Genomic DNA, 144,179 nt, shown 5'->3' with positions numbered 1-144,179 from the left:
ACATGGTTAGTCAATAGCTTGTATGGTCACCATCAAGGTGTTCATGTCTCTCCAGTCCAGAGAATAGGCCACTGTTCTGAGAGTCCATCAAGGTGGGATCATTTGGGGCCACTGCTGTGGGAGGGAAGCTTGGAAACTCAATTGTCGTGATTGGAGGCAGAATGCTGAAATGCAGGGGGGAATTACAATAGTGGAGGGGGGACATATATTAGGGAGGGTAGACGATATTGAGGGAAAGGGGTAATGCAGGAAGGAGATCATCTGAAGTCAGCACTATCCTGGCTGTAATGGGGATCATTGGAGATTACAGAGGAAACTTGATTATTCGAATGCCAATTATCCGAAGGAGATCTCGAGGTCCCAATGGAAACATTACATCAAAGATGTGTTTCCAACAGTGATCGCGTCTTTTGTTTACACTGATTAAACAGGCACCGTCTCTCAATGATTGACCTCCCGCCCTCCTTCCCTCCCAACACTTTCTTTGGAGTTCTACAGAGAATTGCACCCTAAACCACCTTCCCCCACCCCACCCCCCACTGCCTCCCCCTCTCTCCAACATTGTCCTGTACAGAGCAAATATGGAACCTTTCAAAAATTTGCAGTACAAAGGTGTGTGTGTGTGTGTGTGTGTGTGTGTGTGTGTGTGTGTGTGTGTGTACCTGTGTGCTATTTGGTGACTTATCCCACAAAGACAGCAGCAGCAGTGTTGTTGTTGGTGTGCAGGCCAGACGCCCCTGAGAGGGGTGGGGGTGTAGATAGGGAGGACTCGAACGCTTTGAGCTGAGGGAGGGGGATGGTGCGGGGTTGGACCGGGTTGGGAGCGGGATCAGGTTTGGACCAGGTTGGGGGTGGGGGCTCACGCGTTTGGTGCTGGGGAGCGGGCATGGTGCTGGATCGGGCTGGGGGTCGATTTTGGACGGGGGTGGTGGGGACGAAAGGGGAGCGGTGTTGGGGGCAGGGTTTCTCGCGGTGTGCGCTGCTGCCGTCTCCTGAATAGGGAGCAGACTTTAAAACTCCGAGCTCCAGAGGAAAGGCATTTAATCGATTCACCGAGTAATCAATTATCCGAATGAAATAGTGCCCGCCCATCAGGTTCGGATAATCGAGTTTCCAATGTAGTTGATCTGGCATATTCATATAATAATGTTTTGAGCAAGAGGTTTAAAGTAGGGAAATCAAAATTTAGATAGAGGGTTTAGTTGGGGTCCTGGGGATGTTCAAAGCCCATGGAGTTAATAGGGAGTACTGTCAAGAAGGAAATGTTTGTTTCTGGGGTGGGGGGGTCACCAATAGTAAGAGCCTGAGCCTGACATTCACTCTTACAGAATGACTACCAGTATCATGCTGTAAATAACAAGTGCAACATAGAATTGAAAATGGTTGTGACCTCTGAGAGGGAAGTATTTTCAATTCTGATAATGTGAGGTCTTTCAAAGGGAAGTGGACCCACATTCTTGTTAGCACTGCATGCTCTGTGAACCTTAGACATGGTTTGTGTGTGGAAGTGGTGGACGCAGGTACTGTTACAACATTTAAAAAGCATTTGGAAAACTGTATATGGAATAGAAAAGATTTGTAAAGATATGGGCCAAGCAGACAAGTGAGGCTAGCTTAGTTTTGGAACATGGTCAGCATAGACTAGTTGGACAGGAGGATTTGTTTCCATACTATATAATTCTATGACTCTATGACTCTATTAGCCTACTGTATTCAGTTCAAATCCTTGCCCCACGTACTCTTGACCATATATACCACATTATGATTCAATTTCACTAATGGTTGTGATGCAAAAGCAATTTTGTCACCCAGAAAGATCAACCTTAATTGCCAAAATGGTAGACACATTCCAAAGTCCCATTTCCTGCATGCGGTGTTGCAGCCACTACTCCACACCTTGGACCATCAAACCGATAACGTTATGATAGCTAGAATTTGTACCTTCAATATTATAGCTGCAGTTAAACAGATATTTGCACACACAGCTGATGAAGAAAGTGAACAAATATCTACAATAGTGATAATACAATTACAGTGACCTAATTCTCATGCCACCTATGTACCCTCAGGAAGTCTTTCTTCTTTGCCTCCCACTATGTCAGTTCCAAGCTGCACTGCTGGGTTAGAAGAGCTTTGCCTGACAAAGGAGCACACTGGTCTTGGAAGTTCTGTTTATACGACCCCGGAGGTATTTGCATCTAGAGGACCCAGAAATACAGATAATGTCCTGCCCATAGAAGGAGGTCTTGGTGCCTCATCCCCTTGTTGACTTGCCATTTGTGCTGAGCACCAATGCCGGAGAAATGGAGTGCAGGTCTGTACCTAAATCCAACAGGCTGAGAGTACTGGATCTGGCTCTCCTTGGCAGCCACCAAACTCTTGAAGGAAGCAGCCAAATGCATGTCTGAGGCAGCAGAGTCCAATTGTGATGCTGCAGCTCTGCAATCTTTGTGTCAGATTTCCCAGTATCCCTGCCAAACCTATGCTTGTGCTGCTCCTGTCTCTCTTTGTGTATGTCAATCGTCCCTGATTGCTGACATCATGGGGACCGCTTCAGCCTCGCCCAGAGCAGATATCTGTTTTCAGCCAGTTCTCCAAGTACCAGCGGCAAGCCGCTTCTTCCAAAATCAGCTGCAGAGATGTAGCAGTGAAGGGGTCACCAGCAGGTGCTACCCATTCTAATCTTGATCAAATGCCCACCAAGGTGTCAGTATCTGTGCTGGAAGGTGCAAGAGGCTGCCTTATTGGTGCATTCTCTGAGGCATCCATGCTCTTGTCCTCAGAGGTAGAATGTGTTGCAGCAATAACCGTTTGATGGTGGAGACCGTGGTAATGTCACATTGCAAACAAGAACTAGAGGTTCAGGAGGCATGCCAATAATACATTCATAGTGGAGGTTATAGGAGAAAGTGCAATGAAGGATCACAAGAAGCACAATAGAATTACAGAATCCCTACAATGCAGAAAGAGATTATTTGGCCATCAAGCCCATCCCAAAAGTTTCCTTTTCCATTGTCAATCATTCCTACTCTGCACATCTTTGGACCACGGAAGGAAGCCAGATCATCTGGCAGAAACCTATGTAGACTGGGGAATAATATGCATATTCCATACAGTCAGTCATCCAAGGCTAGAATCAAACTTGTGTCCCTGCTCTGTGAGGCACCACTGTTAATCTAACAAACAAGCAAAAAAAATCTTGATTGTTGATTTTATACAAGAGTATACATTTTAACATGTGTACCATAAAGGTACTGAAAGGAAGTGTGAAATTGTTTAACCCCTTGACAGGGAAATTAACAAGTTGAATATAGAGGCTGGATATTGTCTATATGGACTTTATTAAGTCGGTTGACAAGATTCTGCATGATAGATTGGTTAATAAGGTTAGATCACATGGAATACAGGGAGAACTAGCCATTTGGATGCAAAATTGGCTCAAAGGTATTGAGAAGAGATTGGTAGCGGAGGGTTGCTTTTCACACTGGATGCCTGTGACCAGTGGTGTGCCTGTGACCCGTGCTGGGTTCACTGCTTTTCACCATTTATATAAATGATTTGAATGTGAATATAGGAGGCATGGTTAGTATGTTTGCAGATGACACCAAAATTAGTGGTACAGTGGATAGCGAAGAAGGTTATCTCACAGTACAAGAGGATCTCATTCAGATGGGCCAAGACCCGAGGGGAGGCTGAGAGAGTTTAACTTAGATAAATGTGAAATGTTGCAGTTTGGTTGGGCAAATCAGGGCAGGACTCATACTTAATGGTAAAATGAACAAAGAAACCTTAGAGTACATGTTCATAGTTCCTTGAAAATAGAATTGCAAGTAGACAGGGTAGTGAAGAAGGCATTTGGTACCTTTGCCTTTGTGGGTCAGTGCATTGAGTAAAGGAGTAAGGAGGTCATGATGCAGCTGTACAGGACATTGGTTAGGCCACTTTCGGATTATTGTGTTCACTACCAGTCTCCCTGCTATAGGGAATATGTTGTCAAACTTGAAAGGATTCAGAAAAGATTTACAAAGGTGTTGTCAGGGTTTGATCTATAGGGAGAAGTTGAATATGCTGGGGCTAATTTCTCTGGAACATTAGAGGCCGAGGGGTGACCTTACAAATCAGAGGGGCATGAATAGATTACTTACAGTGTGGAAACAGGCCCTTCAGCCCAACAAGTCCACACCAACCCGCCGAAGCACAACCCACCCAGAGCCATACCCCTACATTTACCCCTCACCTAACACTACAGGCAATTTAGCATGGCCAATTCACCTGACCTGCACATTTTCTTTGGACTGTGGGAGGAAACCGGAGCACCCGGAGGAAACCCACGCAGACACGGGGAGAATGTGCAAACTCCACACAGACAGTTGCCTGAGGTGGGAATTGAACCTGGGTTTCTGGCGCTGTGAGGCAGCAGTGCTAACCACTGTGCCGCCCAACAGGGTAAATGGTCATGGTATTTTTACTTGGGTAGGTGTGTCTAAAACTAGATGTACGTATAAGGTGAGAGGGGAAAGATTTAAAAGGGACCTAAGGGGCAACGTTTTCACACAGAGGATGGTGCATGTATGGAATGAAATGCAAGGGGAAGTGGTGGAGATGGGTACAGTTACAACACTGAAAAGACATATGGATGGGTACATGAATAGGAATGGTTTAGAGGGATATGGGACAAATGCTGGCAAATGGGACTAGATTAATTTTGGATATCTGGTCAGTATGGACGAGGTGGACCAACAGTGTGGTGCTGGAAAAGCACAGCAGGTCAGGCAGCATACGAGGAGCAGGAGAATCGACATTTCGGGCAAAAGCCCTTCATCATTCCTTTTCTAGCTCCACATTCTTGACTCTAATCTCCAGCATCTGCAGTCCTCACTTTTGCAGAGTTGGACCAAAGAATCTGTTTCCGTCTGTACAACTCTGACAGGCAGACAGAACATTGATCTGACTGAACACTGTTCTCCCACACCATCTAGTGGCAGTCACAAAAGTTTTCAACCTATCGTATTCTTGGCTTCATATTTGTAATACTGTATCCTGGCAGCCCTGAAAAGTTCACATTTCTGCGTAGGCACACCTCGTGAAATGCTAGGTGAGCAAAAACACAGGGAAGCCCAAATAAACACAATAAACGAGTGAACAGGTTGGATTGACGTCACTCACAGTGCCACCAGCAGCACTGCCCATCCGTGATTTCATTACAGACATGCTTGAAACATGGAGAAAAAGAGATGAAATTCACAGGTGAGGTAAACTGATCACCTATTTGACATCAAGGCTACATTGACCAAGTTGCCATAGAAAAACTAGAGTCAACCGGAATGAGGGGGATGTCTCCAATAGTTGGAATCACAGCTAGCCCAATGGAAGCTGTGATGGCTACACCATCGAGGCCAAAGCAGCCCACCTGATTGGTGCCACATTCGTAAATATCGACTCCTTCTATCACCAATGTACAGCAGTGTCAGAATGTAGCAAATTGAATATGCACTGCAACAATTCACCAAGGGTCCTTTGATAACATCTTCCAAAACCATGATCACTACCATCTAGAAGGACAGCAGTTACAGGTGTAGTGATTGGAACCAGGTATACTTGTTGACTATGAGGTACTTGATTGGGGTATTGTCCTGGGTCAATCAGAAAAGCCCTGGCTGACCTATATTACCAGGAGATTAAAATAATCTCATTTCAGACTGACTCTGAGCTGGCTGGCCACAGCCAATGGTACGGTTGTATGAGTCCCAGCCTTTGTGCTGCTCTTTTAGTATGTGCGTTGCAGACTGAACCTTTGTCTTGGATTGAGCCTTTGTGTGTGTACAGTGCCTTCATGAGTGGATCGTGTCCTTGTTTGTGGACTGGGCTTCTCTGTGTAGACCAGGCCTCCATGCGTGGACTGTGCCTTTGCATGTTCCCGTGTGTCCCCCATATGTAGGTGTGTGTAGGCTGACCAATGTGTGTTTAAAAAAAAGTCATATCAACGGCCCTGTGTGTTGGCTGGCCGATTGTCCTGGGAATGTATGTTTGTCTGTGATATTTTGTACTACAGTTTGAAATGAGATGTGTTTCTATACAGTTCTACATCAACATCTCTGCTCTTCGGCGAATTGTCTTGATGTATAGTGACTCGCGTGTGAGACACTGCAACCTTATCTGGACTTTGGATTTACTCCTTAAGCTGAGATGTCTTTCTATAGAATGCTCTATACTGATGTCTTTGTCTTTTGGTGACTTGTTTTGTTATGTAGTGACTGGCACTGTGTTGTGTCTGTGACACCATAACTTTGAATTTTGAATAAAAGAGAAGATAACCAGTGGAAGAAGAAGAAAATAAAATATAACCAGGAGATTAGAATTTCCTCAATTCAGAGGACTGATTCTGAGCTGGCTGGCGACAGCCAGAGTACTGTGCACTGTGTACTGTGCTTCAAAAGTTAGTGCTTCCAAACAAACCTGTTGGACTATAACCTGGTTTTATGTGATTTTTAACCAAGTAAATAAAGAGAGACTTGGTGACAGAATACCAGCCTCAACGGGGAATACACACCACCTACAGGTCCCCTCTAATCCACACACCATCTTGACTTGGGATAATATTATTGCTCTTTCAGTGTCACTGGGGTTAAATCCTGGAAACTCTACCTTACCAGCATTGTGGATCTACCTGCATCAAATCAGCTGTCGTGATTCAAGAACATAGCATATTAACAGCTGCTCAAAGCAAACAAGGATGGGCAATAAATACTGACCCAGCCAGTGGCTCACACATTCCTTGAATGGATTTTTAAAAAATCACCAATATATGCTAAAACCTCATATATGATCCAATGAAAGCATTAATCAGTCAAGTACTTTAAATTGCCCCAATATTATTTTCCTTCCAAACTTTTCTTCTTTTCAACCTCCATTTCCAGAGGCATCATTAATATTAGTACATGGTTATATGGCAGCAGCAACTGTACAGTACCTTCCCTACATGGATGTTATTTGTGTGTGTTTGTAAAGATGCGAGAACTACTATAGTCAAAGCTGTCCTTAGACTTAATTATTACATTTCACATGCAAATTTAAAGCAGCAGCAATTTGGCAGTACAAAACTTAAGTATTTATGTGCAATTCTGGTCTCCTTCCTATCAGAAGGATGTTGTGAAATGTGAAAGGGTTCAGAAAAGATTTACAACAATGTTTACAAGAGTTGAAGGGTTTGAGCTATAGGGAGAGGCTGAATAGGCTGGGGCTGTTTTCCCTGGAGCATCGGAGGCTGAGGGGTGATCTTATTGAGGTTTATAAAATCATAAGGGGCACAGAGAGAACAAATAGACAAGGTCTTTTCCCTGGGGTGAGTGAGTCCAGAACAAGAGGCAGTGGGTTTAGGGTGACAGGGGAAAGATATAAAAGGGACCTAAGGGGCAACTTCTTCACGCAGAGGGTGGTATGTGTATGGAATGAGCTGCCAGAGAAGTGGTGGAGGCTGATACATTACAGCATTCAAAAGGCATCTGAATGGGTATATGAATAGGAAGGGTTTGGAGGGGTATGGGCCAAGTGCTGGCAAATGGGACTAGATTAGGTTAGGATATCTGGTCAGCATGGATAGGTTGGACCAAAGGGTCTGTTTCCATGCTGTACATCTCTATGACTATTATTAAAACAAAACATTTTGCTGAAGCTTTTTCAGGATATTCACAAGAATAGTAAGAGAAAATGGGCAGCTTTCTGAGAAGCAAATGTGTTTGGTTAGCAAGAGGACTCTGACTAGGGAGGCACTGCTGTGGAGAATTCATTCTCAACAAAACGTATCATTTTCATCAATGAAATCTGAAGCAAGCTCTCATCAAGTGTTCAGATATGCGCCCTTTACCCACCTGGCCACTTGGAATGCCATAAACATTCATGCAATGTATACAGCATGCTCCTATCTTCCAAAATACATGCTGCATGATACTTTGATGTACCTTTTTGAATAAAGTTGCTGTGGAACATATTAACAAAGCAAACAGACATTATTTATAGACCAAATTCTCACAAAACTTCAATCAATAATGACATTACCATTGATCAATCATTGACATTTCTAAGTTCTTTACTAGCATGCTACACAATGTTTTAAATTTATTCAGAAAAAATATAGTGTACTATGACAAATCTGAAGAAGCACATGAGTACTAGTGAAAGAAGCAAGAATGGAATAGTCAGCCATGAAGAAGTATCCCTGATTGTTTTTGTTTCCTCTGTGCACATCATAGTCCTAGTCATAGAGTTGGAGACAAAAACCGATCCTTTGATCCAACTTATCCATGACAATCAGATATCTCAAATTAATTAAATTAAATTAATCTAGTGTCATTTGCCAACATTTTACCCATATTCCTCTATGTCCTTTCTACTCGTGTACCCATCCAGTTTTAGGCTCACTGACCTTGGGAAAAAGGCCTTGGCTATTCACCTTACCCATGCCCTCATAATTTTATAAACAGATCATTCCTCAACTTCCAATGCACCAGAGAAAATTATCCCAGCCTATTCAGCCTTTCACTATAGCTCAAACCTTCCAATTGTGGCAAAATCCTTGTAAATCTTCTCTGAGCCCTTTCAGGTTTGACGTCTTTCCTACAGCAGGGAGCTCAGAACAGAAAATAGCATTCCAAAGGTGGCCTAACCAAGTAGTGCCATGGTGGCTCGGTGGTTAGCACTGGTGCCTCACAGCGCCAGGAATCCGGTTTTGATTTGACCCTCTGGCAACTGTCTGTATGGAGTTTGCACATTCTCCCTGTGTCTGTGTGGGTTTCCTCTGGGTGCTCCAGTTTCCTTCAACATTCCAAACACGTGTAGGTTAGGAGAATCGGCTGTGCTAAAATTGCCCATAATGTTCAGGAGTGTGTGGGCTAGGTGCATTAGTCAGGGGCAAATATAGGATAGGGGGAAATGGGTCTGGGAGGGTTATCTTCAGAGAGTCAATGTGGACTTGTTGGGCCAAAGGGCCTGTTTCCACATTATAGGGATTTTATGATTCTACATATAGACTCTACGAATGTCCTGTACAGCTTAATTATGGTATCCCAATGCTTATACTCAATGCACTGACCAATAAAGGCAAGTGTACCAACCACCTTCTTCACTAACATGTCTACCTGTGACTCTACCTTCAAGGAATTATGAACCTACATCCCAAGATCTCTTTGTTCGGCAACACACCCCAGGACCCTACCATTAAGTGCATATGTTCTGCCCTGATTTGCCTTTCCAAAATGCAACACCCCACATTTATCTAAATTAAACCCCATCTGCCATTCCTTGGTCCATCAGCCCATCTGTTCAAGGTCCTGTTGTACTTTGAGGTAACCTCCTTCACCCTTCTGAGGAAAGGTCACTCGACATGAAATGCTAACTCTGACTTCTCTCCACAGATACTGCCAGACCTGCTGAGCTTTTCTAGCACTTTCTATTTTAACCTTCTTCATTGTCCGTTACACCACCACTTTCGATATCTGTTAAATGCATTACAGCCACTCATGCTGCATCCGTCTCAGAATTCTGGAAATATTCCTCAGGGCTTTCTGGAAGTGGATATTTAGCATTTTAGTTTGACAGACTCTGAGCCAGATTGAACAGTATTCTGCTGCTGAGCTGACCAATGTCAGTTAAGGCTAGTATATTGTGTTAAAAATGCTGCCCGGTGTTTCCGTTTTTAATTCACTCTCATCTTGACCTTGCTCCAGTTCTGTACAGTGCTGCTGGCAGGTTGATGTATGATCAAGAGTGATGATCTTAGGGCATAGTGAGTGGTCAGCAACAGAACTAGATGTGCATTTGCTTCTTGACTTATGAGTTCTTCAGGTGGAATACATATATTGCAGAGTTGTATTTGTCTTAATGAAGTCTCCAATTTCTGAAGTGAGCCTCTACAATATTCTTTCTCTTATTTTGCAAAAAGTGAACATTTGAAGAGCCTGTTGTGGAAACGAAAACATTAAAATTTAGTAAGAAACCTCTTACTGTAGCTTCAACTTTTCATTAAGGTGCAAGGGAAAGCAAGATTATGTGACATTGTATCACTTCCTGTGATGATATACATTGCTTGATTATCATATTACACAGTTACAATTACTCTATTCTACTATTATCTTCACAAATTCATTGGTTCAAGTAACATTTCCACTAGACAAATGCCAGGCAATGACCTTGTCCAGTACAAGATAATATTATCACTGTCCCTTGATATTCAATAGTGTTATCATCACAGAATCCTGAATCCCCCACTATCAACATCCTTTGGATTACTTGACTAGCAACTCAACTGGATATGTCACATAAACATAGTGACTATAAGAACAATTCAGAGGCTGGGAATACTGCATTGAGTAACTCAAATGTGAATCCCCAAAGCCTGCCCACTGTCAACAAAGTACGACAGCAGTATATTGAAATATTCCCACTTGCCTGGATGGGTTTCAATAACACTACAAAAGCTTAACACTGTCTAGGGCAAAGCATTGATCCACTCAGTCACAATGTGATACAAGAGCACAAGCTGTGGTGCAATATTTAAAGGAAGCATGACTTAGCAACAAATGTGAATTCTCCTCTTCAAGTCCCATAGGCATATTGTATATCTGCTGTTAGAATTGATCCATAGGAATGGAAGGATGCATAGTCCAGGTAGCTGTAGGAGTTGGTGGGTTTGAAGTAGATGCTCATGTTGAGATGGAAATGGAAACTCCTCTGATGCTGCCTAACCTGCTGTGCTTTTCCAACGCCACATGTTTCAATCCTGGTGTTGCATATCAACCAGCTGTCCCTTATGAGCCATTGGATCAGTCTGAAGACAGACCTGCTATGCCCAGAGATATCAAAGGCACCTTACAAGGCCATGTATGCAATCAACACAGTTGAAGGTCAGCAGCCTTTCACCTGCAATGCTAATGCTTCTTGATTATCCCTTTAAATAGCACTGGTGCAGGTCCTTCCTGCTACTGAAGGTATAATGCATGATCAAGCAAGGGCAGGAGCAAGAACAGGAAATGTTGATGTCACCATTTGTCCACTCTGTTTATTTCCAACACGTTCAAAATTGCTGCATAATCATCAAGATAAGTCAATTTTGCACTGTTCCAAATGTTTGTGTGCAGAGTGCATATACCTTTTTGATTCCAAATAGTGCACGTAGTGCTAAATCTATGAGCATAATGGAGTCAGTGGCACAGTGGTTAGCACTGCTGCCTCACAGCACCAGTAGACCTGGGTTCAATTCCCGCCTCAGGTGACTGACTGTGTGGAGTTTGCACGTTCTCCCCGTGTCTGCGTGGGTTTCCTCCCACAGTCCAAAGATGTGCGGGTCAGGTGAATTGGCCATGCTAAATTGCCTGTAGTGTTAGGTAAGGGGTGGATTGTGGGTCGGTGTGGACTTGTTGGGCCAAAGGGCCTGTTTCCACACTGTAAGTAATCTAGTCAAATTTTTCAAATAGCAGAAGTAACATGTAAAGCTGTGCTGGATACTGTGATCAAAATATTTAATTTTAAAATCAACACCAGACATTTAGAATACTGAGAATTAATACAAAAAGGGCATGTTGAGTGTAGTTGCAGATTTTGAGCTCATGATATCATTGAAACAAATTAAAAATGTTGCACAATCAATCAGAAAAAAAGATAAGATTTTTAAAGTTTGTCACTCAAGACTAAAATGTATTATAATTGTTTGACCTCTGATCTTCTTCCACAATTTTGTATTTTCATAACTTGCTGTTTTATAAACTTTCTTCAGTCCACAATGCCTTTGAACTTTCAGCAGCAAATTCTCCACCCCTCTTAGTAACAAGCTTCTCCTCGAAATGTCGATTCTCCCGCTCCTCAGATGCTGCCTGACCAGCTGTGCTTTTCCAGCACCACACTCTTCAATACAGCTTAAATTTGATAAAGTGGAAAAGTGCCTGGGTGTGTCCTCTCAAAGTCCAATATGACCATTTTCTGCATCATCACTTGACTCTTAATCAATAGTAAAGTTTGAAGATGTCACTGACAGTACTGATAAGTGACACATATTTCCAAATAAACTGCTGACAGATGCTCACTTTGAGTTTTACCAAGACCACATGACTCTGGATCTCATTGCAGCCTTTGTCGAATCATAGTCATAAGAGTTGAATTCAAAGCAGAAGTGAGTAACTGCACTTGTCATCACCGAAGCCATTTGACTGAATGCGATAACTCATGTTTTCTACTGTAATGTTTGATGATTCCAAATTGTAACCTCATAGCACATTATAAGGGCTCAAACTAAAATTGTGTCTTAAATATATGATTGATTATTCTAACTTCAGCACATTTTAAGGTGGTGTTATTTAATTATCCAAAACTAAAGTGCTTCGGTTGCTGGAAATATGAAATAAGAAGTCATATTCTGGAATATGCTTACGAAGAGAGAAAAATGAGAGAAAAGCAGAGTTAACATTTCAGGATGTCTTTTGCTATCTTCTGACAAAATTGGATGGGAGAAATCAGTGCCAGCATGGGTAGGGTGTTGTCAGGTGTTGGGGAGACAACGTGCTAGTGCATTCTGTAGAGTTTCTCCAGCAATTTCAGGTTTTGGTTCAGGAGATTACAGACGGAGGGGATGGAGGGGTCTGTTAGGTTATGTTAATAGAAGGTAGTGTCAGGATGAGGGGGTAGCTTTTGAACACCTAGTTTCCATAAGTATAGGGTCGTAGAGGGGGTCAGATGCTGGGGGAAAGGAATTTGTCAGGTTATAGAGGGGAGATGCCCAGTCTTTTTTTTCCCCAGGGAGAGGGAAATGTCGGGTTCCAGGCATTCAGAGGTTTTGATGAAGAGTAACTGGACTCAAAACATTAACTCTGCTTTCTTCCCACAGATGCTTCCATAGAGTCAGAGAGATGTACAGCACAGAAACAGACCCTTCAGTCTAACTCATGCATGCCAATCAGAAATCCTAACCCAATCTAGTCCCATTTGCCAGCACTTGGCCCATATTCCTCCAACCCCTTCCTATTCACATACCCATCCAAATACCTTTTAAATGCTGCAATTGTACCAGCCTCCACCATTTCCTCTGGCAGCTCATTTCATACATGCACAACCCTTTTATATCTTTCCTCTCTTACCCTAAACCTATGCCCTCTAGTTCTGGAGTCTCTCATCCCAGGGAAAAGACTTTGTCTATCTTTCCTAACCATGCCCCTCATGATTTTGTAAACCTCTATAAGGTCACCCCTCAGCCTCCGATATTCCAAGAAAAACAGCCCCAGCCTATTCAGCCTCTCCCTATAACTCAAATCCTCCAACCCTGGCAACATCCTTGTAAACATTTTCTGAACCCTTTCACATTTCACAACATCCTTCCAATAAGAGGGAGACCAGAATTGTATGCAATATTCCAAAAGTGGCCTAAACAACATCCTGTACAGCCACAACATGACTCCCAATTCCTATACTCAATGCTCTGACCATTAAAAATAAGCATACCAAATGCCTTCTTCACTATCCGATCTACCTGTGATTCTACTTTCAAGGAACTATGAACCTCAGACCTGCTGAGTTTTCTCCCGCAATTTCTCAACCAAAATTTAGATGTCAGGTGCAGGGGAGGAAGAGGTTCATTAGGTCATGGTGACAGAAGACAGTGTCAAGTTCTGTATGGATAAGGGATGTTTCAGGTCCCAGGGAAAAAGGGTAGTTGTCAGTTCCTGGCAATACAGCGTGGTGTTAGATCCAGTGGTGGGGCAATATATTGAGTCCCAGGTGCAGAGTTTAGGGATGTGTGGTTCAGGATTTGTCAAAAGTTGGAGGATCTGTTAATTGGTTTCTCAGCAGTTGGAATATGTATTTATTAGTCTTAACATTTCCTAAGTAACCATTTACTTAACTGCAGTGAAACCCACTGAATTATCCGTATTAAATGCATAGTTTTGGAGATTTGCATGCCAAGAGAATTGCTCGATGGAATGTTCAATTTCCTGGCCAATTCCTTTAGAGTCTGCTATATCAAGGATTGAGGAGGATCCTGATGTAATTCCCATTTATGCTGCAGAAACAACTATACAGCAAAAAGGAAAATGTGGGCCAATATGTTGCAAACTAGTGAGTAAAAGCAGCTAGTAAAAAGTGAGGTCTGCAGATGCTGGAGATCAGAGCTGAAAATGTGTTGCTGGTTAAAGCACAGCAGGTTAGGCAGCATCCAAGGAACAGGAAATTCGACGTTTCGGGCCAGAGCCCGAATTCCTGATGAAGGGCTCTGTCCCGAAACGTCAAATTTCCAGTAAAAGCAGCTATCACTGCAAAATGTAACCAGTGCATTGAAACATTACAACCAGCAACTCTGAAACAGGGGTTGAAGTATAAGGTTTTTTTAACCTTCTGTAATGAAGGTAAACAAAGCTGTTTGAATACATTTAACACTTCACAACTGTCCATGTGATGTTGCCATAATCTTAAGACAAAGGCACCATAAGAAGTCTTTCAAGAAAGTGTGATGCTGGAAAAGCACATCAGATCAGGCACATCCGAGGAGCAGGAAAATTGATGTTTCGGGCAAAGCCCTTCATCAGGATGCTGCCTGACCCGCTATACTTTTTCAGCACCAGACTCTCAATTCTAATCTCCAGCATTTGCAGTCCTCACTTTTGCCTTTCAATAAAGCCTGTTAGGCAGGCAGGAAGTTGTCACGCATGGCAGCCATGGTTTACTAATGAAGTTGAATTTCTTGTCAAGAGGAAAAGGCAGCTTATGTTAGATTAGATTAGACTAGGTTAGTTACAGTGTGGAAACAGGCCCTTCGGCCCAACAAGTCCACACCGACCCACTGAAGCGCAACCCACCCAGACCCATTCCCCTACATTTACCCCTTCACCTAACACTACGGGCAATTTAGTATGGCCAATTCACCTAACCTGCACATTTTTGGGTTGTGGGAGGAAACCAGAGCACCCGGAGGAAACCCACACAGACACGGGGAGAATGTGCAAACTCCACACAATCGCCTGAGGCGGGAATTGAACCCGGGTCTCTGCTTAGGATGAGATGTGATGGCTCAGTTAGGGCACTTGAGAGTTTCAGGTTAGCCAGGAAAGACCGAAAGAGAGCGCTAAGATGAGCTAGGAGGGGGCATGACAAGTTGTTGGCGGATAGGATCAAGGAAAATCTTAAGGCTTTCTATAGGTATATCAGGAATAAAAGAATGACTAGGGAAAGATTAGGGCCAATCAAGGATAGTAATGGGAAGTTGTGTGTGGAGTCTGAGGATATAAGGTAAACACTAAATGAATACTTTTCATCAGTATTTACACTAGAAAAGAACAATGTTGTTAAGGAGAATACTGAGATACAGACTACAAGATTAGATGTGATTGAGGTTCAAAGGAGGAGGTGTTCACAATTCTGGAAAGTCTAAAAATAGATCTGGGCCGGATGGGATTTATCGTAGGAATCTCTGGGAAGCCAGGGAGGAGATTGCCGAGCCTTTGGCTTTGATCCTTATGTCGTCATTGTCTACAGGAATAGTGTTAGAAGACTGGATGGTTGTATATGTTGTCCCCTTGTTCAAGAAGGGGAGTAGAGACTGGTAATTATAGACCAGTGAGCCTTACTTTGGTTGTGGGTAAAGTATTGAAAGGGTTATAAGAGATAGGATTTATAATCATCTAGAAAGGAATATGTTGATTAGGGATAGTCAACACGGTTTTGTGAAGGGTAGGTCATGCCTCACAAACGTTATTGAGTTTTTTGAGGGTAAAGCAGTTGATGTGGTGTATATGGATTTCAGTAAGGCATTTAATAAGGTTCCCCACAGTAGGCTATGTACAAAATACGGAGGCATGAGGTTGAGGGTGATTTAGTGGTTTGTATCAGAAATTGGCTAGTTGAAAGAAGACAGAGGGTGGTGGTTGATGGGAAATGTTCATCCTGGAGTTCAGTTACTAGTGGTGTACCGCAGGATCTATTTCGGGGCCACTGCTGTTTGTCATTTTTGTAAATGTCCTGAATGAGGGCATACAAGAATGGATGACACTAAAGTCGATGGAGTTGTGGACATTGCTGAAGGATGTTGCAGGTTACAGAGAGACATGGATAAACTGCAGAGCTGGGCTGAGAGGTGGCAAATGGAGTTGAATGCAGAAAAGAGTGAGGTGATTCACTTTGGAAGGAGCAACAGGAATACAGAGTACTGGGCTAATGCTAAGATTCTTGGCAGTGTAGGTGAGCAGAGAGATCTCGGTGTCCACTTACATAGATTCTTGAAAGTTGCCACCCAGATTGATAGGGTTGTTGAAAAGGCATATGGTGTGATGGCTTTTATTGGTAAGAGAATTGAGTTTCGGAACCATGACATCATGTTGCAGCTGTACAAAACTCTGGAGCAGCTGCTCTTGGAGTATTGCGCACTGCATTATAGGAAGGATGTGAAAGCTTTGGAAAGGGTTCAGAAGAGATTTACCAGGATGTTGCCTGCTATGGAGGGAAGGTCTTATGAGGGAAGGCTGAAGGTTCTGAGGCTGTTTTCGTTAGAGAGAAGGTTGAGAGCTGACTTAATTGAGACATATAAGATAATCAAAGGGTTAGATTGGGGGGATAGTGAGAGCCCTTTTCCTTGGATGGCGATGGCTACCATGAAGGGACATAGCTTTAAATTGATGGGTGATAGATAAAGGACAGATGTCAGAGGTAGTTTCTTTACTCAGAGAATAGTAAGGGTGTGGAATGCACTGCTTGCAACAGTAGTAGACTTGCCAATTTTAAGGGCATTTAAGTAGTCATTGGATAGGCATATGGATGAGAATGGAACAGTGTAGGTTAGATAGGCTTCAGATTGGTTTCACAGATCGACGCAACATTGAAAGCCGAAGGGCCTGTGCTGCGCTATAATGTTCTATGTTCTAAAGCATCAAGAATTAAGTCTGCTTTCTCTTCAACTGAAATTAAAAATCACACAACAACAGGTTATGGTTCAACAGGTTTAATTGGAAGCACACTAGCTTTTGGAGTGACGCTTCTTCATCAGGTGATAGTGGAGGGTTCGATCGTAACACAGAATTTATAGCAAAAATTTGCAGTGTGATGTGACTGAGTTACGTTGCACTTTGCTCAAAAACTGCATACATTCATGTAGAACTCTGAGCTCAAAAACTGCATGAATTTATGTAAAACTCTGTTATCTCACTTTTTAGATTAGAATCAATCTAAACATCAGGTCATAGACAGAGAACACAGGGGACTAACATCTTCAACATATTGTCTAGCTATCACTATTGTTAACAGCTAACCCGAGAATGCAACTTTAAAAAAAAGGTTTTGTGATTTACACATGAAAGAAGTGAAACTATCACTATATTCTAACAGATGAAAGGCTTAACAGACAATCAATTTTTCAATGTACAGTTTCAGTTAAATCTCACTGCAAATTTTTGCTATAAATTCTGTGTTACGATCGAGCCCTCCACTATCACCTGATGAAGGAGCGTCACTCCAAAAGCTAGTGTGCTTCCAATTAAACCTGTTGGACTATAACCTGGTGTTGTGTGATTTTTAACTTCGTAAACCCCAATCCAACACCGGCATCTCCAAATCATGTCTTCAACCGAAGTTTTATAGATCTACTCCATCTCCTGGCCAATGTAAGTAATTGCTTGTTTCAGATATGGATATTTTTAAAAGGTGGGAATTCGACTTGAATAAAAGATTAATTTGATACCGCGCAGCTCAAAAATATTTTGATAGGTATAAACACTTGATGCACTTTTTCACTTTACCTATATTAAATTTTCAAACAAAACGTTTGTATTGAGTTATTTACAGATTTCTTGAGGCAGGCAATATTTGAATCGACCTGGACCCAATATACCGGCCACTGCAGCGGACAGCTGGAAGTGACAACCGGAAGCGGCAGAGACAAACCACTATAAATGCCGGAGGAAACATCACAGAAGCGCTTCACAGGAGGCTCCCAAGCACTGAGGATGTCACCTAGACAGGGGATAAAACGTCTGCAACACAAATTCCCAGCTCGGCGAATAGAACCACAACAACGAGCACCCGAGCTATAAATCTTCTCCCAAACTTTAAATATTTGAATCACTTCAATAATTTTGTTTTTGTGTGCAAAAAGCTTTTCTATCATTTTTTGGACTTTAGGCTAATATTTAAAACTATAAAAGCACATTGCAGATTTTTTCCTTAAAAAAGATAAATATCACACTTCCAAGAACATGTAAAGAAATGGTTGACTGATCAGCTTTAAATCACAAGTGTTTGTTATGTGGATGGGTCCAAGACTTGCTAATTATATTTTTTTTAATTGCAGTGGTGCCTTTGAATTGAAAATAACAATTAGAATGGCATCGAACTGTTAGTCAACCAAAACTGGTCGTAATCAATGGAGACTGATTTAATTCAGATAGATGCAAGGTTCAAGTCCCACTCACTCCAGTGTCTCTGAACTGGTTGTTTAGAAAAAATAGGTTAAATAAAAAACTTTCCAAAAATTTAACAAGACTAGTTGGTGCTGTTAACAGGCATTGTATGTAAATATTCAATTGGATACACAGGTGTTTTTACTGGTGGTGGTTACTATTTTAAAAAAAGACAGCATTAATCAATGGACCATCTTGTGAAGCAGTGGTAGTATCCTACAAGAAAAAAAGATAAAATCAGACAGATGGGACTCTTGTGTCATAGTGCAATGTTCCTGTCCTTGGACCAAGAGTTCAAGTCGCTACCTGCTCCATGGGTGTGTAATAAAATTCTGAACAGGTTGATTAGAAAGTTAGGTTAAATAACAAAAAAAAACAGACAGATAATCAAATTATTATTAAGCTGATAGAAGACAACTTGAGCTGAGATATTTTATAATTAACCTGTTCAGAGTCATTGTTACACACTTCTAGAATAGGTAGGACTTGAACCCAAGCTTTTTGGCTCACAGGTAGGAACACTACTTCTGTGAGTTTAAAACTCTGCTAACCAATCAGGATTTCTTATTTATTCACATCTATAAATGGATTCAAAATAATAAGCAGCAAAAACTGTGAAATATTGGTTGGTTAAATACAAACTTGTTTGAGTGGTAATTGTGTCCATGTTTGGGTGGATATTAAAACCCAGCCAAATCCATAACAGGTCCCTTGCTCACAATCAGAAGGACATTTGAGCAATTGGTGTGATCAATTTAAGCATCCCTGCTGTCACTCTGTTAAAATTAGTCGATTTATAACAGACTGAGAATCAAAGTGCATTTTTGAAAGAAATGTATTCCTGCAACTAAAATCCACAGATGCCAGCCCCAAGTCAGATATGACTCTTCCTTGTAGTTCCCACCTACCTCTGATTTCTTTTTATGGCATAATGGCAGGCTGTATCATGCTCATAGAAATAGAATATCTATCATTAAATACAATTCCAAAACTGACATCACTGAAACAGAGGGTCTCCATTTTAATTTCATTATTATTTGCAGAATATCATTGTGCACAAAATGGCTGTCAGGTTTTGTCTTTCCAACACTGACTATAAATAAAAATACTTAATCAATTGTAAAACACATTAAAACATTGTGAGATCATAATTGGGACAATGTAACGCAAGTTTGTTCTTTGTATTTACTAATTCTGTTAAATATGTTATTGTTGCTGCCCCACATCATTTTACCTCTTCTATTTGTTTTTGCTGCTGAGCCAAATATTTCATAACTAAGACTTAGTTTTGATGCTGAGGCAGAAGACCCTTGAAGTTGTCCAATTAGTTTCTTAAAATGCAACGTATCTGTTCGTTCAACCTTGTTCACCCAGTTTAATGTCGCGCTGCCTTTAGACATTCCTTAATTTTTACAATTATAAGAAAAATTCTCATATTTGAATCAGATTGGAATCGACAACAGCCTATTTGGCTGTAAGCGTTGGCAGAAAGCTGTTGAATTGCATGATCTGTTTCTGTGCTGCAGAGTTCTATATAAATGCCATTCCTAATATGTAGTAAAAAATGAGGTCTGCAGATGCTGGAGATCACAGCTGCAAATGTGTTGCTGGTTAAAGCACAGCAGGCCAGGCAGCATCTCAGGAATAGAGAATTCGACGTTTCGAGCATAAGCCCTTCATCAGGAATGAGAGAGAGTAGCCAGGCAGGCTAAGATAAAAGGTAGGGAGGAGGGACTTGGGGGAGGGGCGATGGAGGTGGGATAGGTGGAAGGAGGTCAAGGTGAGGGTGATAGGCCGGAGTGGGGTGGGGGCGGAGAGGTCAGGAAGAGGATTGCAGGTTAGGAGGGCGGTGCTGAACTGAGGGAACCGACTGAGACAAGGTGGGGGGAGGGGAAATGAGGAAACTGGAGAAATCTGAATTCATACCTTGTGGTTGGAGGGTTCCCAGGCGGAAGATGAGGCGCTCCTCCTCCAGCCGTCGTGTTGTTGTGTTCTGCCGGTGGAGGAGTCCAAGGACCTGCATGTCCTCGGTGGAGTGGGAGGGAGAGTTAAAGTGTTGAGCCACGGGGTGATTGGGTTGGTTGGTTCGGGCGGCCCGGAGGTGTTCTCTGAAGCGTTCCGCAAGTAAGCGGCCTGTCTCACCAATATAGAGGAGGCCACATCGGGTGCAGCGGATGCAATAGATGATGTGTGTGGAGGTACAGGTGAACTTGTGGCGGATATGGAAGGATCCCTTGGGGCCTTGGAGGGAAGTGAGTGTGGAGGTGTGGGCGCAAGTTTTACATTTCCTGCGGTTGCAGGGGAAGGTGCCGGGGGTGGAGGTTGGGTTGGTGGGGGGTGTGGATCTGACGAGGGAGTCACGAAGGGAGTGGTCCTTGCGGAACGCTGATAAGGGAGGGGAGGGAAATATATCCTTGGTGGTGGGGTCCGTTTGGAGGTGGCGGAAATGGCGGCGGATGATACGTTGTATGCGGAGGTTGGTGGGGTGGTAGGTGAGAACCAGTGGGGTTCTGTCTTGGTGGCGGTTGGAGGAGCGGGGCTCAAGGGCAGAGGAGTGGGAAGTGGAGGAGATGCGGTGGAGGGCATCGTCGATCACGTCTGGGGGGGAATCTGCGGTTCTTGAAGAAGGAGGCCATCTGGGCTGTGCGGTGTTGGAATTGGTCCTCCTGGGAGCAGATGCGGCGGAGACGAAGGAATTGGGAATATGGGATGGCGTTTTTACAGGGGGCAGGGTGGGAGGAGGTGTAGTCCAGGTAGCCCAAGATAGAGATGGAAAGGTCTAGGAAGGGGAGGGAGGAGTCTGAGACAGTCCAGGTGAATTTCAGGTCGGGATGGAAGGTGTTAGTAAAGTTGATGAACTGTTCAACCTCCTCGTGGGAGCACGAGGCAGCGCCGATGCAGTCATCGATGTAGCGGAGGAAAAGGTGGGGGGTGGTGCCAGTGTAGTTGCGGAAGATGGACTGTTCCACATATCCTACGAAGAGGCAGGCATAGCTGGGGCCCATGCGGGTGCCCATGGCAACTCCTTTAGTTTGGAGGAAGTGGGAGGATTGAAAAGAGAAGTTATTCAGGGTGAGGACCAGTTCAGTCAGTCGAAGGAGGGTGTCAGTGGAAGGGTACTGGTTGGTGCGGCGGGAAAGGAAGAAGCGGAGGGCTTTGAGTCCTTCGTGATGGGGGATGGAGGTGTACAGGGACTGGATGTCCATAGTGAAAATAAGGCGTTGGGGACCGGGGAAGCGAAAATCCTGGAGGAGGTGGAGGGCGTGGGTGGTGTCCCGAACGTAGGTGGGGAGTTCTTGGACTAAAGGGGACAGGACCGTGTCGAGGTATTGGGAGATGGCCCGAGATAGAAATGGAAAGGTCTAGGAAGGGGAGGGAGGAGTCTGAGACAGTCCAGGTGAATTAATATGTAACCCAGATTTTCTGTTAGGAAGTTGCCTATTTTTCTAAATGTAACCCCTAAACACTTCCCTAAAACCCATAGCATCAATTGTACCTGTATTAGTTCATAAATACATTAATACCTGTATTCATTCATAAATACATTAATACCTGTATTCATTCATAAATGATCAATCAAAATGGCAGCAGAGTAATGGCTCCTGAGCTGGGGCTCATACACTTGAACGCTTTTCTTTTTTGTTGCTTTTTTCTTATCTTTTTTCCTGCTTTTCCTTACCTACCTCTTGTCCTGAGTGCAGATGGCATTGGTGGTGGCAAGTGGCTGGTGCCGAAGATCAGCAACTTCTTTGTTGGTTGGATCCAGTGGCATTGAAGCTGTGGCGGAAGGACATCACACTGGCATTAACAAGGTGGGCCCAGTAACTGAAGATGTGACTCTTATGTTGGTGGGTACGGCAGTGAGGTGATGGTGGTGGAAAAACAGCCCCGCAGCAAAAGATGGTGTCTGAAGAATGGTAACTTCAACATTGGTTGGTGTAGATGACAGCGTGGTAAACAAGGATGGATGGCCACTCTTTAAACTGGATCTTTCTAACTGTTTTGTTATTCATAATATATTGAAAATGGTGCTGGATTGCAGCAAATGGAAAACATTTTCACTGTAGTTTACTGTTCTTCTCACTAAAATTTACACGACAATAAAATCATTCATTCATTTGAATTGTCATCTCATGATTGCAAAGCATTTGGTTCTCCTTGTTGCAGAATATATGATGTTTTCCATGTTAATTGCATGGTGTCAATGTGTTCCTTCATCTTATTCAAATAATTTATTTAATTTGGATAACCGGGTCAAAATCCTAGAATTCCCACCCTATGGCACTGTTGGTCAAGCTACAGCACATGGACTTCAAAGGTTCAAGAAGGCTGTTCACCATTATCTTCTCAGGGGGAACTAGGGATAGGCAATAAATGCTAGCCAATCAGTGACCTCCACATCCCACCAGTGAATAAACAAAAACCCACACAAGCATAAAATATAGGAGCAGAATTAGGCCATTTGGCCCACAGAACCTGCTCCACCGTTCAATCATGGCGGATACGTTTCTCAACCCATTTTCCTGCTTCTCCCCGTAATCCTCAATCTCATTAACAATCAAGGACTCATCTATCTGTTTTAAAAATGAAACACTGCTGCAGCTATGGCCATTCAATGAAAACCTAAATGAATCCTAGCTCATCTTCTTGGATTCTTTCCGCTCAAGTAGCTGACCAGAATACCAAACAATTAATTACCTTTTTGGATGGGGTACTTCTTTCCTAACATATCTTCCCAGTCATCGAGATGTACAGCATGGAAAACAGACCTTTTGGTCCAACCCGTCCATGCTAACCAGATATCCCAACCCAAACTAGTCCATCTGCCAGCGCCCGGCCCATATCCCTCCAAACCCTTCCTATTCATATAACCATCCAGATGCCTCTTAAATGTTGCAATTGTACCATTCTCCACCACATCCTCTGGCAGCTCATTCCATACACGTACCACCTTCTGTGTGAAAAGGTTGCCCCTTAGGCCTCTTTTATATCTTTCCCCTCTCACCCTAAACCTATGCCCTCTATTTCTGGACTCCCCAACCCCAGGGAAAAGACTTTGTCTATTTATCCTATCCATGCCCCTCATAATTTTGTAAATCTCTATAAGGTCACCCCTCAGCCTCTGAAGCTCCAGGGAAAACAGCCCCAGCCTGTTCAACCTCTCCCTGTAGCTCAAGTCCTCCAACTCTGGCAACATCCTTGTAAATCTTTTCTAAACCCTTTCGAGTTTCACAACATCTTTCTGTTGGGAGGGGAACAGAATTACACGCAATATTCCAACAGTAGCCTAACCAATGTCCAGTACAGACGCAACATTACCTCCCAACTCCAGTACTCAATACTCTGACCAATAAAAGAAAGCATACTAAACTTCACTATCCTATCTACCTGCAACTCCACATTTAAGGAGCTATGTTCCTGCACTCCAAGGTCTCTTTGTTCAGCAACACTCCGTAGGACCTTACCATTAAGTGTATAAGTCCTGCTAAGATTTGCTTTCCCAAAATGCAGCGCCTCGCATTTATCTGAATTAAACTCCATCTACCATTTCTCAGCCCATTGGCACATCTGGTCAAGGTCCTGTTGTAATCTGAGGTAACCCTCTTCGCTGTCCACTACATCTCCAATTTTGGTGTCATCTGCAAACTTACTAACTGTACCTCTTATGCTTGCATCCAAATCATTTATGTAAATGACAAAAAGTAGAGGGCCCAGCACCGATCCTTGTGGCACTCCATTGGTCACAGGTCTCCAGTCTGAAAAACAACCCTCCACCACCACCCTCTGTCTTCTACCTTTGAGCTAGCTCTGTATCCAAATGGCTAGTTCTCCCTGTATTCCATGAGATCTAACCTTGCTAATCAGTCTCCCATGGGGAACATTATCGAACGCCTTACTGAAGTCCATATAGATCACATCTACCATTCTGCCCTCATCTATCCTATTTGTTACATCTTCAAAAAACTCAATCAAGTTTGAGAGACATGATTTCCCACACACAAAGCCATGTTGACTATCCCTAATCAGTCCTTGCCTTTCCAAATCCATGTGCATCCTGTCCCTCAGGATTCCCTCCAACAACTTGCCCATCACCGACATCAGGCTCACCGGTCTATAGTTCCCTGGCTGGTCCTTACCACCCTTCCTAAACAGGTGGCACCACATTAGCCAACCTCCATTCTTCTGGCACCTCACCTGTGACTATCAATGATACAAATATCTCAGCAAGAGGCCCAGCAATCACTTCACTAGCTTCCCACAGAGTTCTAGGATACACCTGAGCAGGTCCTGGGGATTTATCCATCTCTATCCGTTTCAAGACATCCAGCACTTCCTCCTCTATAATATGGACATTTTGCAAGATGTCACCATCTATTTCCCAACAGTCTATAGCTTCCACATCCTTTTCCATAGTAAATACTGATGCAAAATACTCATCTAGTATCTCCCCCATTTTCTGCAGCTCCATACAAAGGCTGCCTTGCTGATCTTTGAGGGACCCTATTCTCTCCCCATTTACCCTTTTGTCCTTAATATATTTGTAAAAACCCTTTGGATTCTCCTTAATTCTATTTGCCAAAGCTATCTCATTTCCCCTTTTGTCCCTCCTGATTGCCCTCTTAAGTATACTCCTACTTCCTTTATTTTGGATTAGTGGTGCTGGAAGAGCACAGCAGTTCAGGCAGCATCCAAAGTGCAGCGAAAATTCCTGATGAAGGGCTTTTGCCCAAAACGTTGATTTCTCTGCACCTTGGATGCTGCCTGAACTGCTGTGCTCTTCCAGCACCACTAATCCAGAATCTGGTTTCCAGCATCTGCACTCATTGTTTTTACCTCCTACTTCCTTTATACTCTTCTAAGGATTCACTCAATATATCCTGTCTATACCTTACATATGCTTCCTTCTTTTTCTTATCCAAATCCTCAATTTCTTCAGTCATCCAGCATTCCCTATGCCTACCAACCTTTCCTTTCACCCTAACAGGAATATACTTTCTCTGCATTCTTGTTATCTCATTTCTGAAGGCCTCCTATTTTCCAGCCATCCCTTTACCTGCGAACATCTGCCCCCAATCAGCTTTTGAAAGTTCTTGCTTAATACTGTCAAAGTTGTCCTTTCTCCAATTTAAAACTTCAACTTTTAGATCTGGTCTATCATTTTCCATCACTATTTCAAATCTAATAGAATTATGGTCGTTGGCCCCAAAGTGCTCCCCACTGACACCTCAGTCACCTGCCCTGCCTTATTTCTCAAGATTAGGTCAAGTTTTGCACATTCTCTAGTAGGTACATCCACATACTGAATCAGAAAATTGTCTTGTACACACTTAACAAGTTCCTCTCCATCTAAACCTTTAACACTATGGCTGTCCCAGTCGATGTTTGGAAAGTTATAATCTTCTACCATAACCACCCCATTATGCTTACAGATAGCTGAGATCTCCTTACAAATTTGTTTCTCAATTTTCCTCTGATGGTTAGAGGGTCTATAATACAATCCCAATAAGGTGATCATCCCTTTCTTATTTCTCAGATCCATGCAAATAACTTCCCTGGATGTATTTCCGGGAATATCCTCCCTCAGCAGAGCTGTAATGCTATCCCTTATCAAAAATGCCACTTCTCGTCCTCTCTTGCCTCCCTTTCTATCCTTCCTGTAGCATTTGTCGCTTGGAACATTAATCTGCCAGTCCTGCCCATCCCTGAGTCATGTTTCTGTAATTGCTATGATATCCCAGTCCCATGTTCCTAACTGTGCCCTGAGTTCATCCGCCTTCCCTGTTAGGCCCCTTGCATTGAAATAAATGCAGTTTAATTTATTAGTCCTACCTTGTCCCTGCCTGCCCTGACTGTTTGAGTCACTTCTGTTCTCAACTGTACCAGTTTCAGACTGATCTCTTTCCTCATTATCTCCCTGGGTCCCACCTTACTCAGTTTAAATCCACCTGAGCAGCTCTAGCAAATCTCCCTACCAGTATATTAGTCCCCTTCCAATTTAGGTGCAATCCATCCTTCTTGTACAGGTTACTTCTACCATAAGAGATTCAAATGATCCAAAATTTCTCCCATACACCAGCTCCTCAGCCATGCATTCATCTGCTCTATCCTCCTATTCTTGCCCTCAGTAGCTCATAGCACTGGGAGTAATCCAGATATTACTAGTCTAGAGGACCGCCTCTTTAAATTCCTGCCTAACTCTGTAATCTCCCTTCAGAATCTCAATCTTTTCCCTTCCTATGTCGTTGGTTCCAATGTGGACACTGACCTCTTGCTGGCCCCCCTCCCCGTGAGAACATTAGATTAGACTTACAGTGTGGAAACAGGCCCTTCGGCCCAACAAGTCCACACCGACCCGCCGAAGCGCAACCCACCCATACCCCTACATTTACCCCTTACCTAACACTACGGGCAATTTAGCTTGGCCAATTCACCTGACCCGCACATCTTTGGACTGTGGGAGGAAACCGGAGCACCCGGAGGAAACCCACGCAGACACGGGGAGAACGTGCAAACTCCACACAGTCAGTCGCCTGAGTCGGGAATTGAACCCGGGTCTACAGGCGCTGTGAGGCAGCAGTGCTAACCACTGTGCCACCGTGCCGCCCACATTCTGCAATCTCTCTGAGACATCCTTGATCCTGGCACCAGGGAAGCAACACACCATTCTGCTTTTTCACTGCTGGCCACAGAAATGTCTGTCTGTACCTTGAACTAGAAAATCCTCTAACACAATTGATCTTTTGGAACCCGACATACCCCTTGTTGCATTTCAGTCAGTCTCAATACCAGAAACTTGGCTGCTGTCTGTGTTACATTCCCCTGAGAATCCATCACCCCTACTTTTTCCAAAACAGCATACCTGTTTGAAATGGGTATATCTACAAAAGACTCCTGCACTAGCTGCCTACCTCTCTTACCTTTCCTTGAGTTAACCCATCCATGTGACTGTATCTGAGACTTCCCCTCCCCCCCTTTCCTATAACTGCCATCCATCACATACCATTGCTGTTGTAAATTCCTCATTGCCTCTAACTGTCTCTCCAACCGATCCATTCTGATAAGATTTGCAACCAACAGCATTTATGGCAGATATAATCCACAGTAACCCTTAAACACTCTTTACATCTGACAAGAAGTACACATCACTCTACTAAAGGCCATTTTTGGTTCTTCACAATCTACAGATCCAGAAAATAACATCGTCTTAATTGTCTATAAACACTGCCCCCAGTTAAGTTAATAATTATGGCTTATATTTTAAGTTTAATCAAGAGATATATCTCTAAAAAAACATATAATCAAGAAAGAACCCAATCCATTCATTACTACAGACTTTCTGTAGGCCACTCTTAAAACAACAATTAACTTATCTGATTCTGTGCTGTGAACTTCGCCCAATAGTTCCTCCAAGATCACTTGAATTTCACTGTTTGTTAATTTTCCCAGATGCACTCTGATGTCCAGCAATACATGAATTCAAACAACAAAGGCAGTGTCAGTTTCTTTCTCTCTCTCCTGCACTGACCTCACCATGTGCTTCCTTTGTCTGTTCTTCTCCCTTTTAAGACTGCTGTTGTTTTGACTTTTTTCCCCCAAAGTTCCAAAACAATGCAATAGCATATAAAACAGTAATTGCTGCTCCTGGAATTGGAGGAAATCACCTCCAGCCCCTAAAATACCTCAAAAAAGGAACAGCTGTTACAGCCAGAAATTTTTCCCGTCGTCTATCTTGGATCACCCAGAATTCAATTCTGCAAAATCTTGTTGTATTCTTGAGCAGCCTTGGATTGTAAAAATGCTGGCTGATGCAAACTTAGGTTTTATATGTCCCAGCCATTGAAATTTCAACTCAACTATGTTCCAAATTAACACAATAACAACTTAACTCAAAATTTACCAAAGATTTTTCAGTTTTTAAAATTGTTTTGTGATTCATGATTTATTACTTTAAAGGATGTTGCTGATACAGGTGGAATTGCTAAGCACGTTGTTTTGGAGTAGCAGTTATAATTGAACAATCTACACCAAAAACACTTATTTTAAAACATACATTTGCAAAAATGAAATTGAAACCATGTGACAATGAGATCATGAGATGCCCATTATATTCACAGTCTTGTTTTGCCATGCAGCACTCTGCCCTTTTAAACACTTTTGTGCCAAGCATTTTTGGGTATCTTAACTATGTGACTATTCAAGCGAGAGTGGTAAGGTTATTCAACTTCAAGGGAATGACAGCCATACCTAATTCCACTCTCACATAATCTGCACACCAATGTGCTTTCTAACAGAGGTGACAGGATACTAAAAAGCATGACTGCAAGCTATTTGCCATATTGCTATTGGTGACCCAGACATACTGAAAGTTTAGCATCTCTTTTCCACTGAGCTGAGTTTGCATGAATCAGTATTGATGAGGAATTGAGCTACAGAATTTTTGATAATACAATTAGTTTATTTTAAATTGGGGAAGACATGTTACAATCACATTCTGGATAAGTGGAGCTGGAAGAGCACAACAGTTCAGGCTGCATCCAAGAAGCAGTGAAATTGACGTTTCGGGCAAAAGCCCTTCATCAGGAATAAAGGCAGTGAGCCTGAAGCGTGGAGAGATAAGCTAGAGGAGGGTGGGGGTGGGAGAGAGGAGCATACAGTACAATGGGTGAGTGGGGGAGGGGAACACCAGGTTATGGTCCAACTGGCTTATTTGGAAGTACTAGCTTTCAGAGCGCTGCTCCTTCATCAGGTACCTGCAGAGCAGGTTCTTAAGACACAGAATTTATATCAAAAGATCTCAGTGTCATGCAACTGAAATAATATATCAAACAAACCTAGATTGCTGTTATGTCTTTCATCTTTTAGAATGGGTTGCAGGTTTCAGTTCATGAATATGTAAATCCTAGAACTTATTTCTAGTCATGTTCTCAAGATAACTTAAGGTTTTATAAAAAAAAGTGACATCTCAGCTTGGACAATGCACTAAACATGTGAGGTTAGAGTCTGCCTGCATCCCAATCTTGAGCCAGACTGGTTCTATTTCCAAAGTAGAAATTTATAAAATGCTGCATGGATTTACTGCTTGCTTTGACTGCCTGCAGATTGTGTTCTTTTTGAACAAAATAGAATGTATCTGCAATTACATTCACCCCATAGACATATATGTATGTGTGCATGATGCATGTGATAGGGGGCGCAGGGGATGATAGAGTATGTGTGTGTGTGAGAGAGAGTGTGAGTGTGTGCAAGAGTTTACATGTGTGCTTCCAAATAAACATATTGAACTATAACCTGGCGTTGTGATTTTTCACTTGGTCCATCCCAGTCCAACACCAGCACCTCCACATACATTGGGTAGGCAAAGTATTAAATGTGCTAATGTAAGAACAAAAATTACTGGAGATGAAACATCATTGACTTTAAACATTAACTCTATTTCTCTCCACAGATGCAACGAACATGCTGAGCTTTTCCAGAATTTATCATTTTTATTTCAGATTTCCAACATGCACAGTACTTTGCTTATGTTGTAATTGGGCTATCCTGGGTTCAGTGTTCAAACAAGTACAATTTCTAATTTACATAAATGATCTGGACTGAAAGATACATTGCAAGGAGGTTAAAGTGGCAATCAAAACGGAAAACATTCAGCTTAAAATCGAGTGTAAACTGGACAAAGCAAGTACGTGGGATCAGGTAAAACAGCAAAAGCCAAATTCAAAGATCTGCACATTTGATTTAAAAAGTAAGCAATATTTAGAAGCTGATTTTAACTTGGCAAAATTGATATTAATGTGATTGTTTTGGAAGGTTGGACTTTCCATAAACACCACTGTTCAGCCACTGTCAATTTTAAATGGGGCAACCACTTGTTTGTTTAAGCACCGACCTATTTCAAATACTAAATGGAAATATATATGTAGACATCTAGCATTCTTATTATAACTCTATATCTGATCCGGGGTTTGGGTTGGATTTGTGGGAGGGCTGTTTGTTCAGGTCTTAGCAGAAGCAGTGACACAATGAGTCCAGAGATGGGTGAGCCCATAATTGTTCCATTGATCTGTTCATGTATTTGGTTGTTGAATGTGAAGTGTGTCATAAAGCACAGGTTGAGTTTGAGTACACAGTCCTTGTTGATAAGTTTTCTGTCATGTCGGAGTCTGTTCTGTATGTCCAGGAGTTTAGATATTGTCTCTGGCCAGAGTTTAGGCAATTTGAAATGTCTGCAAATCAACTTTCCAACTCTGTGAACACACCCACAACTACGACAACTAGCAACTGAGCTACAAAATTTTACACAAACCTTGAATTCTTAAATGTTACTCCACCACCATGGGCTGTTATTAAGCCTTATTATGGTGTCGTCTTAAACAACCTTTGGAAATCTACCAATTCCCCTTTATCCATCCTGTCTGTTACTTTCTCAAAGAATCTAATAAATGTGAGAACCATGATTTCTCCTTCATGAAGCTATACTGACTCAGGTTGATCATATTATGCATTTTAAATGTTCTGCTATTACCCTGATTATAATAGATGCTAACAGCTCTTAATGACAGAGGTTAAGCTAACTGGCTTAATGTTACCTGGCTTTTGTCTCTCTCCCTTTTTTGAGCAGGTCTTGAGAATAGCCTGTACAGTCAACATTCCCATTTACTTGCTTGGGAACTTGCAATCAAAATGCTTTGCCTGAGCTAATGTGCTACAGCAAAAACCCATTGATAAAACAAACAGGTTGCTGACACATCACTGAGAGCAGAAATTACCAAATATAATGAGGCAAATTTCTAGTCATTATGCATGCTTAGAACCTGTATTATGAAGGAAATTTGTGGCGAGTGTCTTTGTAGGAGTTGTCACATGCTCTGCAGACTGCAGTACAGAGACTTTCCTATACAAACAAATAACCAGGGCTCGAGGACTCTATTTCAAGCAATACGTTTAGGGTATTTTGTACCGACTTAAATGACTCCAGATGATCAATGTACTGAAACAACAATCAATTCCAATTCAACTGTTTCAGCCTCTACACAACTGTATCCGTTCAATCTGTTCCTGAAGCTTTGGAAAGATTGTTATGCCCCTGAGTGCAATTGCTGTATAAACAGATCCAGATAACAAGAATCGATTTCAATACTCGTATACAGTTGTTGATGTCTCTGAACCCAAGAAGCTGTCTGTGGGAGGCATAAATTCGTAATACCTGGGTGATCGTCATTCTTTTTGGGAGGTGGGAGGGCAGGGCAGGATAATGATAAACATTAGCTGGTGGAGATCTTCGAGCTTTATGTACCCCATCAGATTATCTCTGCTAATAACGTACAATATAGTCTGAACCCTGGATTGATGAACAGAAGCAGCTGTCTTCTATTAAACCTTTGGATTCACACGTTATATTTGATTATTCTATTGCTTTCACCCAACAAATTCTTCATACTTAAATAGTAGCTTTCTATTTGTGATTTCTATGATGTACAACAGATACAGTAAAAATGAGACCGTGTTCCTACACATACAGCACAAACTACACACTCGGACACAGCATAAAGTATAAAACATGCAAGTTACAGTTTAACAGAAGAATGATAAACAATAGACTTTTTCTAGCAGCAATTCGAAGTCATGGAAAGAGTTTCAGATAGGAAAGAGTCTGATCAAACTGTGTTAAAGAGCCTGATGGCTTGGCGAAGGAAAGAGACTGAATGCTCTGGTATCTTCTACCAGAAGGCAGGAGAAGAAGAATTTGAGGGAGGGGTGTATGGGATCTCCCACAATGCTCTGAGCCTTTCGGATGCAGCGTGTGGTGTAAATGTCTGTAATGGGGGAAAGGGAGACCCCTATGATCTTCTCAGCTGTTCTCATTATCCATTGTAGGGTCTTACAATCCATGATGGTGCAATTCCTGAACCAGGGAGTGATGCAGTAGCTCTGGGTAAGCTGAATGAACCCTCTGTAGAATGGGGTGAGGATGAGGATTTGGAGATGGGTTTTCTTCGGTCTGCGCAGGAAGTAGAGATGCTGCTGGGTTTTCTTGGCTATGGAGCTGGTGTTGAGGGTCCAGCTGAGATTCTCCGCCAAGTGTGTTACAAGAAATTTGGTGCTCTTCACGATCTCCACGGGGGTGCCGTCGATGTCCAGCGGAGAGTGGTCGCTCCATGCCTCCTGAAGTCAACAGCCATCTCTTTCGTCTTGTGCACATTCAGGGAGAGGTTGGCTCTGCACCAGTCCATTAGTGCTGCACCTCCTCCCCGTATGCTGTCTTGAGGGGCCCCTGTGCTCTGTGTGATGGTGTTGGAGATGCTGTTCCCAATCCGGGCTGACTGAGGTCGCCCATTCAGAAAGTCCAGGATCTAGTTACAGACTCAGCTTTCCAATCAGGTGCTGAGAAACGAGTGTTAAATGCAGAACTGAAGTCTACGAATGGTAATCTGACATAGGGGTCCTCCTTCTCCAGGTGGGTGAGAGCCAGGTGGAGGGTGGTGGAAATAGCATCATCTGTTGAGTTGGGTCGATCCGCAAACTGCAGGGTGTCCAGTGAGGGGGAGCAGCAGGGCCTTAATATGCCTCATCACTCAACACTTCATGATGATTGTGTAAGTCAACAGGGCAGTAGTCGTTGAGACAGGACACTGAAGATTTCTTTGGCACAGGGACAATGGTAATGGCCATGAAGCAGGTTATAACTATGGCACAGCTCAGGGAGATGTTGAAGATATCAGTGAGATCTGCCAGTACGCCAGAGCATTCTCTGAGCACTCTGCCAGGGATGTTATCTGGTCCAGCGGCCTTATGTGGGTTGACTCTGCATAGAGTTTTCCTCATGTCAGCTGTGGTAAGTTCTACCTACACCCCCAAATGGACAGTATGTGGTTCAAGGCAGCTCAGCACCAAATTCAAGGGCAACTAGAAACAGGTGATGAATGTTGGCCAAACCAGCAAAGTTCATAATTCCTAGAAGAATTAGAAAAGTCTCACTACTAACTGTAACCTTTAGTGGGTTGAAAAAAATATTTCAACATTTTAATTTCCTTTCTGAATAGACATTCCAAAAAAAAGTTTACATGCACACAGTTTATTTCAGACTATCTTGAAGAATTGCCCTTTCATAATAATTTTATGATTTGTGTGTTAGGAAAGATGTAAAACTTTCATTTATATTTTGCGTTCAGAAGATGGGAGATGGTGTCAGATGGTTTGTTTGCATGCATTTGTAAAAATGGTTTACAACTCTTTCAGTTCAGTACATTGAAAACAAATTTTAAAACTCTGGACATCAGAAACAAAATCAGCAATTGCTGGAAAGACTCAGCAGGGCTGGTAGCATCTGTGGAGAGAAAGCAGAGTTAATGTTTTGGATTCAATGACAAAAGAAGGGTCAGTGGACCCTAAACATTCATCCTGCTTTCTCTCCACAGATGCTACCAGACCTGAGTTTTTCCAACACTTTGTTTTTGTTTAAAACTATGCTATAGCCTAGTGACAGAGTTTCAGAGACAGAAAGAGATATCTGGAGATCAGTTAATGTGTGTGTGGGTTTGCCAAAAAAATGCAGCTGGAGGCCTGAGTTTAAAGAACTTGTGTTTGCTCTGAAGTTAACATAATAGTGAGTTTAGTTTGCAATTTGATTTAGAAGTATCAAGAAGAGTCGCCTGCTGAAGGAATCTAGTCCATATGCAGAGATTTTCCAGAAGGGAATGAATTAGTCTGTGCAAGAAAATCTGGTTTCAAGATAGTGGTAAATCTTCATTAGAGTTTTGATGTTTGCAAGGATATTGCTGGGATAAAAGGACACCGATTTATGAAATCTTGTCAAAATTATTTTTGAGTGTAATATAATTAATATCTTGCTCATTTTGAATTGAATTGAATTTATGGTCATGTGTACCAAGGCACAGTGAAAAGCTTTGTCTTGCGAGCAAGACAGACAGATCACAGAGTTAAGTAGCATAGATAGTAAATAATAGGTAAACAGCAAAACAAAAACACAAGTACAGGCAAATGTTAAGAGTTTGAGAGTCCATTCAGTATTCTAATAACAGTAGGGTAGAAACTGTTGCAAAACCGACTGTTGCGTATGTTCAGGATTCTGCACTTTCTGCAACCTCTACCATCGGGGAGAAAATCATTGCCAGGGTGGGATGGATCTTTGAGAATGCTGATGGCCTTTCCTGGACAGCGGGCCTGATAGATGGATTCTATAGATGGGAGGTTGGCATTTGTGATTGTCCGGGCCAAGTTTACCACTCTCTGTAACTGCCTCCAATCTTGAATGGTATAGTTGCCATACCATGTAGTGATGCATCGAGACAGTATGCTCTCGATGGTGCACCTATAAAAGTTGGTAAAGGTATTCGCGGTCATGCCAAATTTCCTCAGCTGCCTGTGGAAGAAGAGATGCTGTTGGGGCTTTGTAACTAGTGCCACCTCCAAACAGACCCCATCACCAGGGATATATTTTCCTCCCCTCCCCTATCAGCATTCCGAAAAGACCATTCCCTCCGTGACTCCCTCATCAGGTCCACACCCCCCACCAACCCAACCTCCACTCCCGGCACCTTCCCCTGCAACCGCAAGAAATGCAAAACTTGCACCCACACCTGCGGTGGCACAGTGGTTAGCACTGCTGCCTCACAGCGCCTGAGACCCGGGTTCAATTCCCGACTCAGGCGACTGACTGTGTGGAGTTTGCACGTTCTCCCCGTGTCTGCGTGGGTTTCCTCCGGGTGCTCCGGTTTCCTCCCACTGTCCAAAGATGTGCGGGTCAGGTGAATTGGCGATGCTAAATTGCCCGTAGTGTTAGGTAAGGGGTAAATGTAGGGGTATGGGTGGGTTGCGCTTCGGCGGGTCGGTGTGGACTTGTTGGGCCGAAGGGCCTGTTTCCACACTGTAAGTCTAATCAGTCAAAACCTCCTCCCTTACTTCTCTCCAAGGCCCCAAGGGATCCTTCCATATCCGCCACAAATTCACCTGCACCTCCACACACATCATCTATTGCATCCGCTGCAGCTGATGTGGCCTCCTCTATATTGGGGGGACAGGCCGCCTACTTGCGGAACGTTTCTGAGAACATCTCTGGGACATCCGGACCAACCAACCCAACCACCCCGTGGCTCAACACTTTAACTCCCCCTCCCACTCCACCAAGGACATGCAGGTCCTTGGACTCCTCCATCGCCAGACCATAACAACATGACGGTTGGAGGAAGAGCGCCTCATCTTTCACCTGGGAACCCTCCAACCACAAGAGATGAACTCAGATTTCTCCAGTTTCCTCATATCCCCTCCCCCACCTTGTCTCAGTCGAATCCCTCGAACTCAGCACCGCCTTCCTAATCTGCAATCTTCTTCCTGACCTCTCCACCCCCACCCCACTCCGGCCTATCACCCTCACCTTGACCTCCTTCCACCTATCACATCTCCATCGCCCCTCCCCCAAGTCCCTCCTCTCTACCTTTTATCTTAGCCTGCTGGACACACTTTCCTCATTCCTGATGAAGGGCTTATGCCCGACACATCGAATTTCCTGTTCCTTGGATGTTGCCTGACCTGCTGCGCTTTTCCAGCAACACATTTTCAGCTTTGTAACTAGTGCATCCACATGAAGAGTCCAAGAAAGCTTGTTGTGGATGACCATGCCCAGGAGCTTGACACTGCACTTGTTCCACTCTGTGCTGTTAATGTGTAGCAGGGCATGAATACTATCCTGCCAAAAGTCAATAATGAATTCCTTGGCTTTGCTGGCATTGAGTTAGATTGTTCTCAGTGCACCATTTTTCCAGGTCTTCCACCTCCAGTCTGTACTCTGTTTCATCACCATCTGAGATTCAACTGACTATGGCATTTGTCTGGTATTTGGCGACGGAGTTATGGGAATACAGTGAGTACAGTAGGGGGCTGAGTACGCACCCAGGGGGCTCCAGTGCTGAATGTTAGTGACGATGAAATATTGTCCCCAGTCTTCACTGATTGTGGCCTGTGGGTCAGGAAACTGAGGATCCAGTTGCAGAGAGTGGGGCTTAGTCCAAGATCTCACAGTCTATCATCAGTGTCAAGGGGATAATAGCTGAACTGTAGTCAAAGAGTAGGACTCTTACGGAGTGTTCTTGGTGTCAAGATGTTCTAGGGAGGAGTAAAGGGAAAGTGATATGGCATCTGACGTGGATCTGTTTGTCCGGTAGGCAAATTGGAGTGGGTCAAGAGTAGTGGGGAGGCTGGAGTTGATTAATGCCATGACCAACCTTTCGAAGTACTTCTTGACCACCGAAGGTAGGGCCACTTGGGTGGTAGTCATTGAGACATGCTGCATGAGCCGCCTTAGGCACAGGGATGATGTTGGCCCTGTTGAAACAGGCAGGGACAATGGCCTGCTGCAGAGAGAGGTTGAAGGTATTAGAGAAGATCTCTGCCAGTTGATCAGCACACATCTGGATAGCAATAACAGGATAGGTCAGAGTCAGCATGGATTTATGAAGGGGAAATCATGCTTGACTAATCTTTTGGAATTTTTTGAGGATGTAACTCTGAAGATGGACAAGGGAGATCCAGTGGATGTAGTATACCTGGAACTTCAGAAAGCCTTTGATAAAGTCCCACATAGGAGGTTAGTGAGCAAAATTAGGGCACATGGTATTGGGGGCAAAGTACTGACTTGGATTGAAAATTGGTTGGCTGACAGGAAACAAAGAGTAGTGATAAACTGCTCCCTTTCGGAATGGCAGGCGGTGACCAGAGGGGTACCGCAGGGATAGTGCTGGGACCGCAGCTGTTTACAATATATATTAATGATATAGAAGATGATATTAATAGTAACATTAGGAAATTTGTTGATGATACAAAGCTGGGTGGCAGGGGGAAATGTGAGGAGGATGTTAGGAGATTACAGGGGGACCTGGACAGGTTAGGTGAGTGGACAGATGCATGGCAGATGCAGTTTAATGTGGATAAATGTATGGTTATCCACTTTGGTGGCAAGAACAGGAAGGCAGATTACTATCTAAATGAAGAAAGTGAGGACTGCAGATGCTGGAGATCAGAGCTGAACATGTGTTGCTGGAAAAGCACAGCAGGTCAGGCAGCATCCAAGGAGCAGGAGAATCAACGTTTCGGGCATGAGCCCTTCTTCAGGAATCAGGAAAGATTCCTGAAGAAGGGCTCATGCCCAAAACGTCGATTCTCCTGCTCCTTGGATGCTGCCTGACTTGCTGCGCTTTTCCAGCAACACATTTTCAGCTACTACCTAAATGGAGTCAAGTTAAGTAAAGGGGCAGTACAAAGAGATCTGGGTGTTCTTGTACACCAGTCAATGAAGGCAAGCATGCAGGTACAGCTGGGAGTGAAGAAAGCTAATAGCATGAGGGATTGAGTATAGAAGCAAAGAGGTTCTTCTGCAGCTGTACAGGGCCCTGGTGAGACCGCACCTGGAATACTGTGTACAGTTCTGGTCTCCAAATTTGAGGAAAAACATTCTGGCTGTTGAGGGAGTGCAGTGTAGGTTCACGAGGTCAATTCCTGGAATGTCGGGACTATCTTATGTTGAAAGATTGGAGCAACAGGGCTTGTATACCCTTGAGTTTAGAAGACTGAGAGGGGATCTGATTGAGACGTATACGATTATTAAAGGATTGGACACTCTGGAGGCAGGAAACATGTTTCCGCTGATGGGTGAGTCCTGAACCAGAAGACACAACTTAAAACTAAGGGTAGGCCATTTAGGACAAAGATGAGGAGAAACTTCTTCACCCAGAGAGTGGTGGGTGTGTGGAATGCTCTGCCCCAGAAGGCAGTGGAGGTCCAGTCTCTGGATTCGTTTAAGAAAGAGTTGGATAGAGCTCTCAAGGATAGTGGAAATCAAGGGTTATGGGGATAAGGCAGGAACAGGATACTGATTGAGGATGATCAGCCATGATCATATTGAATGCTGGTGCAGGCTCGAAGGGCAGAATGGCCTACTCCTGTACCTGGAATTAGATTACTTACAGTGTGGAAACAGGCCCTTCGGCCCAACAAGTTCACACCGACCCGCCGAAGCGACAACCCACCCATACCCCTACATATACCCCTTACCTAACACTATGGGCAATTTAGCATGGCCAATTCACCTGACCCGCACATCTTTGGACTGTGGGAGGAAACCGGAGCACCCGGAGGAAACCCACGCAGACACGGGGAGAAGGTGCAAACTCCACACAGTCAGTCGCCTGAGGCGGGAATTGAACCCAGGTCCCTGGCGCTGTGAGGCAGCAGTGCTAACCACTGTGCCACCATGCCGCCCTAACAATTGTCTATTGCTCTGAGTGCATGGCCTGGGACTCCGTCTGGTCCTATAACTTTCCTGATTGACACGATGGAAAACTGATCTGACCTCTGATGCAGTGATTGTTGGGATAGGTTTGTCAGGACTTGTCGGAATAGGTGTTACCCCTCCACCGAGATTCTGCTCGAAGCGAGCATAGAAGGCATTGAGACAATCTGGGAGGGATATGTCATTGTCTTCTATGTTGCACTGTCTCTTATTAGAACCTTTGATGTCGTTGAGTCCTTGCTGTAGTTGTCGGGTGTCTGTCTGGGTCTCTAGGTTGGATCGGTATTGGTCCATGGCTGTCTTAATGGCTCTGCGAAGGTCATACTTGGATTCTTTATACTTGAGTGCATCTCCTGATCTGAAGGCCTCACGCCTGGTTTTTAGCAGGTTCTGTATGTCCTGATTCATCCAGGATTTCCTGTTGGGGAACATCTGGACTGACTTCCTCAGTATACAGTCCTCCACACACTTGCTGGTAAAATCTGTGACGGTGGTGACATACTCGTCCAAAGTACCTATGAATTGTTTGAACATGGCCCAATCAGCCGATTCCAGACAGCACTAGAGTTGATCCTCTGCCTCCTCCTACCAGCACTGGACCTGTATCCACGAGGGGGTCTCCTGCTGGTGATACTAGGCAACACCTACCTTAGATTGGCTTGATTGAATTCACCAGTTACAATAAACAGGGCCTCGGGGTGGTCCGTCTCCAGGGTGTTAGTGGTGGAGTACAGCAGATCCAGAGCTTCCTCAACCTTTGCTTATGGCGGTATGTACACAGCAGCAAGTATAACAGCAGTTAGCGGGAAATTCCGGTGGTAGATAGAAGCAGCGGCATTTGATGGTAAGGAGTTCAAGGTTTGGGGAGCAACGGCTGTCCAGGGTTGCAAGGCCCATGTACCACAAGTTGTTGATTAAAAAGCAAACCCTTTCACTCTTTGTCTTACCTGAGGAGCTGGACGGTCCATACGATGGATAGAAAAATCCTCAGCCTGAAATGCGCAGTCGGGATGAGCCAGGTTTCTGTGAAGTAGAGTGTGCAGCAGTCCCAACGTTCCTGTTGGAAGCTGAGCTATGATCTGAGTTCGTCTATCTTGTTCTCCATAGATTGTACATTTGCTTGGAGTATGCTAGGAAGGTGGGGGGGGTCTTGAAATCACGTAGTCTCAGTCTAACTATCAGGCTGGCATGCTTACCCCGCTTCCTTGCAGGTTTCTTACATTTGACTGGTCCGGTGGTCTGGTGGAGTGGATTCTGACTGCTTCCAGGTAAGTGATCCTTCCTTGGACCCTGTGGAGCAGGTAGATTGCAGTTTGATGTATTTTTGCAGAGGGTCTGCTTAGGACCCAGTGTAGCAGGTAATTTACAATGTTTTTTTAACCAGAGGGAGTATGCTTAGGAGCCAGTGGAGAAGATAGATTTCTGCTTATGTTTCGAGTTGTCCAGTTAGTTCCTCATTTGAGTTGCTGCCGATTTGCTGCTCCAACTCCAGCCATGTTTTTTGCAGAAGTGTTTGGGCTGTTCTCCAGGTACCTTCTGATAGACTTCATGTCAGGCAGGTGTCTTATGGGGTTGGGAGTGTTTTATGTCCGTTGTCCTTCCTGGGGCAGGTCTCTCAGGTTCCTCCATTTTCCAGCAGGCCCCAAGCCTAGGCTGCCTCCGGCTGGCCTGGTCTAGTTTTCTTGGTGTTCGAATGGTCGTGGGCACCACGTGGTGTGCTGCCTTCATCCAGTAAGCTGGCTTTGAGGAGCGGAGGAGCCTCAAACCTTTTGGGTTTAGATAAGAGAGAGTCATTAGTAATTTTTAAATGCATGCTATTAAGTTTAGAGTATAGAAGGACTGTAGGAAATAGAAAATTTAGATCTATACGCAGGAGCTCGCAAGGAGTAGACTGTATCTGGCGCCATCTTGCTGTCATTTAATGAATGTTTTATTCTTTTGTGTTAAATGTGCATTTGCAGACTCTTGCGAAAGTGTTCAGTAACTGATCTCCACATTTATAGAACCAAATTAGAACTGGTTTCACACCAGATTTCATTCTTGACATCAAACTTGTCCAATATTATCAGCTGGGATCATAACATAATTGAGTCAAAAATGTCTGTTTAAAATTCACCAAAGATCCTTGGACAGCACCTCCAAACCCTTGCTCACTTCTATCCAGAAGGACAAGAGCAGTAGGTACTTGAGAACACCACCATCCTACCGTTCCTTTACAGTTGTTGGGTCAAAATCATGGAAATCCCTCCCTCCTGGCATTGTGGGTCAACCCTCAGCAAGTGGACTGCAGCAATTCAAGAAGGCAGCTCACCACTACCACCTCAAGGGCAAATAGGAATGGGGGGCAAATAGGAATGGGCTATCAATGCTGGCCAGCCCGAGATGCCCAAGTCCCACCAATGAATAAAAAGAAAACTAACTGTAATGCTGAACGTTTCTTTTAGGTAAAATTGTTCCAAATGTATTAGACAGATACATACGTACAGAATTAGTAATTATCAGTCATTTACTACTTACAAAACCACTAGAGAGTTAGTTACATATGAATGAGCTACAGCATCAAACTCAAATGACTACGTTTCTGATTCTGATGTGACTGTCAGTGTAGTAAAAACAACTTTATTTGTTTACTTATTTTTAGTGCAACATTGAAAGCAGTCTGTGCATCTGTCAGCTGGAGAAATTTTCATACAAGTCATAAAGAATGACTATAACTGCAGTTTTCATATTGCAAATGTAGCAAAAATGGATGGTATTTAATTTAAATCATAGTTTACATGGCATCAGCAGGATAGACTTTCAGCCAAAGTTTCATGGTATAATAGGGGACATAATTAGTTTTTTTTATCTTTTTTCAGATCTTGCCTATGCTTGAATATTTCACCAAGAGAACAAATATGTGAGCTAGTGCTAAACTTAGTTGTCAGCCATGGCTCAGTGGTAACAATCTCACCTCTGAGTCAGAAAAGCTCAGGTTTGCAAGTCACACTTCCACATACTTAATCACCATGGCACAGTGAAAATAATACCATACTGTTAGAGATGTTGTCTTTTTAACATCTTATTCCCTTATTATCTTTTCTGTTTGTCTATCAGTATGATTGGGTGCAGCCCCAACATCCACAGTGGAGGTGGAGGCAGCCTTTTGATTGATATGTCTTGTTGACTGTGCTAAGTTTGGCAGAGACCCTCTGGGATTGGGGCCTGGCAGACCCTGGCCTGCTTAGAGAGTCTCGTGTTCAGATGTAGGTGAATTTCCTCTCCAAGAGGTAATGAGATCACTGTCAGAGTGGAGGTTGAATGGTAAGGCATCACAGTGTCTCTGGGTGAAATCTCAAGAGTGCTTGGTTGGTTGCTCATCTCCCTCTGCATTCTCAATGGCAACTCCCTAATTCCTTACGAAGAGGCACCTGAGGCAGATTGAGGTACTCATCCACACCCCCCCCCCATGTTGGCATTAATATTCTGCACCCATTACTATAGCATAGTGTGCAAGACTAACGTCATATCCTGCGACTATTGTGTATTCTGTTTCCATGGAACCAGTCAAGTTTTCACATGGGAGCCACAACAGTAGACAAACTGGGGAGGGAGCAGGATACGATGGCTTCAGCTTACATTCTAATCCATTTGTGGCTTGTGGCATGTTTGTTGTTGATCCCCTGACTGACTTTGCATCTTCAATAGGTCACTTATGGCTCATCAACATGGGGTTGTGTGAGGGCCGGCTTTCCTTGGATGTTGCTTCCTTCACAGGTTGCGAATCAATGTCAGTGATAAAGTGACCAGCTTGTGATTACCCTAACCTTATTCGAGAAGATACACCCACCAAAATGAATGTTTCTGCTGGTGGAGAGTGCAGGTACCTGGGAGACATCATCCTCAGAGATGGTGCTAATGGGGTCCTGGAGTTTGAGGAGGAGCTGAGGGAAGGCCGTCTCCCCTTTTGTTGGTCACTAGTACGTGGAATGGAGTAGAGAAAGAATTTGTTTTTCAGTGTAAACTCACTTATTTGAACTGCTGTCTTCCTCTGAGAGTCCTATCTCTCCACCTGCTTGAGCACAGTCACAGTTCTCCCCCTGCCAACCTTCTCCTGGAAAAGGATGAAAATGCAAATATTCCCGCCCATTCCCATTGGTCTAGGTCTGTCCGTTCTGTCATGGACATTCTTGTCCTGCAGGCAGATAAACAGGAATGAGGGGTTGAGTGTATCCCAATAGGTCTATAAGCACTTCATAAGTATGCATAGCGATGTAAACCCTTCCCTGGTAAGTGATTAATATGCACAGTCCTGCATCAGTAGAACATGAACAGTATAAGATGGCTATCACATATACATTAACAAATGATGGTTCTGAGGCTTGCACATGGGCACTCTAAGCTGATATTACTCTGCATTTGCGGTTAGATCGCAGAATGTGGTGTGTGTCAATTTGCAGTGAGTACAAGGTACCCTTGCAAAACACAAGAAATTGTTCATTCTCTTCATACAGCCAGTGACGGTTCACTGAACTGAGGCCATTTTCTATCGGTCTGAAATATCTCTGGTATTGGTGATGGTGGAAGAGGGAGGGAACAGGTGAGGAGTCACCAACACAGGCTGAACCTATGGCCTGGCTTTCAGTGAGTAAAGAGTTGTTTGGTTGCCTTTAAATATGGTGCCCAGACTTTTTGATCCCAGAAGATATTGCAGGGTCAAGAACTTCCCTTCTTCTTCCCCCAAATGATTCGCCATTCTCTGTGTTTTTTTAATGTTCATTTGTGGAATGTGGATTTCACTGGCTGGCCAGCATTTGTTCCCATCTCCAGTTGCCCTTGAGAAAGTGATGGTGAGCTGCCGCCTTGAACTGCTGCAATGCATCTGCTTTGTTGACCCACTAGCTGCTTCAGTGTTGTTGGACCTGCACCCATCCTAGCAAGTAGGGGGTATTGCATCACACTCCTGACTTGTGCCTGGGAGATGATGGCCAAAACGTGGTGGTGGTGGAAAAGCACAGCTAGTCAGGGACCATCCAAGGAGTGGGAAAGCCTCACAACACCAGGGTCCCAGGTTCGATTCTAGCCTCTGGTGACTGTGCAAACTCCACACAGACATTCTTCGTGTCTGTGTGGGTTTCCTCCGGTGCTCCGGTTTCCTCCCACAGTCCAACGATGTGCTGGTCAGGTGAATTGGCCATGTTAAATTGCCCATAGAGTTAGATCAGTCAGAGGGAAATATATCTGGGTGGGTTACTCTTCAGAAGGTCGGTGTGGACTGGTTGAGCCGAAGGGCCTGTTTCCACAGTGTAGGGAATGTAATCTTAAAAAAAACTGTTCAGGAATTTGTGTGGTGTGAATGTTACTTGCCACTTTATTAGGAGATTATGCTCAAAACATCAACTCTCCAGTTCCAGCTGTGCTTTTCCAGCACCACACTTTTTGACACTGATCTCCAGCATCTGCAGTCCTTAATTTATCCTTGTAGATGATGGACTGACTTTGGGAAGTCAGGTGGTAACGCACCGGGGTTTTCCTAGCCTTTACTCTTGCAGCCAGTGTGTATATGGCAAGTCCAACTGAATTTTGGATCAATGGTAGCCCCCAAGATGCTGATAATGGAGATTCCATGATGGTAACAAATATCAGGGGCAGCGACCATAATTCTATTCATTTTAAAATAGTGATGGAAAAGGATAGACCAGATCTAAAAGTTGAAGTTCTAAATTGGAGAAAGGCCAATTTTGACGATATTAGGCAAGAACTTTTGAAAGCTGATTGGAGGCAGATGTTCGCAGGTAAAGGGATGGCTGGAAAATGGGAAGCCTTCAGAAATGAGATAACAAGAATCCAGAAAAAGCATATTCCTGTCAGGATGAAATGTAAGGCTGGTAGGTATAGGGAATGCTGGATGACTAAAGAAATTGAGGGTTTGGTTAAGAAAAAGAAGGAAGCATATGTCAGGTATAGACAAAATAAATCGACTGAATCCTGAGAAGAGTATAAAGAAAGCAGGAGTATACATAAGAGGGAAATCAGGAGGGCAAAACAGGGACATGAGATAGCTTTGGCAAATAGAATTAAGGAGAATCCAAAGGGTTTTTACAAATATATTAAGGACAAAAGGGTAACTAGGAAGAGAATAGGGCCCCTCAAAGATCAGCAAGGCAGCCTTTGTGTGGAGTCACAGAAAATGGGGGAGATACTAAATGAATATTTTGCATCAGTATTTACTGTGGAAAAGGATATGGAAGGTATAGACTGTAGGAAAATAGATGGTGACATCTTGCAAAATGTCCAGATTACAGAGGAGGAAGTGCTGGATGTCTTGAAATGGTTAAAGATGGATAAATCCCCAGGACCTGATCAGGTGTACTCGAGAACTCGGTGGGAAGCTAGAGAAGTGATTGCTGGGCCTCTTGCTGAGATATTTGCGCCATTGACAGTCACAGGTGAGATACTGGAAGACTGGAGGTTTGCAAACATGGTGCCACTGTTTAAGAAGGGTGGTAAGGACAAACCAGGGAACTATAGACTGGTGAGCCTGACCTTGGTGGTGGGCAAGTTGTTGGAGGGAATCCTGAGGGACAGGATGTACATATGTTTGGAAAGGCAAGGGCTGATTAGGGATAATCAACATGGCTTTGTGCATGAGAAATCATGTCTCACAAACTTGATTGAGTTTTTTGATGAAGTAACAAAGACGATTGATGAGGGCAGAGCAGTAGACGTGATCTATATGGACTTCAGTAACATGTTCGACAAGGTTCCCCATGGGAGACTGATTAGCAAGGTTAGATCTCATGGAATTCAGGGAGAACTAGCCATTTGGATACAGAACTGGCTCAAAGGTAGAAGACAGAGGGTGGTGGTGGAGTGTTGTTTTTCAGACTGGAGGCCTGTGACCAGTGGAATGCCACAAGGATCGGTGCTGTGCCCTCTACTTTTTGTCATTTCCATGGATGTGAGCATAACAGGTTCAGTTAATAAGTTTGCAGTTGACAACAAAATTGGAGGTGTAGTGGACAGCGAAGAGGGTTACCTGATATTACAACAGGATCTGGACCAGAGGGGCCAATGGGCTGAGAAGTGGTAGATGGAGTTTAATTCAGATAAATGTGAGGTGCTGCATTTTGGGAAAGCAAATCTTAGCAGGACTTATACACTTAATGGTAAGGTCCTAGGGAGTGTTGCTGAACAAAGAGACCTTGAGGTGCAGGCTCATAGCTCCTTGAAAGTGGAGTCACAGGTAGATAGGATAGTGAAGAACGCGTTTGGTATGCTTTCCTTTATTGGTCAGAGTACTGAGTACAGGAATTGGGAGGTCATGTTGCGGCTGTACAGGACAGTGGTTAGTCCACTGTTGGAATATTGCATGCAATTCTGGTCTCCTTCCTGTTGTAAAGATGTTGTGAAACTTGAAAAGTCTCAGAAAAGATTTGTAAGGATGTTGCCAGGGTTGGAGGATCTGAGCTACAGGGAGAGGCTGAACAGGCTGGGGCTATTTTCCCTGGCGCATCGGAGGCTGAGGGGTGACCTTATAGAAGTTTACAAAATTATGATGGGCATGGATAGGATAAATGGACAAAGCATTTTCCCTGGAGTCGGGGAGTCCAGAACAAGAGGGCATAGGTTTAGGGTGAGAAGAGAAAGATATAAAAGAGACCTAAGGGACAACTTTTTCACGCAGAGGGTGGTAAGTGTACGGAATGAGCTGCCAGAGGAAGTGGTGGAGACTGGTACAATTGCAACGTTTAAGAGGCATTTGGATGGGTATATGAATAGGAAGGGCTTGGAGGGATATGGGCCAGGTGCTGGCAGATGGGACTAGATTGGGTTGGGATATCTGGTCGGCACGAATGGGTTAGACCGAAGGGTCTGTTTCCATGCTGTACATCTCTATGACTTCTACATCCAACACCAGATTTCAGCTATGTAATGCAAGATTCTGCCCTCATAGTGAAGTTGAGAGTTTGTGAAGTGTACAAATGCCATTGTGGGTCTCACCTGATCTCTGGTCAGAGAACTGAAGATGGAGATTATCATGCTGCGCATTCATCAGGAAGGTTTTTATCAAATCATCTGCTTTTAAACTTCACTTGATCTTTCGAAGATGAGCTTTCAGGTTTTATTTAATATCCGCAAACATTAATAGTCAATTATCACGCACCTATTATGTCAGCAAAGTGATTGTAGCTTCTCTTTAGTGCGTCACAGATACAAGATGTCAATAGGTCATTTTATTAAAGATTTCCTTCTCTTTAAAGTGCTATAAACTAAGCTTTCATGTATATCAAATTGAAAAAAAATACGGTCAAAGTTACTTTGACTCCAGAAATGACTGTGAACTAACTGGAATAAATAAATAAGATAGATTATAAGACATGCCTCACTAATGGTGACTGTGACAATTACCACTGCAAAATTTTACTTGATTCTCTAATATGTTTTCGGGAAGAAAATCTGCTATCTTTACCTAGTTTAGTCTCCATGTGGCTCCAGACCCATGGCAACTTAACTGACCTCTGAAAAGGTTTCATAAGCCACTTAGTTTAAAGGCAGTTAGCAATGGGAAACACATTGTCCTTGCTAGTGATCAATAAGGCTGAAAGCATTTTTAGAAATTCATGTACATTTGAGAGACGTTTAATAAGAATCCACAGATTATAACTAAAATAAAAGGATAGCAGAACAAATCTAAAAACCTGGAGGTAAAGACTCATGCCGTAAGAACATTAGAACAGGAGAGCATTCCAAAAGTGAATTTCCTGCCTATATATGATGAACCTTTAACACAAATTGTGCAACAATGGCATGATATTCTGCATTTCAGCAAATTAGAGTCAGTGTATTTTAATTTAAACTTCCTGCAGTACTATATAAGAACTGGTATGAAGGATCTATTTTAACTCCCAGGTTATAAAGTTACCAAGCCCGTGTATTTGAACTGATTAGTCGTCTTCTGCTTTTATATTTGTACAATGACATCAATATTTGAGCAAGACACTGCCTGAATAATCCCACCTTTGCATCACAACTAAATATTTTACACACCATTTTAAAACATTAACTTCTCTATATGACTGATCATTTCTGATAAAAATATTAAGCAAGTCAAATGAAGAGACAAATTTTGCAATAGATTCACAATAGCCATTGCCAAAGGTAAAAAAAAAGCCTCCAGAGATATTCATGGAGGATTGCACATGCTGAAATTCTTCACTTTAATATGTGGGTTTTTAAACCTCGAAACAAATACTTAGGAAAATGAAGATAAATAATTAACTCTCCCTTCAACAGAGGTACTTAAAAATTACTCAGTTACACTGGATGGAATTAATCTCGAGAAACAAAATCTTGCTGTTTCAAATGAAAACCATGAAAGCTTGGATACAAAGTATTTCAAATCAAGAGAATCATAAGATTGGACTGTGTTGAGTTGATCGATCTCAGACAGGATACATGCATTGGGACTAGTCAGTGATTGCACCCTGAATGAATGATAGAAAAGTAGCTTAAGCCTTAATTCTCAATTTTATCCAATGAAGAAAAATATACATTTGAAATATTCACTACATTTTCCCTTCCTGGATGCTGAATAACGTGATAGCTGTGTACTTGCTATTTGTTTTCATTTCAAATGTCCAATATTTTCTTCTTCATCCTTGAAAGATACATGCCCCCTCCCACCATTTTCAAACTGAGAATGAGATTGATGGTTATTAGCAAAAATCCCCTCAAGGTTAAAGATAATTCTACCATCAGTAGTAAGATACCCTTCAGTGTCCCTCTCGATGTGCTCCAATTTCCTCGTAATGGTGTGATATCATTTCACAGATTCAGATTGATTGCAGATTCAGTCACAGTTTCATTAAAAAGTTGACTTGGGAAGTTGTGTAAAAGGAGCTTCAAAGTATGAATCAAATATTTTTCATACAGGCTGCAGGAGCAAATTCTTGCTGCTTGTAACAAGTTAAACTTTTCTCTCTCTCTCTCTCTGTTTATGTCGTACCCTGTTGTCTAGGTTGTTAACCATGGCTTTCTACCCATCGCCATGCCATGGTATCACAATTGGATAAGGAGAACAGGCAGTTGCAAGCATTATCTCAATTGAAATGGTGTCTAACCTCATACTGTTGGTGTTATGGAGCAGCACATTGTAGTCAACTCAGCTTATAGGCCATTGAGTCAAGGTTCAGTATACATGTGCGAGGTGGTCCCATGAGCTCCCAGAAAGCCCTAGAAAAGTCAAATCACAAGGCAACCAAGGAAAGAAACTATACCTGTGTACTGAAGAGACAGAATCAATGAGAAGCTGTTCCTCCAATCGAAGGCTGCTTTGCTGCAAACATGGGAAGAGATGTAACCAGTGATTGGAGAAAGAGAGTAGTGAAAGGTTGGCTCACTAGGACACAAGAACTGTAGCAGTGAGTGATGCAGTGAGGGAGATTTGATGAAGGAAAGGCTGAAAGAGAGAGAGAGAGAGAGAGAGAGACAGCTTCAAGAATATGCAATAAAATGAGTTAGCTGTGACCTCATTAGTCCACAAAACATTTTTAGGGTGATGGTAATTTTTTTCCACCTCTTTTCCTTTGAAATGTGTTTGTGCATTTGTATGTGTTTTAGAGCTATTTAGAAGCGTAAGCATTTGTTCTGCTACTGACCAATATAAATAGATAATGATGTAATAATTGATTACGTTCCTTTTGATTGTAATTTTTATAGTCAGAAATGTACAGCACGGAAATAGACCCTTCGGTCCAACACGTTCACACTGACCAGTTATTCTAAATGAATCAAGTCCCATTTGCCAACACTTGGCCCATATCCCTCTAAACCCTTCCTATTCATAAACCTATCCAGATGACTTTTCAGGGTTGTAATTGTACCAGTCTCCACCACTTCCTCTGGCAGCTTATTCCGTACACGCACCACCTTTTGCGTGGAAAAATTGCCCCTTAGGTCCCTTTTGGTGCAACATCGAGAGCCAAACAGCCTGTACTGTGCTGTAATGTTCTTTGTTAAATCTCTCCCCCCTCACCCAAATCCTATGCCCTCTAGTTCTGGACTCCCCCATCCTAAGGAAAAGACCATGTCTATTTACCCTATCCATGCCCCTCATGATTTTATAAACTGTTATAAAGGTCACTCCTCAGCCTCCAATGCTCCTTATTAAGCAATCTTATTGATAACTTTTTTGTTTAAAATTGATGATTAATTGATTTAATTGGTCCTGTCAATAACTGAAGATTGTATATCTATTTTACATTATAACCCAAGATACAGTGGGACCAGAGCAACTATCTTGTCCTCTAGCCTCAGCTGTAACAGTACACCTATAAAGTGATGTAAGATAGGTGTTTTCCTGTATTTTGACCCAGCAACAACAAATAGTCTGTAATGAAAACCAAAAGAATGGATGCTGTAAAAGTTCAGCAGGTCTGATAGCATCTACGGAGAGAAATCAGAGTTCATGTTTCTGGTCCAGTGACCCTTCCTCACAACCATCTGAAAAGTATGTCCAAATAGGATGATATGCAACTTGGAACAGATTTTGGAGGTTTGTATCCGAGGAGTTGAGATGTTAGGCAGACTGTGAAAAGTTATTTTATTCATTCGTTTGATGGAGATATTGACAGCCACGTCAGCATTTATTGCGGATTCCTAACTGCTCTCTGGGCAATTAAGAGTCAACCACATTGTTGTGGAACTGGACTCACATGTAGGCCAGGCAAGGATGTTGGTTTCCTTCCCTATAGAATATTGAGAAAAGTCATCTGGTTCACTAGTGATCAGCAATGGATTTGTGGTAACTATTAAACACTTAACTCAGATTTTTATTGAATTCAAGTTTCACCACTATTGTGGCATGATTTGAACCACAGTCTCCAGATTAACAGCCCACCAATACTACCCCTAGGCTGACTCCTCCTTGTCTGTGGATACAACTTTGTCAGAGTTCTGCAATGCATAATATGAATTTACTAACTGTAATATCAAACATGGAGGAAGTAGATCTTTACAGTGGTGGATGGGATTAGATAGTGATTAGATGCCAATAGTTAATGGCAGAGGCATCAAGCAAAGAAACAAGTCTCTACAACTGGATCCTCAGCTTTCTGATCCCCAGCTTTCTGACCCACAGACCACAATCAGTGAAGACAGGTAATTACACCACCTCTGCAATAACACTAGAATCTTCCAAGGATGAGTCCTCAACCCCCTACTGTACTCCCTGTACACCCTCTAGTGTGTTGCAAAATTCCAAATGAACGGGCCTCTACAAATTAATTAAAAGCACCACTGTAGTGGAACGAATATCTAACCATGATGAATCAAAATACAGAAGGGAGATAGAGGTCTTGGTGACGTAGTGGGTGCAATGAGAATAATCTCTCTCAATGTCAGCAAAACTGAAGAACTTATCATTGACTTCAAAAAGGAAAGAGAACATGCTCCCATCTAAATCAACAGAACCGAGTTTGGGGGTGGAGAGTATCAAGGTCCTCGCAATGACGATAATAGACTACTGTCCTGGACTTCCAAATAGATGTGACAGTCAAGAAGGCACAACAACACCTCTTCTTCCTCAGGAAATTTGACATGTCCATTAGTACACTAACCAACTTCTACAGATGTCTGGGTGTATAACAGCCTGGTATAGCAACTGCTCTGCCCAAAACCATAAGAAACCACAGAAGGCGATATTCAAGCCCAGATCATCACGGAAGCCAACCTTTCATCCATTGACTCCATTTACATAGCTCATTGCTGCAGAAAAGGTGCCAACATCAAGGACCCATCACACTCCGATAATGATCTCCTGCAATCTCTTCCAACAGGCAGAAGATACAGAAGCCTGAGTACACACACCAACAGGTTCAGGAACAGCTTCTTCCTAGCCGTTATTAGACTGTTGAATAGACTGTCTAGCCTCAAATAATGCTAACAATGATCTTGCCTCACGTATGTCCTGTTCAATGTAACCTGTAAGCCTCTGTTTTGATCTGTACATGCTTGCTTACTATGTTCTTCGTATTCTGCTCGTAAACAATTCACTGATTTATTGTCATGTGTCCTGAGATACAATCAGTCAAAATGTGTAGAAAAGAGTGAATGGCAATATAATGTACATTTGGGAAAGCAAAATCAAGAAAACAATTAGAGTAATATAAAACCTCCCAAAAAATGGGAAACTAAATGGGAAGATTTTTAAAAATTTCTCTCATCCACATATTTTTACTTTTGTCTTGAATAAAGCTTTGTTAATTTTGAAAATCTCTCAAAAGGGAGGTGTATTGTTCAGAGTTACATCAATGCCCCCCAGCTAAGTGTATATCAGATATTAAACTAATACTTTATGGATAAAGTTTGCATAACCATATCACATAACACTTCCAATTTGAAATTATATGCATTGCAATACAGTTCAATTATTTTCACAAGTATGTACTGCACTCAGGTATCTAACCTTACTTGCAATTTACATGTTATATTTAAAAATTCATGTTAAACAATATGATGGGTGCAAACACTTCAGATAAAAAAATATATGCATGGGATGTGGGTAATACAGGCAAAGCCAACATTTCTTGTCCATCTCTAATTATCTTTGAAGTAAGGAGCCTAGTGGTCCGTTTAGGGCAGCTGAGATTGGGTAAAGGACATTAGAAAACCGGATTTTTTTTTACAACAATCAATACTAGTTAAAAACCGAGAGAACTGTGGATGCTCTATGTGGAATATAGGTAAATTAATGTTACTTCTGCAATTATAATTGATTATACAAAAGCAAATGAACTCACACCAGTGTGTAATTGTTTCAGCCAAGAGCTGAGTCAACAGGAATGGAAACTATGTGGAGGAAATGCATAATTTTTTTTGTATTAGCTAAAAATGTATGCAAGAAAGAAATGGGACTGCAAACCAATGGTAGAAATACAAGCACTAGATAAAATGCTGTGAAGAGAGGCAGTTAAACTAGAAATGCCTGTATAAACAGTAGGTATAAACATCTGTTTCCCATTTTTACAGAAACACAGGAACAAACCCCAATTAAAAGAGTCTTAATGATAAGATGCTGAGAGGGGCTGAACAGATGGAAGGAGTAGATAATGGTAAGGCAAAGATGTGCCCACAGCAGGATGAGGTCAAACGGCTTTATGAGGCCAGGAATAAGCATTTTGTCACAGACAAGGCCGGATAAGACAAGCGATAAACAGCAGTAATGGGTACCGGTCTTATGGAAGTGGAGGATGTAAACAGGGGGAGAACAATGAAATTTTAAAAAGTAGGAACTAAATTATATAAATATTGAGTATTTTTTGAATTCAGTGTGTTTTGTCCCTGCCTTGTGCACATCACACCAACTTGCAAGTGTGAAATAAATGACACTACTGATTCAGATCTTGTCTCGGACTGAAATTATTGAAGTGAGTGAGCTTTGTTTCTCACACTCTAAATGAAAAATAAAAACAGAAGTTGCTGGAAAAGCTCAGGAGGTCTGAGAGCATCTGCAAAATCTGTCCAGTGCTCCTTTCTCAGAATCCTACCTTCAGTGATGGTTACTGCTTTTGAGACTAGGTTTACTAAGTTTCACTGGTTAACATCACGGTATTTGAATGTACATCCTCAGCCCGTTATCTGAGTGAGATGGCACCAACCTTATTGACATGTTTGTGGGCACAGGCTGTATCAGTGAAGGATTGGTGCCGCGTCATCAGCTTACATACCCATTCCTGAAAGAAAGAAAAAACAAACCAAGGTTGGAGAAACTCGGCATGACTGCGGAGGGGGAAACAAAGTGTACGCTGAGGCTCCTGTGACCCTTCCTGCCAAGTGGCGTTGGCATAAGCGGGAGGCCAGGGCCAGAGAATCGACTTTACACACCGTCCTTCTCCTTTCCGCTTCGCGGCTGGGGGGAATGAGACAAGGCGGGACAGAGGGGAAACCTGAGTGAAACTAGAACTGAAACTGGGGCTTTGGCGGCGGAAAGTCCCGTGTCGAGGCCAATCAGCAACTGCCAACAGTTTGAAAAATAACCCTGGTGAGTGGGCGGGAGGAGATCGTCCGTTAACGATCAGCGCGAGGTTCCCGGACTGTGAGGGAGGGAAAGAGAAAAAAAAATCGAGTGAATTCTCGGAGTGCGAGGTGAATCAAGTAATCTTTGATAACAGGAGCAGTCAGAGAGACAGTGAGTATACCTAGCTGTTAATGGCGGAGTTTAAATCGGTGTTTTTTTTGTTGGTTGAAATACAAAATGGCGGCTCTGGGCCGGGCCTCGCCTCTTTCCGCACTTTCCATATTAGTCCTGGCTGCTGCTGGGCCGAATTCAAGGAATTTCTGACTCATTTGCAGATATTGGGTCAAACGGAGTTTTTTGGAGTTAGATCATTTGCTTGTCAGCCCTCGTCCAATTCACGTTGCGTTTAATTTTTGGTTTAACTCGGGACCAACTGTCACCTTTCAGGGTAAGTCGTCTGGATCTTTCCATTTTACTGCCCAGATCCTTTCTCTGTTCGTTGTCCGAGTTTGTGTAGACGGGACGCGCGATTCTGGAAAGACTGTTAAAGGTATTTTAGCTGATCTGTTCACAGACTGGTGTGGAACGGGTACGGTTTGAACCTGGACCTTCTGACCTTCATGACACTGAGCCACAGGAACCCCCTAAAACAGATTTGCCTGCTGCAGGACTCCAACTTGTTAAACTTGTGTTAATGCCCTGGAATTAGACACAGTAAGATCCAGACTTCGACATATGTTGCGATTTCTTCAGTATGGAGAAAGTGAGGATTGCAGATGCTGGAGATCTGTGGTGTGGTGTTGGAATAGCACAGCTCCTTCAGTGTCACTAGATCAGAGCTTTATTACCTCCTTAAGGACATTGGGGTCAAGCCACAGCACATGGACTGCATTAGTTTCAGAAGGCCCCTCAGTAGGTAAAAACAATGATTGCAGATGCTGGAAACTAGGCCCCTCACTACCACCTTCTCAAGGGCAACTAGAGATGGGCAATAAATGCTAGTACATTTGTGACATTCACATCTTAAGAGTGAATTGAAAAAGCTATGTGAAGCTGATTTTAAACCTTTGTGGGGAGGGGGCATGTTGGGGCAGTAATGAAGGAGGGAGAAACTGATTTTAACAGGAGCTAGGTACTGTTTTGGTACAGGCCTGGAAGGGGTGTTTGCACCATAATTCAGTTCAAAAGCAGTCTGAATGCAAGCATGTTTAATTTTGTAGCTGAAAAAAAAGTATCAGTCACTATATTAATGTAACAAACTTTTAACAATGGGGTGAGATTATTTTAGGGGTTCATTTTACATGATGAAGGTAAGACACTTATCACTCAGCTTTGGAAGTATGGTTTACTGCTTATATGTAATAAAATTGCATTCTGTATGTTGAAGATCAATCCACTTATAATATTTTGTTGTTGTGGAGTCATAGAAATGTACAGCTTGGAAACAGGCCCTTAAGTTCCAACTTCTCCATGCCAACCAGATATCCAAAATTAATCTAGCCCCATTTGTCAGCACTTGGCCCATATCCCCCAAAATCTTTCCTGTTCATTTTTCTATCCTGATACCTTTTAAATGTTGTAATTGTCCCAAACTCCTCCACTATCTCTGGCAATTCATTAGTTTAGAGAAATTTGGCTTGTTGAAGTTTTAAGCTGTTAAGAGATAAGTCACTGACTTTAAGTCAGTGTAACATTCTGTTGTTAGCATAAATGGAACTACAAAAGTGTGCAAGTATTGGTTTAAAGATGGCAGCAGTTAAATTTGTAAATTCAATAAATATCTGAAATTAAGAGTCTAATGACCGTGAAACCTTGCCAATTGTCAGAACAACCCACCTTGGTTCCTTCCTTTAGGCAAGGAAACCGCCATCATTTCCTGGTCTGGCTTAAATGTAACTCCAGACCCACAGCAATATGGATAACTGTTAACTGCCCTCTGAGATATTAGGGATGGGCAACAAATGATGGCTTAGTCAGAAGCACCTTCATCCGGTGAATGAATTTTAAAAAAGGGCTGCACCTAGGATATATTGGTTAAGTTACACTTCCTGATAAAGCTGATTTGCATGATTCAAATCTAGTGTATTCCCTGAAACAGCCACTTTACTGGAAAATATTTTTTCCCCGTATATTTACAAGTGGCAATCTGACAGTTTTGGTTATGGCAGAAATTTGGAGGAAACGTAAAAAAAAATTAATTGGGATTTTTTAAAAAACCCAAAAGTACTATGGATGCTGGAAATTGGGAATGAAAACAGAAATTGCTGGGAAAACTCAGCAAGTGTGCAGAGAAAGCGGAGTTGTCATTTTGGGTCCAGTGACTCTTTATTTTTTCTTTTATGACAATTTTTATTTTTGATTTTAATAAGGATGTCCACTTGTAAGAAATCTGATTTTAAAATGATTGAAATTAGGAGAATTATTCCATTTCATGGTAAAGTCTTTATAGTCTGAGGTCCATAGGGCTGCTTTTCTATTAGCGATGCAATTGATGGCGGTTTAACATGAGTGGTCATGCCTCATGCGAGGGGAGAACTTGAGAAGGATTGACCTTCATGGTGTATCTTCAACCTGTGGGAGCTTTACTAACTTACCGGTTCACAAGTGCTCAACTGAAAGATATGTTTTTAACTCATTGCTCACACTTCATCCAAATTCTATTTCTGTTAGCAATTTTATCAGTGGTGGTTTCGTATTGCCATCCACTTTTGAGAGCAAGACAAAGAGGTAGTCCCAAGCCTTCATCAGCCAGAAAGTGACTTGAAACCGTGTTGGAGCTGCATACGAGCCAACTGGCTCACCAGCTCCCATAAGTTGGCATGATTTGGCGATGCTGGTATTAAACTGGGGTGTACAAAGTTAAAAATCACACAACACTAGCATATAGTCCAACAGGTTTAATTGGAAGCACTGGCTTTCAGAGCACTGCTCCTTCATCAGGATATATTAGGAAAGAAAACGAAAAGCTTTGCTAAGGAAATGGATTTTAAGGACCACGTTGGAATGGAGTTGTGTGCCAGAATGAGTAATGAATGAGATGCTGGACAAAGTTGGGTGTGGTGGAGAGAGGAGGTGATGGGGAGGAATTGTGTTTTTTCCCATCCTGCTACTTTGTGTGTTCAACCCTACAGTTTCTTCATTCTTCAAGGTTCGTTCCACCTTAAACCTATTCATGAAATTGATTTCCACCAAGTTTCCAGCTTATATTCCAAATTCCAAACTCTGAAATATTGACCCAGAAATTCTGATCCAGGTCAGAAGCCTGATTGGATGAAAGATTTTGATCATTTCTACTCTGAAATTTCCTGAACATAAGCCTCCTATTAGGAAAACAGTTTGAGACCAATCCAGAAAACATTGCAGCCAACAGTGGAGTTAATGAGTACAGAAGTTCCTCCCCCCATCAGTAAGTGTGAAGTATCCACAGTTTAAATGTCCAGCATCTACTTGAACAGCTGCTGTGAAAAGATAAGTATATAATGGAAGGAAGTGAATGGCAGGTGGGCAGGTTGTGATGGATGTTCAGTTACCTAGATTTTAGTAAAGCATGTTTCTACTTATAATTGCTTTTTTTTATCTTGTTATCTGGAGAGAACACTTTCAGTCTAACACTTGGTTAAAACTGAACTATGCAGAAAGAATGAAAATAAAAAATTGTGGATGGCTGTACATCTGAAATGAAAACATTAAAATACTGGAGAAACTTAGAAGGTCTGGAAGCATCTTCGGAGAGAGAAGCAGGGTTCTAAAGAAATCATTTGTCATGCCCTCGCTGGGTAGCACACTGGAAATCAAACCCCATTGTTCCTGGGGTTGTCACTAAAGCTTTCAAAAATTTTTTATCTAAGTATGCAAAGTTCCCCCAGTTTTCCTGTCAGACTCCGATTGACAGAACATATGGACCAGATTTCTAAACTAAGAAACATTTTTTTCATTCATGGGGTGTGGCATCTCTGCTGAGGCCAGCATTTATTGTCCAGAGGACAGCAAGAGTCAACCACATTACCATGGGTCTGGAGTCACATGTAGACAGGACCAGGTAAGGATGACAGATTTCTTTGCCTAAAAGAATTAGTGAACCAGAGAATCAACAGTTGTGTCATGGTAGTCATTAGACCCTCAATTCCAGATTTTTTTATTGATTTCAAATTCCACCACTTGCCATGGCAGGATTTGAATGCAGGTCCCCAGAATATTAGCTGAGTTTCTGGAATAATAATCTAGTAATAATACCATGAGGCCAATGCCGCCACAATGGGCTATCAGCTGTCCATAGATAAAAATCTGACACCCTTTTAAATCCCCCTATGCATATACAGACAAGCAAAAAAAATCTTTGCTATGGGTGGAGGGAACAGTATATACTGGGTAAATAATTTGATTACACACACCCACCAGATTTGATTGAGTGTTACTTTTGTATGCTCACAACTTCACAGGAAACACTGAGTGACTGGTTAAAAAATTATAAAGTTTGACTTGTTGGTTAAAAGTAACAGCTCACAGCAAATGCTGGGAGAAAATAAATAGGCTTTCTTCAGACTTTAGGATTTTTTTAAAACTGGTCTGCCTCTTCATCAATTGGAAGGCTGATCAGTATCATCTACACCCATTCAGGAGACGATCATACAGTTGTTGTCAGGCTGATGGCCTTTGGCATCTGTAGCTGGTCACAATTCCACAAACCAATCATCAGCCTGTTGCTGACCAAACGTCACTTTGTTCACAGTCTCCTGGAGTTGCCTATCTGTGACCATCATCTCCCAAGGCTTGAACAAAGCAGCAGTATGAACACCACTCTCATTGGGTTTCAGTAACCTTTGAAAAATATGATCATTTATTATGGTCTCTATTCAGTCTGCAACCAAAATCAAGTAAATTTTTTTTAAAAATATGGTCACATGCTGGACTTGACGCATTAACTTTTGTTTCTCTCTGCACAGACTGAGAAATAGATTTATTCACTTTGGTGTGTTGTTCTTATTTTGGTTAATCAATTTGTAACATGAGATACAGAAATGCAATTAAGGGGAGGTGATTCCTTGTGCAACTAATCCAGCGACTTGGGTAATGTTCTGTTGGCCATGTTTTAAATCACAGTATCATTTTTATAATAATGAATGCCATGGGACTTCAATGTAAGCACCTCTGACTAGAGTTAGTTGGAATCGGAAGGATACTCTCCCATAATTGGAGACCTGTCTGGCTTAAAGAAACACGGTTGAGGTTATTGGAAGTCTATCATCTCTATTCTACAATGCTTTTGTTGCAGTTCATCAGGGTGGTGTCCTTGGCCCTGCCATCCTCAGCTGGTTTGTTGATGACCTACCCTTCACCATAAGGTCCGGAGTAGAGATGTTTGTTGATGATTGCACAATGTTCACCATTCGTGGCCTCTGGTACTGAAACAGTCAATGCCCAAAAGCATCAAGATCTACACAATATCTGGTTTTGTGCTGACAAGTAACATTCATGCCATGCAAGTGCCAGACAATCTCTCTTTCCAACAAGAGAGAACGTAGCCATCGCCCCTTAATGTTCCATGGTATTGCTATCACTGAATTCCGCCACTACCAACATCCTGGGGATTGCCATTGATCAGAACCAGAGCTGGACTGGTCATAAGAACATAGGACATAGGAGTGGAAGTAAGGCCATTCGGCCCATCGAGTCCACTCTACCATTCAATCATGGCTGATGGGCATTTCAACTCCACTTACCCGCATTCTCCCCATACCCCTTAATTCCTTGTGACATCAAGAATTTATCAATCTCTGCCTTGAAGACATTTAGCGTCCCGGCCTCCACTGCACTCTGCAGCAATGAATTCCACAGGCCCACCACTCTGTGGCTGAAGAAATGTCTCCGCATTTCTGTTCTGAATTTACCCCCTCTAATTCTAAGGCTGTGTCCACGGGTCCTAGTCTCCTTGCCTAACGGAAACAATTTCCTAGCGTCCCCCCTTTCCAAGCCATGTATTATCTTGTAAGTTTCTATTAATCCTCACCTTAATCTTCTAAACTCCAATGAATACAATCCCTGGATCCTCGGCCGTTCCTCGTATGTTAGACCTACCATTCCAGGGATCATCCATGTGAATCTCCGCTGGACACGTTCCAGTGCCAGTATGTCCTTCCTGAGGTGTGGGAACCAAAACTGGACACAGTACTCCAAATGGGGCCTAATCAGAGCTTTATAAAGTCTCAGTAGCACAACCCTCTTGAGATAAAAGACAACATTGCGTTCGCTTTCTTAATCACAGACTCAACCTGCATGTTTACCTTGAGAGAATCCTCGACTAGCGCTCCCAGATCCCTTTGTACTCTGGCTTTATGAATTTTCTCACCGTTTAGAAAGTAGTCCATGCTTGTATTCTTTTTTTCCAAAGTGCAAGACCTCGCATTTGCTCACATTGAATTCCATCAGCCATTTTCTGGACCACTCTCCCAAATTGTCTAGATCCTTCTGCAGCCTCCCCACTTCCTCAGTACTACCTGCCTGTCCACCTAACTTCATATCATCAGCAAACTTCGCTAGAATGCCCCCAGATTCGCTAGAATGCATCCAGATCATTAATATATAACGTGAACAGCTGCGGCGTCAACACTGGACCCTGCGGGACACGCTTGTTACCGGCTGCCATTCCGAAAAAACCTTTTATCCCAATTTTCTGTCAGACAGCCAATCCTCAATCCATACCAGTAGCTCACCTCGAACACCATGGGCCCTCACCTTGCTCAGCAGCCTCCCGTGTGGCACCTTATCAAAGGCTTTTTTGAAGTCTAGATAGACCACATCCACTGGGTTTCCCAGGCCTAACCTACTTGTCACCTCTTCAAAGAATTCCAACAGGTTTGTCAGGCACGGCCTCCCCTTACTAAATCCATGTTGACTTGTTCTAATCCGACTCTGCTCTTCCAAGAATTTAGAAACTTCATCCTTAATGATGGATTCTAGAATTTTACCAACAACCGAGGCTAATTGGCCTATAATTTTCCATCTTTTGTCTTGATCCTTTCTTGAACAAGGGGCTTACAACAGTGATCTTCCAATCATCCGGACTTTCCCTGACTCCAGTGACTTTTGAAAGATCTCAACCAATGCCTCCGCTATTTCCTCAGCCATCTCCCTCAGAACTCTAGGAGGTAGCCCATCGGGGCCAGGAGATTTATCAATTTTAAGACCTTTCAGCTTTTCTAGCACTTTCTCTTTTGTAATGGCAACCATACTCAACACAGCCCCCTGGCTCCCTTTAATTGTTGGGATATAACTCATGTCTTCCACTGTGAAGTCTGATGCAAAGTACTTATTAAGTTCTCCAGCTATTTCCTTATCTCCCAGCACTAGGCTTCCAGCATCAGTTTGAAGTTATGTATTGAAAGAAACTTTTACTATCATTTCTAATATTACTGGCTAGCCTACCTTCATATTTAATCCTCTCCTTCCTTATTTCTCTCTTTGTTATCCTTTGTTTGTTTTTGTAGCCTTCCCAATCTTCTGATTTCCCACTGCTCTTGGCCACTTTATAGGATCTCTCTTTTTCTTTAATACATTTCCTGACTTCCTTTGTCAGTCATGGCTGTCTAATCCTTCCCCGGATAATCTTTCTTTTCTTGGGGATGAACCTCTGCACAATGTCCTCAATTATACCCACAAACTTCTGCCATTTTTGCTCTACTGTCTTCCCCGCTAGGCTCTGCTTCCAGTCTAATTTCGTCAGTTCCTCTCTCATGCCCTCATAATTACCTTTATTTAACTGTAACACCATTACATATGATTTTGCCTTCTCTCTTTCAAACTGCCGACTGAACTCTACCATATTATGATCGCTGCTTCCTAAGCGTTCCCTTACTTTAAGATTTTTTTATAAAGTCTAGTTCATTACATAGCACTTGGTCCAGAATAGCCTGCTCCCTTGTGGGCTCCATGACAAGCTGTTCCAAAAAGCCATCCTGTAAGCATTCCATGAATTCCCTTTCTTTGGATCCACTGGCAACATTATTTACCCAGTCCATCTGCATATTGAAGTCTCCCATGATCACCATGACCTTGCCTTTCTGACATGCCTTCTCTATTTCCTGGTACATGTTGCGTCCCTGGTCCTGACCACTGTTATGAGGTCTGTACATAACTCCCATTATGGGTTTTTTTTGCCTTTGTGGTTCCTCAATTTCACCCACACAGACTCCACATCATCCGACGCTATGTCATTCAGTGCCATAGATTTAATTTTGTTCTTAACTAACAAGGCAACTCCACCCCTCTGCCCACCTCCCTGTCTTTTCGATAAATTGAAAATCCTTGGATGTTTAACTGCCATTCTTGACCTCCCTGCAACCACGTCTCTGTGATGCCTACTATATCATAATCATTCACGATGATCTGTGCCATTAGTTCATCTGCTTCAGTCATGTAAGTACTGTGGCTACAAGAGCAGGTCAGAGGCTAAGAATCAACCTAACTCATTTCTTGATTTCCCCAAAGCCTGTCTGCCATTTACAAGACACAAGTCAGGAGTGTGATGGAACATTCCACAGTTGCCTGGATGAGTGTGGCTTCACCAACTCGCAAGAAGCTTGATGCCATCTAGGACCAATCAGCTACCCAACTGTTACTTTTGTCACAAACGTTCATTCCCTCTACCACTGACGTTCTGTAATGTGTACGATCTATGAAATGCACCCCAGATATTCACCAAGGTACTTTAGACATCACATTCTAAACCCATGATCACCATCATTTAGAATGATGGGAACAGCACCACTTGCAAGTTTCCCTCCAAGACACTCACTATCCTGACCTGGAAGCATATCGTTATTTCTTCATTATTAATGGGTCAGAATCCTGCATTCGCTCCCTAATGGCATTATGACTGTACCTGCACCAAATCAACTTCAGAAGTTCAAGTGATTGCACATCTTTGTCAAGGGCAGCTGGGAATGGACAAAGAATGTTGAACCAGTTAGTGATTACCACATCCTCTGAGTGAATTTAAAACAAAATTTGCAGTCATTGTGAAGTGGTTAACAGCCCTGTAATTTGATAGTGAGTAATTTTGTCAAGATAAGTGCATTTCAGAATTGTAGAGTACAGAGAGGCCCTTTGGCCCACCAGTTTGTATTGCCAAAAATGTGCTAGTGTCTATGCTATTTCTATGTTCCTGTACTAGGCCCATAGTTTTGTGTTCTGACATTTTTGTGCTCATCCAAGTACCTTTTAAAGATTGTATGGGTTCTTGCCTCAACTACTCTCCCACACAGTGCATTCCAGGCCCCCTTCACCCTGTTGGTACAAAAGATTTTGCTCTCATCCCCTGGAAAGCTCTGGGCTTTCATGTTAAAGTTATGCACCTTGCAATTGACCTTTCAGCTAAGAGGCACAGCTACTTCCCATTCACCTGGCCAATACCTCCGAACCTTGAAGTATATTGGATTATGTGTAGAGTAATGAATTTTAACGGAAATATGCTTTAAAAGTATTTGATTATGTTGTGATGCTTGTCAGAATATTTTTGTGGTAGAATCAAATTTTTTGCTGATTACCTTATTTTTCCTATCATTTTCAGGTTTCTTTGGAAGATCGTGATAGGATTGCCCATTGTTGTTTTTCCGTGACATTAACTGTTCCAACTATGAAAATATACCAGTTTTAAAATTTGTAACTTAACTTCATAATGGCGGGCTAGACGCTCATGGGCACATTACCTTTTTTGGAAGGAGCTTTGTTTCTCTTTACTATCAGTTTAATCCTTTTTTTTAGGGAATACCTGCTACCATGTTAAATCATAATCCTTGCACTGATCATAGTTTATGAAATTCCTGTTTCCTGTGATCTCTTAATTTTTGCAATGCACCATTAACATGTTAGAACAAAAGCCTCTTAGCCAATGTTTGTCTGGTAATATAGCAAATAAGAAAGAAATGAAGAAAATTAAGATATGGATTTGTATCAACAAAAAATTTTCTTCTCTTTTGGAATTAAATTCAATTACATGAGCAAAGCCATCTCATAATTTTGGATATTAAAATGACAATTGCAACTAAGTGCACTGTCCTGAATGTTCAGATGTTCTGTTCTGAGTTTTCAGAATTTGAGGGGACTAAAAAGAGCCTCAAATAGACAAAAATAAATTTTAAATTTGTTTGAGTTTCTAAATTTTTCAACCAACATCACTAAAGCAGATCACTTGGTCTTACTCTCAGGCCTGTGGGACCTTGTCTGCCATGTTTCCCATGTTACAAATTATAACATTTCAGAGCTACTTGGGAGGATCCAAACTTACTTACAGTTAATGAGGTATGTCAGTCTTTTTCTTGGCTTTCTTCTTTCTTTCACAGAATTTCCTTTTTATTATGGATCTCTTTAACTCCGAATCAATAACTCTGAATCTTAATTTGCTTGAGCGGAAACCAGACCCTGAGCTTCTAGATATTCTTGTTCAGCATGCTGCTAAATGTCAGCAATGTGGGTTTCTCTTTTAATGGGGATGTTTTAACATTCTAATGATTTCAAAGTTGCCTAGGTTTGGGTTGGATTCATAGCTTTACTATTTAATTGCAGTCTGGCACACACCATCCACTCCCATCTATCTGACACCCAGTCTGACTTTAAATTTAGAAACATTTTTGTTTTGAAAAGCTGTTAACAAAGCTCCTTCCAAAAAAGGTAAGCCCTTATCCTATGAAGTACTCTTCATGAATATATTACAAAATCAGAATTTTGGCTACTTCAGAATTGGCAGAGATCAAGAACTGCAATATGATTTAACCTCAGAACTTTACCGAATTTCAACATTTGCACACTTTCCTTCAAACACTTTGGTGTCTGAAAGGAGTCTTGCACGTGCTGGATTCTATTACACTGGTGTCAGTGATAGAGTGCAGTGTTTCAGTTGTGGAATCACTGTTGACAACTGGCAAGTGGGTGATAATGCTTTTGAAAGACACAGAAGATGCAATCCAAGCTGCAGTTTTATTCAAAGTCTGCCTTTAGTTGAGCACTTTTCAGTTCGCTCCACATTTTCTCCACCAAGTGCAACCTCTTTGCAATCATCCTTTCGTGAAAATGGAGCTCAGATTGGATTAGAGTGTAGCAATCCTAGTGATCCAGGTGTCTCCAGAAGTGTGGAAGATATTTCTCATCAATTGAGATATCCGCAGTATAGTACAGCTATGTGTAGTGAAGAAATGAGACTGCGAACCTTTCAGAATTGGCCCTCTTATTCTTCTTTAATTCCTGCAGAGCTAGCCAAAGCTGGATTTTATTATACTGGTGAAGAAGATAGGGTTGCATGTTTTGTTTGTGGTGGAAAGTTAAGTAATTGGGAACCTGGAGATCATGCATCATCTGAACATAGAAGACATTTTCCTTCATGTCCCTTTGTTTTGGGGAATCCGATGGGCAATATTCCAATGAGTAATACAGAATCTCAAAGACTAGAAGAAAGGCATGGAATGGTTCGAGCTGTGCATCCACGACATCCTGAGATGCAATCTTATGATACTCGACTACAGACTTTTTTGAGATGGCCGGTCAGGAATTTTATTCAACCTGAACAGTTATCCAGAGCTGGATTCTACTATGTTGGTAATTTTGCTTTTTATGATTTATTTCACTCATAAATATTGCATTTAAAAATGTAATTAGAGCATCCAAATGTGACAGAAACACTGTTTTCATGTTTCGAGATTATTGGGTCATTTTAGCATTTGGGTCGGGGGAGCAAAGAGCTGACAAGATAATGTTATAAATTACTTATAAATGTTATTTTAATTGTTCTTAATTTGTAAATTTGTGCAGGTATATTGCCCATTTGTTGTCCATTTTTCAAAGCCTTGTTAGGAATGATAATACTTTCTTTTTACTATTTCTGATAACTTTTAAAAGTTCCTTAATAGAAAATTACTTAATTTACTGATACTGCAAAATAGTCTCGAAACATAGTAGAGAATTGACTGTATCTTGTTTAACTCTAGGGCAAAATGATGATGTGAAGTGTTATTATTGTGATGGTGGCCTGAGGAGCTGGGAGGCTGGAGATGATCCGTGGGTGGAACATGCAAAATGGTTTCCAAGGCAAGTTGCTCAGATGAGCTTTTAAACAAATATATAGGAACATGTTTCAAGAGAACAGTTGAATATCAGTGTTGAAAAAATTATCAACATGCTACTTTATTTCATGATTGCAAGTCCTACATGGATAAATTGTTTTGAGCTTAACTTTAATTTATATTTATAGATGACCCCTAATTTGAGGGAGAAAGCATTACCTCTTGCCACAAGTTGATTTCTAAGACAATAAGAATAGGAGTAGGCTATTCAACCTCTCCAGCTTGCTTTGTCTTTCAATAGTATTGGTCATGATACACATCCACTTTCCTGCCTTTTTCCCCATAATTCTTGAATCTCCTATTGATCATGAATCCTCTATCTCAGCTTTAAATATACACCACGACTGTAACTTCACAACTTCCTGTGTTAAGGAATTCGAAAGATATTCAGTCTGAGAGAAAAAAAATTCCCCCTCATCTGAGTCTTAATTGGTGCCCCTTTATTCCGAGACTATGCTCTCCGGCCTTAGACCCTCCTATGAGGGGAAACATCCACTTGGCATTTACTCTGTCCAACTCCTTCAGAATTTCTGGTTCAGTAAGATCACCTTCTAAATTCTAATGAGAAAAGACTTGGCATATTTAGCCTTTGTTCATAAGATAATCCCTCCATACCAGAGATTATCTTTGTGAACCTCGCTGAACTACCTTCAATGAAATATCTTTCCTTAAAAATAAGGGACCAAAACTGCTCACAGAACTACAGATGTTGTCTCACAAACACCTGTACAGTTGCAATAAGACCTCCCTATGCATATATTCCAGCCCCCTTGAAAAAAACAGCCAAGATTCTGTTAGGCTTCTTGATTACTTATTTGCACTTGCATGTTAGCTTTCATGCACAAGGGAGTGTGAATAGTTCAAACCTTTTTTTTTGTTAGCTCTGCAGAAATACAAGCTTAAAGTCTGAGTTTTTATGGTGATAAGCCTGTCATGATCACATTATACAGCATGCACAAAAATTGAGGTATTGCTATGAACAAAACCTATTTTTTTGAAAATGTTTTGTCTTGCACTCGACAGAATGATTTGTAAGAGTGCCAGTTCAGGGGGAGACCAACATGTGTGCTGTATGAGAGCAGTGAGTTGACTGTTTGGTATATGGATTCTAGTCAAGGCATTGCCATGGTGAATGCACAAATTAATTGACAGCTGTGAAGCTTTGTTTAAATTTTAAACCAGGTTGTCATTTAATTCATAGGCTGTATACCCGAAAGACTGCGAAATCATATCACAAAACATGTCCCTTAAATGTCTGAAACAAACAAGGTGTGCTTGCACAACAGAGTCCAAAATTTAGATGTGAAGTCAACATTTGCTGGATAATCCTGTGTGCAAAGACTTGCACTGGCAAACTATTTAGGATTGTCAGTCTGGCTCACAGTGTGAGTACTAGGTGTAACATATATTCATACTCTTGCCCTGTTTTAACTGAACAAAACAGGTGACAGCCATTCACTGGCTCATTTCTCAGGACAATGCACTTATCTTTCAAAATTTTGATTTGTTTATACCAAGATACAGTGAAAGGTATTGTTTTACATGCTATCTAGGCAATCATACGTTACGTAAGTATATCAGGGTAATATGGTGAATATAGTGTTACAGCTAAAAAGAAGATGCAGAGAAAGATCAACTCTAATAGTGGTCGGTTCAGAAGCTGTTGTGGAGAATTGTGGGGAAGAAGCTGTTCTTGAATTGGTTGCTACATGTTTTCCATCAGGCAGCAGATACAAAAGTTTGAAGCAAGTATAACTGGCTTTGATTATGTTGGCTGCTTTCCTGAAGCAATGGGAAGTATAGACAGAGTCAAGAAATGGGAAGACTGGTTTTTGTGGTGGACTGGGCTGCATTCACAATTCTCTAATTTCTCTCTGCCTTCGGAAAGTAGTCCCCAAACCAAGGTATACATCTGGATTTCTGTGGTGCACGTATAAAAATTGGTAAGAATCATTGTGGGTATGTCAAATTTCCTTAGCCTTCTGAGGAATGAGAAGCGTTGGTGTGATTTCTTCTGCCAACATGGACAAGGGCAAATTGCTGGTGATGTATACTCCTGGGAAATTGAAGCTCTCATTCATCTCCACCTCAGCAGCATTCTTCCAGACAGGAATATGTCCTCCACTCCGCCACCTGAAGTTGATGACCAGCTCCTTCATTTTGCTGACGTTGTGGGAGAGATTGTTGTCTTTGCACTATGCCATTGAGTTCTCTATCTCTTTCCTGTACTCTGTCTCGCCACTGCAGTGGTGTCATCAGCTGTTAACCCCTCTTAATTAAACCGAACACCCAGAAAAGCTCACCTTGCCTCATAATCTGTTAAAATAAGAGAAATCCCAAAGTCCACTATGTAAAGAAAATAACATCAATTTTTTTAACTCTAAAGGTGAGCATTAAACAACAACTATTCACAACTCTAAGCCCCACACTTTCTCTTAACTGCTTTATTACCTGCCTCCAACTCGATAACAATTTGCTGTTCCAATAAGACACTTATTAAAATTATATCAACTTAATTTCAAAACCACACAGCTGCTATCATCTTCTGTGACTTTTCTGGCTGCTGAATTCCCTGGGTTGACGTCAGTGTCTTTTTGCTGCGAGTATATTTCACATGAAAGGATATCTTTGATAGAGAGTGTTTCTTAATTTCTTGGATCTGTCTTGATGGCAGTTGCTCTCTCCAATTTTCAAAATACCTGCATTTTCTATCCGCAACATCTGATTGTCTCATTGGTTCAATGTTGGCAAAACAATAAATTCAAACATCATCTGTTTCGGTCTTTTTTCATGTGTACGTTGATAACATCGACTCTGCCTTACTATTACTCTTTTGATTTCTTTACTGATGCTAATCCAGACTGCCCACTAATGAATGGCAGATAAACAATCAGAAATTTCCTCCAGTTGTATATAGCGAAAGCTAAAACCATTGTTTTGAACTACACTGTAAGTGCCATTATTGACTGCTTCCCTTAAGATAAGAATCTGCAATAATGCCAGCCTGGTCTCAACCTGGTATTATTTCAGCTCTAAAAAAGCTTCCAACCTAATTCATCTGATTATCTAATTTCAGCTCTAAAATGATCCAACTTCATGTCTATGCCAGCGTATCTGTTGCTGAAGCTCTAACTTACACCTTTATTGCTGCTGCATTTAAATATTCCAATATATGACTGCGTGCTCTGCAACATTTTAATTTATGAAGCTTGAGGTGGTCCAAAACTGCTGCCCCCGTTTTCCCAGAATCCTAAATGTTTTGGTGCTTACGGAAACCATTCAGCCCATCATGTCTGTGTAGTCTCTCCAAGTGGATATCATGACTTGCATCATTCTACTGCATTTGCACATGGATAATTAGTTAAATATAAAAACAAATGCCTTCTTGAATGCCTCAATTGAACTTGCCTCCATCACACTTACAAGTAATGCATTCCAGTCGTGAATCATTCATTGAGTTTTTTCTCATCATATTTCCTTCTTTTTCAGATCACTTTTATAAATCTGTGCCCCTTCCCCCTTTTATAAGTAGAAACTGTTTCTACATATCTACCCTATCATGCCCCTCATGATTTTTAAAACTATCAGATTTTCTCTTGACCTTCTTTCTAAGTGGGGCAGGTTTGACCTTTCAATCTATCCTCAGCCAGCATTTCTCATTCCTGTGTTTTCTCCAACGTGTTTAAGTCCTTCCTGTAGTGTGGTATCCAGAACTGTACACTGTACTCCAGCTGAGATCTAATACAGGTCATTCTGCTATAAACGACAGTTGCATTCCTCTACAACCCTGTGCTATAGACAGTTGCACTTTGGAAACCCTGTAGAAAATTGTGCTATCGCAGATCATCGTGGACAAATGGATATTGCAATTTTTCACGATGCATTATTCGTATTAGAGCCAGTTCAGGTGTCAAAGCGTGTTATACCAGAACGACTTGCAAGTGTTTTGTACAAGTTCAGCATAACTTCCTTGCTTATACTTGCCCCTATTAATAATGCCCATCTCAAGAAGGAACAGCGCTCTGAAACCTTGAGTTAAAGTTATCACCGTGATCTAAATGTTCACCCGTTGACACTGGATTTATTTGGTTCTTAAAAAAAATTAGATGGACCAAGTCTATGGAGCAAAATGTTGAATCCGTTTTGGTGGAGACCAGAAACAGTAAGGGGAAGAAGTCATTGGTGGGAATAGTTTGTAGGCCACCCAGTAATATTTCTACAGTGGCACAGGCAATCAATCAAGAAATATCGTGACGCATGTAAGAATGGAAAGATGATAATCGTGGGGGACTTTAACAAGCATGTTGATTGGCTGAATCAAGTTGGTAGCGGCAGTCTTGAAGAGGCGTTCATAGAACTCATCTGTGATAACTTTCTTGAACAGTATGTTACTGAACCTACAAGGGAGTGTGCAGTCTTAGATTTGGTTCTGTGCAACGAGACAGGTAAAATTAATGATCTCATAGTTAAAGATCCTCTTGGAAAGAGTGACCACAGTATGATTGAATGGCAGGTACAAATGGGGATGAAATAGTTTCATCTAAAACCTGGGTGTTAGTCATAAACCAGGGCGACTGTAATGGGATGAGGGAAGGAGTTGGCAAAGTTAGACTGGGAATTCAAATTATATGGTGGAACAAAAGAGACTTTTCACAGTGCTCAAGGAAAAGTATATTCCGGTCAAAAACAAAGGTAGCAAGGGTAGGAAGAGCCAGCCTTGGATAACCAAGGAAATAAAGAAAGGCAGCCAGATAAAAGCTCAGGCTTACAAAGTAGCCAAGGTAGTGGGAAACCGGAAGATTGGGAAAAGTTTAAAAAGCAACAAAGAGCCACAAGGTAAGCAATAACGAGAAAGGAAAGATTATGAATGCAAGCTAGCACAGAATATAAAAACAAGTATGGAAAGTTTACAAAGACATAAAATGGAAAAGGTTGGTTTAGGTGATACTTTGCAGGATGAGAAAGGGGAATTAACATTGGGTAATGCTGAAATGGCTGGGGCCTTGAATAACTATTTTGTGTTAGTCTTCACAGTGGAAGATGTGTCTAATGTTTCAAAGAATGATGATAAGGATATGATTGAGGGTGGGGGTGGGGTGAGGACCTCCATTCAATTGTTATCACTAAACGGGTAGTGTTGAGCAAACTTGAGGGTTAAGAGGTCAATAAGTTCCCTGGTCCTGATGGAATGCATCCCAGGGTGCTGAAAGGAAGCAGACGGTATTGTAGATGTGTTAGTGGTAATTTACCAAAATTCACTGGACTGGAAGACAATGAATGTCACGCTGCTGTTTTTTAAAAAAGGGTTTTGGCAAAAGCAGATACCTATAGGCCAGTTAGATTAACATCTGTAGGCAGGAAAATGCTCACAGCTATCATTTAAAAATATAGTAACAAGACATCTGTGTAAAGGGTTCCATCAGGCAGAGGCAGCATCGATTCAGAAAGGGAAGGTCACGTTTAAGAAACTACTGGAGTTCTTTGAAGATGTACCAAGCGCGGTGTTTGGAGGGGAACAGGTGAATGTTGTATACTTGGATTTCCCGAAGGCAGTCCATACAGTGCCATATAAAAGACTCCTCTAATTAGATAAGAATGCGTGGAGTTGTGGGGAATGTACTAGCATGGATAAGGGACTGGTTAACCAATCAACAGAGTGTTTGGATAAATGGGTGTTTCTCTGGTTGGAGATCAGTGTGAGCGGACTGCTGCAGGAGTCTGTGTTGGGATATATAAAACAAAAATGTGGAAGAGGAGACTAATTGCAACGTATCCAAATTTGCTGATAACACTAAATTGAGTGGAACGACAAACTGCAGAGAGATGTGGTGGGTCTGCAGAGAGGGTTAGATCAGTTTAGTGAGTAGGCAAGGGTTTGGCAGATGGGATGAATATGTTGGTAAATGTCAGGTTATCCTCTTTGGAGGTTAAAAATAATAGGTCAGAGTATTATTTAGATGGTGAAAGATTGCAGCATGTTGTTGTGCAGTGGGACTGAGTGATTCATACACGCACACTCCTAAAAGTAGATTTGCAGTTGCAACAGGTAATCAGGAAGGCAAACAGAATATTGGCTTTCATTGCGTGAGGGATTGAATTTAAAAGCAGGGAGGTTCTACTGCAAGTGGACAAGGTGTTGGCGAGGCAGCACCTGGAGTATTGGGCACAGTTCTGATCTCCTTACTTGAGGAAAGATATACTGGCTTTGGAGGTGGTGCAGAGGAGGTTCACAGGTTGATTTCTAACATGAAGGCATTACCCTATGAGGAGAAGTTGAGCCACTTGGGACTGCACTTGCTAGAATTTAGAAGAATGAGAGGGGATCTTAGAGAAACATTAAAATTATGAAAGGGATAGAGAAGATAGAGGCGGACAGGTTGTTTCAGCTGGTGGGTGAAACTAGGACTAGAGGACATGGCCTCAACATTAGGGGGAGTAGATTTAGGACAGGATGAGGAGGAACCGCTTTTCCCAGAGAGTTCTGAATCTATGGAATTCTCTGCCCAAGGAAGCAGTAACAGCAGCTTCATTAAATCTATTCAAGACACAGTTGGATGGGTTTTTGCATGGTAGGGAAATTAAGGGTTATGGGGATAATACAGATAGGAGGAACTGAGACGATTGATAGATCAGCCAAGATCTTAATGAATGGCAGAGCAGGCTCAATGAGCCAAATGGCCTACTCCTGCTTCAATTATTATGATGAGTCCAAACGTATATTCTTTGTTGGACTGGACGTGTATTGGTGTAGGAAATTCTTCTGCATGAAATTAAGGAATGCTTGCCCCCTCTGCCCTTTACAATTCAAGTATCCTGGTCTATGTTTCGGTAACGGGAAATTCGACGTTTCGGGCATAAGCCCTTCATCAAGGACTTATGCCCGAAACGTCGAATTTCCTGTTCCATGGATGCTGCTTGACCTGCTGTGCTTTACCAGCAACACATTTTCAGCTCTGATCTCCAGCATCTGCAGACCTCACTTTCTCCTCTATATTTCGGTAATTAAAGTTCCCCATTGTTATTTCTCTATATTATGGACATCCTTCTAATTTCCCTGCAGATTTGTCCTTCTGCATTCTTCCCACTTGCTGGGAGCCTGTAGACTATACTGAATGATGTATTTGCTCCTTACCTCGAGCCACATTGATTTAGTTCTTGAATTGAGTCATACAGCACAGAAACCGACCCATTGGTCCAACCAATCCATGTTGACCATAATCGCAAGCTAAACTAGTAGCACCTGCCTGCGCTTGGCTCACATCCCTCCAAACATTTCTTATTCATGTACTTACCTAATTGTCTTTTAAACTTTGTAACAATACCCATATCCACCACTTTCTCTGGAAGTTCATTCCATACACAAACCCCTCTCCTTGTTTCTAAAAAAATAATCCTCATGTCTTTTTTTAAAAATCTTCCACCCCTCACCTTTAAAAATATCCCCTGTAGTCTTGAAAACTCACCCTATATAAAAGAGAACTGCTATTCACCTTATCTGTACCACTCCTTTATTTTGTAAGCCTCTATTAAGTCAACTCTCAATCTCTTACGTTCCAATGAAAAAAGTTCCAGCCTCTCTTTATAACTAAAACCCATCATTCCCAGCAACATCCTGATAAATGTCTTCTGCACTCTCTCTCTAGCTATGACAGGGTGACTAAAATTGGACCCAATATCCTCTCACTCTAGCCCTGCAAGGCTACTGTTATCCAATTCTACCCGTCCTCCTTTCATTCCTTTCTTATACCTTGTATCTAGGAATCTTTAACACGAGTTCTTGCCCTTCCTGCAGTCAGACCTCCACTATCTTATTTCCACATGGTATTCAGCACTGTAACACGCCAGTCTAATTTATACTTCATGCCTTCATATACATGCACAGTAATCGTAATTTAAACTCATTATTTTCTCCATTAGTCCAATTTCACCCATTAACTTGTTGTTCAAAACAAGTACTAACATTTTGTTGTACAAAATGTCTGTCTTGAGTATTTGCAAACCTTGATATTCCATTATTCTCTCTAGGTTTCCACATCCCTTCTAAGTTAGCTAAAATTACACCCAGCAGTATTAGCAAAGCATCCCAGAAGGAAGTCAGTTCTAACCATCTTCAAATTTAACTTATCTGGCTTGTATGGGTGCCATCTTCCCCCAGATCCAGTTCCAGGAGTTCTTCCTGCATTATCTTTCCAACCATGCATTCATCTGCCTTATTCTCTTTCTAAACTCACTTGCAAGTGTCCCTGGGATTAATCTCAAAGTTGCTACATTTGTGGTTCTGCTTGTACCCAGCTTTCTAAATTCTGACTGCAGAACCAGGTCCCTCTTTCTTTCTTCCCAAATTATTGGTATCAATGTGGGCCATTATCTCTGGCTATTTACCCTCTCCCCTGAGTGTACTCTGCGTCTACGCTGTGACATTCTTGACTCTACACCAGAGGCAACGTACCTGAGAAGTCACATCTAAGGCAACAGAAATACCGGTCTGTTGCTCTAACTAATGAATCCCGCTCACATCCTTCCTCTTCCCCTTCTGTAGAGCCGAGCCACTTGTGATCCCAAAAAATGTAGTTCTGACTCCACTCCCTCATCAACTTCCAAAATAGAATTTCACTCATAATTCAGTTTTCTGAGGATTCCTGCATGTTTCTCTTGGATACCCATTCCATTTCTGCCTCCAGACCCCTGAGTTGCAGTGTGATCATGGAGATTCGCAATAATGACTTCAACTGCTGTTCGAGCTCTGAAATCTGGAACTCCAGTTTGTGCAGCTAGCCGCACATTCCACTTTACCAAGCTGGGTTGTCATGTTTAAATTTTAATTCCCTTACTTTAACTTTTATATCACTTGTATTTCTTTTATTTATGTTCTTCCCAACTTTCCCATATTGCTTGTGTTTCTCAATTAAATTCAATTATAGCTACTAATCAATGAACTTACTGGAAAAGAGTCAGAGACAAAAACCTCCTTTCTTCCCTTCACTAAACTCCTCATTCAACATGCCTCATTACTTACAGAAATCCTAATTCTCTTTCACCTCTCTGCTCAGTAATGTGCAGTGGCTCCTAATCATGCATTGATTTTTAAAGCTCTCATACTACTTTTCAAATCCTTACATAGAACATAGAAAAATACAGCGCAGTACAGGCCCTTTGGCCCTCGATGTTGCGCCGACCCAAGCTCACCTAACCTACACTAGCCCACTATCCTCCATATGCCTATCCAATGCCCATTTAAATGCCCATAAAGAGGGAGAGTCCACCACTGCTACTGGCAGGGCATTCCATGAACTCATGACTCGCTGAGTAAAGAATCTACCCCTAACATCTGTCCTATACCTACCTCCCCTTAATTTAAAGCTATGCCCCCTCGTAATAGCTGACTCCCTACGTGGAAAAAGGTTCTCATTGTCAACCCTATCTAAACAGCTCCAAGTGCCTGTTTTCAGTCTTCCTTATTTCTGTAATCTTCTCTAGTTCCACTCCCCCGAGTATCCCCAAATGCTATTAAATTTGGGTCTTCTCCACATCCTTACTTAGGTCACTGTGCCAGGTGGTGTAAGTCATATTTGCTGAAGTAAAGCCCCTGACAACTCTTCACCCCTGCCTTGTTTTCCTTCTTGAAGACATGACTGAAAACTTATGTGCTTAAAATAATTTAAAATCTGCTCTAAATATCTCAAATGGTTAGTCAGAGTCCTGCTTTATTATGCTCTTGTGAAAAGTTGTTGAACTTTTTTTTTTACATCAGTGGGCTTCAGATAAATCCTGAAAGCAATTTCAGCATATTTAACGTTTGAAATACATAGATTCTAAAAGTTCATCTGCTTGGGGGCAAGGTATGTGTACATCTGATGTTTGTAGGGATTAAATGGTCTATTTTAATGGAGAAATTATATGGTCATACTACTTTTCAGTGTCATCCCATATTTGACATTATGTACAAATCTGGTTTAATTTGCCAATATTTTCACTTCAGATGTGAATATCTCCTTCAAGAGAAGGGACAAACATTCGTACACCAGATCCAGACAAGGTTTCCAAATCTATTTGATCTTCAGGTAACCACATTTTATTGTAGAGTAATACCTTAAGTTTATTTTTTAAATCTGTTTGTCTCCCTTTCAAGTTTGTGAATTTTTTTTCCATTTTCTTTAAAGCTGCATTCCAGTTCGGATGACATTTTGGAGGAAACTCAGACCCCAGGTAATGTGGTGAACTTTGTGAAAACAGGAAATTTAAGTTTTTTAAAAAAAAACTGTTTGCTACAATTTAGTTCTTTTCCATTCACAAAATTCCCTTGCACCTATTTTGCATCATCAGTAAATTTGGATACATTTAATCCCGACCCACCCCACTCCCTTGATACTTTTTGGGTCTTTTCCTCTTCCTAGTTTTAAACTGGTGTAGTGTACGTTTTTTCTTCTGTATCTGTCTGCCAGTGAGTACAATTTGTCGATCTACTATCCCTAGATGACTTTGAAAGCTAGTGGTTCCAAATAAACTTGTTGGGCTATAACCTGGTGTGTGATTTTTAACTTCGTCCATCCCAGTCCAACATCGGCATCTCCAAACCATAAATAGGCAAGTTCTTTTACCTGGCGTTGTGGGAGTGCAGAACTAGAGGGCATTGGTTTAGGGTGAGAAGGGAAGGATATAAAAAGGGACCTGAGGGCCAACATTTTCACGCAGAGGATGGTGTGTGTATGGAAAGAGCTGTCAGAGGAAGTGGTGGAGGCTGGTATGATTACAGCATTTAAAAGGCATCTGGATGGATATATGAATAGGAAGGGTTTGGAGGGATATGGGCCAAATGCTGGCAAATGGGACTAGATTAGGTTAGGATATCTGGTCAGCATGGATGAATTGCAACAAAGGGTCCGTTTCAGTGCTGTACAATCTGACTTTATGACTCCATAATAGGGCTCTCCCTATAGTTCAAACCCTCCAGCCTTCTAAATCTGAACCCTTTCAAGTTTCACAACATCTTTCCGATAGGAAGGGCACCAGAATTGCAGGCAATATTCCAACAGTGATCTAACCAATGCCCTGTACGGCCGCAATATGACCTCCCAACCCCTATACTCAATGCTCTATCAATAAAGGAAAGCATACCAAATGCCTTCAAAGGGTTTAGAGGGACATGACCCAAATGTTGGCAAATGGAGCTATCATATATACTCAAGTAATAGTCAGATTTTTTTTGATTACTTTTTAAGGTTAAATTTATAAGGTTGACTCTTACATGGATAAAGGGCTTCCTGATGAAGGGCTTATGCCCGAAACGTCAATTTTCCTATTCCTTGGATGCTGCCTAACCTGCTGTGCTTTAACCAGCAACACATTTTCAGCTCTTACATGGATACTCTTTTTAATGGGCTGAAATTCATGCCTGTCAAAATTCATACTGTATCATTAGCAGAAGCCCAATTGATCTGTAAATGAATAAAGAAAAACAAACATTATTATGGTAATTCTGAAAACATGGAGCAGCACATGACAGCCAGCAGACTGGAAGACCAGGAGTGGAGCGGAACAATCAGCAAACTGGAAAGCTGGAGCAGGACGTGACGGCCGGCATGTTGACTCGTAAACATTGATCAGTTATCTGTGTAGAACTAGGGTCAACGTTTAGATGAGTTATGTGGAAAATTACAAGTTATTTGGCCAAACATAGGGGATTGACTTTTACGTGAGATCGACTATTCCTTGAGTATATGCAGTAGAATAATTTAGGATATCTGGCTGGCGTGGGCGAGTTTGATCGAAGGGTCTGTTTCCATGCTGTGCTGCTATATGACTCTAAATATCTTGTGGAAGTGCATGTACCTTACATCCCTTTCATTATGATTCTCATTCTCTGTTACCGCATCAAAAAGTTCAGTTGAGTTAGTTAAAACTGTTTCATTTATCAAACTGGTATTAACTTTACTTAAATAGTCCATATTTTGTTCTGGATTGTTTCTGATAGCTTTCCACTGCTGAGATTAAACTAGCTAGCCTGTAGTTGCTGAATTCATCCTTGCACTGTTTGAATAATAGATAGCATTTTAAATTCTTCAATCCTCTATTGCTAACCCTGCATCTATGTGGGATTGGACAATTCTGGTGCATCTCAAATTGTTTGCTCTTATTGCCTTCAGCATCCTGAGAGATCTGGCCTGGTGACTTCAACCACAAGTACGGCCAGCTTTTCACATATTTCTATCCGACTTTAGCTCCTCCTTCACTGTGAAATTGGCAAGTTTTCTTGATAAAGATAAATACGCAGTATGTGTTTAGTACCTGAGAATGCTGTTTGCATCCTGTTGGCCCCATCTGTCTTTTCACCACCCTTTTACTATTTGTGCCTATATAATTTGATCCTTTTGAGTCTTTATCACAATCTGGTGAATCTATGCTGTACTCCTTCCAAGTACAGTCTGTGCTTTCCTAAATGTCTTGTACCAAGATAGTGTGTTGCATTGTTTTGAAAGGCTTGAAATTCTAATTTACTTAGGATGCTTCTTGGAATTTCTTTTACTACTTGTGTTAAAAATGTACTTTACTGTGTTTAATTTTTCACAGTTGTTCATTTTGGAGCTGGGGAAAATAGATCAGAAGATGCAATCATGATGAATACGCCAGTGGTTAAGGGTGCTATGGAAATGGGTTTTGATCGAAGACTCGTAATGCAGAGTGTTCAAAGAAAAATCCTAACAAGTGGAGAAAATTATAAGTCAGTTATTGAACTTGTGACTGACTTGCTGAATGCCGAAGATGAAGAAAGACGGGAAGACAAAGAAAGAAGATTGGAGGAAGTAGCTGAAGGTATTTCAACCGTATTTGCCATGTCTCCGCTCGATTAATTATATCATTTATATCAGACAGCTGCATCGTTTGAATCAAGAATGAATGTTTAACTATAGTTTTGCAAGTATGAAAAAGTTACTGACTACTATAATGTTGGGCTGGGGTGGACAAAGTTAGAAGTCACATTACACCAGCTTATAGTCCAACAGGTTTATTTGAAATCACATGCTTTTGGAGCGCTTCTTTGTCAAGTGAAGTGAACAGTGATCTGAAAGCTGTAGTTTTTAATAAACCTGTTGGATTATAACTTGGTGTCGTTTGATTTCTGTCTTTATAATAAATCAACTATACTCATGAATTTAAAAATCACACAGCACCAAGGTTATAGTCCAACAGGTTTATTTGGAAGCACTAGCTTTTGGAGCGCTGCTCCTTCAGGCGATTATGGAGTATAAGATCGTAAAACACAGAATTTATAGCAGAAGTTTAGATCATGATGCAACTGAAATTGTATATTGAGAAAGACCTGGATTGTTTAAGTGTCGCATCTTTTAAGATGACCATGTTGGTTTCAGTTCGTTCTTCTGTTACATTCACAAACAAGCTTTATTGGCCCAGATAATGCATTGAAGCTGTGAGGTGCCCTGTGTGAGGTTGTCTGTGCCCCAATACACGCTCTCATACTCACTCACACACGCACCCTCTCACATACCCTCCCACCTGCGTGCATGCACAAGTTTTTGGGGTGAATTTGTACTTGCCCAATTTCATTTATTTTGCTCAAAAACTGCTTGAATCTATGTAAAATTCTGTAAATTCCTTTCCTAGAAATAGAATCAGTCTGAATGTTGGGGCACAGACAGCCTCACACAAAGCACCTCACACCTTCAATGCATTATCTAGGCTAGCATGGCAGCTATTGTTAAAGTTTACTTGAGAATGTAACTTCTGGGATTTACATATGGAAGAACTGAAACCAGCATGGTCATTCTAAAAGATGAGAGACTTAACAAACAATCCAGGTCGTCTTCAATATAATTTCAGTTACATCACACTGTAAACTTTTGCTACAAATTCTATGTCCTACGATCTTATACTCCACAACCACCTGATGAAGGAGCAGTGCTTCCAAATAAACTTGTTGAGCTATTGGTACCTCCAAATCAGTCGATACTTATGAATGATTTTATAATGCAATACAGTGGTTGAACTATTTCTTTCCAGGTGCATAATGGAATTTTAGTTGCTGTGTTGAAGTGACTTAAGTATATGACCCCTATATCCAGCTTTAATTTGTGGATTTTTGAATAATTATATCATTATATTTACTGTGTACAACAAGTTGTTGGTTTGTGCCACAAAGTTATGCGCAATGTAAGAAAGCTGTTGATTTAAGATTTCAACACATTTAAGGGAACATAAATGCTTAAAATTACACCAAAATCTGTTAATTTGGTTTTCAGTTGTACTGTGAAGTATTTTCAACTTCTTTGAAGTGACAAAGTTAATTTGGACAGAGGATTTTACTGATAAAGCCATTAAAGCCATGCAGCCGTCTCGCTAGGGTGGGATTGGTTCCAGATTTGATTCAGTCATGTTGAATCAGCTGATTTTTTTTTCTTCTTCTTCTTCATCTGAGGCAATGGTAGAACACTGTTTAGCTAGGGTCATTTAATGTGCATGAAAAACATTGACTTGCTGCTTTGGCTAAGGATTGATCTTGGCTTTGACATTTATGGTATACTCTTGGCCCTTCAAGCTCAAACTGGTGAAAATTTACTGTTCAAAATATAGGGAAGAGAGTGTTTGGTTAAGTTGACTCCTTCTAACATGAAACTAGAGTTGGGAGAGTATTCTTTTTGTGATTCTACTAAATTAATGACTTTTTTTGTATACGCATATGTTGAATCCTATTAGAGCACACAGAACCTGTATTAGCTAACATAATATTTCAGTGCATATGTTACAGTGCTGTGTTTCGAACACAATATAAGAAAGCTGTTCATTTAAGATTTCAAAACTTAAAATTTTGAATTTCCCTTTCTCCTTTGTAGATGATGTAATGCTACTGAAGAAGAATTGTGTTGCTTTGAGTCAGAATTTGACAAAAGTAATACCTTTACTTGATGATCTAGAAACACGATCTTTAATTAACAAATCAGAAAGTGAAACGATTAAACAAAAACCTCAGGCAAACGAACAAGCCAGAGAGCTACTTGATACAATAATTCGTAAAGGAAATGCAGCAGCTGAGGCATTTAGAGATGTCCTTTTGGTTAATGAGCCAGAATTGCATGAAAAGTTGTATGGTAAGTAATTAGTTGTGTCCTTGCACTCATCCCAGAACATTAGTTATGTCTGTAATTCTGTTGCTCTGCATTAAAATATAATTGAGTTTGCCTTCTAGTGTGCAGGGTTATATATATTCTTGGCAATTATGTTTTTTTTTAAAACCATAGTGAGATGCTGACTATATAGGGTTATTGCTGTCAAAATGCTTGCTGGCGTGACTGATGCTCATATCCTAATAAGTAGACTTTTGTTTAAAGTGAAGTTAGTTTTTATCTTTCTGTTTTTCCTTTTCAGCTGAATTTGATTTGGCTAAAGTTTAATTATTACGGAAACCAATTAATGTGAATGCTTTAGAAGGTGGAGGCTGGTCCAATTGCAACATTTAAAAGGCATCTGGATAGGTATATAAATAGGAAGGGTTTAGAGGGGTATGGGCCACGTGCTGGCAAATGGGACTAGATTAGGCTGAGATATCTGGTCGGCATTGGCGAGTTGGACCAAAAGGTGTGTTTCCGTGCTGTACGTCTCTATGATTCTAAAATTATGAAATATGCTGTAGATCCAGCAGTTTATGCAGCAAGTGAAATCAAGTTGATTGTTTCAGGCCTCTACTGAAGCCTTTTTTATCAGTCTGCTGCAGTCCCACTGGGCTATTTTTCTTTCACTCCTGTTGAGTCTTTTCCTACATCCAAACGTTGTGACTTTTATGTCGTGTGTAACTTTAACACCCCAATTCCTCCTTGCACACTATTTTGTTGCAGAACCTTCAGTTGGCTGTGCCTTTGTCCCCAACTCCTTTCTAAACTTTTAAAGTCCACCTTATCACTTGTTTTTGAAAAGGATACAAGAAGTGAATGTAAGTGACCCACTATGAATCCCTTTCCAACCCTGTCACTGTCCAACTTTTGAACAAGCGATTTCGGGATATTTCTGCATCTTAGATAAGTTTCAAGTCTGTACAGACTTCTTGTTCTGTACTGTGTATATATAATATCTCTAATCTGTTTCATATTTCAGTTAAAAAGAATTTGTCTTATTCAACATCAGATTTGATGGGTAAGTTTTTTTTTCTTGCTGCACCATTGCCTTCACATTAGATACAACTATACCTGTGCATTAACTATCAACAAATAGAACTTATAATTAAAAAATTGATATTCAATAATGTTCAATGAAGAGTAAAGGAAGACATTCTGGGAGCAATGAGGCGCACAAGGCAATGGGTCAAGTGCTGAGAATGTGATTAGAATTGTTAACTGTCGCTTTTGACTAATACACATTCAATGGGCTGAAGGGCCTTTTTCTATGCTGTAGACCTGAGATTCTGACAACATTAGAGATACCTAAAGCTGAAGTGTCAACCTGGCAAAGTGACAGTTCAGAACTGTTTACATGCCCAACAACAGTAGGTGGGCTGTCATTCCACAACCAATGGATCAGATGATAGTTCTGCAGTACTGCCGTATTCATCCATTTGTGAATGATGGGGGACAATTAAACCATTAACTGAGGGCTCCATTAACTTCCCCATTCTCAATGATGAATGAGCTTAGCAAATGAGTGAAAACAAGTCTGAAGTATTTGCATCATTCTTCAGCCATCAGTACCAACTAGCTGACCCACCTTGGCCTCCTGAGGTTCCGAGCATCCCAGAAATACTCCAACCATTTTAATTCGCTCCGTATGGTATTGAGAAATTGCTGAAGGCAATGAATGCTACACAGGCTATGGACACTAACTTGATTTTGGTAATCATACTGAAGACTTGTGTTCCAGAACCAAGTGCACACTTCACCACGCTTGGCTATTTACCTAAACTTTGGCGAAACATGTCTTGACCAGTTACCACCCTATCATTCTACTTTCAACAATCAGTAAAATGTTGTAAGATGTACAGGTGATTCTCCTAGAACACCAAAGTTGTGTTCCAGCAAAACCTTGCTTCATAGAAAATTCCTTAATATAAATAATGAGGCCTGTGGGGAAAAATAGGGCTAGGAACAGACCAGGAAAATAAAAATCACTCCTAATCTCTCACCACTCACCCAGAAGTCTAATTTAAAGTATAGCATAGCCTGAATGAAGGTATGAATCATAGTTATCAGTGAAACAGAAGTAAATTTAACACAGTACATTTTTAAAAATATTGTTAATGCAGGGACAAAGGGTCATCTTTTGTGCAAAAGTTAGCCTCCCTCGTACCTATTAAGCAACCTATATCACATTCTGTCATCATGCTCAAAACACTTCCTAACACCTGGCTTCTCTTCGGTGTTATTGTCTTTTACATTCACCACCAGTATTTTCAACACAGGATGCTAACATTCTCATGATTCTGCCCTTCCAATTTTTCAAAAAAGGGATAATCTAGGAGTAGTGTACTTTTCACAGGACGTTGCTCCCTGTACAGTATCTCTCACAGCTGCTCTATCGGCAGCTGTCACCAGGTGCACCGTTTCACATTTAGGCTGGCACTGATATTGGCGCATGCGCAGTTTGTGCAGAGACTTCAGCACAGACATTAGTGCATGCGCAGAATAAAGCACACAAAATGATCACCGCTGGAATCGCGTTACTATGAACAGAGGTAAGTGCTCTCAAACAAACCATTCCCTAATTCCTCAGCGACATTATAACAAAATCATGCTGCCAAAGTGTATATCATCTGAGAGCTACCTGTAGTTATGATATAGAGAAGGACATGCAAAGCAATAACCTGCTTGTTGGCACTTGTTCAAACAGGCATTAATGCTGAACTCCAAGGGTGAGAATGATTGCCATTGACATCAAAGCAGCATTTAACCAAGTTAGCATTTAGAAGCCCTAGGGAAACTAGAGTTAATGGAACAGAGTGTAAACACTTGCTGCTTGTTGAAGTTCTGCCCAGCACAAAGGAAGATTGTTGTGGGTACAGAAACGTCAATCATCTCAGCCCTGAGACATCACTGTAGGAGTTCCTCTGGTTACTGTCCTAGGCCCAATTATCTTCAGTTCTTTCCTCAATTACCTTGAAGCTTATTGATGTTTGAACAATGGTTAAGGTTGTTTGCAACTTCTCAAATATTGAAGTCGTCTGTGTCCATATGCAGTTAGACCTAGACAACATTCAAGCTTGGGCTGATAAATATCAAGTAACATTCATGCCAGACAATTAACATCTCCCTCAAGAAGGAATCTAACCATTTGACTTTAAGTGGTGCTACCATTGCAGAATCCCCCATTATTACCACGTTGGGGTTTACTATTGACTACATGCTGAACTGGACCAGCCATACAAATACTGTGGCTACAAAAGCAGGCTAAAAGGCTATGAATTCAACAGAATAATTTGGATCAGGTTGTAAGTTTGCTTGCTGAGGTGGTAGGTTTGTTCGTGGACGGTTTGTGACCATGCTAAATTAACACTCAGTGAGCCTCTGGTGAAGCACTGGAGTGCTGTCGCATTTGCTATTTGTCTCCGTTTGTTGTCGTGGGTGATATCCCTTGTGGTTGTTCTTCTGGGAGGTTGGTAGATGGGATCCAAATCAACATGTTTATTAAGAGTTCCTCCAGGAATTGCTGTGCGTGTTTTTGTTTAGCCTGTCCCAGGATGGAGGAATTGTCCCAGTCGAACTGGTGTCTCTCTTCATCTGTGTGTATGGATACTAGTGGTAGTTGGTGATGGCTTTTGGTGGCTAGTTAGTGCTCATGTAATCTAGGAAGATTTAAACAGTCCTTGGATAAGCACATGGATGATGATGATATAGTGTAGGAAGATGGGCTTAGATTAGTTTGCAGCAACATTGAGGACTGAAGGGCTGTATTGTTCTTTGTTCTATCCTGGTGGTTAGTTTCCTGCCCATCTGTCCAATGTAATATTTGTTGCAGTTCTTGCAAGGTATTTTGTGTCTGACGTTTTATTCTGCTGGTTGTTGGTAGAGTTCTTTAAATTCATCAGGAGCTGGTACAGTGTGGTGATAGGTTTGTGAGCTACCATGGTGCCTAGGGGCTGGAGTAGTCTGGTCGTCATCTCCGAGGTGTCTTTAATGTATGGCAGGGTGGCTAGAGTTACTGGGGTGTGTTGTCTTCTTGTTTAGGACTGTTGTGTAGTCTCACTTTCTGGTACACTGATGTACAGGATCAGCAAAGGAACTGCAACACAAACTGAAACAGCGAGTAGAAGACTCAAGCCACCACACCCATTCCTCCAAGGAATTCTTTAACATCATCAAAGACACCACGGTAGAGAACGACAAGGTCATGGTCTCCGTTGATGTGATGGTCCTAATCACATCCATAGACATCATCCTCGCCAGAGAACTGAATTGAATTGAGTTTATTGTCACGTGTACCAAGGCACAGTGAAAAGCTTTGTCTTGTGAGCAATACGGGCAGATCAGAGTTAAGTAGCAGAGATAGTAAATAATAGGTAAACAGCGGCAAAAACAAAAGCACAGGTACAGGCAAGTGCTAGGAGTTTGAGAGTCCATTCAGTATTCTAACAACAGTAGGGTAGAAACTGTTTTGAAACCGGCTGGTGTGTGTGTTCAGGCTTCTGTACATTCTTCCCAGTGGTAGAGGTTGTAGAAAAGCATTGCCAGGGTGGGATGGATCTTTGAGAATGCTGGCAGCCTTTCCTTGACAGTGGGCCTGGTAGATGGATTCTATAGATGGGAGGTTGGCCTTTGTGATTGTCTGGGCTGAGTTCACCACTCTCTGTAACCGTCCCCGACCTTGAATGGTACAGTTGCCATACCAGGCAGTGATACATCCAGACAGAGTGATCTCGATGGTATACCTATAAAAGTTGGTAAGGATATTCACCGTCATGGCAAATTCCCTCAGCTGCCTGAGGAAGAAGAGACGTTGTTGGGCCTTTGTAACCAGTGCATCCACATGGAGTCCAGGAAAGCTTGTTTTTGATGACCACTCCCAGGAGCTTGACACTCTTCACTTGTTCCACCTCTGTGCTGTTAATGTGTAGGGGGGGGGGGGGGGGGGGGGGGGCGTGAGTAACATCCTGCCGAAAGTCAGTAATGAGTTCATTGGATTTGTCGGCATTGAGAGCTAGTTTGTTGCCAGAACACACACTTTTTCCAGGTCTTCCACCTCCCACCTGTCGTCTGTTTCATCGCCATCTGAGATTCCGATGGTGAGAGATCGACTATGGTGTCATCAGCGAACTCGTAAATGGCATTAGTCTGGTATTTGGCAACACAGTCATGGGTATACAGTGAGTACAGTAGGAAACTGAGTACACACCTCTGGGGAGCTCCAGTGTTGAGTGTTAGTGAGATGAAATATTGTCCCCAATCTTCACTGATTGTGTCCTGTGGGTCAAAGAAACACTGGTCTCCCTGCGAGACGAACTAAGGTCAGCAACAACTCCATCAGCAAATTAGTAACCTGTGGCTCACGATCAACTTCACCTTCAACAGCAAGATCTGCAAACAAATCAATGGGATGCCTATGAGATCACCAATATCAGGGCTCTTGCCAGAAGCAGTTACTCAGAGGTCAGAACAAACAGCCCTTCCCACGATCCAGCCCAAGCTTTGAGTGTGCTATATGGATGACACCTTTGTCATCATGAAACATGACAAATTAACAGAAACCCATAAACACACAAACAACATCCTTACCAGAATAAAGTCCACCAAAGAGGAAGAGAACAACAACAGATTCTCCTTCCTAGATGTCACAGTAGAACGAAAAGCCAATGGAGAGCTGCAGACCAGTGTCTACAGAAAAGCCGCACACGTTGACCAGATATTCAACTACAGGAGCAACCATTCCAACACCCACAAAAAGAGCTGCATCAGGACATTATTTAAATGAGGTGCAATACACTGCACCACCCAGGAACTTCGAATAATGGAGGGAAAACACCTGTACAATGTATTCGGGAACAGTACCTGACAAGCGCAGTTCACAGATTCCTACACCACAGACCTAAACAAGGAGGCCCAACATGCCCTGAATCTATAACCACCCTGCCATACGTTAAAGGCATCTCTGAGATGACAACCAGACTACTCTGGCCCCTCAGCATCATGGTAACCCACAAACCTACCACCACATTGAAATAGCTCCTGCTGAATTTAACAGGCCATGTACCAATAATCAGCAGAACGAATGTCATATACAAGATACCCTGTAAGCACTAGCCACCAAAAAACATGACCAACTATCACTTATATCCATATACACATACAAAAAGGGACACCAGTTCGACTGAAACAGTCCATCCATCCTGGAACAAGCTAAACAAAGACACGCACGGGAATTCCTAGAGGCCTGACGTTCAAACCAGGCAATGGCCTAGTGGTATTATCATTGGAGCGTTAATCCAAAGACCCAGGTAATGTTCCAGGGACCTGGCCTCGAATCCCAGCACGGTAGATGATGGAATTTGAATTCAGTTACTGAAACTGAATTCAGTAAATATCTGGACCCAAAACAATGTGGTTGACTCTTAACTGCTCTCTGGGCAAATAGGGATGGGCAATAAATACTGCCTAGCCAGCGACACCCTCATCCTTTTCCAGAATAAAGAAAACCAGAACTCCATGAACAAACTTATTGATTTGGTCCCATTTACTAACCTCTCAGAAAAAGAACCAGAAGTGATATCCCCCACCACAACAGACCAAAAGCAGGATAGAACACCCTTCATTGGAGGCTCACTGATCGTTACCTTGAATGTATGATGAATTGTCTGAGAACAAATCTACCAGCTCAGCGAGCAAGCTTGCAACCTGAGCTACGAATCTTCTCCAAAATCGCAAAATGATTTGTCTCCTGTCTCCCCAGTCCCTGTCCACTATCTACAGGAATATGATGGAATGTTCTTCATTTGCCTGGATGATTGCAACTCTGAAACACTCTCTAACATATTACCATCCAGAGCAAAATTTTCCCAATTGGCTGGCACCACATCCAATCATTTACAAGTTTCCCTCCTTTCACCACAAAATACACTCTTATCACCTAAATGTACAAGGTCAGCTGTTGCATTGGGAGGTTATCACCTACAAATTTCCCTCCAGCTGTACTCCATCCTGAATTAGAACTGCATCACGTGCCTTCGTTGTCACTGTGTTAACATCCTGAAATTCTTCCAGACTGCACTAAATCCCAAGAGTTCATCATTTCACAAAGACCGCTTTCCACCACAGTCTTCGGCAGTTAGGGGATGGGTTAAATACTGGCCTGGTCAGCAGCATCAAACTCCATGTGTTGAATAAAATAAGTAAATCAAAGATGTTATAATTTAGGTTTTAAGAATAATGAAGAAGTTCTTCAAATGTCTTTCTGAAATTCTATTCCACATGGGCTGGATTACCTAATTACAGAGGAGCCTTGATTATCCAAAGGACGTGAGCAGGGAGTATTTTGTTTGGTTAATTGAATGCCAGAATACATAGTTTAGCCATGCGATCTTGTTCAGATAATCCGAAATTGGGATAATGGAGTGCCGGATAATCACGGTTTCTCTGTACTTCACTATGGAAATGTTAAATATTGTAACATTCAGACAATGAACTGTTAGTGCATGAGTAAGTTTTTGAAACTAATGAAACTTCTGTTTTCTTTAGGCTTGACCATGGAAGAACAATTGCGACGGTTGCAGGAAGAACGAACTTGTAAAGTATGTATGGACAAGGAGGTCTCGGTTGTGTTTATAATGTGTGGTCATTTGGTTGTTTGTACAGATTGTGCGCCATCCCTGAGGAAGTGCCCAATCTGCCGAGGTACCATCAAAGGAACAGTTAGAACATTTTTGTCCTAATCATGATATCTAGTTCCCTGATATGATCAGGAGAACAGTTAAATTGATGGGGTTAATCAAACTGGATGTAAAAAGTGAATTTGAGTGACAGCATGTACAGCCTCTTCATCTTTTAGCTCAGGAATAAATTGGAGTATCTGGTTAAGTAGTCTGATTATAATGATTGCCTCTTAAGTTTGCCTGAAATTTTCTGTAGTTCATACGTTCTTCCATATTCTGATCCAAATCATTTGTATAACAAACTAAATAGAATCCAGAACTTTTCTCTATGGTACACCACTTGGACAGGCCTCCAGTCTGAAGAGCAACCTTCCAGCACCACTGTGTTTCCTGCCATTAAGTGGATTTATGTATCCAAATTATGAGCTACCCCTGAATCCCATGTGACCTAACTTTACTAATTAGACTATCATTTGTAACCTTGTCAAAGGCTTTACTGATATCCAAGTACACAAGGCTATTGCCCTGCCCTCATTTATCTTTTGATAACATCCTCAAAAAACTCAATCAAGTTTGTGAGAAGATTTTCCTCACACACAACACTGACTACCCCTAATCAATTTATGTCTCTCAAAATGTCCATAAATCCTATCTTTCATAATCACCTTCAACAATTTAGGGCTATAGTTCTCCAGTTTCTCCTTACGACTTTTCTGAAACAAAGCTCAACATTAGCCATCATGTCATCAGGTACCTCACCCATAAATATAGATGATACAAATATTTCTGCAAAGGGTCTCACAGTTTTGTACCTTGCTTCCCACAATGTTCTGGGATAGGTTAGGTCAGGTCCTGGAGATTTATAGGCCTCCCAAACTTACTCTCGATGTTTTAATAAGTTCATATTACAAAATTTATTTCTCTGCATTCTCTGGACTCCAGACTTTAAAAAAATGCAAAATATTCATTTAGTATTGTTCCCATCTCCTGGGCTTCCAACACAAAGGCAAAAACTTTGATCTTTATGGGGCCCTACCCTCTCTGTAGTTACCCTTTTGCTCAATATATTTGTAGAAACTCTGGATTATCTGTCAATGCTATTTCGTGGCCCCTCTGCCTTCCTGATGTCTTTCTTAAGAATGCCCCTTCATTCTTTATATTGATTTGAATCCAGTTGTTTATATCTAAAATAAAATTCTCTTTTATTCTTGACTAGGACCTCAATATCTTTATTCATCAATTTTTCCTTATTCTGACCAGCCTTACCCTTTACTCTAATAAAAACAAATGTTCCTGAATTCTCATCATCATACTATTGAAATCCTCCCACTTGACAGATGTCTTTTTACCAACAGTCTACTCCAATCAACCTTTGAAAGTTCTTGTCTCACAATATTGGAATTTGCTTCACTCCTATTAAAAACCTTTTATGGAAGTTTTATCCCATTCCGTAACCACTTGAAATGCTTTCCATGATATGTCTATTTGTGTGCATAATGGCTTGGTTCACCAACTGCTCTGCCCACAACCATAAGAAATTACAGAAGGTTATGTGCACAGCACAGACCATTATGGAAGCCAACCTCCCATCAATAAATACAATCTGCACTTCTTGTTCATAGAATCCCTAACTGTGGAAACAGGCCCTTTCTCCCAACAATCCCACACGAGCACTCCAAAGAGTAACCCACCCAAACCCATTCCCATTACTGTACATTTACCCCTGACTAATGCAATTAACCGACATATCCCTGAATACTATGGGCAATTTAGTATGGCCGATTCATCGAACTGGTGGTACTTCGAATTGTGGGAGGAAACCCACGCAAACACAGGGAGAATGTGCAAACTCCACACACAGTCACCCGAGGCTGGAATCAAACCTGGGTCCCTGCTGCTGTGAAGCAGCAGTGCTAACCAATCAGTCACCATGACATGGAAAGGCTGCCAACATCATCAAAAACTCCTCTCTGTTAATACTGTCCTCCAACCTCTTCCATCGGGCAGAAGATACAGAAGCTTGAACATGGGAACCAACAGATTTAAGATTGCTTCTTTCCTCATTAGAGTGCTGAAAAGACCTCTCGTTTTAAATCTAATGTTGAACTTTCTTTTCTCAGTAGCTGTGTATGCTACGTATGCACACTATATGATCTATATGTCTTTGTTTGCTATGATCTACTTGTACTGTTTGCAAAACAAGACTTCATTGTACTTGGGTATATGTGACTTCACTGTACTTGGGTGCATGTGACTGGGTATATGTGACTTCACTGTACTTGGGTACATGTGACTGGGTATATGTGACTTCAGTATACTTGGGTGCATGTGACTGCAATAAATCAAATCAAAGAAAAAAGTGTGTTTTTATTTTGTAGTCTAGCAGAAGCAAATGCATTTCAGCATTGGTATGAAAGCCTTTTTAATTGTGCTATGCGGATGCAGATTTATTATGTTTCATCTTGTTCTCAACCAATATTCTGTTGAACATACAAGTGAGTAAAAACAAAAAGAACTGCAGATGCTATAAATCAGGAATAAAAACAGAAGTAGCTGGAAAAGCTCAGCAGGTCTGGCAGCATCTGTGAAGAGAGTCATCGAGTTAACGTTTCAGGTCTGGTGAGAAAGTTCTGAGGAAGGGTCATCAGATGCTGCCAGACTTGCTGAGCTTTTCCAGCTACTTCTGTTTTTATACAAGTGACTTCTTCTGTAGAATATGGGCAGAGCCAAATCAATGGCACCATAGGCAGTTTGGGCATGATAAGCATAAGTCTTTATTAGATGAAGACTCGTGAGGAGTGTAATCATGGTAAAGGATAATCAAATAAGTCCTTTTTATTTATTCATTCTTGGGATATGGGTATCGCTGGCTGGGCCAGCATGTATAATTGCCCAGAGAGAAGTTAAAAATCAATGACATTGCTATAGGTCTGGAGTTACATGTAGGCCAGACCAAGTAAGGATAGCAATTGCCTTCTGCAAAGGGCTTTATTGAACCAGATGGGTTTCTGACAATTGATATTGATTTCATGGTCAACATTAGACTCTCAATTCTGAATTTTTATATTGATTTTGTATTCTACTGTCTGCCATGGCAGGATTTGACACCAGACCCCAGAACATTAACTGGGGTCTCTGGATTAATAGTCAAATGTTAATACCAGAAGGAGAAAGTGGGGACTGCAGATGCTGAAGATCAGAGCCGAGAGTATCGTGCTGGAAAAACACAGTAGGTGAGGCAGCATTTGAGGATCGGGAAAATCAATGTTTCGGGCATTAGTCCTTCATCAGAAATTAATGTTTCGGCCATTCCTGATGAAGGGCTTAAGCCTGAAACGTTGATTTTCGTGTTCCTCGATGCTGCCGGAGTTAATACCAGTAGGCCATTATATGATTGAACTGAAGAACAAAAAGGGCAAATTGCACTTATAGAGGGTAGATTTTTAGAATCCCATACAGTTAAGTGGAAATGGAACAAATAAATAAGGACAAGATATTGTGCTAGGAATTGCATATCAATGATCTGTCTGTATTAACTTGAAGAGAAATAATGTGAAAGAAGCATAATTTTTTTTTAACTTTCATTCAGGAAAACATGGTAGTATTTCTGTAAGTTAGCTCACTGAGCCTGAAGGTTTGTTTTCAGATGTTTCATCACCATACTAGGTAGCATTCCTGATGAAGGGATTTTGCCCGAAACGTCGATTTTTTTTTTTTCCCTGCTCCTCGAATGCTACCTTACCTGCTGTGCTTTTCCAGCACCACTCTAATCTTGACATCATCAGTGAGAGTCTCTGGTGAAACGCTGGTGGTATACCCCACCTCACTATTTATAGGTCTTGGTTCCTTAAGGTGGATGATATCATTTCTGGTTCTTTTTCAAGGTCATTCTTAGAGGCATGGCACTCTCAGCAGAACTCTTATCACACACCGATTTAGATCCCATCCCTTGGGAAAAAAAACAGAAACGACATCACCCACCTTAAGAAACTAAGATCTATAAATAGAGAGGCGGGACATATCGCCAGCGCTTCACCAGAGACTCTCACTGTGATGTTACCTAGTCATAGTGACAAAACATCTGAAAACAAACCTTCCAGCTCAGCGAGCTAACTTACGGGCTCATCATTGACCTGAGCCACAAATCTTCTCAAAAATCGCTAATTTTAGCTAGTATGTAGCAAACCTATTGAGAGAACTCATTCTGTTCTTGAGAGTGAAACTGGGCTGGCACAAAGTCAGTTACAGCATTTCAATAGAGATATAGAAAGGAATGGTAGTTATAGCCTGCTCCCCTAACAGTGTGGGCAAAAGAGAGAAAGTTGGGGAAAAAAAGAGATTCTGGACGTCAAGGGAAAAAAAAATCATCCTTTTCCCTTAAGGTTTAAATAGCGAGCTGAGAATTTTGCCGATTAAAAACCAACTGCCTTCCCTCCATGTGTTTTCATCCCCGGTATTTCTCCTGCTGTTTACACACAAGTTCACCCTGACCCCGCTCCTCCCCCATCACCCCACCCCCAGTGCACCCTCCTTCGCTCTGTTGTTGCTGCTGTCGCTGTTCAGACTGACTTCAGTCTGGGGCCTGTTCCTTCCAATTATATTTGTGAGATATCTCCCAATCTTCAGCCTACAAATACAGCTGGGAAATGACTGATGCCATTTTTTGTTCCAGATTATATGTTTCTGCCTGTGATGAGAGGTGTTATATAGCTCAGGCAATAGGATTCTGTCATGTCACTGGCAACCCCCAGCTGAAGGGTATGTACATTGCACCTAGCATTACTTTGAGAGTGTCCTATCTTCAACTTGCCCTATCTCTCTTCATCAACCAAAAAAGCTTCCAATTTGTCAATGTGCCGTCTATCTGTGACCATCAGTGCCAGATTCTGGAGATGAACATTAGATAACTTTGATGTGGAAGTGACAGTGTTGGACTGGGTTGGACAAAGTCCAAAATCTCTCAATACCAGATTACAGTCAGAGTCATACAGGTGTAACTTGTCCATGTTGACCAGGTATCCTAACCTAATCTAGTCCTATTTGCCCATGCTTGGCCCATATCTCTCCAAATTCTTCCTATTCATCTACCTATCCAGATGTCTTTTAAATGTTGTAATTATACCAGCCTTCGCCACTTCCTCTGGTAACTCTGGTAACAAGTACCACCCTCTGTGTGAAAAAGTTGCCCCTTCGGTCCCTTTTACATCTTTCTCCTCTCACTCTAAACCTCTAGTTGTAGACTCCCTCACCACAGGGAAAAGACTTTGTCTATTTATCCTATCCATCCCCCTCATGATGAAATAAACCTCTATAACTTTCAACCCTCTGCCTCCAACACTTCAGGGAAAACAGCCCCAGCCTCCTTGTAGCTCAAATCCTCCAACCCTGGCAACATCCTTGTAAATCTTTTCTGAACCTTTTCAATTTTCACACCATCCTTCCGAATGCAAAGAAACCAGGACTGGATGCAATATTCCAACAGTGCCCTAACCAACATCCTGTACAGCTGCATCATGACCTCACAACTCATGTACTCAATACTCCGACCAATAAAGGAAAGGATACCAAACGCCTTCTTCACTATTCTGCTGACTCGGGATATGCAATAATGCAGAGAGGTCCAACAGGTTTATTTGAAACTGCAAGCTTTCAGATACCACGGTCCTTCCTCACTTCCATACTGCTGTGGGTCTGGGGTCACAGATAGGTCAGACCAGGTAAGGATGACAGAATTTTTTCCCTAAATGGCATCAGTGAACTAGATGGGTTTTTATAACAATTGACAGTCGTTACACAGTTATCATTAAGTCAGCTCTTCTCTAATTCCAGATTTTTATTGAATTCATATTTCATTGTTTACTATGATGGGATTTGAACTTGCACATTAATCTAAAGTTCTGAGTTGCTAGTCCAGTGATATTGTCACTTATACCACCGTTTCCCCAAAACTAAAACAAGTGGGTATTTCTTTTTATGAGTTTTAACAGTTGGTCTCTCAATCAACACACTTCAAAAGGTGGTGTCACGTATTATTAGAATCGTGCACTTCAAGTCAAGCCCCACAATCCAGCAATTGTCTCAAGTTTTTTAAAAAAGTTATCAAAGTATGCAAAGTCCCCAATTTATCTGTCTGATAAACTCAGGTTAACAGAAAAAATGAATCAGACTTTTCTATTTAACAAGAATTACTACGTATTACTAATAAATATATTTTAACTGCAGTCACACAACTATGAACTGGCAATATATAACCTGTAATGGCTACAACTCTATCCCTCTTCTAAAACTCCACAACAGACATAAGTAGACATAATGCATTGGTGTTATGAGCAGAAAAGAAGAAAATGAGGATGCAGTTCAATGATACCATCCCTCAGCATTCAATGGGGTTTTTCTTTCGTTTCTCAAATCTTCAGTTTTTGTTTCCTTGGTTCATTCATTTTCACTGGAAGTACAGAGTGACTGGTTCACAAATTATAATGTCTCTGACTTACTGGTTAAAAACCACAGCTTACAGCAACTAGTGGGTGAAAATAAACTGGCTTTCTTCAGACTTTAGTTTTTTTTTAACTGGAGAATGATGACAACATCCTTTCAGCCATCCAAAAGCTTCTGTCAGTCTTGTTCACACCCATGAACTGTTCAGCTACACAGGAGCCAATCAAATAATTGTTAGCCTAGTTGCAACACTGAGGGTAACTGAAGAATGCTTTACCATAGATAGGTATAAAGCAGTGTTTCCCAACCTTTTCAGTATCAAGGTGCACTGAATGAGACAAACAATTCTGCTCACTTTTTTCAGCTGAATTGTTTGCTAATAAATGTTAGATTGACTTGTATTTACGATAGTTATGGCCTTAATAGAAAGGTTTGCAAAGTAGTCCATAAAACAAGGTAGAGAAGGATCAAAAAAATGAATGCTTCAAATCCACTGGCAAAAAGTCAATTGACAGCACAGACACATTGAAACAATTGAGATTTTTAAAAACTATTCATGAACATAATAGATCAGAACGAAACACAATGTATATTTTAATTTACTGGGTTTTTGGAATTCTGTAACCTGTAGTTGTGTGCAGAGCCATTTGGTCTGGGAGGAATCTTGCTCCATGGACAAGTGCTCCGTCCTGTGGTGTTTTATGTACACCAATGTTGAAAATAAAGCTCACAAGATATGTTAGCACTGCTACCTCATGGTCCCAGGAGTTTGCACGTTCTCCCCGTGTCTGCGTGGGTTTCCTCCAGGTGCTCTGGTTTCCTCCCACAGTCCAAAGATGTGCAGGTCAGGTGAATCGGCCATGCTAAATTGTCCACAGTGATGGGTGCATTAGTCAGAGGGAAATGGATCTGGGTGGGTTACTCTTCGGAGGGTTGGTGTGGACTTGTTGGGCCGAAGGGCCTGTTTCCACACTGTAGGGAATCTAATCTAATCTAAAAATCACACAACACCAGATTATAGTCCAACAGGTTCATTTGGAGGCATGAGCTTTCGGACCACTGCTCTTCCATCAGGTGGTTGTGAAGGAGCAGTGCTCTGAAAGCTATTGCTTCCAATTAAACCTGTTGGACTATAACCTGGTGTTGTGTGATTTTTAACTTTGTACACCCCAGTCCAACACCAGCATCTCCAAATCTGACTGCCAAAACATGAATGTTTTGTCTGTAAATGGCATCTTAACTTATTTGATAGTATCGCAGTGTTTGTCAATTAGTCACTGCACATTCAGGTGCGGGACAAGTTTCTGTCCATGAAACTCTAAAGGCAACTGAGCTCTCGTTACACTGTCTCTGAAAGGTTCTTGCTTCGTTTTCTTTGGGGTCAGACAGTTAGAGAAATTGCCTCTTTTGAAAGAAACATAATCATTCCTACTTAGAATCTAAGATTTACATGAATGGCTCAACTAAAACAAATTTCAAAAGTATTCACTTTAAAGTCCTTGCTAACTTGTAAACGTGTTCAGGTGGACAGACCAATTCACCGGCCATTTCAATTGCACGCCTTTTTACTGCAAGTGCAGCGCCTTGCTGGAAATATAACATGCGATTATTGTGCATGCTCAGACGAATGTCTGGCCCTGTGAATGAGCAAGCAGGCTGTATAACCGAGCACATCGTCCTTTTGCGGCACATGCATGTTGACGAACATCAGCAGATATCGCCTTCAATAATAAACAAGAGGCTCTGGTGGAGATCGGAAGCACACATGTCGTCTCGACGCTCCGGTAAAGCAGGAGTGCTTCCCGAATTTTGCGACACACTTTTCACCTTGCTGCAGCACACCAACTGAAAAGTGCTGAGAGGCTGAAAGGTAGGAAAATGGAATTGAGGAATATCAGATTAACCATTTAATAACAGAGCAGACTTAATAAAACGAATAGCTGAAAATGTATTGCTAGAAAAGCGCAGCAGGTCAGACAGCATCCAAGGAACAGGAAATTCGATGTTTCGGGCCAGAGCCCTTCATCAGGAATGAGGAGAGTGTGCCAGGCAGGCTAAGATAAAAGGTACGGAGGAGGGACTTGGGGGAGGGGCGATGGAGATGTGATAGGTGGAAGGAGGTGAGGGTGATATGCCGGAGTGGGGTGGGGGTGGAGAGGTCAGGAAGAGGATTGCAGGTTAGGAAGGCGGTGCTGAGTTTGAGGGAATCGACTGAGACAAGGTGGGAGGGGAAATGAGGAAACTGGAGAAATCTGAGTTCATCCCTTGTGGTTGGAGGGTTCCCAGGCGAAAGATGAGGCGCTCTTCCTCCAACCGTTGTGTTGTTATGTTCTGGCGATGGAGGAGTCCAAGGATCTGCATGACCTCGGTGGAGTGGAAGGGAGCGTTAAAATGTTGAGCCACGGGGTGGTTGGGTTGGTTGGTCCGGGTGTCCCAGAGGTGTTCCCTGAAGTGTTCCGCAAGTATGCGGCCCGTCTCCCCAATATAGAGGAGGCCACCGGGTGCAGCGGATGCAATAGATGATGTGTGTGGAGGTGCAGGTGAATTTGTGGCGGATATGGAAGGATCCCTTGGGGCCTTGGAGAGAAGTAAGGGAGGAGGTGTGGGTGCAAGTTTTGCATTTCCTGCGGTTGCAGGGGAAGGTGCCGGGAGTGGAGGTTAGGTTGGTGGGGGGTGTGGACCTGACGAGGGAGTCACAAAGGGAGTGGTCTTTGCGGAACGCTGATAGGGGAGGGGAGGGAAATATATCCCTGGTGGTGGGGTCCGTTTGGAGGTGGCGGAAATGACGGCGGATGATACGCTGTATACCAAGGTTGGTGGGGTGGTAGGTGAGAACCAGTGGGGTTCTGTCTTGGTGGCGGTTGGAGGCGCGGGGCTCAAGGGCGGAGGAGCGGGAAGTGGAGGAGATGCGGTGGAGGGCATCATCGATCACGTCTGGGGGGAATCTGCGGTCTTTGAAGAAGGAGGCCATCTGGGCTATACGTTTTTGGAACTGGTCCTCCTGGGAGCAGATGCGGCGGAGACGAAGGAATTGGGAATATGGGATGGCGTTTTTACAGGGGGCAGGGTGGGAGGAGGTGTAGTCCAGGTAGCTGTGGGAGTCAGTCGGTTTATAGTAGATGTCTGTGTTGAGTCGGTCGCCCGAGCTAGAAATGGAAAGGTCTAGGAAGGGGAGGGAGGAGTCTGAGACAGTCCAGGTGAATTTGAGGTCGGGATGGAAGGTGTTAGTAAAGTTGATGAACTGTTCAACCTCCTCGTGGGAGCATGAGGCAGCGCCGATACAGTCATCGATGTAGCGGAGGAAAAGGTGGGGGGTGGTGCCAGTGTAGTTGCGGAAGATGGACTGTTCCTCATATCCTACGAAGAGACAGGCATAGCAGGGGCCCATGGCAACTCCTTTAGTTTGGAGGAAGTGGGAGGATTGGAAAGAGAAGTTATTCAGGGTGAGGACCAGTTCAGTCAGTCAGAGGGTGTCAGTGGAAGGGTTGGTGCGGCAGGAAAGGAAGAAGCGGAGGGCTTTGAGTCCTTCGTGATGGGGATGGAGGTGTACAGGGACTGGATGTCCATCGTGAAGATAAGGCGTGGGTCCCTCGTCAGGTCCACACCCCCCACCAACCCAACCTCCACTCCCGGCACTTCCCCTGCAACCGCAGGAAATGCAAAACTTGCGCCCACACCTCCTCCCTTACTTCTCTCCAAGGCCCCAAGGGATCCTTCCATATCCGCCACAAATTCACCTGCACCTCCACACACATCATCTATTGCATCCGCTGCACCCGATGTGGCCTCCTCTATATTGGGGAGACTGGCCGCCTACTTGCGGAACGCTTCAGGGAACACCTCTGGGACGCCCGGACCAACCAACCCAACCGCCCCGTGGCTCAACACTTTAACTCTCCCTCCCACTCCACCGAGGACATGCAGATCCTTGTACTCCTCCATCGCCAGAACATAACAACACGACGGTTGGAGGAAGAGCGCCTCATCTTCCGCCTGGGAACCCTCCAGCCACAAAGGATGAACTCAGATTTCTCCAGTTTCCTCATTTCCCCTCCCCCCACCTTGTCTCAGTCGATTCCCTCAAACTCAGCACCGCCCTCCTAACCTGCAATCTTCTTCCTGACCTCTCCACCCCCACGCCACTCCAGCCTATCACCCTCACCTTGACCTCCTTCCACCCATCACATCTCCATCGCCCCTCCCCCAAGTCCCTCCTCCCTACCTTTTATCTTAGCCTGCCTGGCACACTCTCCTCATTCCTGATGAAGGGCTCTGGCCCGAAACATCGAATTTCCTGTTCCTTGGATGCTGCCTGACCTGCTGTGCTTTAACCAGCAACACATTTTCAGCTCTGATCTCCAGCATCTGCAGACTTCACTTTTTACTTAATAAAACGAATAGCCTACTTCAGCTCCCACATCTTATAGTCTTATGAAAAGGGGTAATAATAAATTTTACAAAAATAAATATGTCCTATAACAAGTATTGAGGAAAATATACAAATCAGTTAAGTTGCAACACAAGCTTAATGAGGCTATAAAAACAAATGAAACACATGGATTTATTGTTGGAGGGTCAGAAAAGTAGGAAAGTTATGTAAAAGTTATCAAACTTTAATTAGGTTAGACATTGAATTGTTGTGTACAGCTTTGGCTACCACATCAAAATAGTGTAAGATTTAGAAGGATGACACCAAAAGTGAGTTTATAATCAGAAGCAAATTAACAGGTTCATTCTCTTTTCAAAAATAGGCTGAAGGCTTATCTATTAGAGATTGTGCAACTTTTGGATTGGATAGCATAGGCAAGAATCTTCTCACTGAAGGACAAGAGTAAAACTAGAGTTTATCATTATGACACTCACCACAAAACCAAATAGGAAATTTGAAAAAAAAATCCTTTGCCCAGAGAGTGGCAATGATGTGAAGGGGGATAATATGGATACATTTAATGGGTAGTTAGACATGGTGGAGAAATGAATAAGGGCTATGAATGAGGAAAGTTAGGAAGAAGTTCAAGTGGTGGATAAGTGTTGCGTGGTTGGAGCTTAAGTGCTTTATCTAGTAATATGGAACAATTTCCAAACCAAGAAAGTCCACATTGTGAATAAATCTACCGCCAAATGTGTGATTGCTTTATTACTGTTTTGAATCACAAATGTCATTGTATTTAGAATGGTATTGAAGATGGGCATTAAAGGAAAAGGTGTGTCCTCTGTATAAACCTCTCCCTTTCTTAGACAAATTTCTTTTTTTATAATGACTTTATGCAACATGGATGTTTTCAGTGGATTTTGGAATGCTTTTAGTAAACAATTTTTCACTTTATTCAGTATATAAAACCACCTAAAGTTCACACCTGGATAATTTTGCTAGCTTTGAAAATTTGTCATCCTAACTGTTTTAAAAAATATATTCATTCATGAGATATGGGCATCACTGTTAAGACCAGCATTAATTGTTCACCACAATTTGCCATTACAAAGGAAATGGCAGAAGAGTTGAATTGATACTTTGGATCTGTCTTCACTGGGGAAGACACAAGCAACCTCCCAGATGTAATAGTGGCTGAAGGACCAAAGATAATGGATGAACTGAGGGGAATTTATATTAGACAGGAAATGGTGTTGGATAGACTGTTAGGTCTATCCCAAGGTACTTAAGGAGGTGGCTCTAGAAATCGTGGACACATTGGAAAATGATTACCAATGCTCTATAGATTTAGGATCAGCTCCTGTGGATTGGAGGGTTGTCCCACTTTTCAAGAAAGGAGAGAGAGAGAGAAAACAGGAAATTATAGATCTGTCAGCCTGACGTCAATAGTGGGAAAGATGCTGGGGTCACTTATAAAAGATGAAATTATGACTCATTTGGATAGCAGTAACAGGATAGGTCAGGATAGGATAGGATGAAGGGAAAATCGTGCTTGACTAATCTTCTGGAATTTTTTGAGGATGTAACTATGAAGATGGACAAGGAGGAATTATTGTGTACTGGGCTTTTAGAAAGCTTTTGACAAAGTCCTACATCGGGGATTAGTGAGCAACATTAGAGCACATAGTACTGGGACAAAATACTGACTTGGATTGAAAATTGACGGGCTTATAGGAAGTAAAGAGTAGTAATAAACAGGCCCCTTTAGGAATGGCAGGCGGTGACCAGCGGGATACCACAAGGTTCAATGCTAGGACCGCAGCTGTTTACAGTATACATTAACGATATAGATGAAGGTATTAAAAGTAATATTAGCAAATTTGCTGATGACACAAAGCTGGGTGACAGGCTGAAATGTGAGAAGGATGTTATGAAAATACAGGGCAACTTGGACAGGCTGGGTGAGTGGATGGATGAATTGCAGATGCAGTTTAATGTGGATAAATGTGTGATTATCCATTTTGGTGGCAAGAACAGGAAGGCAGGTTACTATCTAAATGGAGTCAAGTTAGATAAAGGGGAAGTACAACAAGATCTAGGTGTTCTTGTACGTCAGTCAATGAAAGCAAGCATGCAGGTACAGCAAGTAGTGAAGAAAGCTAATGGCATGCTGACCTTCATAAGAGGAATTGAGTATAGGAGCAAAGAGGTCCTTCTGCAGCTGTACAGGGCCCTGGTGAGACTGCACCTGGAGTATTGTGTGCACTTTTGGTCTCCAAATTTGAGGAAGGACATTCTGGCTATTGAGGGAGCACAGCGTAGGTTCACAAGGTCAATTCCCAGAATGGCAGGACTATCATAAATTGAAAGATTGGAGTGACCGGGCTTGTATACAAGAGTTTAGAAGGATGAGACAGGATCTGATTGAGACGTATAAGATTATTAAAGGATTGGACACTCTGGAGGCAGGAAGCATGTTTCCGCTGATGGGTGAGTGCAGAACAGAGGATACAGTTTAAAAATAAGGGGTAGGCCATTTAGAACAGAGTTGAGGAGAAATTTCTTCACCCAGAGAGTGGTGGGTGTATGGAATGCTCTATCCCAGAAGGCTGTGGAGGCCAAGTCTCTGGATACTTTCAAGAAAGAGTTGGATAGAGCTCTTAAGGATAGTGGGATCGAGGGTTATGGGGATAAGGCAGGATACTGATTGAGGATGATCAGCCATGATCATAATGAATGGTGGTGCAGGCTCGAAGGGCTGAATGGCCTACTTCTGCACTTATTGTCTATTGTCAAAGCTGTTCAGAGGACAAAGACTACCATAACATCTCTTGGAAAGAAAAATATCTTTTATATTGAACAAATACATATATTGTTGCTCATTTTGTTTTTTCTGAAGCACTGTAACACAAGTCAGTGTTGTCGACTGTTAATTACCAACCAATTAAAAATGATATTTGGATACTCCGACTTCAGCTTAGCTTTTTAAAAAAACTTTAACCTCAACACTTATTTTATTCAAATGTAAATTTTTTTAAACATTTGTTGTCAAGATGAAAGCATTAAGTATTTTAAATGTCTTCCTTTGGTTACTAATTGTAGATTTTAAAATAAATAAATCAAAAATCCTCTTTGTACATCAAAAATCATACTGAGGATATCACCACTAGCTGGCAAGCCTGGTATTTATTCCCCATCTGTAATTGCTGAGGTGGTGGTAGAGTGTATGTTAGGTCTACATATAGCATTTTCTACTAAAATTAAATCCTATGGCCATAACCACACTTGAAGTTCAAAACTTTCTATGGATAACATTGATTTGAATAATTTTATCTGAAACTATTTCCAGCTCTGCTTTGTGAAAATCCATAGTACATCCCTGCCACTTCTGTAGTTTGGCCAGATTTTCTCACCTAGGGTTTCTTTTTCTCATTTGCTCCTGTTAATCAAATGTATGGCGTGACTCTTAAAAATACGCAGGTTGACAGCCAGTCAGAAAATGGAGCAGTTAACGATCTATCAATCTATAAGGGAACAAATGATTAGCAGACTCTTCAGCCCCTCAAGCCTGTGACCTACCTCCACATACCTGCCTTCGGCCCTTAACAAAATGTTTAGTCTGATGAAGATAAGCTAACAACTGATTTAGCATCATGGAAGGAAATTCAAAACGTGTATCACCTTTTCTGTGTAGAAGTGCTCCCTAACATCTCTCCTGAATGTGACATTTAGGACAAACAAACAATGCTCAGAACTGCCAATGCTAGAATTGGTGTCGTTGGGCATGGTTTACACTGGCACCAAAATGGTCACAAAGTAGACTCGACCATGCAATCTCAGCACCATTGCAAGCTAGAAAGGGTATGGTGTTTGAAACATGGCAAATTCTGTGTAATAACACAATGGAGTTAAAGAAGGCAGTCTTGAAATCAATAAAGGATCAATAAAACTTTTTAATTATTTTCACAACTACAGCAGTCAATTTTGTAAAAGTGCTTTGATTGTATAATACTTTGAGGTTGCTTGCTGATAGTGATTATAGCACCTCAGCTCACACAAGGCGTTAACATAAATCTGTTTATTCCTTGTGGCAACAACACCTGCTTTTAGAAGCAGCTGAGTAAAAATACGTAAATCCAAGTTCAGTGTTCGTACAACGCAGCAAAAGTCTGGTCTAAAATGTTTACTGTCTTGAAACTGCAAAATATATGACATTATCCATTCATATTTATGTACGTTCATCCCAATTTGTAGATAATCCTTTTTTTTGTAAGAGTAATCTGATTCAAAATGGATAGAATCAAGTCATTAGGAATATACATTACTAAAATAAATTTTAACAAGTTCTATACAGGTTCTAACTAATGCAATTTTGCAACTTCAACAGGGCAAGAAACAGAGAAGGCAGCTTACACAGAAGATATTTAAATTATTATAATTTCTAATAACATACTTGCTCAAAAGAGCTCAAAGAGGATGCTTTACATGCTGCATAGTTGATAGTTTAAAAAAAAGCCTTTATTTTGAAACAGTGGAAATAGTTTAACACCCATCTGCCTTATAAAGAATCAGTACAGAAAACAACATTATTTTTAAACAAGTTAAAATTAATTTTTAAGCAATGAAACAAACAAAAACCCAGTAAAACATAGTTGAGAAACTAGAAATTATAACTGGTGTCTTTCACAAGAAATCCTTCAATATATTTTAAGTGTAGACATGACCAGTAAAATATCAAAGGAATGTTATTAAAAATCTTATGCAGTAAAATCAACAGTCATAAAACAGAAGTAATTTATTAATGTGCAGGTACAACTTAGATAGAGTTTCTCTCTGCACAAAGTTCTGTTGACATTCTGATTGCTATATATAGAGTGAACATTAGAGACAATGGCCTTGAATAAAACAAAACTAAAGCTTTGGTTTTGGACATTTCAGCCAAATGAGAAAACCTAAAGCTTGAAGGGAAACAAGGTGGTTGTCTTTGCACCAATTAGATCATATCCAGGGCAATCCATACTTTGTTCTTTCATAGTCATGACTACAGCTTCAAAGTCTGACACCTGGTCACTAGATAACTAGTTAAGCTTAAGAGGCACTTGCAGATTTTAAAATTATATCTCATGTTTTGAAATCTAAAAACATTAATCCAATGCAACAATGCTCTTGGGTAGAAACTTTTATGGAAAAAGACAGTAATTTAATATGCAAAAATCTGAACAGATATTTTAATGAAAAGACAAATCTTGCAATCATAGATTCCAATTCATGGAAAAAGCAATGCTATCCCTTGGAGTTTTCATATTTGATGCTTAGATTATTGCCTCAGTTTCTTCACTGGAATATAAAAAAAAGTTAGTGCTTTTTCAATTATGAAGTAAACCACATTTTGAAGTAAATGTAAATTAAAACCAACAAATGAAAAAATCCACAAAGAACAAAGATTGAGGATGCTGGACACCTGAAACAAAAATGTTACTGGAGAACCTCACCAGGCCTGGCAGCATCTATAGAGAGAGGACAGTCATTGGTTTGAGTCCAATGATTCTCCATCCACTAGATTCTAAACAATGATTCTGCTTTCTCTTCTCAGATGCTGCCAGGTCCTGCTGAGTTGCTCCAGAAATTTCTGTTTTCCTTTAAGAAATCTATGAAATTCCTGATAAATTCAGAAACACATTTTATGATGAGTGAGTCCTGAAATCTTGACAATGGACACAATCCTAAGGTCCCTGACTTAAGTTACCAATTCATAGGCTTTCCGCCAGACATAACTGCAGATGTTAAATGCAATCATTCATATTTGGGCGAGGTTATGAAGAGTGTATGAATAATGAACTATCATTTAGTCCATTTTCAGTCATTGACATCTGAACCCTACTAGAAAATTCTAGATGCCAGAAATGTAGCAAAGCCTGGGTGTTAAGGGAATGAACAAAACGAAAAGAGCCTTCTTACTTGATGAGGTTAAATTACAAGTTTGAAATAAAAGAAATTGTGAACAAGTTATGTTTTTTTTTTCTCTCTGCAAATGCTGCAGCAATTTTTCTTCTTCATTTAGAGGGACTACACCATCAAATAGATTCAGAGATGGAAACACCAGAGGCAAGAGGTCAGACTCAAATAAAGTTTAACTTCTTCAAAATATCAAAAGTATAGTATTTGAAAAAGTAAGTCATTGACTCTATGGCAGTCACTAACTAAGGAAAACAATGATACCATTATTCATGAGCATCCTTCACATCAGCAAAATGATCTAATCACAACATACTTCACTGAACCTATATGTCAAGAAATACAGTAAGATGGTGATATTCGTATTTAATCTGCATGTTGGTAAATTCAGTTTTGAAATTTCATTCCCATTGTTGAAACTGACAGGAACAAACTACTGCAGATGCTGGAAACTGTACTGAAAACAACGAATGCTAGAGCTCTCAGTGGGTCAGATAGCATCCACGCAGAAAGAGCAAGCTAACATTGAGTCCAGATGACTATTCATCAGAGCTGAAACTCTCCTCATTTAGACTCTAAAGAAAAAAATCTGCCAGTTTCAAGCTGATGTTTAAAAAAGTTCTGTGATTTACACAGTTACATTCTCAAGTGAACTTGAGCAATAGGTTCACTTGAGAATGTAACTTTATAAAGTTCTGAGATTTAAATATGAAAGAACTGAAACCAACATGGTCATTCTTAAAGAGGAGACTTAACCAACAATCCAGGTCTTTTTCAACGTATAATTTCAGTTACATCACATTGTAAACTTTTACTAAAAAAGCTGTGTCTTATGATTTTATACTCCACAACCACCTGATGAAGGAGGTGCACTCTGAAAGCTTGTGCTTCCAAATAAACTGTTGGACTATAACCGGGTGTTGTGAGATTTTTAACTTTGTACACCGGCACCTCCAAATCTAGAAACACTGAATGGCCTGAAGGTGGATAAATCACCTGGACCAGATGGACTATACCCCAGAGTTCTAAAGGAGATAGCTGAAGAGGTAATGGAGGCATCAGTGGTGATCTTTCAGGAATCACTAGAGGACTGGAAAATCGCTAATGTGACACCCCTGTTTGAAAAGGGAGTAAGGCAAAAGATGGAAAATTACTGACCGATTAGCCTAACCTCAGTCTTGGGTAAGATCCTGGAATCCACTATGAAGGATGAGATTTCTGAATAGTTGAAAGTGTATGGTAAAATAAGGCAAAGTCAGCTTGGTTTTATCAAGAGGAGGCCATGTCGGACAAATCTGTTGGAATTTGTAAAAGTAACGAGCAGGTTAGACCAATGAGAGCCAATGGATATACCCACCTTCAAGAAGGCCTTTGACAAGGTGCCGCACAGAAGACTAGTGAGTAAAATAAGGGCCCATGGTGTCAGGAGAAAGGTGCTAGAATGGATAGAAGCTTGGGTGTCTGGCAGAAAGCAGAGTGGGGATAAAAGGGTCCTTCTCAGGACGGCAGCCAGTGCCAAAAGTGGTGTTCTATAAAGCTCAGTGTTGGTTCCACAACCTTTCACTTTATACATTAATGATCTAGATGAAATAACTGAGGGAATTCTGGCTACTTTTGCAACAATATAAAGATAGATAGAGGGACAGGTATTACTGGGAGGCTGCAGAAGGATTTGGATAGTCGGGAGAGTGATCAAAGAAGTGGCAGATGGAGGACAATGTGGGAAAGTGTGAGGTCATGCACCTTTGTAGGAAGAATAGAGGGGCATGGACTATTTTCTAAATGGGGAGAAAATTCAGAAGTCTAAAGTGCAAAGAGACTTGGGAGTTTGAGTCCAGGATTCTCTCAAGGCAAACTTGCAGGTCCAGTCAGTAGTTAGGAAGGCAAATGAAATGATGGCACTTTTTTGAGGGGGCTTGAATATAAAAGCAAGGATGTACTTCTGAGGCTCTACAAGGCTCTGGTCAGACCACATCGACTCAGATGTACAGCACGGAAACAGACCCTTCGGTCCAACCCGTGCATGCCAATCAAATATCCCAACCCAATCTAGTCCCATCTGCCAGCACTTGGCCCATATCCCTCCAAACCCTTCCTATTCATATACCCATCCAGATCCTTTTAAAAGGTTGCAATTGTACCAGCCTCCACCACTTCCTCTGGCAGCTCATTCCATACACGCACCACCCTCTGCATGAAAAAGTTGCCCCGTAGGTCTCTTTTATTCTCTTTTCTTCTCACCCTAAACCTATGCCCCTCTAGTTCTGGACACCCCCACCCCAGGAAACAGACTTTGTCTATTCACCCTATCCATGCCCCTCATGGTTTTATAAACCTCTAAGAGGTCACCCCTCAGCCTCCGACACTCCAGGGAAAACAGCCCCAGCCTATTCAACCTCTCCCTATAGCTCAAATTCTCCAACGTCCTTGTAAATCTTTTCTGAACCTTTTCAAGTTTCACAACATCATTCCCATAGGAAGAGAACAGAATTCCAAGCAATATTCAAACAGTGATTGGAGTATTGTGTGCAGTTTTGGGCCCAATATCTCAGGAAGAATGTACTGGCTCCATAGTATGTTCAGAGGACGTTCACAAGAGTAGTCCCAGGAATGAAAAACTTAACATATGAGGAACGTTTGAGGACTTGATGGAATTTAGAAGGATGGGGGAATCTAAGTGAAACATACAGAATACAGAATGGCCTGAACAGAGTAGATGTTGGCAAGATTTTTCCCATCGGTAAGAGAGACTAGAACCCGAGGGGATAGCCTTAGAGTAAAGGGAAGACCTTTTAGAGTGGTGAATCTATGGAATTCGTGCCACAGAAGGATGTGGAGGCCAGGTCAATGAGTATATTTAAGACCGAGATAGGTAGGTTCTTGAGCATCAAGGGGATCAAGGGCTATGGAGAGAAAGCAGGAGAATGGGGTTGAGCAACATATCAACTATCACTGAATGGTGGAGCAGACTCGATGGGCTGAATAGCATAATTTATGCTCCTTTGTCTTATGTTTGTGGTCTTATAGTTCACAGACCAGTGATTGAACCTGCAGCTTGAATCATATACTCACTTATTGTGCTATTGAGTCATCTTAAGGTTGGAATTTTTAACAACGCGAAGGGAGAAATCTTTAACAGCGCTATTTGTATTATACATGATATGGGTTTCTTACATTGTTCTGTACCGAGTGCCACTTCTGGAAATGCAAAATCTTCGTCCAAGGTAGAAAACAGCTATGACAGCCAAAGCCAACACAGTACCGCCTGCAAAGCTTCCAATATCAAAATGTGAAACAATGGACAAGGCAGTCGTAGAAATATCAGTACCTGAGAAAGCAACAGAGTAACAGCAATAATAAGAAGGATGTTTAACAGAAACTGGCTGTGCATCTTTTTGAACAAATTCTTTTAATACGGCTGATCATAAAGCCAAAACTGAAGCAGTGACTCAGATCAATAAATTCAGCTTTCACAACACATCGAGATTGTAAAGAAATGGTGTGGTAAGGATTTTTAATTGTTATCATTATCAACAGGAGTAGTGCCAGAAGACTGGAGGACAGCAAATGTTGTTCCCTTGTTTAAGGAGGGGAGTCGGGACAACCCTGGTAATTACAGGCCAGTGAGCCTTACTTCGGTTTTGGGCAAGATGTTGGAAAAGCTTACGAGATAGGATTTCTAATCATCTGGAAAGGAAAACTTTGAATAGGGATAGTCAACAAGGTTTTGTGAAAGGTAGGTCGTGCCTCACTAACCTTATTGAGTTCTTTGAGAAGGTGACAAAACAGGTGGATGAAGGTAAAGCGGTTGGTGTGGTGTATGTGGACCTCAGAAGGGCATTTGATAAGGTTTCACATGGTAAGCTATTGTACAAAATACAGAATTTCTGGATTGAAGGTGAGTTAGTGGTTTGGATCAGAAATTGGTTAGCTGGATGCTGATAGAGGATGGTGACTGATGAGAAATATTCATCCTGGAATTCAGTTACCGCAAGGATCTGTTTTGGGGCCACTGCTGTTGGTCATTTTTATAAATGATCTGCAGGTGGGTGTAGAAGAATGGGTTAGTAAATTTGCAGATGACACTAATGTAGGCAGAGCTGTGGATAGTGCCGAAAGATATTGTGGGTTACAGAGGGACATAGATATGATGCAGAGCTGGGCTGAGAAGTGGCAAATGGAGTTTAATGTGGGAAAGTGTGAGGTAGTTTACTTCGGAAGAAGGAACAGGAATGCAGAGTACTGGGCTAATGGTAAAATTCTTGGCAGTGTAGATGAACTGAGAGATCTCGGTGTCTAGGGCATAAATTCATGAAAGTTGCCACCCAGGCTGATAGGTTCTGAAGAAGGCATATGGGGAATTGGTGTTTATTTGTAGGGGGATTGAGTTTTGGAGCCACGAGGTCATGCTTCAGCTGTACAAGACATTGATAAGGCTGCACCTGGAGTATTGCATGCAGTTCGTGTCACCACATTATAGGAAGTATCGGTAAGCTTTGAAAATGGTTCAGAGGAGATTTACCAGGATGGTGCCTGGTACGAGGAAAGGCTGAGGGAACTGAGGCTGTTTTTGTTAGAGAAGGAGAAGGTTGAGAGGTGACTTAAATCGAGACGTATAAGATAATCAGAGGGTTAGAAACGGTTGTCAGCAAGTCATTTTTCCTCAGATGGTGAAGCTAACATGATGGGGCATAGCTTTAAATTGAGGGGTGATAGATTTAGGACGGATAGCAGGGGTAGATTCTTTACTCAGTAGTAGGGGCATGGAACGGCCTGCATGCAAAAGTAGAATGGTGCTGGAAAAGCACAGCAGGTTAGGCAGCATCCGAGGAGCAGGAAAATCAATGTTTCAGGCAAAAGCCCTTGATCAGTTTCCTGATGAAGGACTTTTGCCCAAACCATCGATTTTCCTGCTCTTCGGATGCTGCCTGACCTTCTGTGCTTTTCCAGCACCACTCTAATTTAGACTCTGACCTCCAGCATCTGCATTGCAGTCCTCACTTTTGTCTGCCTGCAAGAGTAGTAGAGTTGCTGATGTTAAGGGCATTTAAGTGGGCATTGGACATACATATGGATAATAATGGAATGGTGTAGGTTACATGGGCATCTGATTAATTTCACAGGTCGGTGCAACACTGAGGGTCAAAGGGCCTGTACTGTGCTGTAACATTCTATGTCTATGTTCTAAATGACTGAACCAATGAAGTCCACATTTCAAGGTTGGTTTGTTAAGGAAAATAAGGCAGTAAGGAGACTGCCACTGGGCTTCAGCCAACAATAAACTTTTTCTGAATGAGAGGCTGGATCCTTCTTAAACCTCCATTTGAAACAAGTCAGATCCATGCCGCTATCACTCCCACCCTTTCCCTGGACTCCAATCTTTCTACCAACGCACATTCTCTTCCCATGTTGGCCTCTAATAACATAGGACCAAACTTCTTTCAATCATCTCATGCAGAATGTTCTTACTTGTCTGTTTGACAGAAACAAAAACGGTGCCCCATTCACACTGTCCTTGCACCGCTACTTCACTGAGCACAGCAAAATGCCTGGATCAAGTTCTATATTTATCACTGAGTCAATTCTTGCTACTTCATCTGCTGTCACATAACATCCACACAGCAGGTTTAAAAATTAAACAAGTTTTTCACTTTCACTCCACTCTTCATTCAAAATTCCCTCGCAATATTTCAGCTGTTAACAAAACAATATCCAAGGAATCATTTCTTACACACCGAACAAAATACTCAAAATGGCAAAAAACCCAAAATTTTATCATAATCAATTTTGTCTAATTAAGAGTGTAGCTCCAAACTTTCGTCTTTAATCCTCTTTAAAGATACATACTTGTACTATTAGCAGAAGCTGCTGTGGTAGTAGTTTCCGTGCTACTCCTAGATTTGGTGGTTGCTGTTCTACCAGTTGGAAGCACAGTTGTTACAGCGATTTCTGTTTTGCTGGTTGTTTGTGCAGGAGCTGTATAGTTTGGAGATTCAGTGGATAGATGCACAGTTGTGTTAGAAGTAGCTGCCAGCGAAAAAAAAATCAATAGGTATTATTGGATGATGCAAAGATATCCTTTATGCATTACAGAAAATGCACATTAATACAATACAGATTAAAAACTGACCCAAAGCCAAAATATTAAATACTGCAAAGTAATTGTGGCCTGGAAAACTGGAAAAGTAACCCATTTAAAGACTGCTTAGTGGTGACAAAATATCCTTCTTGAATTTGAACCTCATTGACAACAGATTTCTGCCTAAGTACAAGTCAGATTTCTGTCAGTTTAGAAATGGGAAGTAATTTGTTGCCTTTTTTCCGTTTAATGAACTATCAATTGTTATTTGTTTCTATCGTTTCCACAGATAGAGTGGGAGAATGAAAGAGAAGAAGAAAGAAAAACAAAGCAGTGAGCAAAACTGAAATTTTTTAATGAAATGAAGAATGATAATAGAATCCTGACATTATGGAAACAGGCCCTCTGGCCCAACATGTCCACATCAACCCTCTGAAGAGTAACCCACCCAGACTCATCCCCTAGCCTATATTTACCCCCAACCAACACTGCCCTGAACACTATGGGCAATTTAGCATGGCCAATTCACCTGAACTGCACATCATTGGATTGTGGGAGGAAACCGGAGCATCCAGAGGAAACCCACACAGACACAGGGAGAATGTGTAAACTCCACACACACACACACTCTGAAATAGAGAAAAAGGTTTAAAAAATATATAATTAAATATTGCTCTGTGAGTTATTTTATGACATAGTTGTGAGCTGATAGCTGTAGATAAAAATCACAAGAACACAAAACTATTAGTTAAATAATACAAGACCATTTGTTGTAGGAACTAACTTATCTGCAAGGTAGTGAAGGAATGATCATGATAATGCTCACAACTAATCAAAGAGGTTGTTTATTAATTGAACATCTGAACATCCTGATAAGCCAAATGGTTCACCTTAGCAAATCCTGGGGGTAGGGACCTATCCAGTCTTTCCCCCCCGTCTCAAACACCCTTTTTTTCCCTGTCTGAAGGGACAGTTTATAAAATTAGTTTTTACTAGTACATGCATATGCAGATGGTTCATTATTATTTACCATATTTACAGTCTATCTGCAATAAAAAATAATTTTTATGATGTACAGAAACCTGGTCCATGCTGTCATCCAGGACTAAAATACAGGCAAACTGGGAAATTGTCAAAATTTTCAAAAATCTTTAACTTTATGATAACTCTGGGAACAGTGGGCAAAAGTGAGGACTGCAGATGGGAGAGATTAGAGTTGGGAGTGTGGTGCTGGAAAAGCACAGCAGGTCAGGCAGTATCCAAGGAGCAGGAAAATCGATGCTTCGGGCAAACGCCCTTCATCAGGAATCTTCCAGTGCATTACTCCACAGTGAGGCATAACAGTTTTGTTCCAAATACTACATTAATTTCAGAAAAGATCCATTAATTTTGTCTGTTTTCCATTTATTCATATTTGCTGCTGCTTTCCTATATTTGTGCAATCTTCTTCATGTCCCACTTTGTGGTTCATCTAAATAGCTGCCTTGCATTGCTACCATATCCTTTTGCTTTGCAAGCTCAAAATTTCCTCTTTATCAAATCCTTCCTACCTATAATTAATTTAAAATCCTCACTATAGCAAGAGTTCTTTGATTTGCCAATACAAAAGGTCTAGCACAGTTCAAATGTACAGTCCCATCAGAACAGCTGCTTTTGACCACAGGGGATAGATTTAAAGTAAGAGAGGGAAAGTTTAAAGGAGGTGTGCAAGGCAAGTTTTTTTTTACAGTGGTAAGTGCCTGGGAAGTGGGCAGTCAGAAATGTTAAAGACACATTTAGACAGATAGATGAACAGACAGGGAACAGAGGGATATAGACCATGTGCTGGTGGATGGGATTAGTTTAGAATAGCATCATGTTTGGCACAGACATGTTGGACGGAAAACCCTGTTCCTGTGCTGTACTGTTCTATGTTCTTGTGCTAGAGTTAGAGAACTGAAACCCATTCCTTCCATACCAAACAGTATCTATCCCTGCTAATAATAATGTCTTGGCAGCTTTTCAAATTATAAAATAGAAAAGCCCTCAGCATCTGCCATGTGGAAGAGCAGGGTCCTGCATCACAGGATTGCTTGCATTTGCTTAATCCAAGCAGAGAGGGAGGATCTGTAACCCTGACTGTCTACCTTTCTACTGTTGTGTCTCATATTTTCTGATGGTGACATGAGGCAAAATTGATTGGTGATTCGCCCAGCATTGGCAGGATGCTGCCATTAAAATGGTCTTAATTGCCCACTTAAGGTTCTCCACTAATGGCAGAATAGGAGTTGGGCCTTCTGGCCCAGACATAACTCTGATGTAATTGGAGAGGTGACAGAGTTGAAGTATGGTAAGAAATGCCCTTTGCATCTTCATGTTTGTCATCAGGGAGTGCAGAAGATTCTGCTCATGAATAGCAATAGAAACAGACTGATGCTAAATACTAACATGACTTTCAGGAACAGGTAGTTTGCCAGTGGTCAGTTGAGGAGGGAGATTGTCAGAGGTTATGTATTCCAATATCAATTGTGTATTGAAGGCCAGTTCCACAAAAGTTAAGGGGGAGTGGGCAGGGAAGGAAAAAACAACGAGAACATCTAGTCAGGATCAAGGAACAACTGTAGGACTCATAAGGTAAAGCAGTCATTTCTTTAAGGGAATTCCCTTCTCCAGATGCTGGCGCATTGGCAAGACCAAATACAGCAAAGGGTGACAAAACAGACAATAAGGACAACAAATAGTAACTATGAAAATAAACTTAAAAAAAGGTAGCAAAATGAGCACCAAAAGTTTTTACAATTACATACTGAAAGAGAGAGTAGTCAGGAGCAATATGGATCTCTAGAAAGCTAATAACAGTGATGTAGTCAATGGAAATAAGGAAATGGTGGACATGCTGAATAATTACAGCACATCAGCGTTAACAGTAAGGAACTGATTTTTCTGACAATTAGCAATGGTTTCATGGTCATCATCTGTGTCTTAATTCCAGATTTTATTTTTGTTGAATTCAAATTCCATTGTCTGCTGTGATGGGATTCAAACCTGGATCCTCAGAACATTAACTGGGGCTCTGGATTAACGGTCTCGTGACAGATGAGAAAAATTTGCTTCCCCTTCTGGGATAATCTAGGATAAGAGGGCACAATCTCAGAATATGAGCTTGTACATTTAAGTGAAATACAGACAAATTTCTTTTCTCAAAAAGATAGTGAACCTTTGGAATTCTTCAGCCAATTGGATTCACTTCCATGATTTCAGGAAATAGTTGGAGACACTGGATATTACAAAGGCTACAGGCCCTAGCGTTCCAAAACTGCAGAACTTGCCACTCCATAGCTGTTCCAGTACAGTTATAATGCTGGCATCCACCTGACAATGTGGAAAATTGAAGAGGTATGTTCTATATGTAAGAACAACAAATCCAACTGCCCAATCTAGGCTTGATATGTAAAGTGATGGAAGGTGTCAAAGATGTTATTCATGCCACATCCATAAGCATCCACTCTCAGATCAACGCTCAGCAGAAGTAATTTGTATAATTACTGCAGAAATTCAACAAAGATCAATAAACAGCACCTTTCAACCCCACAATCACTTCTATCTAAGGTATAAGCAGATACAGAGGAGCACCACCAACTCCAAGTTCCCTCCAACCCACACATAATCCTGAGATTTCCTTCATTCTTTATGGTCACTGGGTCACAATCCTGGAATTTGCTCCAAGGGGCCACCTAGAGCAGATGGACTGCAGTGGTTCAAGGTAGCAGCTCACCACCATCTTCTCAAAGGACAACTGGTTTGGGCAATAAATGCTGACCAGCCTGTGTTGCCCACGTCCAGTGAGTGAATTAAAAAAAAAAGATGGATGTTGAGATTGAGTCAGTAAATATATTCACAGTTCAGATAAGCAGAATTTTAAATCAACAAGTCAAGAATTATGAGGAATGGGCAAGAAAGTGTAGTTGAGGATTATTAAATCAATCATGATCTCATTGAATAGCATGGCAGATTAAATGGGCCGAATGGTCTGGTTCTGCCTTAACTTCTTACAGTCTTAAGAGATCAGTATGCCAGATATATCCTCAGGAAACTAATATTGCACTAGGGGCAAAATACACCTAAAGTTATTAACAGAAAATAACAAGAATAAAGAAAACAATGGCACTTAGATCCTCAAATATAACATCTGATTTTGTGAAGAAAATGCAAAGAATTCATCAACGACATATCTTCTACTGTATATAAAACTGACCTTCTTGATTTCATATTGGCCCCTCCTTTTCCTTAATTTCATTTGTAAAACCGACCTTTCCCCAATTTAGAATGCATACTTCTGGTGCACCCTTGACTTTTTACATAAACATTGAAAGAAAGAGTACGAGTAGGCCAGTTAGTCTTTCAAGCATACTTTGCCATTCAACATGGTCATAGCTGACCCTCGATCTGATCATATTCCCACTCTCTCGCTTTGAAACCTTTGGCCTCTAGAAATCTATTTCTTTCTTAAAACTATTAGGTGGCTTAGCCCCAAGCATTCTGCCTTTCCAAATACTCTCCATTCAAAAGCCTCAAGTGAACCGAGCTCCCCAGTCCCTTCAGGCCATGTGTTCCAGAGCTTAATGGCAAATGTGCAAGTTGCATTTTGGGAGAGAAAATCAGGGCAGGACTTGAGGATCTAAAATCTGAGAACAGGCTGAGGTAATCAAATGTTGTCAAGAACAACCACTTAACTATATAGCTTTTACTAACTTAGGTGGCAATAAAATGGCTTCTCAATGCAATAAATATGACAAATGGCTTCTAAGCTGCAAATTAACAATTCTGCTAAAAGCTGTATTAAGTGGCTTTAACCCTGCATAACTGACTAACTACACTCTGCGAAAAGAAAGTGAGGACTGCAGATGCTGGAGATCAGAGCTGAAAATGTGTTGCTGGAAAAGCGCAGCAGGTCAGGCAGCATCCAAAGAGCAGGAGAATCGACGTTTCGGGCATGAGCCCTTCTTCAGGAATTCCTGAAGAAGGGCTCATGCCCCGAAACGTCGATTCTCCTGCTCTTTGGATGCTGCCTGACCTGCGCTTTTCCAGCAACACATTTTCAGCTAACTACAGTCTCCCTCAACAAAGATTAGCAGACAATACTTCCTTTACATCATAGAAATAACTAGACTAGATAAGACACTACTGGCCATCCTAACTGACCTTCAAGTGTAGTTGCAAAGACTCAATTCATAAGATAAGGGTGACTTGAGTGTTGGAAAACAAAAGCTGGTTTCCAGGAAATATCATTGGGCTGAGTTGCTTTCAATAAAACTATTAGCGAGAAAGATGGTGACATCTTGCAAAATGTCCAGATTACAGAGGAGGAAGTGCTGGATGTCTTGAAACGGTTAAAGGTGGATAAATCCCTAGGACCTGATCAGGTATACCCAAGAACTCTATGGGAAGCTAGAGAAGCAATTGCTGGGCCTCTTGCTGAAATATTTGTATCATCAATAGTCACAGGTGAGGTGCCAGAAGACTGGAGGTTGGCAAAAGTGGTGGTGCCACTGTTGAAGGAGGGCAGTAAAGACAAGCCAGGGAACCATAGACCGGTGAGCCTAACCTCGGTGGTGGGCAAATTGTTGAAGAGAACTCTGAGGGACAGGAAATACATGTATTTGGAAAGGCAAGGACTGATTAAGGATAGTCAACATGGCTTTATGCATGGGAAATCATGTCTCACAAACTTGATTGAGTTTTTTGAAGAAGTAACAAAGAAGATTGAGGACAGAGCAGTAGATGTGATCTGCATGGACTTCAGTAAGGCGCTCAACAAAGTTCCCCATGGGAGACTGATTAGCAAGGATAGATCTCACGGAATACAGGGAGAACTAGCCATTTGGATACAGAACTGGCTCAAAGGTAGAAGACAGAGGGTGGTGGTGGAGGGTTGTTTTTCAGACTGGAGACCTGTGACCAGTGGAGTGCCACAAGGATTGGTGCTGGGCCCTCTACGTTTTGTCATTTACATAAATGATTTGGATGCAGGCATAAGAGGAATAATTAGTAAGTTTGCAGATGACACCAAAATTGGAGGTGTAGTGGACAGCGAAGAGGGTTACCTCAGATTACAACAGGATCTGGACCAGATGGGCCAATGGGCTGAGAAGTGGCAGATGGTGTTTAATTCAGATAAGTGCGAGGTGCTGCATTTTGGGAAAGCAAATCTTAGCAGGACTTATACATTTAATGGTAAGGTCCTAGGAAGTGTTGCTGAACAAAGAGACCTTGGAGTACAGGTTCACAGGTCCTTGAAAGTGGAGTTGCAGGTAGATAGGATAGTGAAGGGGGGATTTGGTATGCTTCCCTTTATTGGTCAGAGTATGGAGTACAGGAATTGGGAGGTCATGTTGCAGCTGTACAGGAGATTGGTTAGGACACTTTTGGAATATTGTGTGCAATTCTGGTCTCCTTCCTATTGGAAAGATGTTGTGAAACTTGAAAGGGTTCAGAAAAGATTTACAAGGATGTTGCCAGGGCTGGAGGATCTGAGCTACAGGAAGAGGCTGAACAGGCTGGGGTTGTTTTCCCTGGAGCATCGGAGGCTGGGGGGTGACCTTATAGAGGTTTACAAAATTATGAGGGGCATGGATAGGATAAATAAACAAAGTCTTTTCCCTGGGGTTGGGGAGTCCAGAACGAGAGGGCATAGGTTTAGGATGAGAGGGGAAAGATATAAAAGAGACCTAAGGGGCAACTTTTTCACACAGAGGGTGATAAGTGTACGGAATGAGCTGCCAGAGGATGTGGAGGAGGCTGGTACAATTGCAACATTTAAGAGGCATTTGGATGGGTATATGAATAGGAAGGGTTTGGAGGAATATGGGCCGGGTGCTGGCAGGTGGGACTAGATTGGGTTGGAATATCTGGTCCGCGTGGATGGGTTGGACCGAAGGGTTTGTTTCCATGCTGTACATCCCAATGACTCTAATTGATTGATAATTGTCTGAATGTATTGTACGATTATGGCCTGTAACTTTCTTTTAAAAAAAGTATAAAAACATTTGTTTTAAGCTATGAGCGCAGCTCCTCTGAGGAACACGGAGGTGTTTTTGGACGATCGGTGCCCAGCCATATGAAAAATAATGCGTGAAGTCTTAAACAGCCGGACCGATCGAGTGTTTATTGACTGATAGCTGAATTGAGAGAGACAGCCGGGGGCGGAGGGGGGTTGCCATGATGCGGATTCGGTACAGACAGATGGTGAACAGTGCTGTAAGAGCCTCGAGTCCCCCACTATTGAGTGTTGAGGAATCAGCCGACCACACGTGAAGGATTTTCCGCGTTTGGTTTTCCTCGCATTCAGGTCGCGGTTGACTTGACCCTTCGCTGTCTATAGTCTCAGTCCTGGTAAGAATTCTCTTTAAAAAAAGAGCAGGGTGGGGGACTCCCAGTAACAGGTCGAGGAACCTGTGGATCTGAAACAGAGTCGGGGACTCTTTAAAAAAAAGGAGTCGGGGACCCAGATTCGGTCGGATTGTTGTTGTCTAAATAGATTCCCAAATTGTTCTGTGAAAGACGAAATAAGGAAGTATGGCGATACACTATAATGAGACTAAAGAGGGTTTTGGAAAGTTGAGAAGGGTTTGCAGAAGTCATTAATTTTGTTGTGTGTTGACAGGTTGTTAAACAGTGAAGGTCTTAAATCAGGATTATGAAAGGAAGGTTGTTTAAAATAGGCTATAATATAGACAAGATGGAAGATCCACCTTCTTCATTGGTGGAACTATGTGAGAAGTATCCGGAAAAGTCTGAAAGCCTGCAAAAGCCTTCTGGTGCCTTAAATAAGACATTGGGTGAAGAGCAGTGGCCATTGGGTGGTCCTAAAAAGTATTCAGTTGGCTAAGTCAGCCCAACAATTGATTTGGCAACGAAGCCTGGGCTCTAAAACGACAGAATTGATTGGACTGTGGTGAGAATTCTGTTGTGAAGGACACAAAGAATTGGTTTTGCACTCATGGCAGGATATAGCCACCAAACTGGGAAGTGAATTAACTAATGATTGTACCATGAAATCTATTGAGATCCTCAAAAATAAATGCGCTCGAGTCAAACGTCACAGAAACAAAAAGAACTGTGCAGTTCGATGGTTGGCCTTGGTTTGGGTGTGTGAGACAATTAAAATTCAGATTTAGATGATTGATGTTCCTTTACCACCTCCCCACCCCCACTTAATCCACAAGCAAATCTTAATGCACCCCTGGTTATTCCAGTCCCTGCCGGATCGACAAGTCAAGCGCCCCCTGTCCTAACCCCTTCCCCACAGACTGTTCAACCTCCTGCTTATCAAACTGTTGCTGCCCCTAATTCTCAAATTCCCGTTGTTCTGTTGCACCGATTTCTGTATTTCTCCCACCTGGATTTACCCCCACTAATGCTGCTTCTCATATTCGTCCGATTACTGTTAGTTCAGCAACTGCAGCTTGTCCTCAGACACACACTGCTGCCGTAGCCATGCCTCCTCCTCCACCCCACCCAAGTTTACTGTCTCTGTAGCTTGGAACACTCTCAGTCAACAAAAATCAAAATCTCGCCAATCTTCTAAAATGTCTTACCGTGCCATGCCACAACGATCAGAAACCCCGCCGAGTCCTTCTTCTGAGGACTCAGGAGATAAAATACCCGCTCCAAGCATGTTCCCTTTAAGAGAACTGTCGAATCCACAGACTGGTGCTGCCGGTCAAAACGCGACTATCCTTGTCTACTGTCCCTGGAAGCCCCATGAAATTATGTGCATTCTCAGTAATGGCCAGACCGCCACAAGATTCCTCAACAGTTTGTTGATTTCCTAAACACCATTAAAGTTTGACGGCACTGCCCAGGACCTTTGGGGCCCTTATTCAACAGATCCTTACCCATAGAACATAGAACATAGAACATAGAAGGATACAGCGCAGTACAGGCCCTTCGGCCCTCGATGTTGCGCCGACCGAATCCTACCTAACCTATACTAGCCCAATAACTTCCAAATGCCTATCCAATGCCCGCTTAAATGACCATAAAGAAGGAGAGTTCACCACTGATACGGGCAGGGCATTCCATGAACTCACAACCCGCTGTGTGAAGAATCTACCCCTAACATCTGTCCTATACCTACCACCCCTTAATTTAAAGCTATGTCCCCTAGTAACACCTGACTCCATTAGCGGTAAAAGGTTCTTAGTATCTACCCTATCTAAACCCCTAATCATCTTATACACTTCTATCAGATCTCCCCTAAACCTTCTCTTCTCCAATGAGAACAGCCCCAAGTGCCTCAGCCTTTCCTCATAAGATTTTCCTACCATTCCAGGCAACATCCTGGTAAACCTCCTCTGCACTCGTTCTAAAGCTTCCACATCCTTCCTATAGTATGGCGACCAAAACTGCACACAATACTCTAGATGAGGCCTCACCAGAGTCTTATACAACTGCAACATGACCTCAGGACTCCGGAACTCAATTCCTCTGCCAATAAAGCCCAGTACACCATATGCCTTCCTCACAGCACTATTTACCTGGGTGGCAACTTTCAGAGATCTGTGTACATGGACACCAAGATCCCTCTGCTCATCCACACTACCAAGTAGCCTACCATTAGCCCAGTAATCCATCATCTTGTTATTCCTACCAAAGTGAACGACTTCGCACTTAGCTACATTGAATTCCATTTGCCACATTTCCGCCCAGCTCTGCAACTTATCTATATCCCGCTGTAACCTACCACTTCCTTCCCCACTATCCACAACTCCACCGACTTTTGTGTCATCCGCAAACTTGCTTACCCAGCTTTCAAGTCCTTCCTCTAGATCATTTATAAAGATAACAAAAAGCAATGGTCCCAAAACAGATCCTTGTGGTACACCGCTAGTAACTGCGCTCCAAGATGAACATAATCCATCAACTACTACCCTCTGTCTCCTTCCAGCCAGCCAATTCCTAATCCAAACCTCTAATGTATCCTCAATGCCATACCTCCGAAGTTTTAGCATTAGCCTACCATGGGGAACCTTATCGAACGCCTTACTAAAATCCATATACACAACATCTACTGCTTTACCCTCATCCACTTCCTTAGTCACCTTCTCAAAGAACTCAATAAGGTTTGTGAGGCACGACCTGCCCTTCACAAAACCATGCTGGCTATCCCTGATCACGTTATTCCTACCCAGATGTTCATAAATCTTATCCCTTACCATTCTCTCTAAGACTTTGCCCACCACTGAAGTCAGACTCACTGGCCTATAGTTACTAGGGCTATCCCTACTCCCTTTCTTGAACAATGGGACCACATTCGCTATCCTCCAGTCCTCTGGTACTATTCCCGTTGACAATGACGACATAAAAATCCAGGCCAATGGCTCTGCTATCTCCTCCCTAGCTTCCCATAGGATCCTGGGGTAAATGCCATCAGGCCCAGGAGACTTATCTATATTCATCCTTTCCAATATTCCCAAAACCTCTTCCCTGCATATTTCCAGGGCATCCATTCTAATTATTTGTGATTCCATATTCACATCAGCAACAGTGTCCTGTTCCTGAGTGAATACTGATGAAAAGTACTGATTTAATGTCTCTCCAATCTCCTCCGCCTCCACACACAACTTCCCACTACTATCCTTGACTGGACCGATACCTACCCTAGTCATCCTTTTATTCTTGACATATCTATAGAAAGCCTTTGGGTTTTCCCTAATCCTACCAGCTAAAGACTTTTCATGTCCCCTTCTCGCTTCTCTTAGCTCCCTCTTTAGCTCCTTCCTGGCTACCTTATAACTCTCAATCGCCCCTACTGAACCTTCACGCCTCATCTTTACATATGCCGCCTTCTTCCCTTTCACAAGGGACTCCAATTCCTTACTAAACCACGGCTGCCTCACAAGGCCCTTTACACCATGCCTGACTGGTACATACCTATCGAGGACACGCAGTAGCTGCTCCTTGAACAATCCCCACATCTCATTAGTGTTCTTCTCTTGAAGCCTGTTTTTCCAATCCACACATCCTAAGTCATGCCTCACAGCATCATAATTTCCCTGCCCCCAGCTATAGCTCTTGCCCTGCGGCGCACGATTATCCCTCTCCATCACTAAAGTAAAAGTCACCGAGTTGTGGTCACTGTCCCCGAAGTGCTCACCTACCTCCAAGTCTAACACCTGGCCTGGTTCATTACCTAGAACCAAATCCAATATAGCCTCCCCTCTTGTTGGCCTGTCGACATATTGTGTCAGGAAACCATCCTGCACACATTGTACAAACACCGACCCATCTAATGAACTCGAGCTATAGCTCTCCCAGTCAATATCTGGGAAGTTAAAGTCCCCCATAACAACCACCCTGCTACCTTCACTCTTTTCCTGAATCATCCTCGCAATATTATCCTCTACTTCTCTAGGACTATTAGGAGGCCTGTAGAAAACACCTAACAGGGTGACCTCACCTTTCCTATTTCTAACCTCAGCCCAAACTACCTCAGATGGCAAGTCCTCTTCCATCGTCCATTCCACTGCTGTGATACCCGCACTGAATATGCCTGTTTCACTGAACGCGTTGGTCATAATGATTTTGCTGCCCTTGCTAATGCTGTAGCTCAGATCATCCAGTCATGGCTGATTATCCTTGCTTCTACATCCACCATACTGGCAAAACCTACTGACCTTACTCATATTCCCGAACTTCACCTCAAAAGTAAGGAGTCCGCTGAAGATTTTCTTGAATGCTTCCAAGAATGTTATGAGTCCTATTCTGGGGATCGAGCTTTGAATTTCCATGTTGTCAAAGCTAAATGCTGTGTTATTGAACTGTTTGCCACCATCTGTCGTCACAGCAGTCAAGACAAATAATCTGGACTGGGTTGACGTTAATGCTAATTAACTCCATCATTCTGTTAAGGCTTTGTGGAAACATCAGAGTGAAGGCAAAGGTCTGACCCACATAAATTTGTTGCCCAGGAGGAGACTTCACACCAATTACCTGTGCGTTGTAGTGGTGGCCCTACACCCATTCGAGGTCACGGTCGTGGACATGGTAGAGGGGTCCCCACCAGACGACTCCCTCAGAGCTGTTTCAAATGTGACATCCCATATCACTGGGCTCGTGACTGCCCGACCCAAGGCTGCTTTAATTGTGGCCATCCTTTTCATTGCACTAATTGCCCTAAGGTGGCAACAGGGGGAACCATGGAAGGGCATATGGACATTACCCTCAGGACCCCTATGATAGCTGGGAAAATCTCCCTAAATATAATCACTCTCTGAAGCAAAACAATCAGTCTTCCCAAAGACTAAGTAACTTTCTTTTACAATCTGCCTCATAAGCAGGAACCTACAATCTTTCTTAAAGTTGAAAACAGATGGTATCCCTTTCTAATCGACACGGGGGCCTCAATGTCATCAGTGAAATCCGACAATGAACCTTCCAATCTCTAAGAAGATCAAAAAGATCATCTGGCTTTCAAGGTGAAACCCACCATTATCCACTTTCTGATCCAGTTCCGGTCTATTTCCAAGACTATTCCCTGGACCACCGCTTTGAGACTACTACCACATTATCCTGCAATCTAACGGGATGAGATCTGCTGTGTGTCTTTTAAGTCAAACTCGCTTGTTCCCCTGATGGTGTCCAACTTGATTCTGACACAGTTGAACTTGTCCACTAAACCCCGATGGTGGTTACTGGACCTTGACCCCCAAAGGTCTGGAAATCATGTCACCCTTGCTTATGATCGGATAGACCAAGACCAATCCCTTGAAGATTTCTTTCAGGGACTTGATTGGTACTGAATGGACCATACAGATCCTAGATAAGGTCACTGGGCCAGAGGGTGAAGCAGATTATGTTCAAATATCCACTCACCTGTGGAAACAAGCAGATACCTCAGCCAGAAGGTCAATCTGCCTCATCATGCTAAAGACCCGGGCCCTTTGGTCCACCGTGCAATCACCAGGGCTGACCCACACTGCTATCGTCATCTGCAAACACTCCAAGGAGGGATGACTGTCCTCTACTATACAAAGCCTTCCTCTCACAATGACACACTCCTGCACCATGAAAGTTGGGATATCCTTGATTTAGTCCACCCTGATATATGGGCCGAAACATCTTCCCATGTTAGACTTACAGATTGTGAACCCATTCAGAGCGCTCTAAAACTAAATGTTATTCGACCATCCATCTCCGAATACCCACCGAAACAACAAGCAATACCGAGCCTCACTGCTCTAATTGATTACTTTCTCCACAAAGGTATTCTGGTCCCACTTTGGAATTCGCTGCCCACAGGCCGCAGGGCACGTGGAATGTGGTAACCAGACTCTGAAAGCTAAACTTGCCAAGTTGACTTTGAGACAGGACTTTCCTGGGCTGGTTATTGCCTCTGGTATTGTTCCAACTACGGTGCACGCCTTTGGGTAAAACTCACTTATCCTCAGCTGAAATTGTCTACGATCGAGCTTTCCGCAGACTTTGAATGATGACTCCTCCTTTATTCACTTCCACCACGTGACTGAGGACATGTCCTCCTATGTTCTCTCATTGACTAAAATTTTGTGCGGTCTTCACTCCTAAGTCTGTGCTGCCCATGAGAAGCTCCCCTCTCTTGACAGTGTTCCACTTATTGAACCAGGCTCTTCGCGTTCCAACCTCGATGGGAAGGACTCTTCCAGGTCCTCCTCACCACCCCGACTGCTGTTAAGATCGCCAGGTGCTCTTGCATGGTTTCACCTCCATCATTACAAGGTCATCACACGAGCCCCTTCCAAGGAGCGACATGATGGAGATAGAACGATGGGGAACTGAGAGAGGAACCAGAATCAAACCAGACTACTAAGATATAGCTGCATGCTTTGAATAGTAATTCTTATTCTTTTTTAGATATCCCAATCCTTGATCAGGAAATGATCATTATGATGAAGACCGAACTTACCCTGCTGGACTCGTTGTTGCTGGCATTGGTGCTCAAGAAAGGACTGTTTACCCGTGTGATCCTTAACAACCAGAGACTGTGTACCATTTATGTCAAAAAAATGTCATTGTGTGCTGAGAAACTGATTCCTTTGATGCATGGAACATTATCAAGAAGTATTGTTGCAGTAATCAACTCATCAATTGGATCTGATAGTTCATTTACAGGACAATGGTCTTTATCCTGTCAAGGTGTTTTGTGCCAGTTTGATTTCAGTTGTGCTACGGGCAGCCCTGGTAAGCTTTGCCTCTATTCAAAAGATCTGTCTGCACACCGCAAAAGAGAAGAGGGAAATGTTATCTTTCACTAACAACTTGTTTCTTCAAAGTCACAATAAAAATTTGGCCGGGATGAAGTGGTTAATCACGCCCTCACATCAGCAAAAACCTCTGACCGCTCTCCCCCTCACGAATCCCAACGAGAGAGTATGGAATGCTTCCAAGGCATTTACCGGATGTAATGTTTCTTTTGACTATTACTTATCCCACCTGCTAGTTGCTTGTGGACTTCCTCTAATAAGTGTGGGGTAGCCAATCGAAATTGCTACAACAGTAAGGAATGGAGTCGCACTTACGTGAATGTGACTAAGACTATTCCATGCGATTTGGTCAACTGTACCAACCACTCCTGTTCCTCTAATGCGCATGCCTACTGGAGGAGTGTCTCTCTTTTATTGCTGGTATTCTGGCCCTTTGTGGTATGGGTAATGGCACCCACCTTTACTAATGAGACCTCCGAATGGCACCTCCATCTTCCCAATTGTGGGATGGAAGGAACCAATCTGGGGACAATACCTACATCTCTTACCGAAAGAACCGCCTCTTTTTACTGAGCACTTGTTAACCATACTTTGTAGCCATGGACTACCCATACATTTGGGGTTGTCACAAAGACAGGCCTGCTTCTTATTGAGAAGCCCCCTCCATTATCTATACTAAACTCAGTTATTATTTTTTCATCCAACGCAAAGCGACCAACTTCCTTGTTCCTGATGAAATAGGTACTCCCTGTGCTGTAGCTGTGGGGACACTTTTCCCAACTACTGTTCTCTGTCCAAATACCTGGGAATGGGGTGGGGGTTTCCCTGTCAAATGTTCAGTTTCACATGAATTCTGTGCTCATTGGAGGTGTGTTAAGGCTTTGGGCAGTATTAAAGTTCACTCTGTGGGCTATGCATTTCTTAGTACATTTTCCTTTGGAGGATCTGCAGGAATTATTACCCATCAAAACCAAAATTATCTTATTTGTGGTCTCACCTTCTTGGGCAATGAGACAGCCTCAGCTTTAGCAGGAATTAAGGACATGCTCTCAGAATTACGTATATTCTCCCAGAAAAACCAGTATGCCTTTGACTACCTACTTGCCAAAGAGGGTGGGGTTTGCGCCATAGTTAAAGACAAGTGTATGGTGGGGGTTACTGACATAATCGAGAATATTACCGAGATGTAAATAATATCTGCACCTTCTTCAATCAAATAACAGAAGGCACTGGATGAGGAGATTGGGGTTTTGGCTCATGGTACACCTGGTTGATAAATCTGGCCATGTAAACTGGTATTATTTTGATTTGCCTCTTTGCTGGTATTGCTATTGTTAAATGTATTATTGGCAAGTTAATAACTTCTGTTGACAACATCAGTTCCACCCAGAAACGATGGGCGGCACGGTGGCACTGTGGTTAGCACTGCTGTCTCACAGCGCCAGAGACCCGGGTTCAATTCCCTGCTTCCTCTGAGGAGGAGGTGGAAGTATGGCAATCTCTAGCACCCTTTCGATTGGACTGCTCTAATCTATGCCCTGCCATCCTATGGTTTGGTCAAGATATGACCAAAGGGAGAAGATGAGGATCTAAAATCTGAATAAAGGCTGAGGTAACAAGTTGTTGTCAGGAACAACCACGGAATACATGCTCTTACTAACTTAGGTGGCAATAAAGTGGCTTCTCAATGCAAATAATATGACAAAATGGCTTCTAGGCTGCAAATTGATAATTCTGCTAAAAGTTGCATAAAATGGCTTTTAACACTGTTATAACTGCATAATTGACTAACTTCAGTCTGCCTCAACAGAGATTAGTAAACAATGCTTCCTTTATAGCATAGAAATAACTAGACGAGATAAGACATTACTGACCATCCTAACTGACCTTCAAGTCCAGGTGCAAAGACTCGGTTAATGAGATAAGGGTGGCTTGAGTGTTGGAAAACAAAGCTGGTTCCCAGGAAATATCATTGAGCTGAGTTGCTGTCAATAAAACTATTTCATTAATTGACTGGTAATTGTCTGAATGTACTATACGATAATGGCTTGTACCTTTCTTTAAGTATAAAAATATCTTTGTTTTGAGCCATGTGCATAGCTCCTCTGAGGGACACGAAAGTGTATATTTCTGGACGATCTGTGCCTGGCCGTATGAAAAATAAAAAGTGTGAAGTCTTAAAGGACCAGACCGATTGAGAGTGTTTATTGACCGAACGCGTACGAGAGACCCTGCCGGGGGTCGAGATCTTCAGATTTACATACTTAATGGCAAGATCCTGGAGAATGTTGCTGAACAGAGAGATCTTGGAGTGCAGGTTCATAGTTCCTTGAAAGTGGAGTCGCAGGTAGCTAGGATGGTGAAGGTGGTGTTTGGTATGCTTGCCTTTATTGGTCAATGTATTAAATATGAGAGTTGGGAGGTCATGTTGCAGCTGTGCAGGACATTGGTTTGGCAACTTTTGGAATACTGGTGTCCCTCCTATAGAAAAAATTTTGTGAAACTTAAAAGGATTCAGAAAAGATTTACAAGGATGTTGCCAGGGTTGAATGATTTGAGTTATAGGGACAGGCTGAAGAGGCTAGGGTTATTTTCCCAGGAGCATTGATATGGAGGGGGAACTTAGAGGTTTATAAAATGAGAGGCGTGGATAGGGTGAGTAGCCATGGTCTTTTCCCTGGAGTGATGGAGTCCAAAAGTAGAGGGCATTGGTTTAAGATGAGAGGGGAAAGATTTAAAATGGACCCAAGGACAACATTTCCATGCAGAGGGTGGTGCATGAATGGAATGAGCTGCTAGAGAAAGCAGAGTAGGCTGGTACAATTATATTTCAAAGGCATCTACATGGATATATGAATTGTAAGGATTTACAGGGATTATGGACCAAATGCTGCAAATGGGACGAGATTAAGTTAGGATATCTAGTCGTCATGGACCAGTTGGACCAAAGGGTCTGTGTCCGTGCTGTACATGTCGATGACTCTGAGTTGGTCGCCATAGCTCTCTCTGGTACAGAATTCCACAAGATTACCACTTGTGAAGAAATTTTTCATCTCAATTCAAAATGGTCTACCCATATCTTGAGACAGTGACCTATTGTTCTGAACCACCTAATTAAGGAGATATTATTATTGCAATCAGTCTGTCCAGCCTGTCAGAATTTTATGTTTCAATAAGATCCTGTTTTATTCTTCTAAATTACAGTTCCAGTCTATCCCAAGAATGAGTTTGGTAAACCTTCTCTGCACTCCCTCTATGGCAAATGTATCTTAGAAAAAGAGACTAGAACTGCACACAATACACCAGAAGCGGTCTCACTAAGGTCCAGTGCAATTGCAATACAACTGCCATCTTCTGGTGCTTAAAAGGGGAGGCAATGGCCCAGTGATATTATTGCTGGATTGTTAATCCAAAGACCCAGATCACGTTCTGGGAACCCAGGTTCGAATCCCATCATGGCAGAGGGTGGGGTTTGAATTCAATAAAGATCTGTAATTAAGAGTCTAATGATGAGCATGAATCCATTGCTGATTGTCAGAAAAAAAACATCTAAAGTCCTTTAGGCAAGGAAACTGCCATCCTTACTTGGTCTGGCCTACATGTGACTCTAGAACCAGAGCAATATGATTAATTTCTAACTGCCCTTTGTGGGAAATTAAGGATGGGCAATAAATGCTGCCTCATCCTGTGAATGAATAAATTTTACGAAAAATCATTGAAGGACACCTATATGTCTAATAAATAAAAGCAAAATGCTGCCGATTCTGAAAACTTAAAACCAACAGAGAATGCTGGAAAAACACAGCAGGTCTAGTGGCACCTGTGGACAGAGAACAAGTTAACATTTCATACAAGATATGACTCTTCATTGGAACTGAAAGGAGTTACAAAATGGTGGGTTTTATGCTTTTGACGGAGGTGGAGCAGCAGCAGGGGGTCTAAATGCTGTGAAGGCCAGTGCAAAAGATAAAGGGATTGCTAGTTGTGGTGAAAGAGAAATAGAGAATGGATGTAATTTAAGGTGTGAAAGGGCGTGCAAAAAGTTAACCCAACTCCACACCCATTCGATACATGTGACTCAAATACAACGTGCAGAAAGGGTGGGGGAGAGGAGGAGGCATGTCCCAGCAGTGGCAGACCTCAATGCTGTCTCAGGGCCTGTATACTTACTGTGAGTCTGCTGTTCAGTAAGATTTTTTAAAATTTCACTGTTGAACTCTCACTTATTCCAAATTCTGAAAACCAGCTGGTCCCGAGCGTTTCGGATAAGGGATTGTATATCTGTATTAAGAGTGATGGAAAAGTGGACCAGGGAATCACAGAGGCAACAGTCCCTGTGCAGCACTGACAGTGAAAGTGAGGGGAAAATGTGTTTGGTGCTGGCAACCTGCTGGAGGCTGTAGAAGTGGTAAAGGATGATCCTTTGAATGAAGAGTTGGATGGGTTGAATGGGTTGGAAAGTGAGGAAAAGGGAAACTCTTACATCGGTCTGAGAAGGAGTTGGGGCAGAAGTGCAGGTGATTGATCACACATGGCTCAAGCCCCTGTCAACCACAGTGAGAAAGGAATCCTTGGTTGAATACTGTACTAAAATAGGTGAGAAAAGTAAGAAAAATAATGCATTTACAAATGAATATTAATGGGTTAGGTGTATGGGCTAAAATTTAGCAGATGATGTTTACTGTGGGTAATGGGAGGTTTTCCAATTTGGTTGGAGGAATAAAAAAGCAACTTATCTAAATGGAGAGAAACTTCAGAATTGTTCAGTGCAGAGAGACCTGGGTGTCTTTGCGCATAAATCGCAGAAAACTAGTATGCAGGCACAAAAGATAAGGAAGGCAACTGAATTTTTGGCATTATAAAATGTGACAGTATAAAAATAACAAAGTGTTGCTGCAACTGTACAAGTAAGATGGCATCTGGAGTACTGCATACAATTTTGGTCCTTTTAAAAGAGACTAGGGTGAAAAATCAAAGGACATGCAATTGACCGTATTATATTTGCATGGATCGTGAATTGTTACCTATCTGCTAACAGGAATAATCAAGAAATGGGTGTTTTTCTGAGTAAAGGGCGAACATGGGAACTCCACTGGATTAGTACTTGAGACCCAGACATTCACAATTTATGATGAACAATTTTGATGAAATAATCAAAATGAATCTTTCCAAGTTGCTGATGACATAACACCAGCTAGGGTTGAGCACATAGAACATTACAGCACAACATAGACCCTTCGGCCTTCAATGTTGCACCGACCTATGAAACCAATCTGAAACCCATCTAACCTACATCATTCCATTTTCATCTATATGCTTATCCAATAACCATTTAAATGCCCCTAAAGTTGGCAAGTCTACTACTGTTGCAGGCAGGGCAGTCACCTTTCAATCTTCTTCTCTCTAATGAAAACAGCCTCGTGTCTCCAGCCTTTCCTCATAAGACCTTCCCTCCATACCAGGCAACATCCTAGTAAATCTCCTCTGAACCTTTTCTAATGCTTCCACATCCTCCCTATAATGCGGTGACCAGAACTGTGTGCAATGCTCCAAGTGCAGCTGCACCAGAGTTTTGTACAGCTGTAACATGACCTCGGGGCTCCGAAACTCAATCACTCTACCAATAAAAGCTAATACAATGTACGCCTTCTTAACAATCTTATCAATCTGGGTGGCAACTTTCAGGGATCTATATACATGGACACAGAGATCTCTATGCTCATCGACACTGGAAAGAATCTGATCATTAGCCCAGCAGTCTTTACTCCTATCGCTCCTTCCAAAATGAATCACCTCACATTTTTCCGCAACAAACTCCATTTGTCACTTCTCAGCCCAGCTCTACAGCTTATCTTTCCAACTCCACCGACCTTAGCATAATCTGCAAATTTACTAACCCATCCTTCTATGCCTCATCAAGGTCATTTATAAAAATGACAAGCAGCAGTGGCTCCAAATCAGATCCTTGAAGTACACTACTAGTAACTGAACTCCAGGATGAACATTTCCCATCAACCACCACTCTCCATCTTCTTTCAACTAGCCAATTTCTGATCCAAACCACCAAATCACCCTCAATCCCATGCCTCCGTATTTTGTGCAATAGCCTATGGTACCATACCAATGCCTTACTGAAATCCATTTACACCACATCACTGCTTTACCCTCATCCACCTGTTTAGTCACCTTCTCGAAGAACTCAATAAGGTTTGTGAGGCATGACCTACCCTTCACAAAACTATGTTAATTATCCCTAATCAATTTCTTTCTTTCTAGAGGATTATAAATCCTCTCCCTTATAACCCTTTCCAACACTTTACCCATAATTGAAGTAAGGCTTGCTGGTCTATAATTACCATGGTTCTCTCTACTCCCCTTCTTGAACAAGGGGACATTTGCTTTCCTTCAATCTTCTGGCACTATTCCTGTAGACAATGATGACAAAGATCAAAGCCAAAGGCTTGGCAATCTACTCTCTGGCTTCCCAGAGACTCCTAGGATAAATTCCATCCAGCCCAGGGGACTTATCTATTTTCATATTTTCCAGGATTGCTAAAACCTCCTCCTTATGAACCTCAACCCTGTCTAGTACAGTAGCCTGTATCTTTGTATTCTTCTCAACAACATTGTCTTTTTCCAGCTTGACTACTGATGAAAAATATTCATTTAGTGCTTTCCCTATCTGCTCGGACTCCATGCACAACTTTCCACTACTGTCCCGTGGTGAAGAGGATGTAAAGAACCTTCTAGGTGTTTTAGACAAGTTGAGTAAATGGGTGAGTGTTTAGCAGATGCACTTCTTTAGGCTTCATTCATTGTGGCATACTGTACAAAAAGAGAGACATTATGAAGAACGTATTCAAGATACTAGTTAGACCTCAGCTGGAGAATTGGGTAGGGTTCAGGGTGTCACATGATGGGAATGATACAAATGCATTGGCGAAAGTGCAGAAGAGATCTACACAAAATAAGGCATTTAAATTATGAGCAAGGATTGGAGATGTCAGGACTGTTTTCCCTAATAGTAGAAGACTAAGAGCAGAATTTTCAGAACTTTTCAAAATATCGAGTGGTCTAGACAGGATAGGAAGAAATTGTTCCTACTTTTCAAAGGATTGATACCAGAGGACACTACTTTAATACATTTTGCAGAAGAAATAAATGAATTGTGAGAAAAAGAGATTTTTCACACAATGAAGAGTTAGGATTCAGAATACACAACTTGCAAGTGTGATGAAGGCAGAGTCAACTGAGGCATTCAAGCAGGCATAGATGATTACACAAATAGAAATAATGTGCAGGATTACAGGGAAAACGTGCAGAATGCTGGTATAGATGTGATGGGTCAAATGCCCTCTTTTGCACTGTAACACATTTGTTTATTTGTCCAAATTATCCTTTTTTTTCTAATATCGTCAACAGGAACCACTTGAAAATTTCGAAAATGCAATTTTATTCTCTATTCATTCATAAAACTTTAGGATCAAAACATATTTGACCGGATTGCAACAAAACACAAAGAGGAAAAGGAGCTTAAAAATGCAGTTATAAAGTCATTCAGCTCCTGGCTATGAAGTGGTTTACTTGAATATTGCCAAGATGAGGGGTTTGATGTGTCAAAAGACTAGAGATTTGGGGATTTTTCTCCTCAGAACACAGAACATTTAAAAATAACTTTATAGAGCAATTCAAAATTGAGGTGTTTGGATACAGAACAAAAGCAGAAACTGTCCTCCTTGGTTTCTTCAGAGACAGACAGTATGAAAATATTTACTAAAAAGCAAGGAAAAACCATATTTAAAAACAAAGCTCAGCAAATTGTTATGATCTGGAAGTTACGTCAAAGGATTCTGAAAGCACTCAAAAAGGAACTCAAAAGGATCATTACTTCAATTTTTTTATAACCATCCCCTCCCCCCATAATCTTCAATGGAAGATAATTGTTCTTTCGGCATATACACAATTTTATTAGCATAGATTCAAAATAACATAGGGTGGCACAGTGGGTAGCACTGCTGCCTCAAAGCGCAAGGGATCTGGGATCGATTCCACCCTCAGTTAACTGTTTGTGTTGAATTTGCACATTCTCCATACATCTGTGTGATTTTCTCCACATGCTAGTTTCCTCCCATAGTCCAACGATGTGCAGTTTAGGTGGATTGGCCATGCTAAATTGCTTCAGTTTCCAGGGATGTGAAGGAAAACCATGGGAAATGAATGGTTATAGGCTAAAGAAGGTGGATCTGGGTGGGATACTCTTTGGAGGGTCACTGTGGACTCAGTTGACCGAATGGCCTGCTTCCACACTGTAGGCATTCTATGATTCTATTAACTTTACCAGAATTGCCAAGTTGCAACAGCATTTTCTGATTAAATTACATATTTCCAGCATGTGCAGTTTTTTACTTTTAACTATTGTCTAAATTTTAACTCCAACATTTCTAAAATATTTCATTTAAAATCTTAATGTATTTTATAGTCCAATTTGTCTGATGGCCCTGCAAATACAGTGAAGTACTTTTTAAGTAAGTTGGGGTTAATTGTATAAATAACGTTCTTTGTTTACACTGAAAATAGTGTTGCACAACATTCAAGTTTATTTACACAAAAGAGATGTAATCATATAAATAAACACTTAGATGTGCTCACGTAAACGTCACCTTAGCAGTCCTGATACTAGAATGTTGTTATGGCACTAAAGCACAACTTTGGCAAGTAGGGCAACCCTATGTGCTATAAACATTAAGTGTATTAACAATGTAAAACAAGAACTATAGTGAATAAGTGGATTAAGTGGCCACAGCTTCAGCCTGGAAACTGACAAAGATGACCTGACCTTTATTCTGTTGTGGAGGAGCTGGTGTTGGACTGGGGTGGATAAAGTTAAAAACTACACAACACCAGGTCCTACCCCACCTGATGAAGGTCAGTGCTCCAAAACTAGCGCTTCCAAATAAATCTGTTGGACTATAACCTGGAGATGTGAGATCTTTAACTTCACTCTGATAAAACCTGAAGTTTCTTGTGGTGGTGACGACAGAAATTCTGGGATTTACACATTAAATCAATCGAAATGTGCACCTCCATTCTAACCGATTGAAGAATTAGTAGTCATCTCGGTTTGTTCAATACATTGGCTCAGATTGCAAGACCCTTTGATCTTGTAATTATAAATTCTGTGGGGGCTCCTCCACACCAAGATAGCAAGATAGCACATCACATCCCTCCATCAGAAACAAAGTTGGGGATAAAACCTTTTCACAGACATTGTCACCCTCAGTACTGACCCCTTGTTAACACTCGTACCAGAACGTCCTTCTTTCTTTCCCCACCACGAAGAAAAGGTAACGTCCCGCTATCCAGTCAGGCCAGGTCCTGACAGGGAGAGTCCACTGCTCCTCGTGGAAAACAAAAATAAATAAACCAGAGAAGGAGACACACGAGAGACGAAGCCGTGGCCACACTCACCAGAGGCAGACGACGAGCTGAAGGCGGTTAGGAACAGCAGCAACGCTCCATAAACACAACGCGCCGCCGGCTTCATGGTGCGGCCGCCTCTGACCCGCCCCCTTGCCGCTCGCGCTCTCTACCCCGCCCCCTTGCCGCTCGCGCTCTCTACCCCGCCCCCTTGCCGCTCGCGCTCTCTACCCCGCCCCCTTGCCGCTCGCGCTCTCTACCCCGCCCCCTTGCCGCACGCGCTCTCTACCCCGCCCCCCTTGCCGCTCGCGCGCTCTGACCCGCCCCCCTTGCCGCTCGCGCTCTCTACCCCGCCCCCTTGCCGCTCGCGCTCTCTACCCCGCCCCCTTGCCGCTCGCGCTCTCTACCCCGCCCCCTTGTCGGTCCCGCTCTCTGACCCGCCCCCCTTGCTGCCAGCGCGTGCAGTGGACACGCTTCTCGTGGCGCCAGGTGAGCCGTCTTCGCGCCGTCGCAGCTGAACGCCGACCGCCTGAAGACCAACGACATTTCAACCGTTGAGCAGAGGAGAGTTAAAATTCACCTGACCCGCACATCTTTGTGACTGTGGGAGTAAACCCGCGCAGACACGGGGAGAACGTGCAAACTCCAGTCAGTCGCCTGAGGCGGGAATTGAACCCGGGTTTCTGGCGCTGTGAGGCAGCAGTGCTAACCACCGTGCCGCCCACTCACTACGGAGTTGGGAGTAACTAATGACAAAGTCTAGTTTAAAAAAAATCTGCAGGCGATGTTGTTTCCACACAGACGGTGAAGTGATAAACAAATTGCTGGGGAAATTAACGTGTCGAGTGGAGGACACTTGACAATGAGGAGATATAAACTCATCTTGATTCATACTGTCGCTTGTTTCCCTCCCGTTCACTCTCATCCACACAATAGCACCATGCTGCTTCTTGGCTGTGCCGAAACTTCACTGATGTGGAGGAGGACTGGGGTGTATAAAGTTAAAAATCACACAACACCAGGTTATAGTCCAACAGCTGTAGTTGGAAGCACACTAGCTTTCGGGTTGTGGAGCTGGATCATAGGACACAGAATTTATATCAAAAGATAATTCTGTCATACAATTGATGCGATGTAGCCAGTCAAAACAAACCAGAAATTGCTCGAGAAACTCATCACATCTGGCAGCATCTGTGGACAGAAAGCAAAGTTAATCGTTTGAGGAACCAGTGACCCTTCTTCACGACTGATCTTAGACAGGAAAATGTGGTATTTATGTATTCGATTTCCTGAAGAAGGGCTCCTGCCCGAAATGTTGATTCTCCTGCTCCTCGGATGCTGCCTGACCTGCTGTGCTTTTCCAGCAACACATTTTTCAATTCTGATACTCCAGCATCTGCAGTCCTCACTTTCTCCTATGTTTGCTGAAGACCAGGAATAGTAATAGATGGAGATGGCCCAGAAAGAAAACAGCATCTGTGCACTGTAGGGGACACAGTAGCAAGCACTGCTGCCTCTCAGCGCCAGAGACCCGGGTTCAATTCCCACCTCAGGCGACTGTCTGTGTGGAGTTTGCACGTTCTCCCCGTGTCTGCGTGGGTTTCCTCCGGGTGCTCCAGTTTCCTCCCACAGTCCAAAGATGTGTGGGTCAGGTGAATTGGCTATGCTAAATTGCCCATAGTGTTAGGTAAGGGGTAGATGTAGGGGTATGGGTGGGTTGCGCTTCGGCAGGGACTTGTTGGGCCGAAGGGCCTGTTTCCACACTGTAAATAATCTAATCTAAAAAAAGGATGAGGAGAGAAAGGAAAGCAATAGGGACCATTAGGTGGTGAAAATGCAGTTGGCTGATGAAAACAGCTATTTGCAGCATAATGACAGATCCAGGTGGGAGGGGACAGGTCTGGCACGAGTAAAGAGCATGGAAGACGGTGTTGAGGTTCTAAAATTATTGAATTCGATATTTCAAGTATTTTAGAATAAAAAAAGAAATAAATTAAATAAATTCTAAAGTTGCATTTTAGTATTATGTACTTATGCAGGTAAAAACAAGGACTGCAGATTCTGGAAACTAGAGTCTAGATTAGAGCAGTGCTGGAAAAGCACAGCAGGTCAGGCAGCACCTGAGAAGCAGGAAAATCGACATTTCAGGCAGGAGCCCTTCATCAGGGATAGAGGCAGGGTACCTACACCGTGGAGAGATAAATGAGTGGAGGGTGGAGGGTGGGTGTGGGGAGAGAGTAGCATAGAGTACAATAGGTGAGTGGGGGTGGGGATGAAGGTGATAAGTCAGAGAGGAAGGTGGAGTGGCTAGGTGGGAAGGAAGATAGGCAGGTAGGACAGGTCATAAGGGCAGTGCTGAGGTGGAAGGTTGGAGCTGGGGTAAGGTGAGGGGAGGGGAAATGAGGAAACTGGTGAAATCCACATTGATGTCCTGGGGTTGAAGTGTTCCGCGGTGGAAGGTGAGGCGTTCTTCCTCCAGGCGGCGGGTGGCGAGGGAGCAGCGGTGGAGGAGGCCCAGAACCTGCGTATCCTCGGCAAAGTGGGAGGGGGGAGTTGAAATGTTGGGCCACGGGTGTCCCGGAGATGTTTCCTAAAGCGCTCTGCTCGGAGGCATCCAGTCTCCCCCATGTAGAGGAGAGCGCATTGGGAGCAACAGATACAATAAATGGTATTGGTGGATGTGCAAGTAAAACTTTGGATGTGGAAGGCTCCGTTGGGGCGTTGGATGGAGATGAGGGAGGAGGTGTGTGTGCAGGTTTTGCAATTCCTGCGGTGGCAGGGAAAGGTGCCAGGATGGGAGGGTAGGTTGTATGTGTGTGTGTGTGTGTGTGTGTTTGGGGGGTGGGGGCGTGGACCTGACTAGGTAGTCACAGAGGGAACGGTCTTTATGGAAATGGTGGGGAGGTGGTGGGGTCTGTTTGGAGGTGACAGAGATGTCTTCAAATGATGTGGTTTACGCAAAGGTATGTGGGTAGAGGGGATGGATGTGGACTAGATGCGTTGGAGGGCATCTTTAACCATGTAGAAAGGGAAATTGCGATCTCTAAAGGAGGCCATCTGGTGTGTTCTGTGGTGGAACTGGTCCTCTGGGAGCAGATACAGTGGAGGTGGAGGAATTAGGAAGACGGGATGGCATTTTTGCAGGAGGTAGGGTGGGAAGAGTTGTAATCTAGGTAGCTGTGGGAGTTGGGTTTGTAAAAAAAAGTGTCGGTCGTCATTAATGGAGATGGAAAAGTCCAGGAAGGGGAGGTAGGTATCAGAGATGGTCCAGGTGAATTTACTTGTGTACCTGGTTCACTCCCCACCTAAAACTAAGAGTATAATTGTATTCTTAGATAGTTTTTGTGAAGTTTAATTTGTCTGATTGTTATGTGGAGATACAAAAAAATGAGGTGCTCTTTTATAAGATGCATGGCCTGTTCGTGTGAGAATTGAAAACTTGTGTCTTCTTCTCATGTTCTACATAAAGCATATGTGTGGTCAGTTAGAGGAATTTGCACTCCAGAATTTGAAATTGAGGCAGTAGCTGACATCAGTGGATATGGCTGAGAAAAAATAGCAATGATGAATTAATTTCATGTGCTGCATCTATCAGTATCTTGGACCAAGAACTGGAAAATAAAGATTAGACTTTTCCATTGAGCATGAACACAATGGGATAAATGGCCCTCTTCTAGTTAAGCCACTGTGTCATTTCTGACATGGTTAGGCACCTGCTGGCCAATTTGAGAGTGTGCATTGGTGATCTCTGTTAATTATTTGCTGAGGGCAGGACCTACTATGTCAGTGTTACCAGTTCATGAACGCAAAGGAATGTCTGACCTAATATTTAAAGAGGTGGCAGAAATGTGATTATAAGTTCCATGGGCAGAAACCAGCACTCCTCTCCCCAACATCATATTGCAAAGGAACATTGAAGGAAAGGAGATGGGGAGGAAAGTGAAGCAGAAGTACAAAAGACCGTGCATCAGAGTGATAATTCCTGTGTCGATTACATTTCCTTCCTTATAATTTGTATGTATACTATGTACTTAGAGCATTTCATTTTGATCCACTCTCATAACATCAGCAACCAGGAACAATAGAGCAGAGCGGAAGAACGGCTTACTGTTTGATGATGACGCCGTTTTCCTGATAGACTAAGTGATGGGATGCTCATGTTGCAACATAGGAAGAGACAACCTTACCCTCAGACCAAGCAAGTCGAGATGGAGGTAACAAAGGAATTCAGCAGCCCTGCGATCATCCAGAGATTGCTACAATGTCGGAAGAGCCTAAATGACTATTTCTATTCTATAAGAGCAGTTAATTTGTTTGGCAACCCAGGTGCACACATAAGGGAAGATATGTGCATGATGAATATCAGAAATGAGTCAACGTCTATCAGTCAGGGAACAGGGATGCGGTAGCAAAGAGAGGAAAGGCCTGTAGAAAGGTGTAATGCCAGCTGCTAGTGCAAAGTGGATTCAAACAGGAGGGCATGATGTTCACGAAAAGGATAATCTTTATTCTTCCACAGTGGATAAGTAGAAAAGTGTCCATATTGCTTGAGATGGTTGAAATACTGATGAGGTTATGCCCTGCCCAAACATGCATCTGTGATGCTGAAGAAGGAGAATATACTCCAGCTGTTCAGTGAACATGGGTATTGATCAAATGGTTGTACAGGCACTGGAACTGTCATGGTGGGGGAGTTTGCAGCCAAGAGAATAGTTGAATATGCAACAGATAATTATATCGAATTATAATGACAGTAGGAGTGAACAGTGTAATAATGAGATGAAAGGCTGGAGGACATCAGTCTGTAATGCATTGAAAAACAAAGCATGACTCTCAGAATCTGTTAGAAATTCATCTGAGCAGAGAAATATTGCTAAACATAGTGTTTTTTCCAACAAGGCACCAACAGTCACCACCCCGAAGGGGCCATATTGACTTCTGAGGAAATGTAGGGGTCCTCACAATATGTTATCCTTGCTCCCTTCCATTCACGAATTTGTTTATGTAGAATTGCATGCATTGGACAGATGTGAGACACAAATTGAGTTGGGCACTACAAATGCATCAGATCACATCCTGGAAACAGATAGGCTTCTGAAACTCAGAGAATGCTAATGAGTCCTTGACTGATAGAGTTACTCCTCAGGTGATGGATACTGTATGTGCTATGGGAGGTGTGTGAAGATCTAGCAGAAATTCCAAAGGGAATGTGCACTCTGGCAAGGACACTGGAGTGGACCCTCCAGACTATAAGTGCTGCAAACGTTCTCTTGTACATATACATAGCCTCATCTGCAGAGAGATTAATGACGCTCCTGGACAGCCACATACTACTGATCAACGAGTACTGAAGATTTGTGTTCAATTGTTGATTCCTTGTCACATTGCACTCAAGAGCCAATAGCATAGCAAGGTGGAATGGGAGACATGCATCTGGGATCTTCACTCAGAGCCGCGATGTCTCCCTCCCTAAGGGCATTGTGGGTTAATCTAAACCAGGTGGACTGCTGCAGTTCAAGAGGGCAACTCACCACCGCCTTCTCAAGGGCAGCTAGGAATGGGCAAAAAATGCTGGCCAGCCAATGACTTTCAAACGCCTCAAATGAATAAAAAAAACTCAACACCAAGTTCAATAGCTTTAGACAAAAATTTACCAGACTCAAAACATTAACTCTGCTTTCTTCCAACAGGTACTGCCAAATTTGCTGAGTCTCATTGGCAATTTCTGCCCAGCGTCTGCAGTTATTTCACTCAGAGCAATCCTGATGGCCTTTTTGCAGGTGACATCAGTGCCTCAAGATGCTCCAGAAATAGAGGAGACTCTTGTCATTAGCAGGAGTCTCTCACATTGCTGTGTTTTGAATTCTCAGGTGACTATAGAGTGCCCTGCCAAGTTCATCAAAGTCAAGAGGGTGTCATACTTAGCAGCCTGTCTTAAAGTCCATTGACAGTGAAGGAGTATCATGTCATGGAACACAAGATAGATTTGAAAAACCAGCAGAGACACATGGGTGAACACAGTGATCATCCACTTCACTTCGATGTGAGAGAGAAGTTTTTAAGTATGTTTGCCCATGTGTCGATAGACTGCAAGCTCCCTCATGCTTACATATTGGGTTAAAAGGCATCAATCCTACATATTAGCATCATACACTTCTTGAGAGGCATGTTTGAATGTGAGAGTTGCAATGAAGCTGTTGCTTATGATGGCCTGAAATATTCAGAGGGATTGCCTGTAACAGGACACTGCAGTTCAGCTGCTGCTCAATTACACTCTACTACAACGTCCAAATCCACTCTCCAACCCATCTAACATAGCCCTTAACAAGGCTGGCTGGCAGGCCCCAATAATACAACAGACCTACCTTAAGTTTGGTTTCCTTACCTCTTCTTTAGGAGTTGACTGCAAATTGTTGATCAATGTGATTATTTGACAATTCCTCAAGGTAGGACCTCCTCCCCAGATGGGGGAAGGGGTCTTAACCCTGTGCCAATTAAACACCAATATGGCCGCTTTGCAGCTGGCTTTCTCATGGTTTGGGTTATAACCAACTTTTTCATCTGAGGACTAGGGAATGCATTATCCCAGAAAATTCAACTGTATATTTCTATTCCAGATTTACCTGTTCTATATATACAGCTCCTTGAAAAACCAACGTTTTTCATCCTAAGTTTGTAATATCAGGAATCAGTTTGTGGTTCATTCTGTACTGTCTTCGTTGTGTCTTAGACAAATGTAAAAATGAAAAATATAGTCCAACCACACCACTACATAGTTTGATCTTAATTTTACATTTAAACTGTTTTGGCTACTTTTTTTAATTGACATTTTACTGGATATGTTGATTGTAGCCTTGCCTTGGTTACTTGCATTCAGTAGAGAATATTTTTAGGCACCCAGATCTCTTTCCAGTTCATTGATAGCTCTTTCAGCATTACTCATGGGACTGCATATGGTTAAAATTTTAATATTTTGATCAGAAGGAGCCCCTTAGTAATCTGATGATGCTACCATTTGAATATGTCAGAGTCATTTTGAGGCCTGTGTCGTATAGAACCATGAGTTCTCCAATCACAAACATGTATTCCACTGCAAATTATTAGATTCAGGACAGATGTCAGATGGCCTGTGAAATGTGTAGCTGTCAGTAAAATAAGTTGCCATTTGGAAGGGGGTGGAAAGAGAGCTCAGGTTGCAATGGCTGTGATTATTTTTGTGGTCTCTGAAGAAACACACCTTTTTCTCCTGACCCAAAAGATTGTTTTTGTCCTCTTGAGCTATTTTGCCATCAAAACTATTCAGTCTGGAGGGTACAAATGGCATCCAGCTTTGTCACACAAATAATAATTAGAATGCAATAATACAAGAGATGTACAGTATGGAACAGACCCTTCAGTCCAAACCATCCATGCCGACCAGATATCCCAATCCAATCTAGTCCCACCTTCCAGCACCCGGCCCATATCCCTCCAAACCCTTCCTATTCATATACCCATCTAGGTGCCTCTTAAATGTTGCAATTGTACCAGCATCCACCACTTCCTCTGGCAGCTCATTCATACCTGTACCACCCTGTGAGAGAAAAAGTTGCCCTGTAAGTCTCTTTTATATCTTTCCCCTCTCACCCTAAATCTATGCCCTCTAGTTCTGGACTCCCCGGCCCCAGGGGGCGAAAAGACTTTGCCTATTTACCCTATCCATGCTCCTCAGAATTTTGTAAATCTCTAAGGTCGCCCCTCAGCCTCCGATGATCCAGGGAAAAACAGCCCCAGCCTGTTCAGCCTCTCCCTATAGCTCAAATCCTCCAACCTTGGCAACATCCTTGTAATTCTTTTCTGAACCCTTTCAAGTTTCACAACATCTTTCCGATAGGAAGGAGACCAGAATTGCATGCAATATTCCAACAGTGGCCTTACCAATGTCCTGTACAGCTGCAACATTACCTCCCAACTCCTGTACTCAATACTCTGACCAGTAAAGGAAAGCATACCAAACACACTTTTGTTATAATTCAGTGAACAGAAATTGAGAACACACTGTATTATCAACACCATGCTCACAGTGATCAGATTTACAAGAGGTAGAAACCAACAATTAACTTCCATTCCTGGATGTGATAGCACAAAGAATAGAATGGGGAATACACCACAAAAATGTGTACAGAAAAGCCACATGCACACAGACCAGATCCTGAACTACAACAGAAAACAGCCAAACACACATAAGAGAAGCTGCATTAGGACCCTGTTCGAAAGGGTAACAACACACTGCAGCACTCCTGACCTACAAAGGAAACACCACCTCTACAGAGTTTTTGCCAAGAATGAATACCTCCACAACTTTGTTTGCAGATGTCTAACAGATAAACAACGTGACGAGGACATGCCACGACCAAACTCACTAGCACCACTAATTACAGGTACAAGATCCTTTGTCTTAAATGCTCGGGACTAGCTGATTTTCCGAAATCAAAATGTTTCGGTTCAGAATAAGTGACAGTTTAATGGTAAAACTTTTAAAAATCTTAAGTCTCCTCTGGTAAAAATATGTAAGTATTTTCTTATGAGTAGAGGCCAAGTAGGTTAGAGTTTGGAAGAATGAAATACCATTTTAATGAAACACAAACAATTCTTAAGACTTGACAGTGTAACTCCCAGCCAGACACTACCCAACCTCCATTGGGCCTCATAATGCTCTTTGACCCCAAACCCATGACCTACCTTAATCACTCATTCATCCTTCCCACCTGACACCCTAATCACAGCAACCAACTGGCATCCTACTCAATTCACCACCATGTTCCCTAGCCTCCTCATGCACTGGGCATCCAGACCCACTACCCAGCTCATTATCGTTTCCTCTTATTTATCTTTTACCTTTTCGCAATATTATTGTATGCATGCTGGACATCGAAACTTCAAAATACAATGTTGTGTGGTAAACGAGTGTGCGGATTCAACATCTCATCAGTTTTTCCCGTAGCCTTCAGCGATTGGCCCAGACATGCCCTACATTTTGCCAGTTAAAACAGACCGGCTTCTTGCCTCACTTTTCATCTCAGCACTTCC

At 42.1% G+C, this 144,179-nt stretch overlaps 2 protein-coding genes across 4 annotated transcripts; one reads left to right on the top strand and one right to left on the bottom strand.

The window, feature by feature from the left end:
• The first annotated feature begins 53,433 nt into the window (after window positions 1–53,433).
• Window positions 53,434–88,836, top strand: birc2 (baculoviral IAP repeat containing 2). 3 transcript variants are annotated; one of them, XM_060825779.1, is made up of 9 exons: window positions 53,434–53,746; window positions 63,288–65,308; window positions 65,698–65,797; window positions 75,812–75,893; window positions 75,993–76,038; window positions 78,400–78,642; window positions 80,679–80,933; window positions 81,934–81,972; window positions 88,494–88,836. In XM_060825779.1, exons 2-9 carry the CDS (start codon window positions 64,417–64,419, stop codon window positions 88,685–88,687), a joined length of 1,851 nt encoding a protein of 616 aa, XP_060681762.1. In that variant the 5' UTR covers window positions 53,434–53,746; window positions 63,288–64,416; the 3' UTR covers window positions 88,688–88,836. The 3 variants fall into 3 exon arrangements, with proteins under 3 accessions (XP_060681762.1, XP_060681760.1, XP_060681761.1); XM_060825777.1 differs by lacking the exon at window positions 53,434–53,746 and adding an exon at window positions 53,754–53,893; XM_060825778.1 differs by lacking the exon at window positions 53,434–53,746 and adding an exon at window positions 53,976–54,170.
• A 14,536-nt stretch (window positions 88,837–103,372) lies between these two features.
• On the bottom strand, window positions 103,373–135,261 carry tmem123 (transmembrane protein 123). The gene is made up of 4 exons (XM_060826448.1): window positions 135,162–135,261; window positions 111,240–111,419; window positions 108,567–108,720; window positions 103,373–104,774 (listed from the first exon to the last, which is right to left on the bottom strand). The coding sequence occupies exons 1-4, from the start codon at window positions 135,235–135,237 to the stop codon at window positions 104,750–104,752; spliced, it is 435 nt and encodes a 144-aa protein (XP_060682431.1). The 5' UTR covers window positions 135,238–135,261; the 3' UTR covers window positions 103,373–104,749.
• Window positions 135,262–144,179: the final 8,918 nt, after the last annotated feature.

The sequence above is a fragment of the Hemiscyllium ocellatum genome, chromosome 6, assembly GCF_020745735.1.
Source record: "Hemiscyllium ocellatum isolate sHemOce1 chromosome 6, sHemOce1.pat.X.cur, whole genome shotgun sequence".
NCBI lineage: Eukaryota > Metazoa > Chordata > Chondrichthyes > Orectolobiformes > Hemiscylliidae > Hemiscyllium > Hemiscyllium ocellatum.
Note: the sequence above shows the minus strand (reverse complement) of the source record. Positions and strands in the feature narration are given on the sequence as shown.

Excerpts from the sequence above, each read along its gene's own strand:
- birc2 (XM_060825779.1), top strand. The coding sequence starts at position 64,417 with ATGAATATATTACAAAATCAGAATTTTGGCTACTTCAGAATTGGCAGA. Across the intron at positions 76,039-78,399 it reads GGAGGAAACTCAGACCCCAG|TTGTTCATTTTGGAGCTGGG; the intron begins GTAATGTGGTGA and ends AATTTTTCACAG. Across the intron at positions 78,643-80,678 it reads ATTGGAGGAAGTAGCTGAAG|ATGATGTAATGCTACTGAAG; the intron begins GTATTTCAACCG and ends TCTCCTTTGTAG.
- tmem123 (XM_060826448.1), bottom strand. The coding sequence starts at position 135,237 with ATGAAGCCGGCGGCGCGTTGTGTTTATGGAGCGTTGCTGCTGTTCCTA. Across the intron at positions 111,420-135,161 it reads CAGCTCGTCGTCTGCCTCTG|CTACTTCTAACACAACTGTG; the intron begins GTGAGTGTGGCC and ends TTTCGCTGGCAG. Across the intron at positions 108,721-111,239 it reads AGCTTCTGCTAATAGTACAA|GTACTGATATTTCTACGACT; the intron begins GTATGTATCTTT and ends TTGCTTTCTCAG.